This window comes from Catharus ustulatus, chromosome 8 (assembly GCF_009819885.2).
Source record: "Catharus ustulatus isolate bCatUst1 chromosome 8, bCatUst1.pri.v2, whole genome shotgun sequence".
Taxonomy (NCBI): Eukaryota; Metazoa; Chordata; class Aves; order Passeriformes; family Turdidae; genus Catharus; species Catharus ustulatus.
Window position 1 is genome coordinate 20309925 of NC_046228.1, and position 127314 is coordinate 20437238.

At 39.1% G+C, this 127314-nt stretch overlaps 3 protein-coding genes and 1 long non-coding RNA gene across 10 annotated transcripts; 2 read left to right on the forward strand and 2 right to left on the reverse strand.

Moving 5' to 3' along the window:
- Window positions 1-1033: 1033 nt before the first annotated feature.
- LOC116999576 lies at window positions 1034-60131 on the reverse strand. 2 transcript variants are annotated; one of them, XR_004418583.1, is made up of 10 exons: window positions 60010-60131; window positions 44354-44428; window positions 37280-37602; window positions 35781-35936; window positions 34819-35003; window positions 10692-10851; window positions 7192-7411; window positions 6429-6658; window positions 5126-5258; window positions 1034-1122 (listed from the first exon to the last, which is right to left on the reverse strand). It is a non-coding gene; the product is annotated as an uncharacterized LOC116999576 (long non-coding RNA). The 2 variants fall into 2 exon arrangements; XR_004418582.1 differs by lacking the exon at window positions 10692-10851 and having other exon boundaries at window positions 6536-6658.
- EIF3F (eukaryotic translation initiation factor 3 subunit F) lies at window positions 49401-54167 on the forward strand. The gene is made up of 8 exons (XM_033066405.2): window positions 49401-49695; window positions 49803-49873; window positions 50007-50086; window positions 51166-51303; window positions 52377-52468; window positions 52679-52815; window positions 52952-53065; window positions 53780-54167. Exons 1-8 carry the CDS (start codon window positions 49416-49418, stop codon window positions 53855-53857), a joined length of 990 nt encoding a protein of 329 aa, XP_032922296.1. The 5' UTR covers window positions 49401-49415; the 3' UTR covers window positions 53858-54167.
- Window positions 60132-60196: 65 nt separating the features above from the next.
- Window positions 60197-73430, forward strand: ANXA7 (annexin A7). The gene is made up of 13 exons (XM_033066790.2): window positions 60197-60276; window positions 61732-61789; window positions 64702-64909; window positions 65216-65317; window positions 66406-66446; window positions 66712-66814; window positions 67102-67196; window positions 67874-67987; window positions 69199-69369; window positions 70839-71009; window positions 71118-71193; window positions 72426-72538; window positions 73078-73430. Exons 2-13 carry the CDS (start codon window positions 61733-61735, stop codon window positions 73198-73200), a joined length of 1374 nt encoding a protein of 457 aa, XP_032922681.1. The 5' UTR covers window positions 60197-60276; window position 61732; the 3' UTR covers window positions 73201-73430.
- Window positions 70144-117268, reverse strand: PPP3CB (protein phosphatase 3 catalytic subunit beta). Of its 6 annotated transcripts, XR_004418608.2 has the most exons (15): window positions 117061-117204; window positions 106578-106778; window positions 104391-104515; window positions 102261-102372; window positions 100391-100536; window positions 95072-95211; window positions 94898-94975; window positions 94704-94798; window positions 93112-93237; window positions 91116-91193; window positions 86599-86683; window positions 85656-85753; window positions 76285-76343; window positions 75621-75686; window positions 70144-70515 (listed from the first exon to the last, which is right to left on the reverse strand). XR_004418608.2 is itself a non-coding variant. In XM_033066784.1 (14 exons), exons 1-14 carry the CDS (start codon window positions 117128-117130, stop codon window positions 78431-78433), a joined length of 1563 nt encoding a protein of 520 aa, XP_032922675.1. In that variant the 5' UTR covers window positions 117131-117268; the 3' UTR covers window positions 76858-78430. The 6 variants fall into 6 exon arrangements, 5 of the variants coding, with proteins under 5 accessions (XP_032922675.1, XP_032922676.1, XP_032922679.1 ...); XM_033066784.1 differs by lacking the exons at window positions 70144-70515; window positions 75621-75686; window positions 76285-76343 and adding exons at window positions 76858-78609; window positions 80267-80296 and having other exon boundaries at window positions 117061-117268; XM_033066785.2 differs by lacking the exons at window positions 70144-70515; window positions 75621-75686; window positions 76285-76343 and adding exons at window positions 76858-78609; window positions 80267-80296 and having other exon boundaries at window positions 86599-86680.
- Window positions 117269-127314: the final 10046 nt, after the last annotated feature.

The following is a 127314-nucleotide window of genomic DNA, read 5'->3' on the forward strand; positions in this document are numbered from 1 at the left end:
GGGTAATATGGAGCAGGATGTTTAGATGAAATCATTCAGAGACCTGGCTCTGTTTCCAGCTTTGCCACTACAGCATGCAGCCTTGTACAAAACATTTGTCCACTCTCTAGCACTGCCTGTATTTCCAGCCCTTTCAATTCAAGTAGCAGCTGCCACACATATCAGTGTCCACATATATGTTCTCTGTCCCTAACACAGAAAGTCAGGGAAGTCTTGATTTGTCTAAGTTTACTGCAGACCACATGTGCAAGAAATCCATGCTTCCTCAAAGGGAACGCATTGCTGTGCAGTTGTGATAGGGTGTGTGGGCATATGTTTCTGCTTGGCCTAATTAATCATTAACTTACTTCAATAACCAATTCTTCATTGGCAGGCTATGCTATCTGTTACTACATTCATGCACATATAAACAGGTTCACACATACAGACATCTTTGCTTGTTAAACACAGCTCATCATTTCAAGAGGGAACATTGTGTTTCCTAGTAAGTATAGGTAATGGTTAAAATAAGATTTTCCATAAAATTAGAAATAATTTATGAACCTGAAATACTTGCCATAAATGCATTACAATGCTACTTCAACTTTCTGACATCAGATTAGAAAGTTTATGAGTAAATAACAACAACAACATTAAAAGAGTATGGACATAGTCCAAGCACATTTCAGGTTTTGGTTTGAACAATTTTCACCATATGTTTACTTTCACTGATAAATTCTCATCTCTAATCTTAGGGACATCCCATCCTAAAAAGGGATCAGATCTGACATAGGGAGCAATAAGCTTCAGCAGTAAGGAGACTTTTCCCTTCTCTCTGTACAGGTAGAAAAATACCTTTATCTAGCTGGAAGGGGAAACATAACCCAGCAAGGTGCATAAAGTGTGCCAGGTCTCAAAAGTAAATAGTGAGGAAAATGCTAAGCAATCACTAAAAGTGTGCAACGTCCATGACTAGCTGTAACAATATGCTCCTCAGACTGGACGCCTTTTCTGTAATCCCACTTTTCAAGATCTGCTATTATTCCTACCTTAAAAGAGCAGAAATTGTCTCAGGACATTTTCTTCCCTTCCATTCATGAAAGAATTGAGTGGGGTCTTCTGCCCATTCTTGCCCCATCCACCCTGGAAAAGGACAGTGAAGAAGTTTTTTTAAAATTAAAAGACTGCAGGAGAAGGTTGGCTGTGATGTTGGAGACAGATTTTAAAACTGAAATTGCTGAAACAGTGTGGGATTAGAGGCAGATTTAACAGTTTACATAGAAAAATGGGAGAGAAAAAGTACAGGTAATGATAGATTTTTTTACTTCATGTAGAACTATTTAAAGCTGATTGCTTTGGATGAAATAACAATATATCTTCCTTAGCCTAATTTTTAATTTATAGAGCAATTTGAATTGTGCAGGAAAAGTTCTGAAATTTCTTCTTTGCATTACTTTCTGCCTGTTTTTTACCCAAAAGGCAAAGATACAACCCAGGGATGTGCTAAATCTAAAATTATTTGAAAATAGGGAACCAGAACCTTAGGGGACATAGGCACATAAAGCAAAAGAACATAAGCTTGTAATATTTTAGACCAAGGCCCATCATGAAATCTCTGACCTGTGGATTCTTACTCAGCACCACTGGCAGTTAAGTTTATTCCTCAGTATTTTCACTTGTAAGACCGAAACCTTGAAAGCAGTTTGGGAGAGGAGCAAAGCACTTATTCTCTGCTGGGATTTAATTTACTTTCTGTCTTTATTTCTGTCACCAGCAAGGGAATCTTTATCTACCCACAGCAAGCCTAAAACTTTTGCAGTGTGAAGGATCTGAGCACAGCAACATTAAAGAGAAACAAACAAACAAAACCAGAAATAAAGCAAAGATTGATTAAAAAAATGCAGATTCCTTCATCTCTCCTGCCTCAAGAAGATATAAGTTTGTAGAGAATGTTAGATCTAAGTTCAGACCTCCCTTGCATAAGGAATCATGGTAAATAGTGGTAAACTTAACATCCAGAGTTTGAAATAATAACAGTCATCATCATCATAATCTTCAAGCTCAGAGGGCATTTTGGAACTATTATTAAACTAATATTCCTAGTTTTGTCATTGCACAGGCAGATTTTTTTTTTCAAACTTCTTTTTTTGTCAAAGAATTAAGTAATATGATACATAATCCCCTTTTTAGCTTTAAAATTAAAGCTAAAATAATCTGGAAGGCTTCACTTAATAATCCAACTCAAAACATTCTCTAGGTGACATGTTTAAAGCTGCAGAATTCTTTATTCACAAACTCCCAAAATCTCCATTTCCCACCAGTGCAGTCTCTTATCCTAATGGGTGGGCATTTTACACAAAACCTGATTAATGCCAGAGACAGAGTAAAATAGTACATCCCAGGTATTTGTCCTTTGACCAATCTACTTGCAGCTGAGAATATATTAGCTCCTGCTGGGTCCCAGCTTGTCATGAGTAACCTGCTTTCAGTACCCAGTTTAGTTCTAGGCCTCAGGATCCTTCGTGGCAAATTCAAGTGTAATGCCTTGTTGACTCATCCTCTGTCTCAAGTACCCAAACTACCAATGTAATCCACACTCTGAAAATCAGGATTTTCTAGTCTTCTGAGTAACCACCATCCCACTGTGGTAGATTAAGTGCTGTGCACAAACTTTAGACGTGGACTTGCTTCCCAGCAACCAATCTACCAAGTACCTTAAGCAAGGTACTAGGACAGAGCACAAATCCTGCTGTGTTTCCCTTTGACAGTATAGTTTTAAATGTTATCACAACTAGTCAACCAAGACCCTTGAATCCTCACATTTGTGTTTTGCTACATAGTCTACGTCTGCCTCAGTCTGAGGCTTAAAACTGATGAGGGACAAGTAAGCTGTATATAGAGAATCCCTAAGGTTCTGAAATGTTAGATAATAGCAAGTCATTTGTAGCATTTGTTTGAAATAAACATACCAATTACAGAGAATTACTGAAAGACATACCCTGAGTCACACAGCTTTTGCTGTCACTTGTCTACTGAATAAACCACTCCACTCTGAGAATGTCAGTGCTTTATGTTAAAAACACAAAATATTCACAAGTCATATTTCTATGATGTATACCTTACAGGCATACAGAAACACTGCTGTTTAATTTGGGATACCTTTAATGTCCAAGCAAGGAGTCAAATTTCCTCTGTAGCTTTCAATGCAGTTTCAGACAGAAAGCAAAGCTCAATTATTTTATTTTGAGACTCTGAAAATTAAATGACTGTCACAGTCTAACACCAAGCTGTGAATCTGGGACAGAAGTCCTGCTGTTATGACTCCCATTTGAGGTCCTGTGCACCACATGTTCCCATAACAGGACACTGGCTGCAAGATGTAATTATTTCTCTTAAATTAAGAAATTTGTCCTGTCCTACCCATGAATTACCCTGAAAACTCACTTCATTATCTCCAAGCCATTAAAACAGTCACAGTTTTATTTTGTCACTGCAGCACTTCTTTAGGTGTGAAACTAGAGCTTTCCTCTGGGGTTGCACAGTATTTTAGGAAACCTATCTGTACACAAGCCTTTGTCTGAGAATGTTTATCAATAGAAACCATATCTATAACAAATCAACAAATAAACATTTAAAAAGGGTAACATGGTGCAGCTGAAGTAGGGAGAGAAGAGCTTCCACCTAAGGATTATGAATGTGTGAACTAAAGGTGTTAAATAAATAGTAACACAGGTTGTGACTACTGGGGTATTTACAATGCTGTCTTTGTGCTTATACTGGTTAGAGATCATTCCTAAGAAATAAGCACCTACCTTATTTAGCTGGTACCTTGCTTGACTGACTCTGATGAGGTGGACAAAGGCAAAGAGACTGAGTGTAATTTATCATGTGCACTTCAGAGTGAGGAGAGGATAACAACAGTGGGGACCTACAGGGCAAAGCCTGGGAGTACTGAGTTAGACACTGGAGTGCAATGACTGTGCCAATGCAATCTGACTGACCCAATGCAGATTCTCCTCCTCTGCATATTAATTAAGGGAATATATGTAAATGCAACAAGCCTTAAAACTATCAGTCATACATCTGGACCTTAATAAATAGATTTGGATATTGCATCAAGACCATTCCAGATTTATTGGCTGTAGCAACCATTTTAAGGACATTGCCACATGCCATTTTATCATACTGAATACAACAAGTGTATTCCGTGGTTTTCTTCTGACAAGAACTTCACTGTGATTGATTTAAGGACACATTCACTAGCAATTTTGATAATCACACAAAATCACAGTCCAATGTATGTACACCTATAATTCTGCCAGGTACATTCTTGTTTGAAAACCCATGTATGTATGCATGTATGTATACATATGTATATTCTTGTTCCCATGCCACATAATGCATTATGTGAAAGTCACTGTGCTTTGTAGCATCATCATCTGGTGATGCTTGAAGCTGCACAGATTAAAGAAATTGCTCCTCTTTCCAGTGGGCATTTAATTTGCCTAAATGTTAGGTGCCGTTTCTCTGTTACTTCATTGCAACTTGAGTCTGTGAAAGGTGCTTTGTGGTTATGGAAAATTAACTGCATATAGTAAAGCAAGACTATTAATAGCTTTCCAATACTTCCAGATAATAGACACACACATCCCTTCATAAGCTGGGTACATCAGAAGAGTCATTCCATGCCTCATCCCATGCAAACACTTATCCCTCTGCATCCCATGCAAATACAGTCTGTGGCAGGACAGCGCAATGAGGACTACTGCAGCAGAGTCAGAAAGAGAAATCCTATATGGTTTGCAGAAAATGACAGATGTTAATTTGAATATCCTTTTCATATAAAAAAATTACTCAGCTAGCTTGTAATGCTCTAGAAGAACTATTGTCAATGACAGAAATTGTGCTGTGTTGGGTTTTATGAGATAAATCTTCCAACATTCACAGAAGCAATTGCAATGCAAAAGCATCTCCTTAGCAAATAAATGGTGATCTGATGGCAACCATAGAGATCAACTTCAGCCTCCACGTACGACTGCTACCATTGTTGCCAGCACTTTTGATGGAGTAATATTTATTAGCATGTTGAAATCAGATGCTAGCAACAACACACTTAATGATTATGCTGTGCAAAGTTTTGTCATACCTTTGAGCCAGAGAAGCAGGCCTGCAGGCTAAGCTGTTTGTGCTGACAGAAGTCTCAAGTCTCAGATGAGAGGCAGGAAAGGAAAGGGAACTGAAAGGTTTTCCAAACCTCTAGCACCAAGCCAGCAACAGCTCTGGGGAAACACATTACAGGAATTACATGCTGAACAAGGCCCTGATGGGTTTATACACATGGTGCTGGCAGCTGAGTTTCCATCATCTGCAGAATTTGAATAGATTGAGAGGACACTGAGAGAAACTCCTCCAAAAGTAAGTATATGACAACAGTGAGTTGTATTCCCCTGGGGCCCTAATGGGACATTGAAAGCATGCACTGAAATAGGAAAGATCTTTTGGCTTTTTATTAATTTTATGCTGCCTACTTCTTTATTTTTTTTCATATAATTTCTAAATACTTATAAAGTTGTATATATTCCTAAAACACATCAATATGTAGTAAGTAGATATACACCAATCTGAGTTACTATTATTAGGAAAGAGAAAGAACAATCAACTTCTCATATTTAGCAAAAAATGCATTGGTGACATACTATACAACTAGAATTTTTATAGAAACTTATTCCCCTGCAATTCATTGCCTTAGCTTTCAGGAACCCTTAAACAGGAATGTAAGTGTGAAAAAAAAAAAAGTAACTGGAATGTGTTAACAGGATAAGTAGTAGTGAGACATCAGGACTCAGATTTTAGGCAAACCACCACCTGCACCATGAAAAGGTCTAGCAGAAATTTAGTATCTCTACTAGGTGACATCCTAAAACTGTTGCAATCTTCAGGCTTCATCAGGAACTCAAGAACTTTTCATAAGTTCTGGGTTATTTTTCTTTATTGTGATTAGGCAGAGCAATCATGGTAGAGCCTATAAAGATCCAGCGTCACTTCAAATCTTGCTAAGCCTTCAGTCATTCATCAACAGTAGGCTCCACCCCCTAATTATTATAAATTAATGCTGTGTGGAAAAAAATTTCCTTTATAGCTACATCAGCATGGCTCTCCGTGTTTTATTGTTGTTGCTCCATCTTTGCTGCAGCAGCCAGACACACACCTTAAGGAACCACGGAATTAAGCAACTTGGATATTGGAACCAGCTGAACAGCTCAAAGCAACTGCACATCCTGGAATGTGCAAATAGATTTATATCATCTATATGAAGCATATTTTATTTAATGAACAATAGACCAAATCTCTCTGTCTTGTGAATTCCAATTAAACAAATGAGCTTAACTCTCAAACTGGATACATATTAAAATAAATTTCTAGGGATGTATAATCAACAGAAATCTGACCTGATCTCCCTTCAAAATAATCAGTTCCTGTGCAAAAACAGAAGTCAGTGTTTCCCCCTCACTCTCCCTGGATGTAAAAAGCTGGTCCATATTAAATTAATGCGCACCTTTGACTTCTCAGTCTTTGGAGATTGAGTCTGTGTGTGGTCTGTTCTCTCTGTAGAATATGTCCAGCAACTCATGTGTGTCTTCTACATTTGTTCAACAGCCATGAGTGGCCCAGAGTATCCCTGCAAAGTGAGGCACATATGGCAATGATTAATGGAGGCTAAGAAATAAATAAATAAGTTGGGGGGGGGCTTTGAAAAGGGCACAGAATCGAAGCATCCCTTGAGTCTGATAATGAATTCATAACCAACTGTAAGAACAAATGAAGAGATAGTGCCTACGCCTAGAAGCAAGAGAAAACAAATTAGGCAGACACATTATGAACCAGGATTTATAACACAATAAAAATGAAGAATATAATATCTGGAAAGATCATAATAAAAGCATCAGCTTCCTGGCAGTTCTGAAACAGGCAGCAGGGCTGCTGGACTATTAAAGATAGCTTCAAACAGCAGTTGATAGAAATCAAGGGGAGAGCAAGAAAAATTGTATCCTTTATATTAACCTATAGAGTTCTGTGTTATATTGCAGATTGCACCTTTCATCTGTAAATACTTGCAAATTGTATGTGAAATATATGTACAAGAACAGTGTTGCACACAGAAATATCTGTTGTGATATGAATTGACACAAGATACACAGGATTCAGGCTTACCTTTGTGTTGATACTTGAGTATTGGCCCTTTCTCCTGGGGCAGGCTAGAAGGATCTGAAGTTGCTCAAGATGCCAGTAGACTTGTAAGGAAAATATGGGACAAAAGAATACAATAGCCTAGGCCAAACACTGGGGATCAGGAGTCTTCAAGTTGTCTTGACCATGGTCTTTCACTTACTGCTGTGCTCCTTTTTCATTTCTTGGAAGATGACATTTTTGTCTGTGCATATGAAAGGGGGAAAAGATGGGATTTCACATCTGCTGGGTTTACTTACCATGCTACTAATAGTGCGGTGCAGCCCTATGGCATTACCATGCCACACAGCCACCTCAAGTCTAGAGAAAAAAACATGGGGACTGCAAAGCAGCAGTCAATCCTAAGGCCTCTACTCTAGGGACCCCTGAGTGCTGCTGGCCTATCTCTGGGCTTCCTCAAAACAGAAGAAAATATTCTTGAAATACCTCTTCTTCTACAAAGATCTGACTATGATCTATGTTTGACCAGACCAAATACAAAACAGCAGATAATTTCCTGCTGATTCCACAATTTTCTCTATCATTTGGGCACAAGGCACTGTTCAGACACTCATCCAATGCACTGATAAGTCTCAGGAGAGATGGAATTATGAACCTCTCTGAAGCAGGCTGCCTTCTTAGGAGCAAAACTTCAACAAACCTGAAACAAGTAAGCAAGCTTTCATGTGACTTGGGTTTTCAAATTTTTCTGCTAAAAAATCTCTATACAGCAATGTCTATGAGTAAAATATATTACAGGTAAGGTTCTCAATACATCACAGTCTACACCACTTCACCACCACTGATACTGGCTGTCATAAGAAGGATGAGGCTATCCAGTTACAGGTATTCAATTTGAGTTTGAGTGTATTTCATCCACCATGTGCAGCTTTCCTAATGCTTATCTGAGAAGGAGACTGTAATTCATTTGACCATGTGCATTGAACAATTCAGATAGGGAAGAATATAAAAGGCAAAGAAAATGGTCAAAGTAAGAGCTGTTTTCTAGGTTTTTTTTCTATTAACATTTTGAATTAGCTGTGTGTTTTTACATCTTTGGCTCCTTTGGTTAAATCTGAGTATGATACCACAGAAAATGTCAACGCGTAGGATAGCGAACAGAAGAGCAATACATATTACATACATGTGTAAATACATTCTCAGGTCACTGCTAGGCTGATAAAACACTCATATGCTGTTCTTTGATTCGGTGACATGAGCACAGCTCCTTTACTGAATTATGATATTGCATTAATTCTTTCTAGGTCCAGCTGTTAGGCAGCACAACTACAGTTCCATTTGGAAGTCCTGAGCTTTGCACATGTCATAAATCACTGTGGCAGCAGAGAGATTTATGTGAACAATTCCTCATACATTCATACAAATTCATGCACCTATCAAAGACTGTCTTGTTTTGCAGCTCACTTCAAATAGCACCTGCAAAAGCCTGCTAAGTTTCAAGACCTGACATGTTCATTGAGGCAATTTATGCAATGAGAAATTCAGCAGGACCAAAGACTCACAGGACCTTCTGGAGAAATGCTGAACATGGAGACTCATTGTTACTTCCTTGTTCACTCTTTAGAGTCCCAAACACATTGGGTACGATCAGGTATCAAAATCAAAGTTATAGCAATCTGTGCATTCTTCACAGTCCCCACATTTTAAGGCATTCACCATGTCCCAGCTGCACTGGCATGGCAGTTTCAAGCAAGCAGAAGAACCAAATACATACTTAGCAAAGCTGATACACAGAAGAAAGAAATATCTCCTGACCCAGAGTTATGCTGAACACAAGGAACAAGTCGGGATTTTCAGAAAAGCTCAGGACAATGGACATACAACTCCATCAAATACTGGTTAAGTGACATCATGGTTGCTTGGGTTTTTTTTAAATACCAGTTGCAGTTATTCAAAGAACATGCCAGTTAATATATTTGGATGCCATTACTTTGGTTAATAAAAATAGGAGCCTAAGTCAGGCTTCTGAATCCATACTGAGGCATTGAAGTAAGTGTCCTGGTTTGGAAAAGTGCTGAATACCAGCCACTCCCACTGACTCAATGAATATGCTCAGCACCTTGCTAGCAAATCAGGCCCAAATTAGAGCACTGACATGAAACTATTAATCAGCCAAGTCTCAAAGCAGAAACAGTTCATCAGTGGAAGCAAGAAATACAAAAAATTAAGACTACAGGGAAGAGTGAAGAGATTGCTCTACAAAGTCAGCTTTAGATTGCTACAAGAGATTTTTCTTCAGAAGTTTGACATTATTCATTTATATAACAAAACAGTACTCTTTGCTTGAGTCTGCTTCAACAACAGCAACACCAGTCTCATATAATGCACAATGCATCCCCAGAGATTTGCACTAAATCAAGTGCACAAGAAAATCAAGACAGAAACTATGCAGAAGAGCTTTGAAAAATAAATCAAAAAGGCTATGCTGATTCTGCAGCACTGCTCTGTGCACAGATAAGCCAGCTCTCTCAAAAGTCATCTCAGATTGTTGCTAGGGCATGTGAAAATATACAGAAGCAGGATAGGAGCAATGTAGACATTAAACATCATCCATGGATATGGAAAAGAAATTACCTTCACTTCCATGAATTCTGTTATAACTACTTCAGCACTACTATTGCTTCAGCAGAGCCAGGATTGGGACCCTGTTGTTGAATATAGGATGTACTTCTAAAATGTCTGAACTGCCACTCATTTCATGATTACCTGACATAGGTTTTTCTAAAAAACATCTCTTCTGATTTTTTGGATAGATTTTGCACAGTTTTCTTTGCATATATTTATGTTTTCCATCTATATATTTTTCTATCTTGCCTTAATGTGGTTTTATAGAAGGGTAAACATTCAGTCTCTTTCCAGAGACACATGGCAGCCAAAAAGCTTTCCTAATGTGTCCCTTGAGAAGTCTCTAGGGCAGAGGAGTACCACATGGGATAGATCTACCAGAAAATTCCTTGTCGTACCACACTCAGTCTCTGCCACCAGTGCTGGGGGTTTAACCGTATGAAAGAAGATGTCCATATGTTCCAAAAATGTGAAAGCTCTGTTGCACCCTGAGAGGTGTGAAAGACACGAAAATTCAGAAAATATTCAATGCTATTCTGAGTTAGATGGTGGCATGTTAAGGCCTGAAGTTTATGAGATATTTAAGTCACCAAAACCCTTCCAGTTTTTGGCTGGCTGGATCAGTGATTTTGGCCTACATATTTTGGTAGACACGTCCCCCTCCGTAATGAATTTGATACAATCTTGTTTTAACAAATACGCACTTCAAACATATTATTATTTCCTGACATATTTTCCACAAAGTTCTACATATGTTTTGCACCTTATATTCATTATTTTAGGCAGCTCCCACCCCAGAGTACTTGCACTCCATGTTCCCAAGACAAGAAATTGAGTGACTAAGGGAAAAATGTATGAAAGAAGGTGGCATGAATAACAATGAAGATGGGTGTGCTCACATAAATCACAAGTCACCATGGTCACAGATGGCCTCCAGCCTCAACATTGCCAGGTGACAGTGATTTGTAGGCAGTGCAGCAGAGATAGCCTTGAAGGGGGTTTTGGAAGACAGTCAGGGGGTAGCTGAAGTTTGGCATGAGGTTTTACAGGAGATTGTGTCTAAATGAAAAAATGCAGAGAAAAAAAAAGATAAATGTTAGTGGAATAAACCAAAGGCACAGAAAATCAGGTATTGCATTAAATAGTGAAGGAAGTCTTAGCAATGAAACAGAAACTGCTCTTTTGGCTTTAAGTACCAAAGCTGATATTTTTTAAAATGAAACAGGATTTTTTGTTTGGTTTCAGTTGTCCAGCTTATATTACAAGCTTATATTAACAAGCTTGTTGGGTCTTTTTCCTCTTGGAAAAAATAGTGACAAGCCATGTTCTGAAAATATTAAGAACTTTCACTTGGAACATTGGTAAAAGGCCAAGTCTATTAGCATATAGTTAAGAAACAAGGTGCACATAAAATCAATCTGATATAACAAACACAACTTTGTATCCCTGCTCATCTATATTACATTTGGTAGCTTTTTCTGAATAATAATGTTAATGTTACTAGTTAGTGTTACTAACATTAGTACTTGTAATGTCACTAGTAAAATGTTTGAGGGCAAATTTTGTAGGCAAAGCTAATAGTTCTTCCTAAATTAACTGACACAGTTGAGAAAAAACAGGCAAGCTTCTGTACCGTCAATTTCCTAAGCCTTTGACAGAAACACTCCATCATTCCCTGTACATTTACCTTCCCTGACCCTCTGACACAAACATCTGAATATACCATTTAACTTGCTAGTAACATAACTACAGAGAATAACATAGTCTTGAGTAAGACATGGACATGTTCAGACAAGGAACAAACTGAGGAGTCTAAATTGAAGTTCCAAATAAGCATCACTCTAGAACAAATTTGCAAGCCTGGATCTCATCCTGTTTAGTATTAAGAGTCCATGGCTTTCATTGGTATCTGGGAGCTACTGAAAGGAGGGAGCACCTGCAAAGACCATTCAATTATTGAAGATCTTGAAAACCATTATTCAATTTATCTGTATATCAGAAGAGAAAGAGGAGGGCCAAAATAAAAAACAAAAAAACCAAACCCAAACACAAAACTGTTCACCAATTTCCTTAAATTTCTAGGAAAGTAAAGAGAAATTTCACACCTTCCTTAGTGACATGCATTGAGGGCAAGTATCCAAACATAAAACATTACAGTTTCAGGAGCCATGCACTGGCCCATTGGCTTCTCTCAATATTATTTATGCTAATATACAGAACAGTTCTTTCTTTGCAAGAGAAAGATTCTGAGCTTGTATCTGACTTGGGAATGTTGCTGTTTAGAGACTGAGTGGAGTGCTACTGTTCAAAGAAAAAAATTCAAAGAAGCTCATTGTACTTGAAATGTATACAACTGTACAAGGTTACCGAAGAAAAACCCGATAAAGAACTGATTCAAAGAAGAGAAAGTGCCTAACTATTGCCCTGGTTAGAAGAGCTCCTCCACTAACAGGTATCTGGTGTTGTTACTCAATGACCAAGCCTAACTTCAGCCCTTTTCAGGGCTTGAGCTACAGATCATTGCATTGGTGTGCTGAGAGTGGGAGGAAGCAGAAAGGTGCCAAGCTACAGGTTACTCTACCATACCCAGGGGACAGAGCAGGAATCTCCGGAAAGATTCTAGGGGAGCACAGGAGATTCCTTTTCCACTTGGTGCGTCCAAACTCATGCTGAGCACTTCACAAATGCTGTGCAAGGTTCATAGACAAGCTGGAACAAAACCAAAACTTCTCATGCAATCTGCCTCCCTCAGCTATTTTGAGCTTGTGTCAGACAGAAGTTTGGATATGGTTTTTCCAATTGTAGACTATAAAATCCAGGGATCATTTGAGAGCAGAGTTCTTTTATTGGGATGAAAAAGCAGCTAACGTCATGGTTCATAATTTTCACAAAAGCCTGAGCCAAATCTCACCAAAAGCTTACAAAATCCAAATGTCACTTTCTTGGTGTGTCCCTGACAGAGACAAGGAAACTAAAGCCATCTAAACCACATGAAGAGTCTTGGCAAACCAGTTTTGTTACTTCATGAAAAGGTCTGGACACAGTTGCAGAATGTGTGCTTATCCAAAGCTACTCAGCCATGAAAAGGTGGGGCTGTCACTAGCAGAAGTGTATTTAGTGGGAGGTGTTAGGCAGCATGGTGACAGTATCATTTAAAATATTATGTTATATTATTACTACTAACATTATTTATATTATTATTATTTAATGTTTCTAGCAACATATCAGACTACACTAATAATTTATATTTCTGCTGTCTCCTAATCTGTTAATGCTCGTCAGTAAATCAGAAAATTATGATTAATTCTGAAAGTACTGCTGCTCTATTTCCTAAAAAGCATATTTTTAAACCAAATTCTCTGCACATCACCATATTTATACACTAGAGATAATTTCCACTGAAAATATAAATAACTAAAAAAATAGTTGCATATTAAGACTTCTGATCATGAACCTCAAGACAGGCAGGCTCTGGTTTGTCTGACCTCCAGGCCAGACCAAATGTGATTATAGCTTTATTTGGCAAAATGCATGACTCATAATGGCCTCCTTCTCAAAAACTGTGTATCAGGATAATTCCATGGCTTTGTTTTCCAAAAATCAGTGTTGATGACTGAGGTCTTTCACAATACTCACAGCTTTCCACAAAGTATTAAAATGAGAGATGTTTATATAAAGCTGGCACCCTGAATGCACTAATCAAGTATCTTGGTGACATAAATGCCAAATTAATTAAATCTGGTGAGGTAGAAACATGTCCTGTAGCATTTTTTACATGACATTAGGAACGCAGTAGCATGGGAGTTCAGAACAGAGCTGTACTATGTATGGAAAAGCAGCAAGGCTAGAGAGGAGAGCAGCAAAGAGAGTGAAATTATTTTAAGTGATTGCTGACTGCAGGTGCCCAATTTGAATTTTCTTGTGTCTGTACTTTTTCCCTCAAGAGCTCAATGTCTGCAGTATGCAGCATCTTTGAAAACAGTTTTTAAGTTACATGGATTTCAATTTAAATAGATCAGGGATGAGGACTCATTCAAACTTTTTTTTTTCATTCAAACTTTCTTTTTTTCCAGCTCTAACATCAGTGGTGCCATTTTCAGCAATTTCTTTAATTTCTTTCATTTTTCTGACAAAGAAGAATTACTTATTTGGAGCTCAATGATATTCTGGTTTCCTGATTATGCAACTAAACAGCCATAAAACAAACCAAGGATGTGCTCAGCACAGCTAACATGGAATGGGAAAATGGACCTGATCCGTCACTGCCTTCTGGGTGACAATAGAAAAGGCCTTCTCTGATTCAACTCCTGTTTCTGCATAGTGTTGGTTGAAATTTATTCCTCCTTTGTAAAAATTGGGTGGACATGTTTTTCTTCTCTCCACCCTCCATGGCTAAAGCTTCATCTCATACAGTACTCTGTTGACAGATTCTTCTGTTTCAAGGCAGCTGCTTAAACATACCTCAGGAATTAATTTCTCTTAGCATAAAAAGCCCTGGCTAGTGGTATCAGAGTGCAGTATTTCCTAGTCACAGCCTTCAGGTCACTTTACATAAAGCTGTAGCATAAGGAGAATATTGAAGTTTCCCCAGAGGAAATAATTTGATCGCAAAGTAGAGTGTATGTCTCAGAGAACCATCTTTGGATTTATGGTAAATGCCGATAAAAATCTAGAAAAATCAGTGTGAACCTATTTTCATCTACTCATGTTTGAAATTAATGGTAAAGTTATATATCAAAGGCAAAGTCATCCAGTAGCACATTGCCACACCTCCTTATCTCCCAGATGCATAACTTGTTTTTACTCAGATAATTACTACACAAAGACTGTAAGTCTGTCAAATATAATAGAAGTGGGAAAGGGGCCTGTTATGCAATGTTTTTATATCCCAAATACCACCTAAAGACTGGACTGTAGAGGTGAAGGATTAATTGTTTTTAGCTGTCATATCTTGCACATGGCTTCTCACATTAAGCACAAACTCCCTTTACAAGTAATTGCAACAAAGGGCAGATGAATGACAAATCGATTTGTTTTGTGCTGATCCACATTTAGCACAGCATCCAACAAAAAATCTTCCTCTCCAAATTCTGGTTTTGTGCAAACTAGCATTTGTTACAAGTTTATGTGAATTTCCCAACCTGAATGAGAGCAGTAGGACTTGCATGAACTTCCACAATCTGTGTCAGAACCAGCACTGGAAGGAAACTTGTCTCCCAAGTCAGGGCATCAGCGGTGTGATGTTGACGCTGCAGCCCCAGTTCTGGAGGGGAGGCTGCACATTGGAGGTTAAGTGCATCTAAGTGGATGGTACTGGTCTGGCAAATTCTGGGTTTTCCTCTTTGTGAATGCTTATTGCAGTTGCTCAAGGGTCTACTAGATGTTTCAGCTTCTAGTGCTCCACCCAACACAAGTGCCAGAGACCTCCTCACCAACAGAAATGTTACAGCCTAGTGTCTTCCAGACAAAACCAAGCAAATCCTAGGGACTCTGAATCAGCTCTGTCCCATTGAGAGATGTACTATTTATAGATCCTCTAGGAATCAGTCCACACATAAGCAACCTCAGCAATAATTAAAGTGATAGCATAGATGCCATGAACTTTTATACTACAGTTTATATAATTTTGCTAATAAATGCGTCCAATCGCAGCTTAAAATCATCTGAAGGTTTCAAAGCAGTAAATCACTGCAGCATGAGAGTGCTAGCATTGATGAAGAGGTGTCAGCCAAATCTCTTTTATGGGAATTCCAGAGCCCAAATCTCTTCCTATTGCAGCAGGTCCCAGGAGGCTGCAGAGAATGGCTTTCCCAGTAAAGATGACCCTGGGTCTGCTCAACAATGATAAGAGCTCAAAATGCAGGCAATTTGTCCTGTGTTGCCTTTAGCAACACTGATATGAAAATAATGATAGATACCCTTGTGATAACAACTCCTGGCTATAGCCCTAGCTGGGCTATTTTAAAAGAGAAACAAGCCTTTTCCTTTTGCCAGCACAGACACAGCTCAAAATAAAGGCTGCAAAAGGAATACCTACCTGCCTCTCAAATGGGTGTGCTGGGAGCTTGCCTGTACTGTTGGTGTGTGCTCCTGCAGCAGCATTAGCCAAACATTGCCTCATTCTGCTTCAGCTGCCTGGCTCTGGGAATGGGGCAGTGTTTTTGTAGCAATGCCATCTGCTCTCTTCCAGTCATGGAGGATGTTGAGGATAAGCTAGCAGCAGTGGTGATTCACTGCATCCCTCCTACCACCAAGAGCAAGCTGTTGTCACTGATTTGCATTTTAGTTATAGGCAAGTCTCTTTGCCCCATGCTCATTTCTCTTCCATAGTTCACAGGAAGCAGAATGGGATGAAAATTACTGTCCCAATGACCTTCGAAATGGACCTGGGCTGGCGCCAGGTTCTCAAATGAAGCCACCAGAAACATTGTGCAAGGCCCGTACAGTTTCAAGTAAGTGTTAGTCCTGTTGTCATGAGGACTCCATTCACCGTGCACTTTCTATGGCCACATGTGCTGTCACTAGCATGGATTGATCTACATTACTAAGTGTTTCATAAAAGTTTACAGGAATCAAATACCAGAAAACGTGTGAGCATCATATTACAGTTTACTACCACAATAATTCTGCAGCTTGCGCTGAGGTTTTACTATTGCTTTCCAAGCAAAGTCTCCAGACACATGAAAGAATTTTCTGTACTTAAGTAAATGCTGTTTAAGGAATAAGACAACCTCCAGCAGGAAAAGGAAACTCCTGCACTACTGGATGGGAGAGATGCCAGAGTATTTCATTAAAAGGAACAGAAAATTGATGATTGTGTCTATCTACATGATGTGCGTTCAAACACTCATTAAAGTGTTCACTGTTCAAAACACACACTAAAATCACAACACTTAGCACAATACATTTCAATTGCTCTGACCAGTTTTCTAGAATCCCTGGACTTGTTAAAGCATTTTCCAATACACATAAATATCCTATTTTCATTACATTTCTAAGCCCAAAGATCTGCACCCAAAGAATAAGGATATGCAGGTACTGCTAGAGGCTTCTCACTTCTAACAAGTCAAATTGACCTCTTGAAGAAAAAGCAGCTGCTTCTGCATTTAATTTCTGCCACTAGTCTTTCTAATTCTTTGTGAGACAGACACAGTCACTATTATTTGTTTTTAATAAACAAGAGATCACTGATATTGATGGAAGGAGAGACCAAGGTCAAATACCTAAGTGGTGCATGTGGATAGCTTCTTGTGTCACTGTTAGGAATAAGAGTCACACATCATCTAGAGAAGGCAAAGACAATACTTTAGGTTATGGAATGAGGTTGTTTACATTTACATAAACTTCAGGAAGAGGTTATAGATTCATGCAGTACTCAGGAGGATAAATCCTCACTGGAGGATAGTAGAGCATTACTGACATGGATGGTACCATTTACAAGACAAAGAAGTCTCACAGTTAGGGGTTAACTTCAGAGAACTACAAGTCACATACACAGTGCTTAACAGAACACACAGGAATATGTACTGAAATCTATGAGAAGGGAACATCAGAAAAGTAACCTAACACCACTTCTCCGAAATCATCTGTTCTGTATCTACCCTGACCTTTGAAAGACTGAATTCTGTAGCTGTCAAAGCTGCCCTACGTGTGACACTCTGCAAGAAGCAGGCTCAAAACCCAGTGAATCCACTCAGCAGGGGACTTCTCCTCTGAGAGGGAATCCTTTTGTAGTATAAGGAAATTGCAGCTGTTCCTTCCTCAGTTCCTGCTATAGGAAATGCACCTGGAAAAGTTAGCAAGGCCTGGACAGCAACAACTCCTCTGTTCCCTGCTTCTGGAATAACAGGTCAGCCACTCTTTTCTATAACTTTTAGAAAAAGGTATGAGCTGACAAATTTTGCTCGGACAAGTTTAGTACAGTTTGCCACAAAAATCTGAGAAATTAGTGTGTTTACTGCACCCCTAACCTTGTTTCCAGTTCTATTTCCATCCACATCCAGTGCTTAATTACATTTGAAAAAACAAGTCTTGTATGATGCAAGACTTCCAGGAAGTTGGTGTTTCCAATTAATTCAGACCCTTGCTAATCTGCTCACTGTTCCAGGGGCTGGCACAGAGCTCTTTGCTCAACTACCATTTGAGATGTATATGCCAAGATCTTCTGCTGAAGGGAAACAGAACAGGATTTAAGTTCATGGTTTTCTTCTAAAATTGGAAAATTCATTTCAAGCCCTGTAGATAAGCATTTGTAGCATCCTGTATAAAGAGGAGCCATATTATCTTAGGCTAATGACACAGTAAACAAAAAGGCTTGCCCTATTCCTATCAGTCAGTCAAAGTAATAGGAAATTGTGGAAGTGTTTTTAAAGACTCATTTAAGCAATAAGGGACACACTAGAGTCTTCTGTACTTCTTGTCTCATGCCCATCACTTAAATATGAACATTCAACACCTCCCCTGAATCAAGTGTGGTTGTGAGGCATTGCTCAGTTTGAGTTTTCTCCATAGTTTTGACATGGATACAACTGCCTTGGAAGTACTGGAGTAGTCAGACATCAATTCAAGAAGGGCACTTGAGAAGAAGGGCCTCATGTCTCATTAAAGTTAACAGATCTGAGCACATGGGCTGCTGCAGCTTTGCTTATCAGCATTCAGTCAAGCAACTGTACAAGTAATGCATTTAGGCACATCAGAGTTCTTGCTGCATCAGTCTAGTCATGCTTCTGGAACGCTCAGTTGAGTCTAGCAAAGTCTAGCAAAATTATCCTCAGACAGCTAAATTAGATTACTTGAAACTCCAAAAGTCTGCAAATTAGATGGATGGAAACCAGCAATCCTATCTTAGACAAGTTTCTTAAGTAATAATTTTCCCTCTGCTTTCTTCTCGTACATTGCCTGCAATGCAAAAAAGGCCCAATGCAGGACTCTTTCAAGAGCACAAATAAAAGAGGACAAGATACATAAGATAAGAAAACTCTGGAATCTGACTTTTTAAACAGTGTTTTCAGCTAAGAAAACACTAGCCATTATTGTATTAGCCATTCTTGACTTAATCAGCCTTTCCTTAGTGGCTATGAAAGTTGTGTTCCAGGAGATTTAACACACGGAGAAAAATAGAACTAATTCACTTGTAAAGGAACTCCACTTGTGTGTGAGATTATTCTAGGTGTGAATTAGCCTAAGTAGTTTATCTCCAAGCAATTTTCAAACTCCTGTGCCAGCTAACACTTGGCCAAAAGCAGAAAAGTCCCTGCCAAACCTCACCTTAGAGTTCAGCACAGTGCTGCATCTTGAAAACCCATTCTGGGAGAAGGGCTGGACTTGGAGGTGACAAACAGGATAGGAGAGTTCAATGCTATGTGGCCGCTCCTCAGAGTTCCTTCCAAAAATAAACTACTACACCCTTTAAAACAAAATGTTGACCATGCAAGACATTAAAGCCTTCGGCTCAGGCACTCTTTGTACGCAGCAGGAGGAGATGTTATCAGAAGTAGCCTAGCCAACAGAAATAACTGTTAAAGCAAAATCCCTTTGTGACTGGCCCATTGTTTCTGAACACCCAGCAAGAAGCAAGGGGTGTCCCTTACTGGAATGGAACAAACCTGTGTAACAGCAAGAAGCTTTGCAAATATCATTAGCTACTATTCAAAACAGCAAGACATTAGAAAAACAATGTGAGCGCTTACATATGCTTTATCACTTCTTTGCACTCCCCACACACAACTGTCCCAAACAATAAAAGGGCAGGAGGTTGCTGTCTAGTGAATGGAAAGGATATTGCAAGGCAGGACCTCCTGAAGCCAGGCTCAGAGTTAAATGCAAACTGCTGCAAAATGCACAGCAGGAACCTGCAGTCAGACTGAAGTTCAGGTTTCACTACTACACCAGGGAGCAAGGACATGCAGGGACATTTATCATGCCTTGCACAGATAATCTGAGTTTGGAGTAGCAATGCCTCTCTGTGCATCTGAGCACAGACACACTCTGGCCTATGCAGGTTCATTAATACAGTGTCAAAAGCCATCTGTGCCATTTGGAGATTACTGTTTCCTCACTGGGGTTCCAGAGACACACAGGGGTCAGATTTGGTGACTGGTCTTTGGCACATCATCCACAGAACAACCCTCATTCAAAGCATATGAAAAAGTCACATAGAGGACAAACAACAAGCTATGTTATTATAGCTGATAGAGCCAGAGCAACATATAAAACAGGAGAAGTAGCTGGTAGGAGAAGTAAGAAGATATGAGATAGAGCAGTCCCACCCGAAGATGTGCTGCCAATATTTTAAAATAACATCTCCCAGAAGCGTTTCCCTGTCATGTGATGGATCCCACACAGGAGGAGTGGCTGTGCTGCAGAGGGAAGTGCTGGGTGGGTCAAGGAATCTGTTTGCTCTTCTCTTGTTTTCCCCATTTAAACAATGTTTTTATAAACACAACCAAGGAGGGAGGTGGCTCCACTTGGCAGACAGGCTCCTTCTGAGTAAATTTGCTAAAAGTGATTATTCTCTGCTCCTGAAAGCTGTTCTGAGCATACTCAATTGCTATGCACAGAGCTCAGCAGGTACAACCCAAAGCAGTGTTGAAGGCTTTATGCAGGGAATTAGATTGATCCTTCCCCCAATATTCCTTTTTCGGCCTTCCAAAAGTAACTGTTCTTCCAGTGTAAGAAGATGTATTTTAAAAGTAACTTCATTTTACTCCTAAACTTGCTTGCATGAACCTCAAACAGATTGTATGACTAATAACCAGAAAATGTAATTTGGCATGAAAAATCACTTTCCTCTTCAACAAGGGCTGGTTCCTGATATTCCAGTGACCATCCTCCCAACACACAGTTATCCCAAACCTTACAGACTGACACAGATATACTGAGTTTAATAAATATGCTTTCCATTCTTTCCCTATAATCCTCCTCCTTTTAGGCATTCACATGTTATCTGAAACCTTTTCAAATTCTCAGAAACAGAAGAGATGTAAAAAGTACTGCAGTGCAGCAAGGCTCACTCCTGTTCTCACTAGGAGATGCAGTGTAGGAGGAACTTGCTCTTAAATCAGCCGTTTCAGTCCTCTTCTCCCACACACATATACATGATGCTTAATTATAACTGACATGTATTTCTGCTGCAGGGATTGCTTTACGTATTTCAGTCACCTAATGCTAAAAAAGCTAAAATCTTATTTTAGTCCCAGACCAGGTTCTCAAAAATCAGAGCTAGCTCGTTTTATGTTCAGTAAGAGGGAGACCTTATATACATTCTGTCTTTTCACAATCGATAACCAGGTGTGGAATTATCCTCTGGGGAAGAGGCCTAGGAGGGCTGAGAGACTGAGGCATTACAAAGCTGCTTATTTCAAGGCCTCTCATGATTCATGCACTATATGATTAGCCAGAATCAGCCTCTAGGGTTAAGCTTGCAGATACTAGTGCAATATACAGAAATAGTAAGTGACCTAATCAAGTATTTTGCTACTTAATACATAGCCTAATTAAGATATTATAATATTCAGGAAGTAGCATAAGGTCCATGACCTGTAAGAGATTTCTTGTAATATGAGAAAATCACATTTGTGTAGGTTTAGAGTAATTAACGAGAGGAAACTGGCATTAGAAAAATAAATAAATAAGTACCAGAAACATGCAGGAATGTTGGCAAAGAAATACAGAGGCCCTTCAGCAAATTCAAGCAGCACTGTGATCTGGGCTCAAAATAGTTCCACAAGTAAATTTAGCATCTTTGGTGCATTAATAAATCCATGTGCATTGCATGTAGAGAATGGCACACACAGCTGAAGATACTGAAAGTAAGGGTAAGGGAAACAGTTTGTGTTACCATCAGGTATTTAAAAGAGTCAGGTTCTTCACTCAAGGGTGAAACAAAGGTAACCTTGCTTCAGAGAAGACAAGACAAAAGTGGATTTGTGCTCCATTCAGGACAGAATTCATGGTGGTCAAAACATAGTGGCAACAGGCAAAGTCTTACTTCCAGTAGCCTAAATGTAGTCTCCTGTTTCAACAGGCTGAACTTGTCAAAAAGGCCTGAACGAGGATAAGAGTCATACCCCACTGCTTGAGAGGGCTAGAAGTCAGTTCAACATCCTTATCAGAGATCAGAGGGTTCAGCCTGCTCCCACTGGAGCCAGAAAAAGGAAACCTATTACTATAACATACTGCAGCCTCTCCACAATGCACATCTAAATGTAACTACAGTGCAGTCTGAGGTTGGCACTGAGTATGCCTTACCCAGACAGCTCCCCCCCATGCAAGGGCTTACACCAGGCCATGACATTCCTCATTTTAGGACTCTGATCCCTCTGATCAGTTTTTAGGTTACAAACCACTATTGACAGCTGGCAGCCAAGACTCCCAGGGTGCATGGAAGTCACACAAAAACACTGAATAGTCCCCCAAAGGTATGTGACATTCCTCTACCTCAAACAGCAGAACATCTATACCTGCAGGTGGTCACAGGCTAGGTAGCTAGGGACAAACAACACATCTGAATGGGAAGACTACTGCAGTTTTCCATGGCTAACATCAACTTAGGTAAGTAAAAAAATTACCAGAGGTAAATCACAACATTGCTTTGGCATACCATGATCCGATATTTAATCTTTCAAGGATTCTCCTTCCTCCACTCCCTTAATGCTGATAGTACCACTGTTTTCCAGTGGTCAGTGTTCCATGACTGGGACACAAGAACATGCACTTCCTCTAAGAAGGAGGAAGACAATAAGGAACTGTTGGAAAACTTGAGAGTGAAAGCCAGTCTTGATATAAGGATGTCAAACTACATGAAACCTGCTCTATTCCAGGCATATTTTGCAATTATTCACTTATCCACAGCATTAACAGTTTACCTATCATTTCTAGCTTCAATTTGCCAACTTTCATTTACCACAACTATCTCTCTGTGCTTTAATCTGAGACAGCTAGGTTGCTTTTCCTTTGTGAGATATTTCACTATGCTAACTTCAGCTAAAACCATGAACTCCAAGCATATTTCATTATGCAAATTGCATCAGATTTCAGAGCTGTACTGAGAAAGTCATGTTCAGTTCATTATATTTGTAATAGCAATTGCTAGGAAGTCCAACAGATAGCTGAAAAGCAACTGTGGGATTTTTTTATCAGGGGTAAATGCAGCTGCATGAACAAGATAGAAACGAAGTTCTGGCTTATTTCAGAGACTGCACCTTTATAATTCCCCCTGAAGGATATTGAATGGCTAAAACCAGGACAAATTCAGTTCTGATAAAAGCATTAGATTAGAAAACATTACTGACTCCATAACCCCATGCACAGTGTAGTGTAGTAGTTGTGGGGCGGCTTTTTTTAATACAGTAACCTTGTCTAGTCATCATTTACCCTTCAAACTTTCTACTTAAGCTTTTGAATTATCAGTTATATCTTCCCCATACCAGTAAGAGGCTTTCATTTGGTTTGCATTTTTCTTTAAATTAATCAGCATGGTCAACTTTGAAGCTTTACCCAAAGTGCAGTTTAACGCAGTTATACATAACTTGCCAGGTCTTAATAACTCTGTGAAGGTGAAATGTTTAAGTCAATTTTCTTCCTGAGAGATAGATTTTGAGTACATGGTAATTATCATGGCTTACAAAACAAAAAGGAACCTGATCATCTAAGTTGCTTTACATTTAGGATTTTATTCCTGAACTGGTTTTAAATATTTTAAATACTCAGAAATACATATAACAGGAATGGAATTGCTGTTTGAAACATTACAAAAAGCAATAAATCATCTATTGCACTGTGTGATTTCTACAAGACAGCAATGAAACATTCACATCTGTAGGGCTGACTGAACATATTTTGTAAATAAAAGGTATAATCAAAAATGGCCATCATTTTACCCTTATTATAGATCATGATGCAGTGATAGTGGCACTGAGCCAGTCTGAGAGGTATGTTGTGGATACTCAGCATATTATCAGCATCTCAGCATAACCTCACATTAGATATTCAGGTAGGAGTAAGCACGTTAATGCAGTCACGTATTTTTAAAATATGCATTTTAAATGTTCTCAATCTGGTAGGCCTTAAGCAAGTATTCCCTACAGAGAATATTCTGGTAGTCATTTTGTGCATTCATGTTACTAGGCAACATACCTATCATCCTACACAGCTGGCCTTACTTGTCCAAGATCATGCAAAGAAGGATGACATTGCAAAACCATAAGCAGAGCTGGATCAATAGACTTGGAAGATCTTGGAAGATGCTGGAGCAACGGAACAACATGACTGTAAAAGTGTTCTGATGACGGTAAAAGTGTTCTGTGACTGCCAGTTTGCACGTAGTAGGTAGCACTATAGGAAGCCTATGGACTGTCTAGTGTCCCATTTAAATTCTTCTGCTGAACTTACACCTACTTGTGCAAGATAGACTGATTTTTTCACAGGGTGTCTCTTGTGAAATACTTTTTGCCTCCGCAGTTGAGCACATGACTCTGTTTTTAGGTTTCCTATTCATAGCTGCAAAAAGCTGCTAACAAATGACATTCAGGGAATCTCAATGAAGCAGGTAAGAAAGATTTTTCTTAGAACTTCTACATCACTCTTGGGCACAGATATTTTATGTCCAGGTAAAGACAGACATCTGTGCTCCTTAGTATTCAGCTTCAGAGAAAATAAGACCAATTTTTAAACTTGAGAAGCAACATCCTAAGACAAAGTAGCAGTAAACCTGTAATGTTTATAATAATTTGTACTAAGTATAGAGGATCACAGTGGATCCACACCCCTTTATGGCTGCAGCACATCTCAACCTGATGTTGTACACCTGTGTTTAGCTAGAGCATCTGAAATATTTTCATGCTGAAGTGTCAGAATTAGACCCTATATTCATTATTCTATAAATGACCCTGTTGAATTCAGAGAACCCTTCCTGAAAGCAAGAGAACATTAACAGAGTAGGGAACATTTAACAGAGTTATAATCTATATGTAAAAGTTGTTCTAATACAGATTTTCAACTGTGTTCTATAAAGTCATGATTCTAAAAAAATCTGCAAAACAATTACATAATTGCTCATGAAAACAGAAATCTTCAAATTTGTTATTGTTTTTTGGGTTTGCTTTTTTGTCTTTTTGTTTGGCTTTGGTTGTTTTTTTGGCGGGGTTGCTTTGGTAGAAATATATTTGAATTCAGACTTTGAAATCAGAATTATGCTCCATAGTCAACGTTTGAACTCCTAAAAGCATGAATAAATTGATGAGCTTATGCCAGTTATCTCAAGGCTGTTTTACACAAATCACCCACCATCCATGTGCATTCCCCTGTACTCCATGGTATCATTTGTGGCTCACTGTATGACTCAAATCACAGTCACTACACAAAATCATGCACAGCTACTGGTGCAGGCACTTCTTGCAAAGATTTTAGTCTTCTCTTTCTAGGAATGTTCTTGTAAGCAAGATTTGCATGGACAAATACTAACAGAAAATGGTAGGATTCAGAGTTGTCAGGTGGGTGGGTTGGTTGGTTGGCTGGGGGGGGATTAGAAGTTGTTTGCCAGCCTTTATTCTTGCAGATGAAAAGGTTGTAGCATTTCCCTATTTCTGCCATACACAGGTTTATGTCCTACACTACTATAGCTATTGTCAGATGCCCAAATGCAAGCTGTAAGTCAGCCAGGCTGTGTCAAAGCCTAAACTGGCAATCAGTGCAACTCTTCTGTCTCAGCTGAGGGATAATTAACACCAGCTGAGGATCTGGCCCTTTACGTGCTGTCAAAAGAGAAGGGTTGTAGAAATCCACAGAATCAGGTTTTGTGTACATTTCCTGCCATTCTTTATCTCTAGTTTTCCACTGGCCTATTTCATATTTTTATGAAATGTCACTCCAATTATATTTGGTTTTGCAGTTATATAATTCTCCACACCCTCCCCCAGCCCTGATTTGAACTACTGCTGAAGATTCAACTATAAATAGACTTGAAAAAGTCTAGAAACAGTTCTCCAATTTTCAGGTACTAAGGAATTTCATTCCCTTCGATTGCATGGTAACTAGCTGGCTGTCAATTGAACAGCTTGAAAAAAACAAACAAACAAACAAACCCCAACTGCAGACAAATAAAGGTTTTTGAAGCTTCTGCTGTTGATACTGCAGCACTATACCACAACAATAGTAACTAGCCCAGACTCGCTAACTCCAGCAGCTGAAGTGCTCACTGTTATTGCTATGCAGGTTATCAGATCCATGACAATAAGAAAATGCAATGTCCCACCCCCACAAACTGCATGTCTTCTGCAAGGCTCTGTGAAAAATCAAGAACTCAACAGCATCAACTATTTATATAGCACAGCTCATTTTTTTCTTTTGGATTCATTTCTAGATGAATCTATGGTCTCAAAAATGATGGATATCTCTGTCCACTATTTCCATTAACTACAGCTTCAATGACTTTTAAAAGGATTATTATTTTACTCTTTTGTAAAGGCTATGCTATAATTGCATTAATTTTAGGAGTCATTAGGATTTCAGCCCCTTCAAATGCACAAATAAATTTGCAAATTTTCTGACCTAGCCAACTAATATTATTAATCCATGCACTTCAGAGAAATAGGAAATAAGACACACTGGATCAAGATTAAAATTCCACATGACATTCAGAAGGGCTGCAAAACTAAGTTGTAGACTGAAGAGAAGTGGCAACTACTTTACGCCAAATTCATCACTAGATTAAACAGATGTAATTTCCAGTTATGCAAAGTTGCAGCCACTTCTTATGAGAACATGACCTTTTCCATTCCTGTTACTCCTACCTCCCCCTGTCCCCAATCCCTTCTTTATTTTGGAGGGAAGCCCAGGATGGTGTGCACTAGTTATGTTTTTAAAATACTCCAGTTTTAGTTTCCACTAAGAGGTAAGAAAAGTCAAAATGCACATTGCAGGGCCCTTATAAATGGCTAACATCTAAACAACAGCCCTACAAGAAGAACAGACTGAAAATGGTAGATCTTACAGGATGTAAAAGTGATGAAAATGGAGTAATCAGCGTTTGGCTGAAAAATCAAGGTGCACAACACAGTACTGTTTCAAATACAATTCTTCATTGATTAATAGCAATGTGTCACATTTTGCTCAAGCAGAAAGCACTGAGAACTTGTAAATAAATGCTAAACAGCAGGCTAAAAGTTAAAGAGGGATTTAGTTAGCAATTACTACACAGAGACCTCAATAATCTAGGTATCCAGAGACTTAAAGTGTAAGCAAACCAATAGGTCAACAATATAGGCTTTTCTATTAATCTAATAGAGGCTTTAAAAGCTATCTGGACTAGCTATCTAGGCCTGGCTGTTCTGCCATCATTTAAAGATTTTTGTGGTCTCTTGTCATGCCAATTCTGAGCTTTCTCCAGGACAAAACTGTTGAATATAACATTGAACAAGGCTACGGCTTAGGATGTCTGTTGCTTGATTTTTAGTGTACTTAAAAGCCTGGATTAAAACCATTGCCTTTTATCCCTTCACTTTCAGTTGAATGAGGATTTGACATTTTCTCTTGTAGTAAGTCATTTCAAAGGTCTCTATTTCAAGTGATTTTAGCACAAGAAGTATTGGACTAACAGCTCTAAAGACAAAAGACCAGGCAAGAGAGAGCATGTAACAGAGGACAGTGGTAGGGCAGCCTTTCACTACCTAACCGTGATCCAACTGGTGGTTATAAATGTGGACTTGATATAAAAGCTGACTGCAACTTCACCAACATGTTTCTCTGCAAACTGTAATGGGAGTCTCTCTCAAAAGCTATAGATGTCTGCTTTGCAGATGCATTGAGCTGAACAAACCCAGGAGTCAGAGCCATGAGAGGTCACCATGATTTAAATGGAAGGCTCACCTGCTGTCCATTACCCTTTGAATCAGCTAAATGTTATTGCATAGAAGGTCATTCTAGATTCAGGCTAGGAGCTGGGTTGTGGAAGCTGGTGAATTCAGCTTTATAGAGCTTTCAAAGAGTGAACAGTATTTATATAGAGTGGAACTGCTATGTACATGAACATTCCTGAAATTGGTCTGTGTCTGCCAAAGTCGCCTGGATGCAAATACTAAATGCAGACTATTCAGACTATTATTCTCTACGTAACACCTGCAACATCAGGAGTTGGAGAGATCACCTGTATGTAGTGACCCCCAGCAGCAAAAACAATCAGAGCAACCACGGAGTTAACCATAAAGAACCCATTTCCAGTGTTCATGGGAGCCCAAAAAAAGAAACCACGCATATAGCTATTGTTACAGCTGATACTACATATAAAGGCTCAGAGGTACCAAAACGTCATGAGCTGTGCTCTTCAGCAAGTTTCCATTCCAGTTTCAGAAGTTTCTATGGCAACTGAATTGTTAATCCACATGGTTTTTATTCCAATTCATGCTACAGATCACATTTAGCAAATGCCATAAGCTCTCAATTTATGGTTAATTGATTCCGTGTTTGGGGATATAAAGTCTCATTTCCTGGGTTGCAGGGATTACACCGGTTTTGTATTTTCATACACTGTGGTTTTTAATCACAAATATGAAAATCCAGATATTTTAAACAGAACTTTACTAATGCATTGAAGTACAATTTAAAAGAAGCAAACAGGCTCAATATCTGTGGTACTGAGTGCCTGGAATGCCCCTTGTGTTACTTTCCCTACGTGTTTCTTCTTGCATGGGCATTAAGTGGGCAGGACTTGCCTGCACCTCACAACAACCTGCTGAAGCTCCAACTCCCAGCAGCAATGCAATGGGTTGTAGAAGCATGGGACAGAAAACAGAACAGCAAAGGATGCACAGAGTTCACCATGGCCTGGCTCCATACCAAGGTCAGTTGCTAGAAGCTGTACTAGTAAAAGAATGTTTCTTTAAAAATAAAAGGTGCTTAAGGGATATTTTATGGCAAGTGCAGTCCCTTTAAGGAATGTGGTTATTTCTCCCTATTCAAATGTCTTTATCTGCTTTTGACTATAAATTATTTTGAACTATTAAAACTCACCAGTTTTAACACTGAAAAATATTATAATCAATTTCATAACACTGCTTAAATGAAAAGAAGCTAATTTGAAGCTCAGACTTGAAAAAAAACCCCAGTATTTAACAGTTTGGAATATTTAGCAGTCTTAAAATTAGGACTTGTTCCATTTTCCCAATAATTAGTATTTGTACCATAATTATAATTTGTCTATAATTTCAGTAATGTTTAAGAGCTTAGCTGCAAATAGAGAGCCCTTATTCAGTGTATAAGAATGTTTCCAACCAGTGGCAAGCATTCAAAGTCTGCTCAGACACAGAGTTTAAAAGATCCTCATGCATGTGGGGGAGAAGAGGGGATGAAGACAACACACATATATTAGTACCAAAAATTCAAAGCCTGCAAAACAAAGTACAACGTGACATCACAGACTAGTGCCTTCAGAGATGCCCCAACATTCAGGAAGTATTCGAGGTATTAGTGTTTGGTACTTACATCATTCTGAAACTCACACAAGTCCTATCACTCTGAATGTTCTCAGCTCAATTTTGAAAGAAGAAATTTCATTTTCCAATTCTATCACTTAATCCTGAACCTTTTCCTCAGGCCACTTATTATCAGCATCACACCAACAAGTTCCCCAGAGGTAAAGTTCTCCTCTGTGATAGCCTTTGGACTCAGCCAAGGATTTCCACAAGACTTCTACCTAGAAACTCTGTCCCAGTCATATGAGTTACAGCAAAGCCATGCCTGCAACAAGCTCTGTTACCCTGGACACAATATCAGCTGAAAGATTTAAGACGTATCAGTGCCAACATGCTGTTTATATACTCAAAGAGCCTTTTTAGAAGTTTGTACAAATGTGCAATTTTTTTCTCTGGGTCACAAGACATGGTATTGCCCTGGCCTGTAATTTCAATGTGAAAGTATCAATTATATCTGTGATTTATTACCCACACACAATATCTGTTTTAGGTGTAATCTTTAGACAACATAAGAGGAATACTTGAATCTAGCACAATTCAAGACCAAAGATAAACCTTTTCAGATGGTCAATAACTGCATTTCTTAGCTTGCACAGTACAAGCTACTGAACACCCAGTTAATTAATTTAGTATGTGAATAAGAAATACCCCTTAAAATACAGGACTTTTCATGCAGGCAAGCTAAAAACTGTGGAGATCCACTGTGAAGTCTGTTCAAAACAGTAGTTCAGTTTCTGGGACAGTTCTATTTTCATGGAGTGGAAACTACACTAATAAATCTAGTTCACTATTTCTGTTCCTTCCTAGTCTGCCATAGTTCTTTTAGTTCAATGCCTCTCCAATTTAAATTACAATATCCTTCCAAAAACAACATTTCTGTGCTCAGATTTTTTCATGCAATATCAGTCCTTTAAATACTAAAATCTGAGTCACAGGGCAGAAATGGAAAAAACGTTCTGAAGAACTGAAAGGGAAAAAAGATTCCACAGATTGCTTTTCAACAGAGCTATAGAATTTTCAAATCAATTTTTTTGTGTCAGCCACTAATTTGTGCTTTTGTATTGTGATATTTTTCTACAGTTGCCAGCAGACACAGCAAGACAATGCTTTAGCACCTTATCAACTGTATTAGAAAAATAATGGCATTTATTATTTAAAATGGACAATAGGTTACTAAGTCTCAGTATAATTTTGGATGTTTGCCAGCAAATATTTTCAGTTTATATTCCCCCCTCCTTTCCCCTTCAATTTTCTTCTTGACATACAATTATCCATTGAAGACAAGCATTTGATCTTTGAATTAAAAAGAAAACTGGTAATTTAGTGCTCTGTAGACTCTCTCCTCAATCTGTGAAAAATACCTGAAGCCCTAGTAACAGTGAAAATTCACAAAATAGAAGGTCTTCTGTTATAGGAAAACCAGGCAATTTTGTTCTTACCAGCAGTTGAAATACATGCTGCATGACAAGTTTGGAAGCATCATTTCTGGGAATTGGAGATTTTAAATACCAGTCACTAAATGTAGTAACTGTTCTTGGTATTCCCAGATACTTTCCCTTTTCTAAAAAGGGAGATGCAGAGGATTAAAAAAAAATTCCACAGGTGGTATGCCTTTTGGCATGCCTTTTTCTAACAGAATCCAATTTCTAAGAAAATTCAACAGACTTCTGGAAAGTGTTAAATAGAAAAAACCCATACCTGTAGGATCCTGGTAGCTCATAAGTAGAATCATCGTTCTACCAGAGTTTCCTCAAACTATAGTACCTGAATATCATATTATGTACAATCAATCTTATGCAAGGTGTAACATAACCCCCACTCCAAACTACAAAGAACACAGCACCATTCCAAAGTTCAGATTGTGCTAAACAAGCATAGATGTCTGCAGGGCAACACCATTCAGCACTCAATGCCTAGCCTCTATTTCTGTTTCTTTCTCATTCCTTTCCCTGGTTCTCTTGGGATGAGGTCAATGAGGGAAACTATAAAGGTAAAAGAAATTAAAAGAAAAAGCAAGAACAAAATACCACTTAAGTTACTTCAGCAGTACATCTTGGCAACTCAAGATCTTTCTTAAGATCATGCCATTATCAACTACCCCAGATAACCACCTTCTTCACACTGGGCCTGCAGAAGGACAGTGCAGATATGTACTGATGCCAGATGGTTTCCAGCTCCTTTCAGGCAGCACACACAGGTCACTGAAACTGGCTTCCAAAAAGACCTTAGAAAAATCTGGTGAACACTTAGTGAACATGCTACTCTGAGTTTCCTGTGATGCTTCCCAAAATCTTCTGTAAAGTTTTTCTTCATTTCCATAAAAACAACTATGTCCAACAACACACATACTACATCCTTCACAAAAAAGAGACCAGCTCATACTGACTGGGGTCTCTTACTCTTATTCCCTGCATTGACACTGCCTTAAAAATGCAGGGAGGGGAAGCTCTTCCAGATCTTTAGTTACTGTCCTTTGACTTCAGTTACAACAACTGTTCTGCAGTCCCAGCAATGCCCATCTGAGCAGCCTGGCCTGAGCCAGCATTCCTGGTACACTAACCAAAACCACAATACTTACAGATTATTCTCTCAACTGCCTGGAGGAACATATCATCTTCCTGCAGAATGCAAAGGAATTAACAGTTTTGAAAACTCAACATAGTAAAGAAGGAATCAAGCACTAGCAAGTTAACAATATAGGCTAGCAGGTTTCCAGGAAGCAGCAGAGAACATTCCGGTCCTGTGCCCTGTAACACACCACACTACTAAAACAAACCACTTAGTGACTTAAAGCAGCAAATAAACACTGAAAACCATCTTCTTTCTGCTTCTATGTCATTTCATGAAAGTAGGCTGTACACAGCTCTTCCACATCACAGGAAGCATCAAGCTACTGCCTCTCTGGGCACATTGTTACCTTTTCTGCAAATGCAGCATGCAAAACCTTACAGGATATAGATTCAAAGGCTGGAAAACACTTCTAGGATGGTCTAGTCCAACCATTAACCAGTACCAATGTGTTCAACATTAAACCATATCTCCAATGCCACATGCCTTACTGAACACTTCTGGGTGATCACACCACTTCCCAGGGCAGTATGTTCCAATGCTTGACCACCTTGTAAGTGAATATATTTTTCCTAAAATCCAATCTAAACCTTCCCTGGTGCAACTTGAGGCCATTTTCTCTTGTCCTGTCACTGGCTGCCTGGGAGAAGAGCCTGACTCCCACCTCACTACAACTTCCTTTCAGGCAGTTGTATGTTTCCTCTGAGCCTCCTTTTCTCCAGGTTAAACAACCCCAGCTCTCTCAGATGCTCCTCATAGGACTTGTGCTCCAGACCCTTCACCAGCTCAGTGTAATCTGCTTCAGAAACAGAGAGATTGCCACCGTGTGGATCTCCAGCCCTTCTTGTTGTCAGTTTTTCCAACAAAGTTAACTCCTGGCCCTACAGGGTAACAAAACCTCATTCTGTCATTCTCAAACATGCAAGATGTTTGCTATGGCCACTACATAGCATGTTTTAGCCCTAAGTGGGATGAGGAAAGATTTTTTGCAGAGTTTAGTAGTGTCATCAGCTATATTTAGTGTTTCCAGAATCATACCTGGAGAGATTTTAGGCAAATACCAATCAAAATAAAACGTGAATGGGAAAAAATGTGATGGGAATTGGGGAGAAGGGGGGGAAAAAGACAATTTATTAAATTAGCAATAAACTTCAGAACTCATAAAATTTAAATATATAAAATAGCATTCTGTCCAGATCATTTTAATTCATTACAAGAGTATGACACCACTCTGAGTAGGAAGAATAAGGAGTTGCATCTCAAGACAATTTAAGGATGGATGCTTTAAATCCTAACCCTTGCTAGGAACGGATTCACAGCTCAGAGCTCTCGAGTTGGCACATACTGGTTTGTGCCTATTTTGGAAAATATTCTGCACTGCCAAAAGAGAAAGGTCAACCTCAAATACCATGAGCTGCATGACAATATTATGCAGCATGATCTCGCACTTGCCCATCATAAACCATCTTCTCTGTCTTCCAGGTGACCCGTACAAATATTTGAGTACTTTTGACAAATTTAGGACTCATGACTTAAGCTGATCTTTACTGGCACTCACCCTAAGGGACAATAAAATGAGGAATTAAGGGAAGGGCTAGATTTTAAGTTCTTCTCTTGTGTGTTCTGCAGTGCACTTATTTAGTAGCTTTCCATTCTGTGACTGTTGCTTTGATTTTCTGAAGAAATTCTGAGAATTTTGTGCTTAGCAGTACACACCTAACTGTGCAGTTCCTGGCAGTGTGCCCAACCAGCTTTGTAGTGTCTACTGGTATTTATATTGGAGATATTCTACATCTCACCACAACTGTCTACGACCTTCTTCAGACAGGTATCATGACAGAACACTTAGCCAATTCCCTCTCCTGGCAGTTGCTTTAACACACAGACAATTGCATGGAAACTCATCTCTAGGGACACACAGGAGTCTACTGCAGAATCATTAATTGCATAACATTCTACTAACATACATAGTTATTTTCTAAAAATTATACTTAATTGATTCTTCGAAGAACTCCTAACAATATTTTCTGAACCAGCACACACAGGGAATCTAGATGCCAAATTTGCCCTTTTGATCATATGTTAAACTCATGAAAGAGGATCCAAAATTCAAAAATCATCTCCAACTTTGAAAACAATTTGATCCAAAAGACATAAATCGTAGCTTCCCAACGGTTATGCTGTATAAATGCTGTGTTTTTTCAGCCGGAGGTGGTTTTGAGCTACTTTAATTTAATCAATTATCTTTTGGATAAATATATAATGCATGACATAGCATGACTATGTCAAAACAGAACTGTATATTCCATGTAAGAATTATCTTTTGGAAGGCTGCTTACTCTGCCAGTGAAAACTCTATTTCATTTGAGCTAGGCCAGATAGGCTCTTCATTTTTCCTATCTTTCTTTTGTTAACTTGTTAATGCAACAGAATACTCCATGAAGAATCACACAATAGAGAGGACATCTTTCTTCCCACCCTTCAAAACAAATTGGATGCAAAAAATAAAACAACCAAAAAACCGCCTGAAACACCATGATATCAAGAATACCGTGAAATAGCTTTCTTTTTTACACCAAGACTTCATTTAGTATATGGTCCCTCTGACCATTTTGCTTGGCTTGGATAATGAGCTAGTGGCCAAAGAACACAATTGTTCATATTATTTTGCTGGACTTTTCCTTTCTCCAGTCTAACAGTATCCAATAACAGAACAAACTGCAGAAAAATTCAGCAGTTCAGATGCCATGGTTAATTTGTAATGAGCTTCTGTGACCACAATTTGAAGGAATGGAAAGATGATTCAGCATAAGTTCAAGCTTCCAAACACTTTTCTTGCAAACATAAGATTAGAACTGAAGGAAATAAACAGCTGGTTTATAAGTCTGCAGAATTTTCTGAGGAACAGCAAGAATTCTAATAGAGGATTTACAAAGTAGATACACTAAGACCAATTTAGTGCTTCTAAGCTATGCCAAGGATTCTCATATACCTTCATCTTGTAGCTTTGGGTGTTTTCTTCTCCACAGATTTATCTTCTTGCTGTTTAAAAATTTCCAGCAACAATGAAAACTGGATCTTGCCGTTCAGCCAGAATCCAACATAAGGAACCTTGCTTACAAGTGTTTCCATTTATTTTCTTAGTTTCTTCCTTTTTCCTCAGCACCTGGGTCTCCACTGAAACCAAGAAGAAAGCTTTCTCACCAGATATATTCAGACATTTCACGGCCAAATCCCCAGAATTTTAATGTCTTTACACTTTACCACCACAGCTACCTCAGTTATTCATTGTATTGGACACACTCCAATTCCCAGCTTTCCCCTAGCTCCCAGCTCTCCAGGAAACCATTCTGTCCCTTCTCCATACTAAGAAAAGAAATGGCCTTCTAGGAATCAAACTGACAATGCACCTCTTCAATTCAATGGCATTGTATATATGAAGTCAACAGACCCCAATCCTGATTTGCTATTGTACAGCTGTGTCCTCTGCTGTAAAAGCCCTCACAGACTGATTTTTCTTAGCATCAATTACCATCTCAACAAAACTGAGGCTGACTGTTGGTCTCAAATATCTGACGATGCTTTGAACATCTGTCTAAATACTGCTAACAGTGCTTGCTATGGGTAAAAACAAGCCCCATAAAATGTGGATAAACACAGCCTCACATGCATAAAACACAATTTAAAAGGTTCTTCCTAAGCTGTGCATCAGATCTTGCAGTGCCTCAGGCTCATCATTACATCTGTCAGCTCTGCCCTGCCACAGTCTGCTGCAGGAAGTCCCCTCATGTGGGGCCTCAACTATACCACACACTATGGTATTCCACATTGCTTTGTCAAGAGATTAGAAGCCACTCCCATGCCCTCCCTGACACACACAGAAGGCAGCCAGAGTTCCTGAAAGTGCAGGCAAAAAGGTCAGTCTCTTTAGGGAGTTGAAAATATCAAGATCACCTGTTTGAGTTCCTGCACGCTTGAGCTGTGTAACAGGCTAGGGAGTGTGCTCCTGGAATTGGTTCCCTTCCTCTGATGACAGTAGAGCTGCCCAGAGATGTTTGCATTGAGGGTGGATCCATCGGTTCTTCAGATGTTCATGGGCCAGTCCTCAAGCTGCATCCCCCAGTTCGAAAAGGTCACAGATGACATACAGGTGATCGTGTTACTTACAATTAGTTTTGGTACTTTAGGTAACAGGGTTTTTTATTCCTTTGGGAAGTACACTTCTATCGCACAGTTATCTTCCCACCCCTTACAATAGTTGAGAAGGAATTGCAAATATGGATTACTGGCTGGCCTGTAAACCAAAACCAGCCAAATGCAGCAGTTCATATTCTTGCTTGCTTTGCATAGCTGCCAGATTTCAGGAACCCCAAAACAGAAAGTCACTTGCCCAAATAAAGTTCTCAAAATTACTACAATACAAAGTCATCAACTTTCAACTCCTTCAGTCATATGGACAAGCATCTAGAGAGCTGATACATAACCGTCATTATTTTCCTGCTACAAATAGTGGGGACTTAAAAGCCCCATCACCTGAGAGAATTTACAGTAATTTCACGACTATAAGGTGCACCCTTTTGACTAAAATTTTGGCCCGAACTCAAAGTGCGCCTTATAGTCTGGTGCGCCTTATATATGGACAAAGTTCGGAAGTGTGCTGACACCCAGAAGTGCGCCTTATAATCCAGTGTGCCTTATAGTCGTGAAATTACTGTACTTACAACATAAAGGAAGATTAACTCCTTTCTGTCCTCCCTATAGGACAGAAGTGACACTGTAGTTCATCAGCAAAACTAAAACCAGGAAATGTCAGAAAAACACAACAATCTTTTAAAATGCAACACAAACAATGTTATTAATTTTTTTTTTAAGTGCCAGAACTTTCAAAATAAGTTATTCCTAAGTAAGAAACAGCTTTTTTATTCATGTTATGCCATCAGCTGACTAATCCTGATGATTCACACAGCCAGGTGGAGTTACAATAGCTTTTCAGGGAAACACTCTTGCATTTTTACATAAAGAATACTTGTACACTTTTGACTAAATTAGTGCTCAAGGAACATATTGAACAGCCTGACAGCAATGCTTTAGAAGATTCAGATGAATGAACCCAGGTCTTCAAAAGTTCTTATACTGGAACACAGTAGTTCAGAAGTAAGGTTTAGGACATGAATCACAACCAGTTTTCATACAACAGGCGAGTCTTAGATCAACCAAAAGCAGCTGAAACTTGACTGGACCAAGAACACCTGGCAGTCCACTACCCTAAAACACATTGTCCTATTCACAACACAATATCTAACCTTATTGCAGCTATCTTCCACTCTACAGACATAAACTGCATTAAGATAGTCAGAAAAAATACTTATAGGTACATTATTAGCTATTTCTCTTTAATGGAAAAACAAAGTGATTTAATTCATGTCATACTAGACATTTTAAGCGCACCCTACCTTGCTGAGCTGCAACTCTTCTTATTTGTTTATGCATCAGTGTTCTCACCCTCCTCACACCTGATCCACACACCAAAAATGGTAGAACAGCATCACAGATTCCCAGTGCAAGCGTGCATCCTAAGTAAGGTGCATTGCTGTATTTAATTCTTCTCTAGTTGCCAGTGCACTTCTTTATGCTAAATTTCAACCCAGTCTCAGGACTGACAAACCCAAGTACCTCTTCATGTAAAAACACATCTTGTTACAGTTCTTGTACACACAATTCTTCTGTTTTGCCAGTTTCTAGAAGACTGAAAGCAGGTAGGACCTCACTGGTAGATCTGGTCAAAAAATTAAAAAGAAATCAAGTTAGCTCAAGACCTATCTACTTTAATTTCTAGTCTAGTCTGACTTATCCAGTAATTTAGTGCACTAACCAGGACTACAGCCAGTAAAGGCCCTTATTCTTATTTTCCAAGGTAACCTAGAGAACTTGAGGCAGAGCACAGACCTTCTGGGCTTTCAGTACTCCTCCTCACAAAGCAAAAGCTCTGGGCTGGGAATCTCAAAGCTTCCCAATTCTAATCAGCTGTTCTGGCTTGCTCAACCCTTCATTGTGTAATAAGCAAACACATGATTTCATATAGTAATTGCAATTTCCAAGGGGTTGCATACAAACTTCTGATTTGCAGATAACTGGGAACTCTGGTTTTATTCTGAATTGGGGTATTTATTCTGAATTAAACTAAGATTTCCTATGAGCCAGAAATACTTCGAGTTAATAATGCTCAAGAATAAACACTGCTTGTCATTTGGTTTGTTAGAGCATCAGTGAGCGTTTGGGGCATTGCAAATGGCTTCTACTGGGTAGCACTTAAACACCCTACAAGCACAGAAAGAGGTTTGGGTTTTCAGTATTTTGGGTTTTGTTGAATTGAAGTGTTTTACAATGCCAGAGATGGAGAGAAAAACTGTGATAAATGATGCAGTCATTTAAAAGATGTGTGTCCTGGACTCAAGAGATGACCATGTCTGATAAAAGAATAAAGAATACAATCTGAGGTCAAACCAGACTGGAAAAGAAATTGCCTCATTAGAGAGTAACAAGGAGTGCTGCTCCTTGAACCACCTAACTTTTCCTGGCATTTTCTAGCCAATAATCAGGATGTCTTGCTTGTTGTGATTTTGTCTATGTTTACAGATACACAACTGGTGTCAGATTATGCTTAGTCCCTCTGTGAGGACAGAGTCCCTTACAGTTACATTAAAGCAAGTAGATCTAGCTTCAGCTAGATGAAATCTCAATAGTTTATGTCCCAGACCCCTCACTGTCAAACTCAGTGTCTTAACCAAACTTGGAGGAGTTGCTTAAAATCAGGTACTGGAGCCTTACTCGTACTTTCACAGAGCCTGAACAACTATATAGCCCATCAGCTGCTGCATCCCACAGCATGTTGCTATGGTTTCATTAACTCGAAGCTGAAGCCAATACCCCAGTTATTTAGAGCAAACCCACTGAGGCTTCTTTAAATATAGGATGAAGAAAGCCTCCTCTTCTACCAGACCTCACAAGGCCTGGAGCAGCAAGCAAATTAAAGCTCAAATGTCTCCCAAAAGCAGCTCTAGCCAAGCCATACAAACCAAGCAGTTGGCAATGCAGTGATCTTGCTCAAGATGTGGCCAAACTGAATCCTAGGAAATACTGGGAAAGATTTTTGTGGCAGTGCTCTTTCCCAGGATGCATTCTTCGTAGGACAGTGCTGATGCATATTTAGTACAATGTCAGACTTGTAGGGAGAATCAAATGCTCTTAATCAAATTGAGCTTTTCAATGGCTTCCCCTGGATCCTAATCTCCTGAGAGCTCTGTCTGCTATCCCCATGCTCATACCAACCTCATTAGAATAATATCAAGATAATAATTTACCAGGATTGTGAGAAGCTCAAGTCAGAGTCCTTGGAACCCCCAAGAGAAGATACTGAAAACGTGGTGATCAAACACCTTTCAAAGGACATCTCCTGTTCATTAGGACTGCTCTGTGGCCACTAATGTTAACTTAGTCTAATATAGATCACATCACAGCATGCTTCTGAGAAAGCATATGCTGAGTAGTTTTAAGTGCAAATAGCTCTTCTTTTTCAGCAATCTTTCTTCACCACTATTCTTCACTGGGATATTTGATTTCAGATGGCAACAGTTATGGAATGAGATTACCTGTTCCTTGGATTCAGCCATGCTGGAGTTTATACAAAGGAGATCAATCATATTGTGTTATTTCCATGGGCACAGGCTTCACAGGAGCAGTAAAGGCAGAGCTTCTTCTGAACTTTGCTGAGGGAAGCCAGTGTCAAAGCCAGTCCAAGTAAATAATGTCACATATACAAACACCTGCTTCTTTGAATTTAGAGACGTATGAACAGGGTAGGAACAGGGTTGGTATCCTTGCCACTTGCTCTTCTCTCTGCCTGAAGTTCTAGAAAATTTTAGTTTCATAAAACATCCTAGTGTCAATTACACTGGATAGAAGGCCCACCCAGGCAGGCATCACCATCAATGAGATAACAATCTGTCCCAACCTGTACTGCAGCACAACCAGCATTTATTCAGCTTTTCTCTTGAGCACTGACACTTGATATTTCTTACCTTGAACAAAGCTATCCAGATTGACTGACTGTCTCCAGAAGAGCAGCAAACAGCTGCTTGTATCCTGGTGATTTCTGTCATTACAGTCTGACTTAAGAACCCATCATCTCAGTTCTAGTTATGGATCAGGCAACTCTGTGCCCCAAGAAAGCTGTTTAGTTTCTTTGTCCTCACCTCCTCTCGCTGTCAGATCTGGAGAACGACCAAGTGTTTAAGCTGCAGTTTCACAGAAACTGTTACAGAACACCATCACCAGGCTGTACTTTTAACAGCCTAAACCAATCTTAACTGCAGGTCAGCACAGCTCTGCTCTCTCCTTGCCTCAGAGTGCCACACCCCTTCTTGGCACTAACAACTGACACTAAGAAAGTTATTAACTTTCTCACCAGATCTCAGAGCAAAGATGGTGCTATATGAGGACAGATAAAGACCAGAACTAGCAAACGGAAAGGCAAGTAGAAATGTGTGGCCAATTAGATCAACTTCAGTCATCACAGAAGGAGCACAGATTTTGTAATTCTTGAATCTTATGAGCATCTGAAACATTATTCAAGTGCAAGTACTAGATGCAGTATGGAAAGCATGAATGGAAGGCCAGAGCAAAGTCTCTGAAAGAGTTTTCACTATTAAACAGCATCTGTTGGGAAGGGGCAAAATTAGACTCCTCTGCTATTATGAACAGAAGAAGCTCTGTTCTTGCCTGCAGCAGCCCTCACAGCCAGAAATGGAAGGCCCAGAAGCTGAAGTGAGGTGGCAGACAGATGAGATGGGTCCTCTAGCTGCCAGAACACTAGAACAGGAGCACAGCTTGTCTACACAGCAAGTCAGAAGCAGAACTAGGTAGCTGCCCTTCCCTTTTCCTATAGACTCTTTAACAATTTTAGCCATTCAGTCTAGTGCTTTCTAGGTTAAGCATCTGTTAGAGCTTATTTTGGCTCTGCTTCAGGTCACAGTCTTGTTCTTGGGAAGGTATTTTGCCAAACGAAATAGAACCCTTTTGGCTCCGGTGCTTTTGAGCAGATATTTAAAATATTGTTTTTGTCAAGGACAACTTCTTTTGATGGGTTGCAAAAGAGCCAAATTCAACTTGATACACTATTACAATCCCCGGAAGCTCTGGTTTGTATTGATTAAAGGGCAATGGAAATCAAAGATTTCATTTTAATGGAGCAATCTTCAAGCCTTTGCGGAAGTTCTAGCCCAAAACCCAGAACTTGTGGTGACACAAACTGGACATTGCTTAAAACAATTAAGTACCATGTCCTCTTTGCATAGCATGTGTCCTATAATTTGACTTCAGCTGACAAAACAAACGTGTTTAGCAACAGCTAGGATACATTAAAATCAGTACTGCTGCAAACCCACAGCCAGAATTATGTCTTAGGAAAGGCTTGCTGTTCCACAGGAAACACGATTCTAGTGCCCGTGCTGAACAAAGACAACAAAGTCTGAACACTACCCAAGGTAAGCCATGTTAAATGCTGCACTGTGCTCCAAGTCACTTTGCAGATAGTTGTATCTGCTTCAGTATCTCAGTTGCAGCAGAATATTGAAATACTCTCACCATGATACTGACATGCAACCCAACAGCACAGAGACCTGCCATGAGAAAGCAGACAAAAAAAGTACAGAAAAATTTTCAAGGAAAATGAATAAAAAGAGAATGAAGAAGTGTTCCAGCCTAAAAAAAGGTTTCTGCAAAACTCCGGCTGACATGCAGTCTCATCACCTTTGCAGAGTTCTGTTACAGGATTCAGTCACTCAAGGGTAACAAGCACTTCAAGGTGAAGTTTTGTTACTTGCTGTAGCCAAACATCAGCAGCTCTACAGTTCTTAACTGTACAGAATGTGTTCTCACACATTTTCTGTGAGCCTTTTTATACCTGTAAAAAAGTACAAGGCTCCCACAGAAATGAGAAGTATGTTCCACACATCACCTTTTTCCCCACAGCCCTCAGATTTACCGTAGAGGGTAGCATGACTGATCATCTGACGAACATCTGTCCAACATCTGCTTTTTAGGGAAACCACCCTGAAAATATAATTAGCTGGCACTAGGCTACCATTATTCATAATGAATACCCTGTTGTATATTGAAGCTCTCAGTAATGCTATTCCCTTAAAAAGATTCAGCATACTGACTCAGAGCCCGAGATGTCTGATGGGGCTGTGTGACCATCAGCTTTTTAACTCAAATAACCTAACAATCCCCTAAATTGTGAAAGCAGACCACAGAAAACCGCCCCCAGAAAACACAAAACAAAACCCAAAAAAAAAAAAAAAGAACCTAAAGCCAAACCCAGAAATTACTGCAAGATTTGCAACAAAATTATCTGTTTGGCATCATACTTCTGATGGCAGGACAGTAGCATGGCACCTTACTCAAGGGAAAGAGTTCAGGGCTCAGGACAGCTATAAACAGAGCTAAAGGTGCTGCAGTCATTTTAATGCCCAGAATTTGCTACAAACTACATTTAGGATTCCCCTTCTGTCCCCTAAAGGCATAGGTAAGCTGAGCCAAACCACTGACTATTCCTGATTTCTATCTGAACTGTAAATCCTTTGGAGCTATATATCCTTTTGTGTCTGTATAGGTCTATACAGAAATAATATTTCAGTCTGCCAGAAATCCAGATCCCAGACTAAAGAAAGCTACTGAAGCTTTAAGGTGCCATGACCCACATTCTCCTTGCAAAGTCAGTTTCTTGCAAACTCCCTCTAGACTCATAAATATAGTTCTGTTTCCAATAACATGATTCTATTTAATGCCTTCTGCATTTAAACCCATAATCCTTTAATAACTTTGGGAATATTTGAAGATATTAAAAAAAAAAACCCAACAACAAAACAAAAAAGAAAAACCACAACCCAACCAGAAAGCAGTTAGGCATCCCTGAAGATGATCGTTTATATGAATAAGCCATAGGACAATAAAAGGCCAGACTGACCATAGTAATAACTCCCAATGCTGACTTGAAGAAATTAAAAGCAGGCCAGGAAGCTTAATTCTAAATGTGTTTTCAATTGATCTTTGTTCCTGACTGTGTTTAATGGTTTGCTGTTTGAGAAACCCTCTGGGGTTCTGCTAGTTGATTTCAAACTGGGAAACAAAAAGCAGTAACATCAAGAGAGATATTTTTCTTTTCAAGAGAGTGAATTTAAACACAGAAAAACAAAAAAGAAAGATTTCTAGGCAGAGCTAGATAAGGGAAGTTGAGGGATATCATCCATAAATGTGCCATTGGCAGAAGGCAGCCTTGCTGGTAGCTACAGAAACAAATGTTTGGGGTGATATTTCGGTGATGGATCAGCTTTTTTTTTTATTCCAATGCAAAAAAAAAAAATATATATGCAAAGGAATGCAATTCAGAATAGCAAATGGCAAATGCCAAATGTTTGAGAGAATTAGAACAGAGAATCCATAGAAAATCTAAAAATAACTGTGGAAAATTCGAACTTCTCATGTCAAATTACATTGTAAAAGCTGTGAAATTGTAGCTGCAAATAGAAATTTGACTTTTCAAAATAGGCCTGGAAATCAAACCTCAACAGTCTAAGTGTGTTTATGTACTCCCCTCTCTGCCACAATAACAAGTTGAGCAGTGCTGAGAAGACTTGTGATTCAGCTAGAGCACTGGGCAGCTGGAATCAGCTCTTTGTTTGTGCAGATCAGTCCAACCAGCCTGATGCAGTTCACTCAGCCAGTGCTGTATCATGCTTTCTGATGCAGAAAGGCAAATTGGCAATCAGAATGTAGGGGGTGAATTCATATGTCAGTGCTCATGGTATTACAAATCTAGACAGATTGGTTAGGACAGCATTTAGCAAAGAGCAAGGTTTGATACAAGATGAAATCAAATGTTGCTGCTGCACCTGAGATCTCAGCAGCATGAACTCATCTCAGCTGAAGAATTATTTATTACTGGGAAACAGTATGGACACAATGCTGTTCTCCTTCTCCTTAGGTTAGTTGAAGAGTTCCTCCCTTTCCAAAGTGTACTGTCTCTGGGTCAGGAAATGCCCTCTTTAGCTTTCTCTCAAAGCTGTTTCCTCAAAGGGTAAGATCTTTCCTGCCTTCCCTCAGTAAACTGTGCATATCCTACATATAAATCTACCCTCTACACTATCATCTGTCATATTTTGCAGAAGTAGAAAAGTGAGATCTAAAGGTTAAATGACTCCCCCAAAGTCAGTGGAAGAGACAGGAAGACAATACTATCCTAGTTGTTATCAAACACTTCACATTGTAAGAGCTAAAGCACTACCCAAAGCACATCTCTGACATTTTTCAGTTATACGGACGCGTTGCCTTAACATCACCCAAATGCCAGTAACAGAAATGTGCTGGGCCTCAGGTTTCCCAGGCTCCTACACAGAAACTGTCCCCTGGGTTCTATTCCCACTGTTCCTTTCCAGCTCATTTCTATATGTAAATCACTATCTTCTTACCTTCTCGCTCACTGCCCACTTATTCATCCAACACATCATGATGCAGCTGCCTCAAACTGGAAAAAACCTGCTGAGCTGTGAAGGGACAGAAAACAGTCAGACCCTGGTGATATAAAAATCATATAATTCTTAGAGTTCACAAAACAACATTTTTGCCATTCCATATCTTGGCAGGCCTCCCTCCACCATCAAATTAAATATGTATTTTCCCTTCTAGTTACTTCACTTCTGCATGCAGATTTTGTCTCAAGACACCAAAGCACATGTTTGTGCTGAATGACACAGCAAACATTGCCAGTCTCAAAAGTCTTGTTCAACACTTTTGAGGACATATGCAATTTTGGTCTGGGCTGAAATGTACAGACAATGGTCATTTTGACCCATGCCATAAAGGACACCAAGGAAAGGGACATGCTTACTGGTAGGAAAAGTAAGGTTGTGAAGTGATTGTATAGGAACAAGGGACCGGAAAAAGAGATTATCTTTCCAACAAATAGCACACTGGCACATTAGCTGTTAGAAGTGTTAGAAATTTTTAACATTTTTTAATCTGCCTGCAAAGAACTTTCACACTTATCTGCTAAGAGTGACATTACACTTAATTTTATTTGGATGTCAGGTATTCAAGGACACAGCTCTTGTCTGTTACAAATGCTTTTAAGTCAAACACAGCAGTAGCAAGTTACCAGACAAAGGAACACTGTGCTTAAGGCTGCCTGCCAGAAATTACTTATTCAAGTTGATTACATGGAAAAGACAGTAGTGCTGCCACACTTCTACCCCATACTCCCTGGGGAAGAAAAAAAGCCAAGAGTCATATCTATGTTTTCTTCAGTTCTCACTGCATGGGGTAGGCAGGAAGAATATCATATAAAGACACAAGGTTTGATCTTGCAGAGTAGTGCACCTAACTGCTTTGCTAGGTCAGTGCAAGCACATTCTATCTTAGTTTTAAGTAGAAGTAATATGAAAAATGCCTCTCATTCGAAAGTTGACTGTCCATGATTTGAGTCAAAAGTAGAAAATAATCATTATCATAGGTCATCAAGAAGCAGGAGTGTCTTGAGAGACTGGAGAATTCACAGTGTCATCAAAGACCCAAAATACTTTTTATTTCCATATATTTCAGTAAAATTTGGGGTTATACTATCATATATCGCACCTTAAGTTTGCATAGCCTTAACATCCATAAGTAAATTTTCCATTACATTATTATGGGAAATTAAGGTAGAATTTAATTAATTATGAGGAATTAAGGTAGAATTTGTTAATTTTACTGTAATTCTATCTCATTGATTCAACCTTAATGTTCCTAACTTAAGAAATAAGCCGCTGTGTGAAATCCATGTATTCAACAACAGTGGGAAAAGCCGTATGCACAAATTCCTACTTACACAGCAATTAATTAGCACTGAGTGGTTACCAGGCTGTGGTGTGCTGGTGTCGGAGGCGAGCAGAGCCGCAGTGCCGGCGGTGGCTCCGGCAGTGCCCTCCGGGCTCCGGCGGGCGCGCGCCCTCTGCCGGGGAGCGCCGGCATTGCCCGGGAATGGGGAGCGGCCCGGAGCGCCGGCACTGCCCAGCTCCCCCCGGGGGAACGACACCTTTGCTTCTCACCTTCGGAAAGATCTGTCGCTGTCCGCACCAACCCCTCACAACCCAAAACCATTGTCCATGACTGCATCGTATACAAGTCCTGGATAGAAGGCAGAACTAATGGACCCTTGCATGGTTTAACCCCAGGCAGCAGCCAAGCAGCACACAGCCTCTCACTCACAGCTCCACCAGCAGGATGGGGAAGAGACTCAGAAGGGTAAAAGCTGGACAACTTACGGGTTGAGGTACAGTTTAATAGGGAAAGCAAAAGACACACACAAGCAAAACAAACCAAGGAGTTAATTCACTGCTTCCCATGGACAGGCAGGTGTTATGAAGCCCACTAACACAGAATCCCCAGGCAGGTGCAAGAGAGAGCCCCTTATTGCAAAAACCAGGCCTTTTAAAGCAGTTAGCCCCTTATCAGGTACATTCCATTTAAGCACAACAAATGTAATTCAACCAATCACCATAAAGCACAACGTGAGCACATAATGATTATATAATTGGTTATATATTGTTTTTCTACCTCCAATTTAGCCAAGCCACTTTCCCATAGTGCTCTTCTACTCAGCCAAAGTAGCAGGCCTGAGCCATGATTTTACAAGGGTAACAAGGCCCTTATTTTATAAGGTTTTATCCATATGCAACAGCTCTCCAGGAAAGCAGGATCCCACCGCCTGTAACCATTACTTAGGAAGACAAAAAAACATCACTCCCAACATTCCCAACTTCTTCCTTCTTCTCCCACTTTATATACTGAGCATAATGTCATATGGTCTGGAATATCTCTTTGGAATATTAGTTTGAGTCACCTGACTGTGACTGTCTTCTGTTTTGCAGACAGAATATACAATGGGAAACCTTTCTTATAATAGAAGAATAAAAATAGCATATTCAATCCCACAAAACTAAACAGATAAAACTACATCCTGAAATGATTAATCAAACCAACTCTAGATATTTTATTTTACCTGTAATGCAATGTAACAAATATCCCCTAGAGCAAGAAATTATGTTAATTCTAGTAATACAAACAAGATAAGAAGATGGCTACTGATAAAGAAACTACACATCATCAGTGAAAATGCAGCTGGCATGACAGTAAATGCAATAATAATGACTCAGTCACAATCAAAGACTATGAAGAGAAATCATACAAGAGCAGAGCTTGGGGATAATTATATTCACCACCAAAATCAGATGCAGGGAAACCTAACAAGGGAAAGTGTAAAAGCAGAAGGCCCTGAGTCACCATGCTGATCCATGTGCACATGAGAATGTGTTTTCTGTGTCCCTCTAGGCGGACAGATTCTACTGCAGTGGGGTAGGACCTCAACATCTTAATCATATCAGTAGATGGATGTCAAGTTTTCATCAATACACATTCACAAGTGTATCTACCCTGCTCTAAAAGTAAACTGATACTTTGTGAAACAATATTAATTATAAAGGTCTTAATTTTTCAGCAGTCATTTAGCAAAGAAAAAAAAAGTTTTGTAGCTTGGACAAATATGCTCTGGGCACAATTACACGATTGATTTTCTTATAATTAGATTTATACCGACTTTGTATGAGCCAGCCACTGATCCTTGACTGTAGAGATACAGGCTATCCATCTCCACTCACTACATACACTCTCCAGCACCCTGTGCAGCAACTCAGTATCAACATACTAAAAGAAACTACAACAGTTGCCAGTTTCGAAGTACAACTGCTGCTTCATATTAAGTTGCCAAATTTTTAAGGTGAAAATATAAAAGTATAGTGGGCTCTTGTAGAACCTTGCTTGCTCCACATGACTCTGCAGCTGACTATGTCATATTAAGCACCAAGCCCAGTTTGATGCAAGCAAGAATGAGATCAAACAACTACTAACAAGAACACCTCACACATTAGACTTCTCAATGACACATCAAAGCTCTGGGAACAGAAACATTTTAAAGCTTTATGCAATTTGACCCAGCCATACCCACAAGAAATGAAGGCTGCACGGAGAAAGCCCAAAGTTTTTACTGGTGCACAGACCTGGAAGTGCTTTTATGAAGAGATAAAATCTGTTCATGCTCCCATGCATTAGCTCTCCTTTGTAGTTTTGAAAGGTGTTTCCCACTTATGCAAGAGAAGCAATCTGCTTCCACGAAGGCAGAATGTGTCATCCTTTTATTGAGGTGCTTCTTTTATATGCAGGAGCCTTCTTCAATGACATAATTGAAACTGCTCATTAACTGATGACATTCAGGCCTCAACTAATAAAGCACAGAAAATCCAAAAACCATCCACCATGGCAAAATGGTTAACAAAGAGAAAACAAAGTTCTGAAAGAATCCAGTTTAGCAGCTATAGAAAGCATACATGTTTCATTTCACAGAATATCCTCAGGGGGAAGGGACCTACTGGTCCAACTCCCGGCCCTGCACAGGACCATTCCCAAGAGTCACACTATGTGCCCTATGTTCAAACACTTGTTGGACTCTGTCAGGCTGGTGCTGTGACCACTTCCCTGGGGACCCTGTTCCAGTGCCCAAACACCCTCTGAGTGAAGAGCCTTTTTCTCATATCCAAGCTAAACCTCCCCGGACACATCTCCAGGCCCTTGCCGTGGCTCCTGTCAGCGTCACCACAGACACGGTGCCTGCCCTCGGCCTCCCTGAGGGGAAGCTGCGGGCTGCCCTGGGGTTTCACACCTCAGCCACACCTGCGCCTCCCACACGGCTTCGTGCTCGGGAGCGAACACACGGGACACTGCAGCAACAGGCGAGAGTCACCCCGTGAGTGAATTTGTTGGGTAGTCGCTAAACCTTGAGTAGGCGTAACCAGCATTTCCTCTCCACAGAACACCTGACAACCACTTGTTGTTCTATGGAGGCAATAAAGACTAACAGCACTTGCCTGTCTCACAGGGCCAAGACCCCAGGGGCTGTACAGCCCAGGCCTGCTGGAGCACCTTACCCGGGCGCCGCGTTTGCAGCTCCGCCACCTCACAGCCGTGAGGCAGCCCCGGCCGCCAGTGCCCTCCCTCACAGCGCGCAGAGCCCCGCCCAGCCCGCCCGCACGAGGGCGCTCACACAGCCCCGCCGGGGAGCACGCAGTTCGGCACACCACGCGCGGCCCCGCTGCCTCCCCAGGCTGCGCTGAGCGGCATCTCCGCAGCCAATAAACGGCCGCAAAGCCGGGCGGGGAGGGCGCTGCTGGCCAATAGGAGAGCGGGCAGCGGGGAGGCGGGGAATGCGAGAGCCCAATTGAGAAACTCTCCGGCCCCCAGAGGGTGGGAGTAAGAGTAAGATTCAGTCACAGGCGGGGCGCGCGTCCTCCAATCAGAGCGTGTCCCCTCATCGCAACGCCTCGGATTGGCTAACAGATGGCCTTAGCTCGCCCGTCTCACCAATAGGGAGGCTGCGCTGCATGACAGACGTTCGGGTCAGCCAATTACTGACGTACGGAGGACCTAGCCTCTCTCTCTTGCAAAATGGCGGCCACAGCTCCCGGCGCGGCTCCTCCCGCGGCCGCCCCGCCGCAGAGCCCGACGACGGCTCCCACCGCCCCGGCGGGGAGCGCTACCCCCGCGGCCGCGCCGACCCCTCCCGCCGCGCCGGCCCCGCCACCGGCCGTGCCGCTGTCAGCCGCGCTCTCGGGCCCCTTCCCCGGCGGCCGCGTGGTGCGGCTGCACCCGGTTGTGCTCGCCTCCATCGTGGACAGCTTCGAGCGGCGCAACGAGGGCGCGGCGCGGGTGATCGGGACGCTGCTGGGTAAGAGCCGCCGCCCGGCCCGGCCCTGCCCGCCGCAGCCTCGGGGGCAGCGCCCGCCCTCCCTGCGGCGCCCCCCTTACCCCCTTCCTCCCTCTCTCCCTCCGCAGGGACCGTGGACAAGCACTCGGTGGAGGTCACCAACTGCTTCTCCGTCCCGCACAACGAGTCCGAGGATGAGGTACGGAGGCGGCCCGGGCGGAGCGGGGCTCTCTGGGCGGGCGCGACCCCCGCGCTCCCGCTGCTGGCGGCCTGTGCCGCGATGCCGTCCGGGCTAAGCACCCTGTAACCAGCTGTTCTGCACCCTTTCTCAGGTGGCTGTGGATATGGAATTCGCCAAAAACATGTATGAGTTGCACAAGAAGGTGTCTCCTAGCGAGATCATCTTGGGCTGGTGAGTTCTCCTTCTGCAAGAACATGCAAGTAATTCTGTTGATTCTTTAAACTACTTAAATACATAATTCACTTTGTCACAGATGGAGAAGCAGAAGCACTAATGCCTGTGACAGCCAGATCTTGCAACTCTTGTTATTCAGTCGGTGGTAAAGCTCCTGCAGCTAATAAAAAGAAGAGATGGAATTGGAGACTTACAGGATTTGGTTTTGTTTATGTCTAGCAAAGTATCACAGAGGAGTAAAGTGTTAGAGAATGTGTGCACAGCTTTGTTAGGAGAACTTACTACCTGTAATACAACCTGTAGTGTGGAAGCTACCTGGTTAGAAAAAAGGGAGAATACAAAAAAAGGCTTTTAATGTACCAAAAGCATCAGGAGGAATCTGATACCAACTTGACTACTTGGTTCTCTGCTGGAAATACTTGTGCGTGGGATGTGAAGCAAGATCAGTACAGTGTTATGGGAACAGAGTCTGTGTCTGAGTGTGTGGCACAGTGTGTTTATCACTCTTTTCATGCCCCTCTGATCCTACAAAATGACTTCATTTTCTTCTTGTGGAGCAAGCTTCCTCCATAGCCTTCTAATGGCACAGCAGAGTGCAGTTCCAGTGACAGGAGTTTCCCTGAGGATGTGAGATGCTAATTGTAAGGCAATTAAAGGAGCTAGATTAACAAGTTAGACCTCCTGCAGAAGGATGTGTGATTCGTGGAAGACAAAATTCCTCCAAGTTCGTTTGGTATGCTTTGACTTACATAGATGGAAAAAGCTGGTCTAGAACACAGTGACAGATAACTGAATGTTGGGTGTCTGATGTCAGTTTACTGATGTTTTATGGCTGGTACTACAACACTAGCCTTGTGCATATTTTGGGCATGGGTGTGCTCAGCTTGTGATTTCTACAATTTTAGGGACAAGTGGCAATTAACTAAAAAATCCTTAGGTAAAACACTTACGTTGAGCTACAGCTCAGTGTTTGGAAATCGGTGTTTTAGGATCCAAACCTGTTAAATACCAACAATACAAAACACTGGGCACTTGAATGTTGGAAGAATGGCTCTTCAACGTGTGTTCTTTTGAAGGTATGCAACAGGTCACGACATCACGGAGCACTCAGTCCTGATCCACGAGTACTACAGCCGGGAAGCACACAATCCAATCCACCTCACTGTGGACACAAGTCTCCAGAATTCACGCATGAGCATTAAAGCCTATGTCAGGTACTCTGGGAGGCTGCATTTCTGGGAGGGGGGCAATCTGAATTACTGAGAGACACCCCATCAGGGTAACAAGAAATGTAGTGGGGTGCAGTGTCCTCTTTTGGACAATATTGTGCAGTAGTTAAATACAGCGGTGAGCCAGGGATCATGGCTCACTTCTCATTGGAATGTCTTGACCATTGTATGTAGGCTGAAAGACTTCATTAACTGGAACCTCATTGGGGTGGGGAATTTTGACTTAATTAACAATTTTCAGAACATCTTTGGGATATTTCACAGTGTTCATACAGCTAGCAGTAATGTCACTAGCTTCCATCACACTGACTGAATGCTAGCCTGTAGCCATAGGGCTTTATTGCTCAACAGTGCATTTATAGAAGTTGGAGGATTAGTGTGGTTAAAACAACTTAAACAGCATCTTCTTGATGGGTCTTTCTTCCCCTTAACCCCATCGTTCTTGGCATTTAACAATGGAGATTAAATATTGAGAAATTAAGTTCTTCCACCTTGCTGAATTCTTCCCAGTATTGGCTGAAGAGCTCTGCTCTGTAAGGAAAAAACCCTTTTCTTTGTAAAGAAAGTACTGCTTCTTGACTGTGATTCTTTAAAACGGGAGCTGTTCCATGACATCTTACTCAAAGCGTAAATGGACTTCAAGTACCTTGAATAATAGGTATAATAAAGGTGTTGAGAGTACTTTGTATTTGAATTTTGTCATATTGCTTGTTGTTTCAGTAATTTCTTAAAGCACGAAGTATTTCAGGATAGAAGAGTACCTTCTCTAAAAGCAAGAAGGAACTTTGCTAAGATGATAGTTCTTCATGCATTCATGCTGATGTCAAACCAGCTAGGAGTATTCTTGGATGAAAAAGAGCAATTAATAGCATGCCAGAACTGATTTCCTGTCCTCAGTTATCCTTGGGTCTTAAAATTGCTGATCTTGGTGAGAATGAGTAACATACTCGTGTTCACACTTTAGTGCTAACAGAGATCATTGAGATGGAAATCTCTTCCTTGCTCCCTTATCTATGTCCATGCTGAAAATGTTTTGTTGTTCTCTTTTCTTTTTCTAGTGCCCCAATGGGAGTCCCTGGTAAAACTATGGGCGTGATGTTCACACCCCTAACAGTGAAATATGTTTATTATGATACAGAGCGGATAGGAGGTGAATGCTTTCTTCCTATTTTGGTTTATAACCATTGCCATGACAATGTTCAAATGCTTCTTTTACCCTGGTAAAACTGCCATTCTGAGAATTTTACTGGTAATCAGACTGTCTTGCTGAAGCTGACCTAAAAAATCTTGAACATGTTAATGGTTTAAACTGGTTTCTGTGGCAGTCAGTTTGTTTCACTGATCCTCCTTTTGCTTTCAGTGGATCTTATCATGAAGACCTGCTTTAGCCCCAATCGAGTGATTGGCTTGTCCAGTGACTTACAGCAGGTGGGGTCAGCCTCAGCCAGGATCCAAGATACCCTGACCATGGTGCTGCAGTATGCTGAGGATGTGTTGGTAAGGCCAGCTTTTCATCAGCCAGAAAAAAGTTTGATGTTAACTTGTGCATCTTGGTCTTCTCTTTGTTATTTCTCTTTCTGGGCCATAAACTTTGAGTTCCACTTATGCTGAAGTGTGTGTTTCTTGTGCTTAGTCTGGCAAAGTGGCTGCTGACAACACTGTCGGGCGCTTCCTGATGGATCTTATTAACCAGGTGCCAAAGATTTCACCAGAGGACTTTGAGACCATGCTGAACAGCAATATCAATGTAAGATCATAATTAATTTTTTCTGTGCCTTGCTAGCAATTCTGCAAATTTGTCATACAGAGGCAAATTTGTGATCTATGTTTTCATACAAACATGCTAATAGCAATTACAGCTTTTTTATTTTAAGGTGTTTTAAGGGCTGAGGGTTGATAAACAAGCTCACCATAATCTTGCAAGCAACTGCAGATAAAAGTATTAATTTTTAAGGACTCGGGAATTTTGCAAATCGCCTTGAAAACCAGTATCAATTCCTCTTTCATATTGATTTGACAATATGAATTACCAAACTTAATTAATATCAGCAATAACTAGTAACTTCCCAGATTATTTTGCCTGAGCTGAGTTCTGTCTCTGCATAACACAACATGTAAGGTTTTACCATGATACTTGATTTTTGTAACAGTCTTTTAGAAAACTTAAGTTTCTGAATCTGTTGTTCACCCACAGTCTGTAAGACCAGAACTAATTTTTAATGTTGTTTATACCCTTTGACTTACTGGTTAACATAGGTGAACTCAGAGTTAAAATTTCACAAGCAGTATTTTGTATTCCAGGAATACCAAAAGCTTCCTGCAAGGGAAGCATTCTTCAGGGTAGGACTTTCAGGACTACCAGTGTTTCTTGTAGCTGATTGTAAAATGCTTTACAGATGTTAAAAATTCAGCTATGATTTGTTAATATTTCTGATCACTGTTTTTTTCCCCTCCCTTTCAGGACCTACTGATGGTAACCTACTTGGCAAATCTCACACAGTCACAGATTGCTCTCAATGAAAAACTTCTGAGTTTATAAAGAAACTTTTGCCACCCTACACTTGAAGGAGCCTGAAGAATGTGCAGATACACTTTTCTGTGGTGTCAGAAATTTCCTTGGACTGTAATTTAATTACCAACATTACTTGGTTTACATCGTTATTTCCATTGCTCTGAAAAATCCTTACCATGCTTTAGGAAATTAATGGGAATGGCCGCAGTTCAATTGGGCCTGGTATTTAAAAATGGAATATGAGAATCTTTTGTCTCCTGGGTTTGTCTACTTGTATAACAAAATACAGCTTTATTGTAAGAATGTATTTGGAATAAAAGTTCCATTGCAGTGGCAACAATGGCTTCTGTCCAGAAAAAAAACTTTCTCATTTATTGTGTAATTAATCCATTTTTGAAAGAGGGTGGGGAGGGTAAGATCGCATCAGGAAAGAAAGAGCAGATGTGAGTGAAGTCCAGTTCTTTGCAGGTTCCAGCTGTTAGAACACACTGAAAGTGTGGGGATTCTTTATGCTTTACCATGAAGGACTGCAGAATTATGTCTGGTTTATTGGTGGTGCTGTGTATATCCCTTCATCAGGGTACCAACAGACTACAAGACAATAAATTTAGTTTATGGTGTCACTTCTATGCATATAATTATTTTCTGATTGTTTGGTAAAGGAAGAGATTTGAGTTTAAAAGTTGGGTGTTGCCAAATAGGAATTTTCTCTTCCATAATGCTGTATTGCTGCTAACATTATGTGAAGAGAAACCCCATTTTCTTCCCAAGAAACATGTTTCATGTTAACTGAGTTCCAGCTGGAAGAAAGCCAATACAAATATAAGCTGTAACATTACTTTAGAAGGCTGTCCTACAGTTCAGCTGTGCTGAGCGGGTACTTTAACAAAGTTAAAGCATCCCTCTTCTACAAAAAAACTGTTCCCACCTTACTAATGACTGTATCTAGTTTGGTGAATGAATTTGAAATTGAAGTAGGCAAAGAGAGTGTTCTCCAAAATGATTCTGGTAATTTGCCAGCTAAATCCAAGAATGAGACTCAGATTACAAATCTATAGATCCTGTATTTGTTGTTCCAAGCTAGAGAGTTCCCCCAGTGACTCAATGCTAAATTCTAATAGCAAGGTCAATGTAAGTAAAAACTGAAGGTCCAGCAAAGCTCTTCATCTCATTGACAATGTTATTTGTGAGCATTAAATAAGTATTAGAACTCAACTCTGTTTTTTTATTACTCTGAATAAAAATGCTTTGCTTTCTCTTCTTTAAACTTAATATTCTTAAATTCAACTATTTAATGTTTTGAAAATTTCAGACCAAGGTGTCTTTTGAAGAAAGTTTGACATGAATGAAGGAAAAGAAGCAGCAAGTTGGATAAGTTGAATAATTACTGCAAGTTGCAAGGGAGGAAGCAAAATCTTTCCCTGATCTCTCCTGGCAGGAAACTCTGCCATTCCCTGTTAGGAAGAGGGAGAAAAGATAACAAGAAAGCTATTCTGCTTTTAGAGTGTTAAAATTCTATGTTATTTTATAAGCTGGTGTGCACAAAATGCAAAGATCCAGGAACAACAATAGTGGCCATTGTGGCATTTGCCAGTCCTTTCAAGTATCTGAAGACTAATGAAGATCTGTAATAAAGGACTGAAGTTATGTCTTCCTAGGTAGAAAGATTCACTGCAAAGCTGAGGGTCTGAAGTGACCAAAGTCCATGAGTTTAGGCCTTTGTGAGACAGGACATTGCCTAATGCTTGGAAGTAGACTTGGAAAAGTTAGGAAACATTTCATTTTTAAAAACTCAGATCCCATCCATTCTGTCCTTGTGAATGGACACACTTTGACTCTGGAGTTTTGAATGTCTGATTTCAAATTTCAGTGGCCACTTTTATGAAGGACAGCACTGCAAACACAAGTGTAATGCATCATTTTGCTTAATTGTAAAGCCTGAACTGTGCTGTTACCTAGAAGGCATTCCTGCTCTAGAGTTTAAAATGTTGACAGAAACTACTAAAGGTATTGTATTAGAATTGTTTCACTCTACAGCAATCTGTCTAAAGACTTGAAGTTCAATAGCAAATCTGGTAGGAAAAGCATGGGAGTCAAGAAACATCACCCAGGATTTCAAGCTTTAACTCTGTATTGGTTTGTAAACTGCATGGATTTACTAGGGAACTTTTTCCTCTTTTTTTTTGCTGTTTTTTTGGGGGGGTTTTGTTGTTGTTATTTTGTTTGTTTGTGGGGTTTTTTGTTTGGTTGGTTTTTTTTGTGTTTTGTTTGTTTCTTCAGAATGAGTATAATGCCAAATAACTGACAAAGTTACTTTGACGCAGTTTAGATAGATCATTCTTTGGTATTCTTCTGTATACTGTATTTAGTCATATTAGTGATCTCACTAATACAATAAAAACCTCCATCCTCTGTGACACATTAAGCATTTTCTTTTCCTGGATGACTTCTCTGAATGAGTATAAATTCCTGGACATTACCGTATTATATTTATTTCTGGTAGTGTGCATATTTTCCTGGTAAATATTAGGCTTTAAAATACCTTGTTCAAACAATTCTTCTACCAGTTCCCAGCACTCATGTATTTAATGGCACTAATAATGTAAATTATTAAGAATGTTAAAATGTTTAACATCTTTAGATATTTTTTTAAATCCTGGCTTAATTGAGCTCATCTTGGGCTTCTACCTCAGCATAAAGTTCTTGAACAGTTCCTCAATATTCAGAACAGAGTTCAGTGTTAGAATTGATTCTCTTGTTCTCTTTTAGTATAACCTGGAGGAATGTATCAAATCCATCCATCTTGTAATCTTGGGCCTTCCTCAGACAGCTTCAACAAAGGAGGAGAGTTTCAGCCAAGCACCTCTGGGCAGTACAGAGGCAATGAAACTTTATGGGTTTTGCAGTGAGCATGGTGACTTTGGACAAGCTGCAGTTTAATTAGCACACAGTCATTATGCTTTGTTCTGACAACTTCCCAGCACAGTAAGACTACTCGTTCACAACCCTGAAAAGCATGTAAAACATGCAAGCACATGAAAGTGCACTGTGTTCCTTATCAAAATGAATATTTGCAGGATAAACTATCTTATTTTTATTTATGAAATACCTTCATAAGAATTCAGGAGGAGATGGTAACAGTCCACTGTTTTTTAACCAATAAGACTCAGCAGAAAAAAAAGCTCTATATTGTTGGGAATAACGAACCTTATTTTGTTATCTGCACTTGGACACTTAAATCCTTGTTGCCAGAACAGCAACTTCATTTAGTGATTATTTCCGTGTACTGGGATGAAGGTCACTAAATTTGTCTTTTTAGTTGAGCCACTTCCGTTTCATGGCAGAACACTTAAACCTGCTGCAAAGAGGATGTTGCAGCAGACCTCTTGTTAAGGGTAGAGGTGAACCAAGACAGACTCTCATTCAACAACATGAAAAGGGTCGCGGTTTATTCTTCGTTACAGCTTTGCCATCCTGAGTCTGCTACAGGAAGATCCCACTGCAGGGTCGAACTGCAGACTCTGAGAGCTGGCTATTTCCTGCTGCACCATGACTGCAAGTATTGGTTTGCAGACTCTGAACACAGCTTTCACCTAGCTCGACTATTACTGCAGGCTCCAACAGCAGGTGCTAACTCCATCAGAGCCAGCCTGACCACACAACAGATCTTTCACAGCAGCAACTCTCCTCGTTTCATTCAACTTTGAGTCTCTCTAGAGCCAGCCTTCCTCTGAGCTCCTCTACCTCCAAGCTCCTCCCTGACCAGCCAACCCACCTCTTTTACCACACTTACCTTCATTAGTCACAGCCGCAACCCATTAAGGGCAAGGCTATTCCTCCTTTTTGGTAATTACTACAGCTGTGACCTATCGGGGCAAGGTTGCTTGTAACCTCTTCTTCTACACCTACAAGAGGAGGGCAGTGCTTTGGTGTGCAATTTTGTGAACCTGTGGACATATGCCACCTATACCTGAAGTTCACGGGTTTAAGCCTAAGGCTCGAAAGGCTGGTGTGAAAAGGTAAGACACACAACCCTTCTAGAGCAGTTAAGCAGAACAAGCTGCTGTTCTGCGCTTTGAGTTAGGGTGAAGCTTCACTTGGCTTTCCTCACAATGGAATTAGAGGCTGGTTAGCAACTCAGTTGTAAGGGTTGTGTGATGTTCAGAGCACGGTGGGTGGAGCACTAACGTGACTCACGGGGCGGTGACTCCCTTGAGCAGCTAACCAAACCCAGGGCTCCTCCTGAAGTCAGCTGAGCTAGCTCTGCTCCCTGCACACAGGGAAGGTTAACTCAAAGCCTACCGGGATTGTGCATTTTAATAACTGCAGTCACAAGGCTGTCTAACAGGAAAAGTATTTTTAGTACATCATGTAGACTTGGACCACTGCAGTATCCTGTAGGTTTGTTACACTTTGACCTATGGTTCAAAGCTGAGCAGTTCTTAGAACAAACTTGGGGAAAGTTTTGTTTTGATTTTAACTGTATTGGCTGGAGTAGAACACTAAAAGCAATACTTTATATTACTTAAGTGGTAAATAATGTTCCAACCAGGACACGAAGAACAGAGAAGCAGCAATGCTTTAGCCACCTACATCAACAATAAATTCCTCTAGGAAAAAAGTTTTGTTTCAGCTCTTTTGACAGCACTCAGTACAACTACGTAGTTGAACCAAGGCACTCCAGACCAGAATTCTGTACAGTACCATGTCTTAGGATCAGATGCAAGAATATTACAAAAGAGAAAAACAAAAGTGTCTTGCCACTAAACTTGAATTTTCTAATAATGAGAAGCTGCCTTAACTCTGCATGGGGTTTTAGAAGTTTTCCTAAATGTGTAGGCTCTAGGTATAGTAACAATCCAAGGGATTTCCCTAAATACAGAGTGTGAAATTACATGACCATAGTGATTCCATTGCATGCTTTAAAAAAGTAATTCCAAACATTCTCGTTGATACATAAACATTCAATGGATTTAACAGATTCTTCAGACACATGTAATTTTGTTAAAAATATTCTCTTCTTCCTTTTACACAAAAGGAAGGAATTTGTTTTAAAAGAAATTGTTCAAACAGTTTACTACATGAAAAAAATATATAATTGTGTATTTTATAAATGTATGTGGTTCTCATGGAAACAAGGATTAAAATATATCTGTCCTGAAAGAAATGAGCTTAACAGGTGAAATAAAGTAGACATGCACTCAGATTGTCAGCTGAAGAATGCTGTGAGGATTAAATTCTTAACGCCACTCCTAATGTGGCAAACAAGAGAGAACAAGCCCAATTTTCCTGGATAGGTAATGTATTCATGTGGCTTTAGGTGCTCTTCATTTGAAGTGAACAAGCATGGTAAATTATTACCCACCTATTTTCTGCTGCCTGCACTTCATGCTGTTTTACAGACAAATAGAACAGTGGTTGTTACTTCATCTAGAGCTGAAGTGCTGCACCATGTAACAGGAAAGAACCAAAGCTAACCAACTGCTAACATGTTTGTCATGAACAAAAAAGGGGATTTCTAAAATTACCTCAAGTAACTAGTGCATAATATCATAGGTGAATCTTTCATAAATTGTATCTTGTTTGTCAGAATGTCTTATGAATAATTAACATCAGGTAAAGAAAGGACTATGTGTGTATGTAATGTCTACTCAAAATAGAATATGAATAAACATTACAGCAGACAGAAACAAAACAGTAAGTGTACTCCCCATAATTACATACAAATAACTATAATTAAGATTTCCTTCTACAAAAATGTAGTAGTCAGTCAATCTTACCTTTGTGTCCTTTTGGGACCTAGATCCTGGTCTTCAGTAACTACAGCAAAAGGAGCAGCTCCTCCAGCTCCATGCACTTACGTCTTTTATATTCTTTGCCTGTTACGTGCAGTTCTGGTGGCCTGGGTGACGTGATGGACTGAAGGCAGCTACTGAACAATGATCTTGATCTAAAGACTCATGTGTTACTGGATTAGAGACTTGACTTAAAATTACAGGCGTTAGGGCTGAACCCCATTGCAGTGGTGCTATAGGGCAACTGCAGTATGGACTTTCCTTTTCCTTTCCTAGCGGGTGGCAAAGGATTCCCGTGGGAGAGCATCTCCGGGCGCTTCCCGTGTGACACAGCTCCACTGGCCAGCGGCTCTGCGTTGGTGGCACTTGACCCCCTGAGCTTACCTCTCGTCCGTCCCGAGGGACAACCGGACATCCCACAGCTTTCCTCCAGCGAGACGGGCCAACCTGCACAGCCAGCAAAGGGCTGTGCGCTGGCCGGGCCGTCAGTGCCGGCCCCGGCCGCGGTGCCGCTGCCCACGGAGAGCCCGGGCCGTGGGCCGGGCGGGGCGGGCTCGGTGCCGGGGGCGGGGCGGGCACCGCCGGCCGCACAGGCTCCATTTTGCGGTGTGGCTGCGGAGAGAGGCCGGAGGCTCTGCAAGTTCCCCTCAGGTGAGGTGGCTGGGGGGAAGGAAGGAGCCGGCCCGGCCCCGCTCGCGTACCCCTCGCCACAGCCCCCGGCCCGGCCCCCGCCCCGGGGGTTCGACGGCAGCCCCCGCCCTGCTCACGCATCGGCCGGGGGGCTCGGCCCCGGCCGTACTGGATGGAGCCCGGGGCAGCGCTGCGCCTCCCCGGCTCGGGACTCGGCAGGTGTCCGGCCGAGCGAGGTGCCGCCTGCCCCAGGGAGCCGCACCCCCGGCGGGGCTGCCCTGGCGCTGCGGGGCGAGGACGAGCTCGGGTGGCCTCGGGAGAAGTAGGTACCGGGACTCCGGGATACTTGGCTCTGCCCGCAGCTCCCACTCGCTGGAGGATCCGCCGGCCCGCGGCTGGGGGAGCGGGAGGAGCCTGGGGCGATACAGACTGCCCGGAGCGGAGCGGGGCAGCGGCAGGCGGGGCCCGTAAAGGCGGCGGAGCCCACGGGCGTGGTGCCGGCGGGGGCGCGGGGAGGGCTCGGGCCGTGCCCCCTTCCGCTGCCTCTCGGGTGCGGGGCCGGGCCGGAGGTGCCGCTGGAGTCGAGGCGGAGCAGCCGCAGCGGGGACACTTGTCCGTGTTTACCGGCTGAGCTCCCGCCCAGCACACGGAGCGCGGCGCGCCCGCTGATGTTTCACCGCGGGTCAGTGCCGCAGCTGACTCACACCGGCCCCCGGCTTAACCCGCCCCGTGCCCGTCCAGGGACAGCGGAAAAAAACTGCTGTTGTTTTGGTTATAAAAGTAGTTATGTCAGAGACGCTGTTCAACTTGGGATGCTTGTGCCAAATTTAAAGTCCATTTCTCCCCCGTCATTAAAAGTTTCATAACCTGCATGATGGTCTTAAATCTCCCTGGCCAACTGGTTGGCAACATGCAGGATGGGATGATCTCTACCCCTACTCCCCAAGTCCCTCTGTTAAAAATGTGACTAAAATAAACAGGTACTGTCAGGAAATAGAAATCTGCTCCACAAATGAAGTAATGCTGAGGGATTATACCTGTTCTTATCAAATTACCATTTTACATGGGATAGCTAGGGTACTGCTCTTCTCCCTGGAACTACCCTGTGAGCACAGCAGTGCAGGATGGTGGATACAATTGCTTGGTACAGTCCAGAGACCTGCATGGTTTCTGTCCTGGCAAAGGGTTCAGCTCCCTCCTGCTGGCACCTCAAAGTATATCCTTTACTTCAGAGCTTTCTGGAGGTTTGAGCCTCTTACCATACTAAAATGTCTGTCTGACTCTAAATAAGAGTGATAGTTAATTACAAAGTTTAAGATGCTTCCCTTCTGATTGCTATGGTCAAATGTAGGAGAGAAAAAGAGGAAAAGTTTTGTGCGTTAAGAGCAGATTATTCAAGTGATTTAACAGGTAATTAGCAAGCAAACTCATATAGTGCTTCAAGGTGAAAATACCTTTTTTGTTTCCCTTCCCCAGAATGTCATACCCAGGTTATCCCCCTTGTGATGGCTACCCTGCTTTCCCAGGTTATCCTGTAAGTATGGCTTTTGAATTGTTGTATTCCTAATGCATTTGTATTTTGTGAATGCCCCTTCTTACTGTGCTCCATGTGTCTGTAAATAGTAGCTGCCAGTTCATGTACCCTGATCTCTAGTGGTTATGGTCTTTGTTTATCTCTGAGGATGACTTCGCAACTGTCACACAAGAATTCCAAGAAGGAAATTAATTTTTTTTAACGACACCCATTGTTCCAGCAAGGTCTTTGGTCTTGTTTTATCTTTTCCTTGTGAGTTTGGTTTTTAAAATACAGCTATCTCATCTCAACATTTTTTTTTTTCTTTTTCTGTTTTAAGTTTCTCCTGTAAATAGGAGGCCCTTTACATGTAGGGTTAGAGGTAATCTTTGAACCAATCTGTACCAAATAGTCACATAGCTGTATCCCAGGATTTACAGAGATGTTGAACAAGCTTCGGTGATCACAGCTGTCAGGAAGAGCTTGGAATGCCTCACTCAAGTAGCCCAGTTTTCATATAACACCAAGTAAATATTTTTCTGAGGGTAAAGGAGACTGTATCTTGACTACCCTATCCACAGGACGGTTCCACCTTCAGCTCACAACTGAATGGACTAAAAATTTGAAGGAAACTTAATGGAAGGCTGAAATGTATCAGATGTGGTTGATACTGCAGTCTGTTTTATATGCCTGCAATGTTTTTCAAAGTTAGATTCATCTCTGTGCTTTTATGGCACTGATCATGGCACTCATGGCACTTTCATGCTACTTGTCGCACTGTAATTGTGGGAATTTTACCTGTGTTCTGTGTAGTACAGAACCAGACTTAAGTACAGATCTCAGCCTGAATGCCTTTAAGATACTGAAAAGCTATAAATATGTGCAAGATATAAATATATACATATAAATACATGCAATAAATTCTCTGATGAATTTGCTTTACAATCTACCCTTACTTCTTCTGAAACACTAAAGTCAGTCAAACTAGAGATAAATATGTTAGAAACAAGACTATTAACTCCAGAATTTATTTTCTTTCCTCAAGGTTCTTTTGAACCCTCATGATTTTATTTCACCCTGTATTTTATTTTTAACTAGATCTGATTTTTTTTTTCTTAGCTAGCATCTAAAAACCAGCCAGCTTCAATGAATTAAAGACCTTTTAGTATTCTTATCAATGATTTCCTAGTCTCATTGATGATGCCCAATGTGCTAACCACTTCAAAAAGCGTATGTGAAATTACTTTTTTCTACAGTACCGGTAGTTTTAGAATTGCCTTGCTAGTGTATGTACCAAAATGGATCTGTGATTGCTTCTTCCGGTTATCCCTAAGGGAAGAAGTTCAGTTACTGATTATGGTAGGTATCATTAGGAAACAGGTTGTGTGCAGTAGTAGGTCTGGCTTTATATTCAGATTAGATGGCATTTCCATAATAAGAGGAGACCTAATTAATTTCTCCTACCTTGTTCTTTATTTTGGATTTATGAATCTAAATGCCAATAAAATCTTTTTTTTTGAGTCAGGCAGAGAACTATTAGACTATACCTCTGGGGAAAAGAATATTATATAGTCTGGGCACAGGAATTTGGGGGTAGAAATCTTGGGGCAGCCAAACCTGAGGAGAACATTTGAGCTAGACTTTGGGGTCAAGAATGAATGTACGTAATGTGTGACTTGTATTTCTAAAGCTAGTCAGTAAAGATGATTCCCAGCAAATGAGTCCATCCATTATGCTTCATTAGGAAGCTGATTTTGAATGCCTGATTTCTAAGCTCATGTATAATGACTTTTACCTTACAGGGCTTTCCCTCAGAGATCTAGATCATCCAAGTAAATATTTGTAATGTATCTTAATGCTAATAGAAACCTTTGTGGTATGGCTGGTAAATCATACATGTAGCAAAGCAAATATATAGCTGTTGGACTTGTTATTTTCATTTAAAACCTGCAATAGGTGCTCAGTCTAACTCAGTTATCCAGATTGTCATTGAATGTCCATGTCTTATAACCTGGATTCCAAAGGAAATGGGAAAAAAACCCCAAAAAGTTCTTACCCTGTAATATTTGGAAATACTGTCTATGCAAGAGAGACAGAAGTTTCAAAGCTACTATGCTTTTAAAAGTCTTTTTACAGGAGGTTAAAAGGGAGCTCCTAAGAGCAAGCTGAGCTGAGCTCACCTCCTCCCTGTGTGGGATAGAAAGAGCAGCTTTCCAATAAAGGACCAGGAGTCCCAGTGGCTAACAAGTCAAGTGTGGGTCAGCACTGCGAGTCCTCAGGGAGGAAGGCTAATGACACTCCAGGCTTTAGCAGGAGCACCTCAGGAATACTGTGTCTGGCTGTGGCCTCCCAGCACAACAAAGACATAAAGGAGCATGTCCAGGGGAGGCTGCTTGCCTGGAAGAGCAGGCTAAGCACAGATCTGTTCACTCTTCTGCTGGACAGGAATGTGCAATAGAGACATTGAAGCCAACTCCTGTCACAGGTACACAGTGAAAGGACAGCTAACAAATACAGGTTGCAATTTGGTTTGAGGAAAACATTTTTCTCTAGAAGAGTAGTCAAACACTGGAACAGGGGCCCAGAGAGGCTGTGAATTTGCCATTCCTTGTATATACTGAAAACTTGACTATCATAAGCTCACCCAACTCCAAAGCTGGCCCTGCTTTGAGGATGGATGGGATCACAGGCCATCCAGAGGTGACTTCCATCCTGCAGCACTCTTGGATTCTGTGTCAACACAGGAGATACATCAGAACACCCAACCAAGAGGACTTCATCCAGGCTTCAGGAATTCTGCTGCTGCTTTCAAGCCCTACAGCTAATTGTATCATTCACAATGTCATTATACGCGTGGAGGTTTTGGCAGCTTGGGAGTTTTTGCTCTAATGTGCTGTTAACAGGTATACAGACATCTCATTTTTGTGTTTCAGCCGACAGGACAGGAGTCTGTCTATCCACCAGCTGGTCAGTACACCTATCCTGCTGTTCCTGGAGGATTTCCTCCAGCAGGAGGAGGGACCTATCCTGCAGCACCACCGAATGCTGGGTTTCCAGGGGCAGCAGGATATCCTGCCCCAGGGGGCTACCCTGCTTCAGGGTACCCTGCCCAGGCTGGAGGAATGCCAGCTTATCCTGGAGGTAAGATCCTTTTATTAGAGTACCAGTCAGGAGCGATTTCCAGTGTAACCATTCCCTGTGTTCATTAGAAAGAGTAGAGAAAAGCAGCTTTGTTCAGGCAGCAGCAGGCAGGCAGCCAGGTTGCCGTCCAGCAGTAAATACCTGCATGCTGATGGCAGAGCCTTGGTGGTTCTGGGTCACTGCACACAGAGAAACAGGTCTCTTACGTAGCTCTGCTCAGTAACCTGGCTCCTGTTGTGTCAAGAAGTCAAATACAAAATACCAAGTTGTGCTAAAGTCTGGGTTTTTTTTCCCTGGTTCCTCCAGGTCCTGGCTTTGGTGTGCCTCCCACTGGGCCTGGCTTTGGTGGCTATCCACAACAGCCTCCTGCCCAAAGCTATGCTGGAGGTGGACCTGCACAAATTCCAGGTATGTTACATACAAGAAACTTCAAGCATCCAAGGTATAAACCAAGAGACCCCAGGACAGGTATTAACAAATTAAGCCCTTACCTTTGTTACTTGTAGCTGTTGAGATTAGTATGCTATGCACCTCCTGCCACCTTTCTTGACCAGGCCACTGGAGGGCTGATGAGAACCAGCTCTGTAGGTGCTACATTCAAAAGGGATGGCTGTCCCTGAGTAATGGTCATGATGCAGCGGTTTAGGTGCTTATCCTTTTTCAAGCTGCAAGGATCTGATGAGAACTGAAATCCAGAGTCCACATTCAATGAGTGTCTAGCAGTTCTGTTAATCTCAATTGCATTTCTCAGATCTGTGTGTTCACTGTGATTCCTGACACACTGGAGAAAGAGGAAAGGAGAATGCTCACATTTGCTTAAAAGCAGTGCAGTGTTTGTAATGCTTTGAGTGGTCAGTTACTATAGAGATTATTTTTGTCCTGGAATATATCAGTTGTGTTTTAAAGAAATTCAAAGCAGCAAAACCTTTTTGTTTTACGATTGCTCTGTTAACTCTGGTACTAAGTTGCTATTAAAATTATAAGAAATGTGCATACATATTATGAATAAAAATAAATTTCCAGTACAAAAAATAGTTTAGCTTTTGTATTAACAGTGCTTTCGATCACAAAATGAGATTTCTTCAATCCTTTTTACAGCAATGAATTCTGAATATTTATTGTTTACATGTTAGGCATTTTAAAATGTAGATAACAGCTTTTAAAGAGAACATGGAACACACATTCTTCATTTGTTTGGGCTATTTGGCTTCTGTCAAAAATAGCAGAAATTCTTAAGGTGAGATCCTTCCAGTTCTCACAGCACTAAGTTTTGTATTTTTGGAATTGCCTTGCTAGTGTATGTACCAAAATGGATCTGTGATTGCTTCTTCCCGTTATCCCTAAAGGAAGAAGTTCAGTTACTGATTATGGTAGGTATCGTTAGGAAACAGGTTGTGTGCAGTGGTAGGTCTGGCTTTATATTCAGATTAGATGGCATTTCCCTAATAAGAGGAGACCTAATTAATTTCTCCTACCTTGTTCTTTATTTTCACTAGGATTTCCTGGTGGACAAGTACCATCCCCAATGCCTGGTCCGGTATGTGCTATTTTCTCTTCTATAATTCATCTTATGTGGCTTCTGTAGTTTTAATGTTTTTACAGCTGATTTCCAAAGGTTTAGGCTGTGTTCTGCATCAGGAGTTTCCATCTACCCTCAGAGTAATGTTGCCCTGATTCCGTGTAAGAGGAAGAAATGGACAACTAATTGACGGGATTTGTGACAGAACTGATTGCAGAGTTGTGATTTTAATTTGAATTTTTTATTGTGTAGATATCTAGTTACATGTGACTCTTACTTTCAGCCTGCTGCAGTGGTTCAGTATACCCAGGGTACAATTCAAGCTGCTCCAAACTTTGATGCTGGGAGGGATGCAGAAATTCTACGCAAAGCTATGAAGGGTTTTGGTAAGTAAGCAATAGAAGCTTTAGCTCCTGTTGATCTAACTTCTTAATGCCATTTTGTTGATTCCTTCAGTTTTTATTTAACTATACTTCCCCCCAACAGGCTTTTCAAAAGTTACATTTTCAAAATGGCTTGGGCTATTTTAGTAGCTTAAGCTACACAGAAAATTTTGTGGACTTAAATAGCAGCCTCTTATTATGTAATTATGCCCAAGTGCAACAGTATAAAATGCACAGTTTTGGTGGGACTGTATTGCATTCTTACATGACGTTGCCCTTCTGTTTCCAAGGAACTGATGAGCAGGCCATCATAAATGTTGTTGCTAACCGTTCCAATGATCAAAGGCAAAAAATCAAGGCAGCTTTCAAGACTATGTACGGCAAGGTATGTTCACTAGCTCTTTGAATTGGGAAACAAACCCAAACTTTCAGCTTCTGCTTTAACTGCCTGGTTGCATTTTAGTCCTGGGGAATGATGTACTTCTTTTGGTTATACTCCTTACGTGTGGGGAGACATCTGGAATTTGACACAGGGTTGTCCTGATACCTGGCAGAAGGAGGGGTGGGGGAAGGCTGGAGGCTGTCTCTGTCCCCGTTCACACAAGAAGATTCTTTAATGCCTGACAGAAAATAATCAAGCTTAAACTACCCTTGTATTAGTGACTGAAACTACTACTGAGTTTTATCACACAAAACAGCACTGAATTCTTCTTTTTCCCAAGAAACAAGCTCAGAAATTACTAAAGATTGGACAGTAAATAAAAATCCAGGTTAATTTAATTTCTTCCCTGTCATTTTTGCAACCTAAAGTGAAATTTTGTAGCTGTGGACTAGTGAGGAGACAATGGAGAAGAGTTGAGCTGTCAGAGATTCAGACAGAGAGAAGTTCTTAATAAGAAATGAAACAAAGCTTTACAGGAAAAACAGCACAAAGGTTGAAAGGTAGAAATAAGTTGTTCTAGTAAGTTCTAGAAAGTAAGTTCTAGTTTGATCTTTCTTCAGTATATAATCTGTACATGCCTAACATTCTGCAAAACCCTTTTTGTGTTTATAATTGAACAGGATTTAATTAAAGATCTGAAGTCTGAGTTAAGTGGTAATGTGGAAGAATTGATTCTAGCCCTTTTCATGCCTAGTACCTACTATGATGCCTGGAGTTTACGTCATGCGATGAAGGTATGGTATTCCTGTGAAGGAAACAGTTTTAAACTATCTTAAAATGCTCATCTAAGAATGCCTGGTTCCAGCATTTTTGAAAAATCTGCTAGTGTCAAACAAATCCTGGAATTGCAGGGCTTAAATTTTTTTTTCTGCTGCGTCCTTCAGTTCTAGACAATTTTGGCAGGATTAGGCAATTCAGGCAGATGTAGAGGAGGAGATGCTGCAGAACCCTGTTCTCTATCACTTGGGCATAATTTTTGCTAGAACCTAGAAAGGGCCAGGGTGCTGTTAAAACCATAACCACCGTTTAAACTAAATTTATATGGCTTTCCTTACTAGGAGGAAATCTGTGTTACTGAAAGGTATTTTTGGATTATCCCTTTTTTCCCCAAAAAAGACTATGAAAAAATAATTTCTTAAAGTCAGAGCTGAGTGTATCTGTTGAAATATGAAGACAGCATTTAGAGATTAGGTGAGCTAGTTTAAACTTTTTAAACATCCAGTACATCCAGTTTACTGGAATGTCTTGCTTGAGCTCTAGCAGCTAGCAGGTGGCTGATAGTGGAAATGAGTAACTCAACCCATTTATGAATGCACACCTTCTGGAGAATGTGGAGCTTAAATGAAGATCTGCCTTTAATGGGGAATAGCCACTCAACCATTTTGAAAAATTCATAATATAAAATTACCCTGAAGTCTCACATACATCTCCTCTCTTATCTAATCTTTCCCTGAATTGAGATGTTCATGCCAATAAGATCCCCCTGTACACAGAAATCACAATTAATTTTTATTCTGGGAGAAGGGAAGCATCTATAAACAGTTCTACATTGCGGAAGCAGCCACATTTGGATAGGGAATACACTTGTGTACTGACCAAAACAGAATTTACATGTGTATCTTTGACTTTAAAGAGTATCATAAGGCTCTACCTTCCAAAGCATTTCCTTCCTCAACTGTTTTCCATTTAACTTTGGCCAGTGTCACTGATGCGAATGTATAGTTTTGGGGTGTTTCTCTGAACTGGTGCAGAATGGCATGTTTGAGGAATCTTCATTCCATTTTAAGTTTACAGTTGACTTGGTGCTTTCACACTGCAGGGATACTGTTCTTACAATCTAGATGGTATTAAGTTTTGAAATACCAGATGACTGCCTTATTTCACAGTTGAAGAAAACTGAATAGGTAGTGCTCTGTAGTTACACCTTTGTTTTCTCTGCCTACAGGGAGCAGGCACTCAGGAGAGAGTGTTGATTGAGATCCTTTGCACAAGGACAAACCAGGAAATTCGCGAAATAGTCAATTGCTATAAATCAGAATTTGGAAGGGACATTGAAGAAGACATCAGATCAGACACTTCAGGACACTTCGAACGATTACTTATATCTATGTGCCAAGTGAGCTTTAATATTTTTTTTTAATAAGATAACAGTGTAGAGTCTGATGTGTTTAGTCATAATGGCTCCATAAATAGCTTGTGTGTACTTAACAGGAGGCAGAATTTTAAGCAATTAGCCCATGGTCATTAATGTATCCCCTAAAATACGACATTTCAGTCGCTCCTCAAGAGATACTTTCCTACAAATCCAGGATGAATTGTGTGACCTAATTTAGCACCCTCAATTACTGCCAGAATTTACGTGAAAATATTGTGCAGATGCAACCAAGTGGTTCCCTAAAACAGTGCTCTATACTGCTGTTAGAGCAAGATGCTTTTTAATTTTTGTATATGTTAACAAAGTAATCTGGGTGAAGCTGTTTGGATAACCTCTGTGGTATGTAGAATGCCTGTATGTGAGAATAACTATAAAAAAGACTTGCCACAGAACAAAACCTTCCCCCCCTACCCCCTTACTCCATAGCTGCCTTCCCTTGACATCACCAGAATTGGGGAGGTGCTGCTGTTGAACTCAGATGACCACTGGAGCTTGTTTATCCCATATCATTCACTAGGGCTCATTTTATGTTGAAGAATAGTAACTTGCAATTACTCATATTTAGGAAGAAATATGTAACTAATGCAACTTCCCACAATTCTCTGATCAATTTGCCTATTTCTGTTAGAATTTCTTTGACACTTCACTATCTCATTGGCTGCTTCCTTTGTGAGAGATCAGCTATGCTCCAGATATTTGGTTAAAAGTCAAAATCCACAAGAAAGCAAACCTGGAGAAGCTCATGCTGCTAATTTTTATTTTGATAAATCCAGTAGTTTACAATAACTGACAACCACATAATTTAAGTAGTATATTAACCTCTATAGATACAACAGTATTGGAGAGAATGTAATCAGCCTACTCAGCCAGTATGTTTAGCGGTATCCATCCATGCACTGGGCAGCAAAATGCCAAAACAACCACCAAAGCACATAAAATGTCAAATAAGCCCTACTGACACAAGTGTAGTAAGTGCTTTCTGGAGACATTCTTACTTGAAATAGGCAACTTCTAAATAAAATAAGAGGGAAACCTGAGATATTTCAGGTGTGCATACAGTAAGATAATTCATTAGTTCATTTGGGAAGAGTCTTTGCAACTTGAAGCCTAGAAACAAACAAATCAAGAGAAAGCTTACATTATTAAGTAAAATAGAGAATTAAGTGCAGTACTTAATTAGAACTATGAGATGGTTTGTAGGGGTGAAGTTATCTGAGTTAGTCTATCTGCAGTTTAAAGCATGTCCTACAGATAGGGTTCCATGCCACTTTTGTATTTGTTACCTATAAAGAATATTAAACCAAAGAGAAGTTTTAAATTCAAAAGATTTCTCTTTCTGCTTCAAGCTTGGGGTCTATGTACACTGCATGCAGTTAAATCATAGATTTGTCTGTGAAATTTCATGTGAAATCTGTTGTCTTTGCATTAAGGGTAATCGTGATGAGAATCAAACTGTGGATTATCAAAAAGCTCAAGAAGATGCTCAGCGTCTGTACCAAGCAGGTGAAGGCAAACTTGGGACTGATGAATCTTGCTTTAATATGGTTCTGGCAAGCAGAAGTTTTCCTCAGCTGAAAGCAACAGTTGAGGCATACTCCAGGGTAGGAGTTCTTCACTGATTTCAAATAAGTTTGGTCAACGTATTTTAAATTCAGGTTCTAGTTGCTACTGTATTTCATCATCCACATATTAATCTCGTTTTTTTGTAGATTGCTAATCGTGATTTATTAAGCAGCATTGACCGAGAATTCTCTGGAAATGTGGAACGTGGTTTGAAGACTATCGGTAAGTTGTATGTTCTTCCCTCCCCCCTTGTCCTTTAGGAGTTAAACCTAAAAGAAACCTAAATAAAACCAAAGAAAAATCCAATTCAGCACTGGCCATATGGCAAATGATCACATACTCAGAGACTCTGCTAGAATAGAAGTAGCTTCAATTATTCACATGATTCATCTTGCACTTAAATGAAGAAAATATGCATCAATCATGAAGAATCCCATTTCAAATAAGAAAAGGCCACATAGAAACTATTTGCCACTTCTCTGGGAAGGCAGGCAAGTGCACAGAACCAAGGGTCACTGGTTAGTGCTTGTAGCTGTATAATTCAGAGTTCTGCAAAAAGGGGTACCAGTGTCACAAAGCTGTGACTGGGTGTGCAGTTCCTCAGCAGAGACAGCTGAGCCACCCACACAGATAACCTCAGAGCCAGCATGAATCTACTGAAGGCAAAGTTCCCTTTCCACCCCGTTCCCCACCACCATCTACCCAAAAAAGCTCAGCTGTGGTTAAGGACAAGCTTAACAAAGTAGAAGATGTTTTGAATTCACTTTTTCTTACTAACTTGTTATAGTAAAGCAGCTCAATATAATTCAGCACAATTAACTGATAGTGAAAATCAGTAATATTTAGTAGTAAATCTGGAGACACCAGTTGTATTAGTGCTTGCCCAAATGACAGCAATTCTGCAGCTACAACGGATAAGCAAAAGCTTCCCAGAGTATATTCTACTCAAGCGTTTAATAGGAAAAATTCAGGTCTGAGAATCAGGTAAAAGAATAATGGCTTGTCTGTGAGTGTGAACAATCTACCTGAAACAAGATCTGTTCTATAACTGCAAGAGTTACAGAAGTACTAGAGGACCTTCTGCATTTGTACTCTTCTTAGATTCTAGCAATGGAACACGAGTAAAATACCTTGTGTCCCAATACCAGCCATCCATGGAGAAGAACTGGTTTTGAATTACCTGTTTGAGAATTAATATTTCAGAGTTTTGAAAAGCACTTCCAAAGGAGTTAACTGCTACTAACCATGAGTTTTGGTGTGAAGAAATAACTTACTTGGTCAACTTGAAAATAAGCTTAGCTCTATAAACAGGCCCCATTATTCACAATAACTGGATCTTCACTAAGACCAACCTCTAGCTGTCTACAGCAAAAATCCTGCCAAGTTGATCCTGCCAAGTGTCACTATACAGCATACATTAGTGGAACTAATCCTAACAATATACTTTATTGCAGTGCAATGTGCTTTGAATCGCCCAGCCTTTTTTGCAGAAAGACTTTATTATTCTATGAAAGGAGCTGGCACAGATGATTCTACCCTCATCAGAATTGTAGTCACTCGCAGTGAGGTAAGAAATTTTCTTCTGTGTACCAGTCACATGCAGCAGAAAGCCATCTACCCAAACCAGCTTGTCACTTAGCCCTACTTTCACAGGAAATCATGTACTTTCACAAATCCTGTACTGCATAAACCTTTTATGGGGCTCACATTTAGATGCATGTGTTAATTAGTTTAAAGCCAGCTTTCACATAGTAATTTAATTAACTCTGCCTAGATAGTAGTAACTGCTTGTTTTCCTTTTTAATTGTTGTTGCTAGTCTACATAGCAGCAAGTGAACACCTCCAGGTAAGAAGTTTACCTGTTCAGAGTTAGGACAGCACAATCTTAACAAAGCATGGAACAACTGCAGCACGCTGCTTTGGGAGCTGCTCCTCTCTCCTTGGGGGGACCAGCTGGCTCATTGACTGCACTGGGTTAATCATTGCACATCTCACCCTTGTCATGGGCTCTCTAGTTCACAAGGGAGGAGAGGTGGGGTGACTGTCTAGGATTTATATCATACACTATGGTTGAGTTTTCTGCTTTTGTTTTTTGTCTTTGCATAGATTGACCTTGTGCAAATTAAACAGATGTTCACACAGATGTATCAGAAGACATTGGCTACAATGATAGCAAGTGATACAAGCGGTGATTACCGGAAGTTGCTGCTGGCAATTGTTGGGCAATAGGAAAGGATTATCTGGTTTTTTGGTTTGTTTGGTTTTTTTAAAACAAACTGAAGAACATGAAACATGCTTTAAGTAGATACTAACTATCGTTGTAAAAGAATAATTTTAAAGGTTGCATAATCAAATAAGCCTTCTTGATGATTCAGTAAGCTTTTTGCACTTACAATGCCTTAATTTACAGCACATAATATTCTTTATTGTATAATAAAAAATATATCTTATCTATTAGATCCTAAGCCTTAGTCTTTTTGACCCAGACAAAACCTCTTCCCCTCTACTGGATTCCTGCATGTGTCTCTGTGGGAATCAACTGTTTCAGCCAAATGAATCTCCAGCACTCAAGTTTCCTGAAATACCTAAACTGCTGAGCTTACTGTGGAAGACAAACAAAGCCTGAGGCTGTGATGTAAAGCATTTTACACCCTCTCCCCTTTTAATGTGTTTCCACCATAATGTTGAAAGACATGCAAGTGCACAATACACTGACAGTTTAGGGGCCTTGGCCGAATCTGACTGTACACCCCTATTAAATTCCTTAAATTAGTGGTTACTTATCATTACACTTAAGGCAGCAATGGAAAGGACAAATCATCTTGGATCTGATTCTGAAGTCTCTCCTTGTACAGGACTTGGTTATAGACCAGCTGACCAAGCAATGAAAAAGCAATTATTTAATGCTAACCTGTAAATTCAACCCAAATGGCTATGTGTATGTTTTCAAAGGATTTAAAGACAACAACTTTGAACAGCATAGTTGTTTTTTTCAGAAAGCTGCAATGAATCTGTCCCCAGCCATAAATTTAAGAGAAGCTTCGAGTCCAGCAGTAATAAGCAGAGTGTTCCTTCAGCAATGGTTTAACAAGTAACAATTGTATCACATGAACAGCAAAAATCTATTTCTAGTATCTCTCAGACAAAAATCGCTAGGGCTGGTGGAGCTGGTTCTAAGATGATAACCCTTTCACTCTGCACAGCAGGAACATAGAGGTTCTTGCACAGCAACAACACATTATCAAGTGTATCATACCAAAAAAGCTTATGTATTTTACTTGTATCAGTGGTCTGCAACCTAAATCTGATTTTAGACTACAAACTTTTTCTGATACTGAGAAATACAGTTCAGCTGGGTCAGATTAATTATTTCAAATACAAAATAGATGGAAGTTGATTTGGAGAGACTAGAAGACATTTTACTCTGCACGACTTTGGTTATCCTTAAAGCAAGTATCCACTGAGATAGATACACGTGTGTATATAGATATTTACCTGTCAGTAGCTTTCCAAGCTTCACCAAGATTCTTAAAAGCTTTGGTTCTCATTTATTTGTTCTTGAACAAACTTCCTTACAAATGAAGCACCTTAACACTTAATAATTAAATCATATTAGTGCATATGGATCTTTTTATGTGACTGAAAATCTCTACCACTTCACTTGTCATTCAAAGCAAAATGTTGATTAAATCTGGCTCATACATACTATCACAAGAAAATGAATAGATGAATAGGCTTCTGTGTTCTATTCTATGTGAATGTAAAACATTTACCTCTTTTATGGCAAAAATATTTTCATTACATGCTAGCAACAAAGAATTGTGAAATGGGTAGCAGTAATTGAATGATTGACAATGAAATTATAGCAAAAAATAGACAAGGAAAGACTGAACAGATACTGTCTATCCTGCCTCTGAAAAAGCCTTATTTTTCTACCTAACTTATGTAATAGTGCTTTCAAATTAAACATTAGAAAAAAAGCAAGCTGTTATGAGTCTTCCCTCCAAAAGCATTCAGACTCGCACAGAGGAGACCTCCCTTTCCAAGAGAAAAACAGCCTCGATCCCAACCATCTGGCTTTTTGCAAAGGGCCAACCTTCACAACTCAAGACATAAGACTAGAGCAATTTTTCCATATCACAATTGAATTTAGTAAGTTTTGAAAGGAAAGCTGTTTGACACTATAATTTTGGAAGGTGAAGCATTCCCTGATAGCACAAGCCCCTGCTGGAAAATAACTCCCCAAAACCTGACCCAGCTCAGTCTGTACTTCTGCTCCTCAGTTCCACCAACAAACAGCTACACTCCTTGGAGCAGTCAGAGACCCCAGCCCACCTCTGAATCTCTGCTGATGGTGCCCTCCAGGTAAGCACACCACAGATGATGGTCTCACCCCTCAGCTCAGGGAAGAAGTGGCCCATACACATCTGCTGAGCCCAGAGCAGGGCAGGGAGGCACTCACCACTCCAGCTCAAACCAGGAACCTGCCATGCCTCTCACAGCTTTTGCTGCCTGTCTCCTTTGGCTGTCAAAGCCAAGCCTCCTCTCCTCCCTACCTAGGAACAGACTAAGGACATATAGGTGACTTATATTTTCCTTCCCCTCCTTAAAATGCTGAAAGCATGAAATAAATAATGCAAACTACTTACAGTTTTCTGGGAGTAAGTCTCTTCTCCCAAACAATATAAGAATTTAGAGACAGCTCCAGACTCCACCTTACAGAAACACAGTAGCAGAAAATGAGTGCCTACCTTACAAACAGGAACACCCCGACACAACCCTGTTACCTGACTACTTGCCTAAAGGGTGACAGGAGAAACACAGCATGAGAAATCAAACCAAATACACTGCCCAATGTATTTTCCTTTACTGCAGATCTGCCTTCATATCTGGCAAAAACTACAGACAATGGATACTGCAAGGGAGTCCTTACAGCAGCGAAACAGATACTGCAGGGGAATCCTCACATAAGTGAACATCATTGCTGCTGGGCACTTACTGCCATGCAAGTATCAGAACAGTTCTCTCTAGTTACAGTGAGGTCTTTCCACACAGATTGTATCTGTATTTTCTTCATACACAATTTCAGCTACTCGAAATCCTCATAACAACCAAGATCTGAATATCAAAACTTTGTTGAGAGGTTGTGACATTTTCCACTAGCACTTAAAGGAGAAAGGTACTATCACTATGTTCATCATAAAATTTCAGTTGCACTTTGTAATAGGCTTCTGTTCTGCTCTAATGACACTGTATGCAGACTGTACAGCTCGCAGGGATGGGAGTGCTTCATAAAAAAGCCATAAAACTTACCATTTTCAACTTGATCTTCTGGACTCAAACTCTGAGAAGAATTTCCAATTAGAATGCATCTGCAATAAAGTAAAATTGAATATTAAAACTCCCCTTACTAACAGTGTGTCACTTATCTTAATTCTCATCCTGTTAAACAGCTTGTCCTTAGTTTAAAAAGAATATGCCAAAAGGCTAATCTGTGTGTACGGAGTGCCAAAACAAACAATTTTCTCCCTCTGCCCAAAAATCAGCCCCAATATACTTCAGTAGTGGAATGTTTAGTTCAATATATGAAACAGCTATGCATAAGTCTTTATTCTAAAATCCACTGGTCTGACAAGCCTGTGCAAACCAAAAGTGGATGTCTGGTTTACCACACAAAATATTTCTGAGAGAGAACTCAAAAGCAAAAAAAAAAGCAGCAGGAATAAAATTTAAATTACTTAGTGTTTACATTCAACTAGTTCTCTGCAAGCTAAATCTGACCTTTTATGCTATTTTTTGAATGGCTTAAATATTGAAGACTATTTCTAAACAATTTGCAAGGTCAGATTAGACCTATGTATGCCAAATAAAACCAATACACAGTGATAGGAGCCGCAGCCCATGCACAAAATTTATTGTGTGCTACCGTTTATAAAATACTTGAATAGTTCAGAACATGCATAAAATTTCCAACTTAGGGGTATGTACAGATTGTAGTTATGGCAAACAAACAAAAAAACACCCCAAAAAACAAAACAAAACAAAAAAACCCCCAAGAACAGAACAAAATTAAAAAAAAAAAAAGAGATGAACTCTAGTGACGTAATTCAAGTCGTGTTCCAGGGGATGAGGACATGTAGCAAATGTCAAAATATATAACAAAGTACACTGGCAATCAGTACAGTCCATTATTTGTGAACAAATTAGCACAGGGCTTCAATTTTTATTTTAACCAAGCAGTCCTGTAGATACCAAAATACATGCAGTCTCAAGTTTACACTTTCACTAATGCCTTAGCAGTTGAACAGAGCAATTGCTTACGCGCTGCTTTGCTTAAACAAAAAGTATGTCTGATACAGGTTCAGTTTCCTTTACAGATTGAAAAATAATAAAAAGCTTGCAGCTATTCAGCCCAATGATTATTAGCTATTTATGCAACCGTAATACTCACAATAAACTAAAAGTACCCATAACATCTAGGTAACCTATAGATGTACATCATAGGTCTATATATTAAATATTTGCAAAATGAAAACATGCATACACAAAATACAATGCCAAGCTTTACAGACTTGATATGAATCAAAATTTACTTAAACGATGTACAAAGTTCAATTAAAAGTACCTTAAAATTAACACTTCCATATTTTTCTTACTTTTAAAATTAGTATATATAATTTTTTATTTAAATTCAAGGTGGGGAAAAGTCTTGAAAAAGCTGGGCAAAAAAGTTTCTAAATTAAACATTTTTTTTTTAAATCTGTGTTCAAGTAATAAACATTCCTACATAGAAATCTTCTGATAAGCTGTAACTAAAAAATACAGTGAATACAATATAGAATTAGCAACATCTAAAGGAGTAAACCTGAGGTCAGCATTTTACAGAATGACCAACTGAAATTTTTTGGCATTTTTTCTGTTATTTAAAATACAGTTTTTGCAGCCTCAGATATTTTAAGACCATTCTAATCTATAATTTTAAAGACATATCATGAAACCAATGTCCATTAATAAATAGTTAGCTCTTAGGGTTGTATTTGAATGTCTGATTTTATAAAACAAACAAACAAACAAACTACCTCTACTGAAAGAAAAATCCCATTTGTAAACTTAAAAGTGTTGACAAGGTAAGCGTAAGATGCTAGTCTAGGTGTGCTTTAGTGAGAACAGTCCAATCCTTTCCCCAGATCTCTTCTGAAGCTGCAGCAGCCAGTGATGGATGTTGGTGTGAAAGGGTGAGGCACACGCTCCCAGGAGTTTGGGTCACCGTGTAAGAGAGGGGCAGTTGTCTCAAAAGCATGATGGTCTTTCTTCAGTGGGATCAAGTCAGATGGTTTTCCACCTCGTGTTAAGTAATCACTTCAAGTGATCCCCCTATTTCATTTGTTGTCACATCAAAAAGCAGTAATGTAGGAATTCTCAGGTAGGACATGAGTGAGTAAACCAGAAGCTGATGTGGTCACTGTGCATTGTTGTTGCCAGTTCCATTGTTTCCATTGGCATTTGCTGTGTTTATGGTATTAATACCATCTTGCTGAAGAGTATCTTTTCTTGGTGGCATTCTCTCATTGATCCTATCCAAACCTTTTGCTTCTTCAAAACTGCAGATTTTATGTTGCGGAGAGAATCCTCGTATTGCTTAACAAAATGCAAATTTGATATGTCAGTAATGGAAAAATAAGTTGAAAGCATATACTTTTTCTAACGAGTGATGCTTAAAAAAAATAAAAAATCAGCCAAAGAAACTTATGGCCCTGCAACTGTATTGCTAAAAGATTCCCTACCCTGCTTTCCCAACATGGCAATCATGATTTCAGTTCATTACAAAGAGAACAAAGTATGGCAAATATTCTGCAAGTAGGAATCAAGGGATTTAAGCCCACTTGATATTCTGCAAGTAGGAATCAAGGGATTTAAGCCCACTTGATTGCTTCTGCTTGTCCCTGGCGGGGCCAGCTATCACTGCTGTGCTTTTGCTGCCCAGCTCATCGGGCTAATCTTAACATCCCCCTTCTCTTCAGGGCAATGTCAGTAAGATCTAAGCAGCACAGCAAGTGCAGTGGAGGCAAAGCAGCAAAGGGTTACAAAAGTAGTGGCAGATTTACATCCTGCACGCGCACCAATGGCCTGATCCTGCAGTTTTCATGCAGGCAAAACTGCAGGATGTGGTTCACACTGTGCTGATCATGTGGATGATGGAAATGGACACAACCACAATCACCAAGTTAGCACTGTGGTTCAACAATGGTATCATTTAAATACAGATGTATTTAAAGTACAGAAAATAGGTATTATTTTGCTACAGATAATTTTGATGAATGAGGTCTGTAGTTGAATTTAACCACATAATAAGACTGAAGTCTTTGGGATGAAATAATTCTTTGGAGATTTAAGTACAACTTTCCACTCACAACAACAGGACCTCTTGCAGGTGTGTGTGAGAACAGATTATGGCACTTGTTTATATTTTTGGAGATCTGACTTCCTTAATTAAAAAAACAAAGAATACAGTCATTAAATGGCACTTTGCAACTAAATCTGAAAAACCCCAAAGGCGGCTCTCTCAACGCTATGCTGTTTGTCATTCACTTCATTGAATTCTGAGCAAGGAGAAACTAAAGTCTCTGAAAAGAAACTATCTGAAGTTGAATACTCTGAACCAAATAATTTGATGGCATTTTGCTCAATACCACTAACAGAGGATGTATATACAACTTATTTAGCACAGAAGCACTAATAATCCACTGAATTTAATATGTCTCATAAATACTAGAAATAAATTTGAACAATAAATTATATTCAAAATCTACAGGAAAAATGTTATACATCTTGCACTTTCAGATATCACAGAAAGTTTAAAAGAAATGTTCAAAGCCATTAAATATATTTTATGAGAAAAGGCATGCATAAACAACCCTCCTTCCATATATAACATCCCCTCCCCACAATCAAACAAAACCTTCAGTTGAATGCAGAAAAAAAACCGCTGAACACTTCTATTTTAAGAACTTCAAGACATCACATATCACAACATGCTATTATACAAAAACCTATAGCATATTCTGCAAAAAAAACCCAAAAGGAGACCAAAAACCCCCAAGAATTTCCCTAAAATATTAAAGATAATCATCATCCTAAAGCCAGAAATGAATGTAACATGTAAAATAGATGAATCAATGCAGTTGATTCATCTCTGCTTGTGCAAGTTGAAAATAAAACACACCCACACAGATTACTTTTGAATTCCCTCCCAGACACCACAGATCTCTGCCAAGAGCAAAGACTCTGATCATACCTTTTTCAGCCTCAATTGCCTCTACAGTGGCTGTACAGAAGTGAGCAGATGCATGCAAAATGAATGAGAAAGATGAAGAGTGTAATATCGCACAGCAGAAAAGGCAATGATCAATTTCATATAGTATGCTACGCCAGATTAGATTACAATTCGTTAAAATGACAATTAAGTTTTTTGGGGGATTGTTTTCAAGTCTAAGTTAAACTTTCCTGAATTTTAACTAATAGAGTTTATCAACTAAAAGCCTGTCAAAGTAACAGTAATGAACTGCTGTTATTAACTTTACATTTCTGTAACTTTTGGGTTTTTTTAAGACAGCAACAGAAAACTTCAACTGACACTAACATTGTGGTATGGTTTAAGAAAATACTAAAAATCTATTTGAGACTATTTCTGAAGATTAAAATGCAGTAGTGATATTCAATAAATTACCAGGAAGGGCACTATAAAAATACAACTACCAGCCTTCTAATAACAATAAAAAATTGTTTTTCTCTTTCGCTCCCTGACGTTTAACTAGTACTTCAATTTTTCACAATATTTTAAGCTGAAATGGGCATCTCTGAGAACTGAATCATGAAATTTAAGCCAAAGAAGACAAATCTAGAAAGTCGTATTTACAAAGTCTACAGCAGGAAGAGGTGTGGATTTAATATAGTCTTAGTGGGTGAATTAATGTGAATATGTAGAACATCTAGCTCACTAGCTGTTTTTCTAACTAAATAACTATGACAACTGCTTTGATTTCTTATGTGTAAGATCTTTCCTTATAGTTTTAGCTCTAGATGGCAAAGTTTTAGCATAAGGTTATTATTATTACAACCTAACTATAGTTAAGTCAATCATGGTAACAACTTTTTACCTCTACTATTTGCCATGCCTCTAATACCACAATTTCAGAAATATTGTCCAAAAGTAGCTTACATAGTAGTAAACCTACTTGTGTAGTGCTTCATAAATACTGTTAACAACAAAAGTCATGGCAGGGTATTCAAACAAGTGCTGGGGAAAATAGCTCTTTTAGAAAATAGGGCATTAGACTAGAATAAAAGTCTTTAAAGAGATTTAAGTTTATTGCTTTTCATTTCCTATCCAACAAAAGCAATCACCTACACTATGCCTACACTATGTTATGTATGAGTCGCCTACTCTATGTTTTAAGCTCACTGTTGCAAAAGATCCTAATTTTCACTGAGACAGTCTAAAAAAATTGGATACTTGCATTAAGTATCCAATAAATACTATTTTATTTCATAAAATAATATTAAATACTTAAGGAAAATGCAGTATTTTGAATTTCATACACTGCACTTTCCATGGAACAAAAAATGAAAAAAATGCTAAAACAGTTCTGCACTTAAATCTATAGAGACAAGGACAATCCCAGAATTAAACCAAAAAGCCACTTGAATGGATGGTTATTTATGTTTACCTTAAGGGAAAAAAACTTTCTCTATTTCTAAAAATAAATTACTTTAAGAATTGTTTTAGAAAGTCACCAAATACATACTTTCAAACTATAATCAATGTGCCATACAAATATGAAGCTATATAAAAAACCACCTCTTTCCACCATTTCCTGTTACCTGTGCAGTCTTTGTTTTCAATCTTTTCCTGAAAAGATCACGAATACTGATTTATCTCTGCAAATTATGTAGCTTGGTAATAAATACAAATTTTAAAATTTACTCCTAGTTCACACTACTTGTAGAACTACTATTCCAAAAAGACCTTGGAATATTCATCACATTAAGAAAAAGATAATTTTCAACTTGACATAAAAGAACAAACTGACTGGAAAATACAAGCACTTAAAAAACCTGTAGAGACTCAATTTGGAAAACCATTTTGTTGGATTCTTTTTTGCAGGCATATCTAAATTAAAACTTCATTCTTTGTAGACTTTGATAAACCTCAAGTAAATATTGGATCATTGACAGGTAATTCTGAAGTCTTTGCTCTGAAAATTCCCAACTGAGAGCTGATTTTAAGCAACAGGTTTCAATGGCATTTACATTCCTAATTTCAGCTTTCCCCTTGTTTTACTTAGTGGATGGATGTGATAGAAAATCCTTGCCAATTTTCAACATAAACACAAAAAATTATCTTAACTGCATTCTGACTAATAGCAGAGGCAGTATTCAACTGATGTCCATGGAAGCACTTCCGATTTTTAATTCAGGCTTCTGTTTAGTATGTTGCTGAATAGAGCTCTAGGTGTTTTGTCAGGTTTTAGCTAACGCTGGCACAATCTGGAAGCTAATTTCATTGAATTCAATTCACAAAATAAGTCACTAGGAAATGTTATTTTAAATAACAGTACCTAATATGAGCTTTATTATTTCAGCTATATTGCAAGCAACAAAAATAATAAAAAACAAATTTACATTAAAAAAATCTAGAAATATACAAAGCCCATGATTTCCGAAAGCCTGTTTCTATTCTAACTTTAAAGCTGTTCAAAAGTAAGCAATGACTAATTAAAAAAAATTATATCCATATATTCATGAAAAAAAATCATACATTGACGTCTCCCATAGGATGTAGGCTTGGGCTTTTTTCCAGAATTATGCTTTTGAACGGAGTTGTCTTTGTTTAAGCTCTTGGCTGCAGTTTGCATTAGCCATTCCCCCCTGGGCTGCTCTATGCTGCACTCAGGATGTGTCCTGGTGCTGCCTGGCAGAATGGCAAAGCCACCAGGCAAAGCCACCAGGCACCCATGCTCTGAGGAGGAAGAGAAGGGCCAGCAGCTCACAAACACAGCAGCTGGGCTCAACAAAGTCCTGACAGAACAGCAGCATTTGGGAAGCTCCAGTATGGAAAATGTTATCGACATTAAGAGTTATCATAGGTATAATAAGCAAAAACTGAATATGTGTGTGTATCTGTTTGCCCTGATAAAATAATTTCAGCCCAGCTCTCTAGAGAAATGGAGATATACACTCCAATTTCTTATAACTTTCAAAGCTGCTCACAGATTTAAAAGCAACCAATGTGCCATTGAAAAATGAGCATTTTTAAGACTTAAACCAGGAAAACCTAGGGCATACTGGTCAATTCTGTGTATTTTTAAGCCAACAAAAGAACACTAATTTTAAAATTACTTCAATTAATATTATGTTCTTTTATTTTTCCAAGCCTAGACTAGTTTAAATATTGATAGTATACTGATCAATATAGTACAAAATACTTCAAAGAGTAATTAAATATTTGCAGTAAGAAATCCTACTATACTATCAGTGACCATATTTTTGCCAAGAATATAAATTCTTACTACAATGGCTTAGAAAATGGTCAGTTAATGAAGTTTTCTTTTACTTTTGGCTTACTGCCACCTTTGCAACTGAGCATTATAATTTGAAAACTACTCTTTTAAGACTGAAACAGCAGTAACATCATTCTTACCAGTAAAAAGATGTTACTTCAGGTTAAGAACTAACAGGTGGCATGATTTATTTTGAACAATCAACATGACTAAAAAATGAGGTACATTAATGTAGTGCATCAGGGAATATTGCCATCAAAAGTTCTAATCAAGGAAAAGCCCACATCCACAAAAATTCAGAATGGATTTTGCATATTTTCCAAATGTCCCACATTTTCAGTAATGGTAGAAAGTCATATGCTTTATGTAAAAAAATTTTCTAGTCAGTTTGATCCTCTCTGATATTTGTACTGCAACATGGATAAAAATTTGTAAAATGAGTGAGAAGAATGCAGACTCATTTTTTAAGCATAATAAAATTTCTTATTAATGAAAATTAAAGTTAGAACATATGCTTTTGGAATAGTTGAATGGATTAGGAAACACACACCATTTCTTGTTATAGACACTCACAAAACAATCACATACATACACTGGACATATAAACTTACTTGTAGACATTATATGTCCACTGAACAATGATTTAAAATGTAACATCTGTGTTTCAAAGCTATTAAAAAACAGCTTTGATAGTTTAAATAGAAAATGTAAAATGTAGTGAAAGGCTTTTAAAAAACTACATAGAAAATATATTGAATTCAAATGAACAGTCTCAATCATGAAATGAGAAAAGCAGCTACTCTTGGAAAACGAATTGTGTAAAAAATGGTATTCACATATCACAATCTTTCAATAGTTATAAAATTCAGTGTTCCCATACTAAAGTTTTATATTTCCTAGTAAAGCCGGAAGGTGGCCAGTAAAAAATCCTTGGATATTTTAAGAGTGCTGCTGATATGAAGTCCAGTTTCAATTGGTGTTTTTTAGTTATTCACCACTGTGAACAGAAAACATGGACTTCATTCTTTTAATACACTTGGTACAAGCTCATAGCATCCTCCCTAACCCTAGTTAATCATTATGAGCCTTGTGAAAAATATGATCGAATGATTCAACAAACTAAAAAAATAACAAAAACCTTTTACAAAATATTCAATGAGCCAGATTACAGGTATATTTTGTATAGAGTTCTTTTTATTTTCATGCAAAAAAAATATATGCACACTTAATAACACCCTTTTATTTTGATTTATTTACAAGTTTTAAATTCAATCCCTTTATTCTCAACTGATTTTATAACAAATGATGGAATATTTTTCAAGTACATTATTGTTCAAAATGCACAGACAATGTGCAGCAGCAAATGCAGCAAACCTCAAAAACAAGGTGCTACAACATTGCTTCTACATCAAGAGACAGACAAGTGTCTGGGATACTGGTTTAATTTTAACACTTATACAGACATACATCTATACCTAGAGAGAGAGACAGACAGATCTAAGAAAGCAGCTACATCTGCAGAGGAAGGAAACAGCATGTTACAAGGACAATTCAGGGAGGTCAATTATACATAGAACATTTGACAAACAACATAGAGAACAAACTTTGGCATTAATTACCAGGGTACAAAACGTAGCACATTCCAATCTGTCAATGGAGTGTAATATGGAACTATGCAGTCTGTAGCTGTTTGTTAATATTAATATCAACATGTATTTGACATTGTCAATGAAAATACTAACACAGCTATAATAAAACCATTTTAATGGACAGCACACAAGTAATGATGCAAAATTACACTGCCATTTTCGTATCTGTAATGATTAAATGCCTTAATATGAGATCTATAAGGTCACCCCACCTGAAAAATCGTAAACTAAGGAAGCTCAGAGTCTGAAAAACACAGCCTGACACTGCTGAACTAATTGGCTTTTAGTTTTATACCCTGGTTAAGTATCCATTTCACATTGCCTGATTAACACACAACACTATGCTTGTATCAGCCGCTAAGACAAGAACTGAAAAGCATAAGAAATTCCCTGCATGCATTATGTGTGGTGTTAGCAAAAGAGTGAGATGTGCCCCAGTCCATCTGAGGCACAGCAAGTTGCATAACATCATTACCACTTTGCAGCGTCTGTCGTCCTCCAGCCAACACTCCACTAGGTAACATGCCAGTGGGAGTCAAACCCTTGAGTGTCAGCACACTTTCACTCTCCTCCCTGCGTGAAAAAGAACAGTAACAAAGCCTTAAATATCTGTGCATGAAAACTTGCATTGAAGTAAAATAATGGATGGGGAAAGGGAGAGCTTAGTTTTGCTGTGTTTTAGGCATATCAAAACTGAATGTAAATTCAAATTCCAACAATTTAAAAGGGGAAAATAATTCAACTCCATACCAGTCTTTCTTCCACCTAGGAGTTATAAATGCTGGCTACTTCTGAACCAAATTCTGAGCAGTTATTCATATGCAGGTTCATCAGCTTTGAAATGAGCACTGAATGCCTTTCGAGGTACTGAACATATCTCACAACCATAAAACAATCCCCAATTTTGTTTTAAATGTCTCTAGTTTGGGAAAAAACAACTTTAAAAAATTACCCCATTTGAGCAATTGTGTTCTGTGGAAAAACAGACATTTTGGGTAAATAGGATGATGAAATCTCTACATTTAAAGAGGATGGGGTATTTTTTAAATAGCTGAAGAGAAACAAACCAAAACTGGAAATAAAACCCCTCTACTCCTCAAGTTCCTGGTATGTCAGAAATTTTCAGTCAGTCCTGACCTCCTCCATTACACCCTTGATTTCAGTCTTTCTATCTGGTATTGCCTTTGCAGCTCTCTTAGTTAACAGCACAACAAACAACATGTAAACTAAAGATCATGTTCTCTAATTTCTTGAAACATGTCTCAAAAATAACTCAAAAATATTCTTTAACCAAAAATTCCAACATCAACAGGTGCAGTGATCTCCCTGAAAAATCTTTGGCATTCATTATCCTGAAACAGAGATGTTTACCTTGCATATGTAACAGGGGTTTAAGAATGCAGAAATCATGCAAGTACCTGAGAACAGAGAAGACTCTTGCCATCTTGCCAATAGCACGAATTTTGTTTCTGATTATTTCTTTCCTTGCGGCAGCTGTACCTACTTTCAATAGAAAGAAAAAAAGAGTCTCAAGCTCATGAGTATTTAGAAGGTCATAGTTTTAAAGTGCCTCAAATTTAACACAACTGTTTAAGTTCAGTACTCTTCACAGGAGGTCAGTACCCAAACACTTAAGGGCAAATGTTATCAAACTAGAGCTTCAGAATGCCAGCAAAACCACCATCACCTCTGTGTCTACAAAACACACACAAAAAAGTTTAGATTGATCACAATGATTTCCTAAACCAATAAGCATCTGAACTATCACCAATACGATGTAGTAACTATCATAACTCATTTGCCTAAATTTTACAATTTAATTTCTTAGTACTGACGTGTATATCAAGATGTAGGCAAGCAGCCCAATACATAAGCCAAAGAGATACTAAAGCCACAAAAAATAAAGATTTTCTAATTGTTTCACAGCTGTTCAAGAGAAAACAGTGGTTTCCTTGTTTCTGTGTCAGCGACCCAAAACACAACTCCATGAAAACCCCCCAGAAAATAAGCAAAAAACTGCAGTGGTACATTTCTTAGGTCTGTGTTCCACATCATCTTAGGTTTGCATCATTTGCAGAAATTACAAAAACCAAAGATCTGGACTAAATACTGCCCATTCCCCAGGGCAGTGATACCTCTTGTAACAGACAAAAGCGAAGACAAAACTCTGAAGGGAGGCTTGTGATTGGGAAGAGCAGCCACCTTTGCCTGCCTTGACATAAAAATGGAAACACCTTTCTCCAACACTAAGAGTTTCTGGTTTCAATGTATAAAAGTCATCCTTCCCCTCATCTTATTTTCCCTTTGCCAACTCCTCAATTTTATTAAAACAGTAAAGGCAGGTGTGGAGGTATTAAAACCAAAATTCTTACTTCTCCTCAGCCACTGGAGAAGGAGAGCATTAGTCCCATCAAGGTAAGAGTAACTTAGCCAACACTGTGAATTGAACCACAGGGGACCAAGTGTGAACAAGCTCAGACAGGTCTGTTAGGTATTCCAGAACTTCCATGTACAGTGCTGTTCAGTCTTGGGAGAAAGGTCCACAATAAGAAGTTGCCAACTAAATTGCAAGAATGTAGAAGAGAGGACTGCAGAAGTGGGCAGAGGAAGAGCCACATGTCCAAAATTCACCCACTTGCATTCAAAAAGGGAGCTGTGGAAGAAGCTGTTTTCCATCCCTGCTCACTAGCATGGGCTGCCCAGTGAGGGTACAGACACTCAGGTACAACAAGTCACACTTCTCAAACCACAGCTGCAAGGACACAATGCTTTCTGTGGCACAAGAGTGGGTAGACTTTCCACCCTGAATACCAAACCAAATAAAATACAAAAGATAAAGCATGTAAGGGCAAACAACAACAAAACCACACAAGACAGAAAAGGTGCAATGACAAAGAAAAAACCGGGACAAGAGACAACCTTTTAAGAATACAATGACAGAATCATGGGGTATGACAAATACCTGCCAGTCCTCATAAACAAAATGAAAAAGGTTTTTTTTTGACAATTCTAACAGACATCAAACTAAAAAAGTGACAAAACAGGTGGAAACAAAAAGTGACAAAACAGGAAAAACTTGGAATAGGATAGTATTAAATATTCAATTTTTACTGAAAATAATTTCCTTGAAATCTCAACTTTTAGTTTTTACAATTCTAGAAATTTTTGCTTTGTCTCTTTGAACACTACTGAATAGCCACTTGAGAATCTGGAATAAGGAGATTACTTTAGGGCTTGAAAAGATCTGGGCTAAGGGGGACATCAAATATTTCTCTAAGTTCCTCAATTTTCCTTCTACATACACCAATTTGCAGGCTTCACTGATGCCAGGCTGTAACATGCCAATTGGAAAAACTTCAGGCAGTGCTTTAAAATGAGAAAGGTTGCTTTGGGGTGTTTGGTTTGTTTGAGGGGGTTTTGTTTGTTTGTTGGGATTTTTCATTTTTGGTTTTTTTTTAAGATGATCTCTCCTTGCCCTGGCCCTCCAGCAGCAACACAGCCAAGGCAAAAATCCAAAGGCATTACTCCAGGCTGCAGCACTGCACTAATATGGCCATTGAATCCTGGTTAATTAGAGAATGGCATTTGCTTGCAGAAGAATGTCTTGATTACACCCTAAATTATAGGAGATATGACAAAGAACTTCCCCATTTCCCATTCCCAATGCCTGCACAAAAAAACAAATTCTGAAACGCTGTCATGTTATGCCCCAAACAAAACTTTTGGAAACACGTCTATAATCTAATGCATTCCCAAGAATTAGAAATATTCTCTGGAACCAATGAATTTATACAGAGAGAAAAATTATTATTAGGCAAGTAGTAGTCAGAAGAATTTCTCTGTACAGAACTATCTACCCTGTGATTTTTGAAAAACAAGTGACAGACCATGAATATGAGTTAGTAAGTAGGCTTCTTTTTACAATTTGCATCCAACCATCTTTAAAATAGCACAGAGAATCAAAAAGTACTTTTTTTGACATCTCAGTTAAGAAGACGAACTGTACTACACAAACCAGGTTTTGGAACATTTTATAGACACATTCCATGCACAACCTTAAAAACACAGCTCATGAGGAAAGTATTAAAGAGCAAGACAGACAACAGAAAGCTCCCTACACATGCAGGACCAAAGATTAAATTTTAGAAGTAGGTAAAAGAATGAAATTCTACAAAAAAAGGAATGAAGAAAGGAGGAAAAAAATTCATGCACAGAAAGACAGATGTCTTGAAGTATGACTTCTCATAACAAAATACACAAGTCTTTATAAAATTCCCATTAAAATGGTTAATAATCAGAAAATACTACATAATAACTCTCAATAGAAAGGTATTTTCTCAATAATACTTTATACTGTAAGGTTCTGTGAAGTCATATTTCAGAACATTCCTACTCTGTCTGGTCTGTACCTTTTTTATTGCCATATATGAGTCGCTCTTCAGATGGAGAGTCCAGAAAAAAAGGAAGTGAACGATGAAGAAAAAGGTGAGTGAGACAAAAAAAAAAGATATTTAACTTGGCAGTGGTAATAAAGGAGGAATGGAGAAGAAATGTGAAAAAAATAAAATGGAAAATTGCAACACTTGAAAATGCATTCATCAAACAAGAAGTGGAATTGTTGAGAATATTTAAAATTTGACGAATAACAAGTGAAAGCTTGAAAGTCAACAGTTCAAAAAAAATCCAACCACATAGAAAGATAAAGCATAGACAGTACCTAAGTGGCATAAGAGATGCATCAAGCAAAGAAATTGTTAAAGGAGACAGAAGAACAAAATAATTCAAATTAGAAAACTACAGACAGGGCATATGCAATCAACTGACAACTGCAACTACTCCGGCAAACATAAATCCTAATGCCTCAGAATACCACCTAACCCTGCTTGGTGGATTGCTTTATGTTCACTAGGAGATTTACTTGAATAAAAAAGAGGAATTGACTGTTGGCAGGATCACTTTTGAGATTTCTTCCATGTTTTCACATTTCTGGCAATCATCCAAACAGCAGCAAAGCTGAAGTGGCTCAGAACCAATGCACTCCAGTGGAAAACACACAGCTGCTTACTTAGCACAACATCATTCTGCTACCAGATTTGATCACAGTAGTTATCAAATGCTAAGAAAGGGGTTGTGTATCTAATGTCTTAATAAATGATCCTTTCATGTTCTTCAAAGGCTGCTAAAAGTTTTCTTCCTCCTCCCCCATCAACAACAATCCACAAGATCAGTTCTGTTATTGGAATGAAATGAAGCAAGTCTGAAAAGTGTTTAGGTGTGGCATTAAGCATTTCTGTAAAAAGCCCAACAAAACCAAGTGCAATATGCTAGGTCTTCATGTCAATGTTGCTTCCTAATCATCATGCTACAAACCACTCTTAACAATCTACTGGATCACAGTTTAAGAGACAGAAAGATGTTATAATTAATTACATGAATACACATAATACAATGTACATATAAAAGTTGTCCTTTAAACTCAAGCACAGACTTAAACTTGCATTTCAGACTATATTTATAATACTCTGCCATAAAAAATACTGTTTCTGATGTTCTCCTACATCAACTGTATTGAAGGGCAATAATTAAGAAATTTAGTGCACTATAATACATTTATTCTAAATAACAGCAAAGTAAGGTATTATGTTTCCACTTTTAAGTGCTAAGATATTTGGAGAATTTCCCACTTAAAGTTTGTTTTATATTGAAATCAGATATGAGTATTTGCAAAAAGTTTGTTTTAACTAAAAATCACCAAGGTTGCAAAGGTTGCTATTACTGCTTCTTGATCACAAACGCAACAAAAACATTGTTTTCTACAGAAAAATTTGAAGGCAATTATGTTCAAATACCAGTAAATTTTACACCAGTCTATGTTAACAATTGTTTACAAGTTACTACCATTAGGAAGATTTACGTATCTTAAAGTAAACCCTACCGTCAAATTGATCTTCTCCCTCTGTCATCAGCTCATCATCAGAGCAAATGCTCAAAACATTCACCAACATTTCTGTTACTGTATAGGAAAAAATAAACCTTAATTCATTCTGTGTAGAATTTAAAATATTTCCATGCACACAAGATCTGGCTAGTCACCAGCAACTCTAGTTGCAACCTCTCACACCACAATAACCCATTTCAAAATAAATGTTTTTCTCAATGTGAGCTGTCACAGAATTCTTAAAGTTCAGAAAAATAAATTATACAACTAAACACTAAACAATCAAACAACATGAAGAACACTCTTCTCTTACAACGAGTTCTTTTAGATAAGACTTTTCATGTAAATTAGTAGTTTAACATCAAAAGTCAAGTATTTGAACTAGTTTTTATACAAACTTTACCTAAATATGAACAATTTTGACTGCCCAAATTTAGGCTTGAGTTGAAAAAGCTGTTCTATTCCTGACACCTGCAGGCATGTAGCAGAAGTGCTCAAGCAGAAAAAATATTAGAATACAGGAGTTTGTCTTTTCCAACTCCCCACAAATATATCAACATATTGGATACAAGCCTTTTAAGACAAATTTGTGTATTTTTTTTTCTCCAGGACTATTCTTATTCTGCCACTCAATCTTTCTGGCATATATCAGACTCTTTCTTAAAATATTCAAACCTACCTCTACATAGAGTATTCAGAAACCTATCCAAAAGGCAGTTGGTTAAAAACCCTGTACATTGCTGCCTACATTTGTTCATGACTAATTCATACAACCCCTGTAGTGTCTGCTATGGTTCTATTCTTGATTCTTGGGAAAGAGTTACTCTCTACTGTAAAAGAGAAACCAAAGCAAATTATGATTTTGATCTGATCAATGCATACCAGACATTATTGACAGTAAATCCTTCATCAAAAGTGGAAGCATGCATTTCTCCAAAGGCAAGGCTACCTACAAAGGCTGTGACTCCAGCAGTCTGAAGCACTGAGCACGGTAATGAAACTCTCAAACACTGTTAAATAAGCTGCTGGATGTCATTACCAGCAACACAGCAAAAGCAAAATACACAGTAGTATCAATCCTTTGCTGTTGAAAACATTATGTCCTCCATCATTAGGCAAGAGAGATATAAACAAAATCTTCTTTCAAATGTTAGGTCCCTTCATTTAAACATAAAAAATTGCTGAGTGGGTTAACCACAGTAAGAAGTGTCCAAACTATTTGCATTTAACTGCTTACTAAAGATAACATAAGCAAATCCAGAATCCTATGATTTTATGTCCTTAAATACATAACTGCAGGAAACTTAAAGTTTATTTAAATTTGTTTTATTTGAAGTAAATTTAAACTAAATTTAAAATAAAATTTCAAAGAAATTTAAAAAGTTCTCCAGATCTCTTTTTATGAAAAGAGCAGCTTCTGTCATGGAAGGATTTTAAACAGACCCAAATAGCCTCTAACCTCATTGCTTGTCAACTGAGGACTACTTGGGGCCCCAGTGTCCTAGATTCAGAGTTATCATCTCTAGAGAGAAAAGAAAAAAAAAAAAAGGAGGATCTGTGCTAAATTATCTTTTTTACAGGAAAAATTATAACTGAAAACTTATCTTTAGTGAAGGTCAATCTGTTATATCTGTATAGGAAAGTTCTTAAACATTTTACACTAACATCTCAAAAGAAATTTATACCTATAACTACACAGGATATAACTTAGCATTTTGTAGAATATTAATAATTTAAATATTAACTTCAAATGCAGTTCAAAGATACTACTTAACAATGCAAACGTATACCCTCAATGGAAATTATAATTTCTGTTAACATCTTAGCTATATTAGACGCAGTTCTAACTACCTTGACTTAAACAAATAAGGAAAACAACACAAAAATAATGTAATTCACCTCTAATAGATAAATACATTTCAAAAACCAAAAATCCTCTCAACATCAATCTGGGAGAAATACAGATAATAGTTGATGCATAACATCTACTGACCTTTTTCTCCAACAAATGGCAAAGACCATGTGAAAACATCCATAAAATTTGGTAGCCAGTAAGGATGAGGAGAACAATTGAACTGACGAATATTCATCACATTGTTTTCATATTTTAATACAGCAGCTAAAACGAAATTCAGACATTTTGAAAAAAAATGTTTGAAACTTTTGAGTACCACAAATGTAAAGTCACAGGCCTGGCTTAGGTCTATTTATACTTTAGGCTAAACAATCCCAGAGGTATTCTATGCTCCTTCTTTCACAGTATTTACAGACAGGTAACTAAGGAAGCACATTGGATTTTTACTGTATAAGTTTCACTTTAAGGTACTGTTACATGTCAGTATAGGTCTGTACTATCTTATTTTAGGTCTACAATCAACAAATATTTTTTTAGAGTCCTGAAAACGTATAATTAGAGTAATTTTAACAAACTAACTCAGAACAGCAGTATATTCAATACACGCAAATTCAGGTTTTATTCTTCCTATGTGTCCTCATATGTATGTTCCCATGCTATAAGCCTGGAGTAAAAACCACAGTCATCTAGAAGATGAGGAAAAAGATAAAACAAAGAAAAAAGAAAAACAGAATCATTCTAGAGCTAAACAAGCAGTTGACCACATTCTTCTATACTTACACTTGCATCAGACTGCAAATAGCTCATGTGAAAAAGGGTTTTATGAACACCGTATCCATAGAGATAGTGAAAAAAACTTACAAAGCCAGTTGAAGATATTTTTACTTCCCCCTTACTTTGCAATCAGTGAAAGTAACAACAGCTCATCTTTTCCTGTGTACAGTTATTCACCCTACAGAAGTGGTATGGGCTGGGGGTGGTTCTTTATAGGTGGGTGGAAGAAAATGTAATGTATTTAATAGAAAAAAAAGGTGTTGGTTTCAGAGGAAATCTACTTGAAAATCTGGAGATCATTCATTCATTCATCATATACTTGAAATGCCTTACTTTAATACCATACTTGTATGTCAGCAGGCTTTATTTTTCATTTCCATTGTTGAATTTTATTCTCATTTATGAATAATACTAACTCACAGCTAAGCCCTTTGTAATTCTGACTTGCAAAGCTTTCTCCACACAATGAAACATGTTTCTCCTGTTCAACTATCGTAGGAGAGGATGGACAAAAATGAAATCTTAATATTTCCAGTGGTGATCAGTACTTCGATCTCTTTCTTGATTTCCCATGTGTGGCAATTATGGAAATTATAATCACAATTAAGACACTTAGATGCCACAATGCAAACCACCTTCCTTGCCCACTAAAGACAATCAGAGGAGTGAAAACTCATAGCACAGGGAAACCTTGCCTGACTAGATAACACCAGTAGATTTAATCACAAGTACTAAATAGCTACAACTTTCACAAAGGAAACCCCTGACTACAGTTATGCTTCAAGGGACTCCTCTTATAGGAGATTGTCATTTATGGATCTTCTTTATAACTTTCAGTAATAGACTTTTTTATTTGTCCTTTAGTTTCTTAATGGGTAAAAAGCTGTTGATATTAGATTATCTAGTTAGACAATTTTTAAAATTGTAACGTACAATTACTAATAACAAGTTCTTACCTTTATTATTGTAGACATCCAGGTAATTAGGTGCTGAAAAAATTGTTATTAAAGATGGGAACCCTGTAGTTTGACTTTTCCTGTACATTCTATAACTGCAAAACCAAACAAATTATATTACATCTTACAGCAAGTAAGCAATTAATTTTTATTTTACATTGTGACTACTTCCTTGAAAGATAAAAAGCACTCACCCTGCATCTTGTGCTTCATGTGCTCTAATGATTGACAACAAATTATTATTTTGCAAAAATTCACAAACTGCTGGATAGCTGTGAAATGAAAACAATTATGATTAGAAGATATTTTCTTAACTATTCAGGAAGAGTCAGTGCTAAAACACCAACTAGATCATAGCATACTCTCACCTATAAAAGTATGAGCATCCTCTGACTGTATTATGACTGAAATGCTCTGGTGAATTTTCATTTCCAAAATCTTCTGAAGGATCTGACCACAGTAAGTCACACATTGGTCCAAATGCTGGAGGCTCTTTGAATCTATCTAACTGTTTAGAAAGAAAAGGCAACAGCACAAATACTCTTTAGATATTAAATTAGTAAGTTTCACACATTTGTTAACCTACATATCCATCAATACCAAGTATTTTTAGAATAAATCCCAACCATATCAAAGAGAAGTAGTTTCTGTATAGTTTTTCCTCTCCTCCTCATGAAATAAGGCACAGGCATGCCAAAAGAACCAAACCTGTTAAGAGCAATAAGATTTATTAGTTGTAAAAAGAAGAGAGAGAACTTCCAGACTGATGGATATGTGTAATACAAGGTCAAGATACAGACAAGGAACAAAATGGTCCTTTTTCATGCACATGCCACATCTACCAATCTGGAGACACTACCAGGAATTAGAAAAGAGAAACAGTACAGAAAACAGGAATTATAAAAGAAAAGTATGAATAATTAGCACCAACTAGAAGAGACTAAATACATATTACAAAACAACCCTAAAAATCCAAATCAACAAAAGGAAAGAAAAACCACCCTGAAACACCCGTCTCCATAGTGGATCATTTAACAATGTAATGAAGATGCAACTGGCCCAGCTGTCTAAGATTTTTTTCATACAAGCTTTGTTTTTCAGCTCTATCCCTGATGTAACAGGCCATGAGAATTTTGGGAGATGTCTGCATTTTCTCTCTTGCTGCTTCTTTACTGATTTTCACTTGAAACACCTATTTTAACAGCCTGCAACTTTCCTAGCGACCACAGTCAAGAGGGGCAGAAGGAGCAAAGTGCATTTGTTAACATAAAAGGAAAATACCCTACTTAAGTAAGTTACAGGCAATCAATCTCTGATGTCCCAGAAATGAAAGTAGATATCCCAGGTTCAATGTAAAGTCTATTTGGTCTTAATGTAGCTGGAGTTTGTTCACAAGATGATTTTATCCAAGAAATGTAGGAACGGTTCTTTGATGGACAGTGCATTTATCTCACTTCACTTCCCATACCAAAGAAGATGACTTTGATGGTACTAGAGAACACTTAACTCTTCAGCACAGGCTCGAAGGGAGGTTTGGTGAGCACCTGGTGAATTTGAGTCTAACGCTCCATAGGAATCCATTCAAATATGGAACCAGCAGTAGTGCCAAGCTCTCTCATGCCCTGGAAAATCAGAGCTCCCGAGGCTGCCACCTGTAACATAAGTGGAGAGGTCCAGATCTTTACAAATTCCTGCCAGATAATGGTAAGGCAGGTATTAACTGAAGTTGTTGTTGGAATTTATTCAATATTAAAAATCCTGTGGTTTAACATTTCCCACACTGGATGATAAACCTGGTATGGAGTATTTCTTCCAGATTGAAGAAGTCAGTCCATCAACTTCTGCAAGTACCTGAATTTCTGTAGATTAAACCATCAAGTTTCTAAACCTCCAGCAATAAATTTGGGTCCAGAAGCTAACAGAGGCATTCACACAAGGAAGTTTCAACTGTTTGCTGATGGATGTTTCCTGCAATACAGAAGGCTAAAAGTCTAGAGAACATTTCTAAGAATTTTTCTTTAGTCTTCAAGGATTATCTTTATGACTTTGGCCATATGGATAGAGACATGATAAATAAAAGTTTTGGTTGCCTGCAATTAACACACCTCTCTCCCAAACTAATTTCTCATAGCATTGAAACAATAATGCAGCTGTTTCCTGAAATAAGGTCAGTTTGTAAAAAATAAATATACTTACATACACTTATACATATACTACATATACTTATTTACATACACACCAAACCAATTTCTTCATCACTAGACAGTCTACTAACTGGCATGGGTCTCAAAATTTAAGGAAATATCACTTCTAGCTACTCGACCCAGATTGCATATATCAAATCAGAATAATCAATTTAAGGGCTTCTCTATTATTGGCACAGCAAGAAAGTTAAAGGACATGAGTAAATTCAAAACACTTGTTACTGATTTACCTATTTTTGAATGTGCTTTGACTATAGCAAAACAGAATCTCAATACAAACTGGTTGAACATTTTTCTAAACATGATTAAGGTAACTAAGACAATTTTTAGGAATAAGAATCGATACACCTGGTGTTGAAACAGAACTAGGTAGTATATTATTTAATATACTGTAAAACATTAAATTATTTTCTAGGTACTATGCAGTCAGGACAACTGAAGTAACATGCACTATATCTCCACATGGATGTTCTAATTCAGAAGTACCAAAACCTGAGAGGCAGATTAAGGTACAGCATATTACAACACTTTTACTTTTGAGGCAAAAGACCTTCACAGAAGTTTCACACACAGACACCAGCTTTAATTAATCTGTCCTAATTTTCTTGAGAACTATCACCTAATAAAACCTAAAGAACAACATGAAGGCCAGTGAAGAGTGGCAGCCATCTTACATGTTACTGCACAAAAGGAAATTTCAACAGGCCACAGAAAGGAAGCAAAGTATTATGAAGACAGATTCCCAGTTGTGCTGCCATATATTTCAAGGCAATTTGCAGATCAAGTCTTAGTATCACCAAGAGCTAAACAAAAGAGTGACCATTTGTTGTAAATGAGGAAAAAATTCTTTGTCTCTCTTTATTTTAGAGTACCCGTAATCTTACCTGGATACTTCCTTCTTTCTAAAATGTTAGGTTTAAAAATCACAATTCCTAGTATTTTGTTTCAGTAGAAGTCTTGGCAGTGTAAATACAATCAACTACACATCATCTCTAAGTTGATGGACATGTGTCTGAAAGAGACACTCTTTACCAAGATAATCAGAACATTCGTGGAATTGATACTCAGAAAATAAAATTCAGATTACCACAAGTTTCACAAACTTCCATTGTAGCAGAAACAGGAAGAACCTAGAACAACCTTTCCAGTTAGGATTCACTGTCATGCCTAGTATGATAGCTGTACTCTTCTGGAAATAAATTTATGACATCAAAAATAATAATTTAAATTGTGTAGTTTAATCACCTTCCTGCATGTCAATACTGATGAAAGACATCATCCAGAAGAAATTGTGCCCTGTATAGAATTATTCTTATGTGATTCCTGCGCTATTTATAGAGCTGTGATTTCCCTTTTATGCCAGATAATTACATCCTTGCAGCAAAGACTTGTCCTCAGTAACAACTTCTGCTAATAAACCAGAAGGCCTGGAATATTATACAATTGTCTGATTGTTTAGAGAAGTAATTTCACACACCACACTTGTACCACAAGTATATAATTTTTTCCTAGATATAAAACCATCATTTCCCATCACCCATTTGACTTAAATACATTTAAAATATCAGTGCACACCCAGCTCTAATGCAGCTATTGAAGCTGCTGCCAATCCATGGCTAGTGCCTTTTTCGGATTACCAGATGAATCTTTAAAAACAAAAAAGGCCCAAGCAACAATTCTATTAACACTGCCTTTATAAACAGGTTTTTTTATCAGAAAAAAATGCAATGCAGATTTTCATATATGCATATGAACATTTCACCCTAATGTAGCCTTGAACATTACAGAGGCACATCTGAAAGTACAGGCCAAGACAAGAGAATCACCTTTTAATTAAATTTACTTGACACTTTGAAACCAAATTAGCTGCAAGATTGAGACTAACAGAAAAAGGAATCACAATCCTGTTATGACAGTGTCTTTCCAAAGTGTTTTTCCAGAAAATGTTTTCTTTACATTACTTTCCAAAAAGTCTTGACCATGCTTCTTTTCATCTGTACAGGGAGAACTGTTAAGGCTTTATGAGAATGGCACTGTTTAGCCTCTTTGCTTTCTTACTTTCCTTTCTCTACACAATGCATTTGGATTTCTATACATGTTAATATTTGCTTTGACAGAGCAATGTGCCTCAGTACATTTTCCCACTTACACCACTGATCTTGCAAATACACTTCCTCTCTAATATTTCCTTCTCTCACATCACTCTGCTTAGCAGTGTAATATCTGTAAGTGAAATAAACTGACATTTGAGGCTCTGAAATGGTCCAATCATTACAAAAAAATCCCTACTAAATAAATACAGTGAATTAAAAAACGAGATTCAACTGGACGGTCTATAAATTTGAGGAAAGGGAGAGGGGAAAAAAGAAAAATGAAGTACAAATAAAGCAGAAAATGAGAAATGTAATTAATGAAGATAAAAAGACAAAATAGGCTGCAATACATACTTTTATATACTATAAAAGCAATTTAAGAGCATGCTTTTACTTTCTGACATTCAGATCTCTTTACAAACAGGCCCCCAAGTACCTTCTTCCATCCTTACCTATAATCCCAAAGCTTTCTTAAACCCACCTATGTATATTTTAAGCTGAAATCATCTATATTTTAGCTGTTCCTACTCACACCAAAAATGGCTTTGATTTCCAAGTGCAGCACTCAAGATGTCAGCTAAGTTAACTTAAAGAAGTCTAAAAGGAGTATGCAAAAAGGAAAGGAATGGACTTTGAATATACTGATCTGATACAGTCTCCACCTGACAAGTCATCCATGCAAGTAGAAACCAAGCTATTAGAAATAGATATCTCATTGTCATCACAGTCTTCTGCTCTTTAAATTGCTATTTATTGTTTCCATTGTATAATTTAAACAAAAACTTTTAAGTTCTTCTTAATATACTCAGCACATTTACCACAGTGAGAAGTACTCCTCAACTGTTACTCAAATGTTTACCAAATTTGCCATTTTAAACAGCAATCTCAATTTCTATTAAATACTGCAATATCTCACTTCATCAAAACTAAAATCCACATATTTGAGACAGTAAAAAAAATTTCAATATAATAACTAAAATATGACATAGATATAGTAAGCAATTGTAAGACTACAATTAATTTTAACAAGTTTTCTCCTGGAAGCCATGAGAACACTAGCTCTTATCTAAGAAGAAAACAATGTATTATTTCGATTGGATATGAAACTCTTCACATGTACTACCTGTCTCAAAAAACTCTGTGGGGATTTTGAGGGTTCTTTTTTGTGTGTGTTTTGTAACAGTCCCAGCTGTCCCAATGAAGCCTACTAATGAAAAATGCACTAGATAATCCATGAGATTTTAATTATGCCTACATTTCAGTTCCTGATTCACACTTCAACAGCAGACACGAACAGAAAATATACTGACAACTTCATAAAGACGACTCTGTATAGTATCATATAAATATCTCTTATTTCCACTTATTTTCAAATACACAAAATACTCACTCTCCTAATGTCATCTAGTGTATTAATTTCTGGTGAAAGTCCACCATGAACACAAAGAAACTGTTGATTTAAGAGAGCAGCAAGAGGGAGACAATCAAAAGCTTCCATACAAGCATCATAGACTCTTTCAGAGTACTTTATTTTACCTGCAGGAAAGAAAATAGAAATCATTAAAAAATCTATAATATACGAATGAAGTAATTTAGTGGATCATGGTTATAAGAACACATGGATGTGAATGTTTTAAAAGCCCCAAAACAGTGAATATTTTGGGGTTTAAACGAGCATTTCCAAACACCTCAATAGAAAACGTTTCTAAGACACATTTTCTTCCAGAACAATAAACTGTTAACACTTATTCTGTTATCAAGTGTGAAGAAACAATTTCTGTTTTAAAAAAAATCACTGAAATATTTAATATTTTTATACAATTATACAGGATACTTCAGTATAAAATACTACTAAGAAATTAGTGAATTCTCATTTACAGTGAAAAGCCAAGAACCGATTATAGATCACATCATTTTTACCTACATCAAAGAGGGTTTTACTAAGCAAAATGATCAATTTATCACAGGATCAATACCTATACAGGCCTTCAAATGGAGAGGTAGCTTACATCACTAAAGTGTTATCTTACTAGAATAGCTGAAATCAATGCTTCAAATGGAAAAATTACCCCACAGCAGGGACTTTTAACTAGCTTCACAACACTGCTAAGCAAGTTACAGTAATTTCACAATTACAAGCCGCACCATTTTGACTAAAATTTTGCTCCTACACCGGAAATGCGGCTAACACTCAGGAGCGGCTAATATGTGAATAATTTTCTGACATTTCCAACCCCAGAAGAGCAAACCGAGGTGCTGAGCCGAGCACCAGCCAGTAAAACCCAGGTTTACGTGATTGTTACACATTGGTTACTGTGTTGCACAGCAGGTGGAGCCGGGATGCCTGCTGGCAGCGCAGGAGGGGGAAGGAGGCAGGGGAGCTCCCTCCTTCCCTCCTCTCCCGCAGCCTGGGGGAGGCTGGGGCTCCGTGCTGCCATCCCCACGGCTCGGGAGGGAGGCAGGGCGCTCTCTCCTGCCAGCCCCGCGGCTCGGGGGGAGGCGGAGGGCTCCCGTCCCTGCCTGGCGCTGATAGCAGGGGGGGTTCCCGTCCCCTCCTGCTGCTGCCACCATGGGTGCCAGCAGGCTCCATCCCTGCCTCCCACCACTGCTGCGGGTGCAGGGGGGGGCTCCGTTCCTGCCTGCCACCACAGGGCAGCGCTGAGCCAGGTCGAACGAGCCCACCGGCGGCAGCGGTTGGCCCCAAGCAGCCCTGCCGAGCGGCAGCGCCGAGCTGGGCCACCTGGCCCCGTTGGCAGCCCCAAGTGGGCCGAGCCCTCACAGCCCGAGCTGAGCCAGTAAACCTCGCCATGCCGCGATTCTGTTACTATTTGGCAACTTTGTTGCACACAGGTCCTCGCTGCGAATGACAGAGCAGCTTATAATTGGGTGCGGTTTGTGTATGGCCAAAGAACGAAATGTTTGCCAACACCCGGTGATGCGGCTAATAGTCCGTGCAGCTTGTATTTGTGAAATTACTGTACTCTGCACTCCTGACTAGAGCAAGATTATCTTCTTCTCCAGGACTTTAAAATCAAGATTGTTACATCAAAACTCACTCCATAAAGCATATTTACAGCTAGCTCTCTTCTTGCACTCCAAGGCTACACTGAACTGCAAGCAATTCTACAGAAGTCAATGAGGCCTCCAGATGTTTACAAAGCCTTAATTAAACTAAGAGTCAAACATCTCTCAAGCACAATGACAGACTATAGATCAGCAGGTTGGCAGTAACCAAATTTACATTCTTAAGCAGTACTTACATTCTTGCTTAAAGGTAAAATACTCTGTTAGGTGTCTGCATTCATGGTTGCCTCTCAAAAGAAACAATGTGCTTGGGTAAAGAATTTTCAGGACCCATAAGTACAGCACGCACTGTTGAGAAAACAGGATAACCAGTAAAATACACTAGTTTATATGAACTTTAAAAATTGTTACTGAGAAACACTGAGTAAGAATGTTAACAGTTTCAAAAGCAGGTACTGCATAATGTGCCATTTTAAAATAGCACTACTTCCCCAAGTCCAGTTCTGATATGAGTTATGCAAATTGCTTATTACTTTTCCTAATAACAGCCCTACAGAATGCTGAAAAAAATATTTCTATTTGCTGGATATTCAATAATTAAATAAAATCAGCAGAATTAAACTGTAGAACACTTTCTCTAGACAACTACTGGATGTGTTTCTGCCTAAAATCTGGTATAATATATGATTCTAAACACTGGCATAAGAAGAAAAGTAGACATTTACTAACAGAGACTGGAAAAAAAAAACCTGATAAAATAATTTCCCTTAAGGTTAGATGCATCATTTGGATAGGAGTTCTAAACTCTAAATGGCCAGAGAAAATCATCCTTTCCCCAAACACTGGGGAAGCTGATTGCTTTTTCAGTGTATAAGCAGCCATAGTCAAAGTCAAAGAATTATAGTAATTTTCTATCTACCATTATTACTGCAACATCAGCAGCGAACCCTCAAAAAGATAAGAGCTAAGAACATGCACATTTCAGTTTAGAATCTGTTACCATCCAGCAATTCTGAATGCTCAGTATATTTCACAAATTTCAAATCTGATTCTTGTATTTTGAACTGAGCACAGAAATCTCAAAACCCCACAAGTTTTGGACTTCACTGAAGTCACCTGCAAGCTGTTATCGTTGTTTCTAATCAATACCAGTATCTTGAAGCTACCATTCCACAAAGTTATTTTGCATAGAATAGCAGAGTACATGAAAGGAAGAAAGAAAACAAATGGACATTTTAGAAAAACATTGCAAACATTGAGAAACCCATCAAAGACTTTTAATGTGAAGTTTAGCCAAACTAAATTACTGAATTTTTATCATCTTAGTAAAAATATGCAAAACCAATTTTTGTTTAGAAGTTGTTCTAAGTGCAATGATTGAAAAGTTTTCATGCCAGGTTTTGATATAGTAATATATAGAGTTGATATGTAAATGCCTTTTTCAAGGACAATTACATTATTTGTAATCATCAAGAACAGGCAAAGAAGATCAAATAAATACAGAATGTTGATTGAAATTTTTCCTTAGAGATGACATTGGGGCAATTGCCCTTGCTGCATCTCCTGTTCATCTCTAACAACCCCAAAATGCTTTGTGCACGCCTTTCACAGCATACACCCACACATTAATACAGAAATGAAAGAACATACACTGTGACTTGCAAGACACTATTTCAATGCCATTCCATTAAGTTTGGTATCTATGAAGAGATCCCAAGCTGAGGCACTTTCCGGCTGGTTCCAGAAGAACACTTAACTTAAAAACCATGCTCTGAAACTAATCAATGTAAGTGAATATCTTTGAAATGCAGCACAATTAAGAAACATGCTGAAAATTAAAAAATTATTTGAATTCAAAGTAACTGAAAAATTAATGCAGAAACACAGGTCATCCTTAGGGAATATCTGTATTTGCTCGAAGAATTTTTTTGCAAAGAAAAATATTATTAATTATTAAAAGCCATTTGATTATCAAAATAAAATCAGTCTCTTTTATAAAAATAAACAGATAATATTAAACAGATAATATTACAAATAATTGAAAGACCTTGCAGTCATGACTCACCTGTTCTCAACAAACATACAAACACATTACCAGACAAGCAGCAGAATGTATAATAACGTAACAGAATTTTAGAAAACTCGCTAAAGAAAGAGGAGAAAAAATGAGTAAGTCTGGCGATTTCAACAGGACAGTCCAAACAACTGGTCAACATCCTCCTGTAAAACAGGCCTCTCACAGGAGAAGGCACAGCAAGGAAGAACACATTCAAATGTTAAAGCACACCTAAAATTTCATTTGAAAACCTAAGTGAAAGTGTGCTTATAAAAAAATTAGGACAGAACAGATTAATATATTCAGTTACCTCTATACTAAAATAACCTCTGTCTACATAGTCACCGAGGAAGAGGTATCTTGTGTTAGCAGGTGATCCTCCCACTTCAAACAGCTTCATTAGATCAAAGAACTGGCCATGAATATCACCACACACTGCAAGCAGAAATTTTGTTCGAATTAATTTTTAAAAAATCTAATGGAAAAGTCACCAAGTTATAGTTAACAGCCACAAAGTACTTCAAATTAAGAAGAAAGGCAGGAATAACAAATTTTTGAAGGTTACCCCTTTGCTTTTCATTAACATGCTGTCTTTACTACCTGTGACAATACTGATGATAACTACGAGTCCAGGAGATTGGAGGGTACTTTTCCAACACATTTAATGCACTGAGCACTGAGGTCTTGACAGCTGTCATCACCTGTTCAATGTCCTCCCGAACTCCTTAGGTATCTTTGCAAATTCTCCTTGGTATGTGTGTTTGAAAAATGCCTGCTGCTTTGCAACAACTTGCTGAACCCATGTGAACTTGGAAAAAGCAGGGAGTGTACTTTTGTTTCTGAGTCAGACTAACATACTTTTTAATAAAATCCTATCATCCCCTTGCTCAATTACTTTTCTCCTTCAAATATCCATGTTCACTACTTCAACAGTGTATTTTTCCTGTGTATTTAGAATATGAGAAGGGACAAGACCAGTGGTCAGCAACCAAAGGCAGAAGTGCCAAAGATAGCAGCAGATAAGAAGTCTTTAGGGAGCACACAGCAAAATCAGGTCATCTCACAATTTTAAAAAAGTAATTAAAAAAGGCATGGAGGAGACAACTGCTCCTATATCCTCTTTCCCACAGGAGTTCTCAGTTCAATGGAAGTAAGGAGCTGCCTTCTCACTTCTGCATAAGGTGTCACTGGTAGCAATTCCCAGGAATTTGAGAGATTATGTCTTTCATTGATGCAAAATGTCACCGATGAATTGACAAAATAGCATCTTCTGACTTCTTAGAGTTTATCAGCAAAATCTTCAGGGAAAAAAAGTAGTGCTAATTTTGGCAAGAAATACTGCATATGGCACACCACATTTTAAAGGTTGTTATTCCCTCAGAGCAGATCATTTGTCATCACAACCTACAAAATATGAGACTAAATAGAACGTGCATTCTTTTATGTTTCTTGCCTTAAGATTTCTACTCAAACACTGAAAGAACTACTCTCCTTTTAAAGTTGCCAATATACCAATTACCTGTATATACAGAAATATAAAAATGGTAAATAAACTTTAATTCTGAGTTTATCTGGAACTTCATAGGACTCTGAGCTCAGTCAGGCACTTAGTAGTTTCCACCATTTCAATCATTCATTTGCTTTTAAATGTCAACAATAATAATGATGCATTGCTGAAAAGTTTTCATTTACCCAATACTAACAAATAACAAGCTGATGCCCTATAAGAAGCTTTCAGACACTAATTTATGTAAGTCCATTTAGAAGAAAACACGTTCAGGTTAAAGAAAATCTGATTTGAACATAAAGAGCAAATCTACTTTCATTATCATAAATAACAGACAGTTAACAGAGATACTTTCTATGAGTCCAGATTGTTCATAAATAAAAGTATTAAAGGACATAAATTCTACCTTCCACCAGGTCAAACAGAAACAGAACTGTTCAAACTATGAAAATACTCAAGAAAACCCTAAAAGTCAGTTTTTGTAGCTCAGTAGCTCTGGCCCTAGCATCAAAGATGCTAAAACAATCTTTATCAATAGCACTACTCTCATAAGAATGTGGTTTTACATGCAGTTACCAGTCTCACAGACCAATATATTTTTTGCTAAGAATCCCAGTTCACAGTATCTGTTCCAAACCCCAATAATTAGTTTCTCTTCACATATCTAGATTGCAGAACTATCCTGAGTTCAGGTGGATGCCTTTATTCCTACTTATAATATTGAAGGAATTCAAAATCCGTATTTCGACAGCATTTAACTACTTCCTTCTTTACTCCCAACTTTAATACCAATCTCACTAGTTTTCTCAATTGGTGTAATGCCTTCATTTTGCAAAACAATGTACAGACTGTTAAGCAAATGCAGTTGTGAGGGATAATTCAGTAGGACTAATAGAAATTTTGGTTCAGTAAATTTAAGACAAATTCTACTACTGAAAAAATCTGGCTTTTTCAAATTTAATTATGTATGAAATTACCTAGAAATATTACCTGTAATTGGAGCTTCAACTTCTATCATAGTTTTTTCCCTCCGTAATATTGCAGCACCCTCATTGATGATTCTAAGTGCAATTTCTTCATCCACTCGACCTTCCTTTATCAAGTGGTTCTTCAAAATGTCAACCCTTGGTCTTCCATCTGTGTCAAACACTTCTTCAGATGTCAAGCGATGCGTTGGTGGAAAAGGGACAGCTAAAGATTAAAAAGAAGAAACAGCAGTCATGACGCTGCTATTTGAAAAATAGTGTCCATCTACGAACGGGGATGTATCATGGAATAGCTGCTATCTCAAGTAGCAAACTTGTCTTTTCACCAAGGAATTTTATGATATTGTTAAAATCTGGAATAGCGCTATTTGTGTATGAGTTTTAGAAACAAACATCTATACTATGCAAGGTTGTAGAAACTATAAAACAGAGTTAGAAGGCATCGCAATATGTACAATATCTGGAAGAGTAAAAACAGACTTTGCAAAGGAAAACGATCTCTCCCCAACATACCACCATTCATTCCCTGAAGGACTCATGAAGTATGGCTGATGCAGGATTATCCTTTAATAGCCACCCAGACTTGCAAAAGCATGAAAAATTATCCCACCATCAAAGCCTCAGGGGAAAAAACCCACCAAAAAACCTCAACGAAACAAAAAGAACTGCCAAAACAAATGCAAAGCTAGTAAGAAAGGGATTCAATACTGTTTGAAAGATGGAAACAAAAGGAGTCAGTAAGCAGTGGCTGGGGACTGAAGAAGGCTCAGCAACTGCCCAGGCAGCACATTTTGCAAGTCTGTAGTAGCTCAGTTACCGCACCGGTGAAATATCAATGTGAGCCATACAAAAGGAGGATACTTCAAAATTGCCACTAAGCAATGTCATGGCACTCAGGATGTTACAGGAAATAAAGCTAATCTGACCCTCCTCAATAATAACTAATCTGTCGTCTCCTCAAGCATACTACTGTTGAAAGAATGACTACAACAGAAGCAAAACCAATCTGTTTCTTACCATTTAAATACTGTATGTTAAAAGAGAAAAATGGGAGGAGCACATCTACTCGAAGACAATAAATAGTAGCAAAAATACACTTGTAGATAGAGTATTCATATGTATCTTCTTACTCTCTGAAGTTAAACTTTACATTCCAAAATCAATGCTTAGGTACTGAAAAATCCGGACTTCATTTAAATACATTTCTAGATCATTAGTAACACATTGAAATCCTTCTGTTTCATGGCGTAGTAAAAATCTACCAATAAAACACCTGATGCATAAATCATACATATATTCACTGAAATTAAACTATTATAGAAAATAAACAACAGATATGCCTACTATTCCTCTCATAAAAACTTCTAGGTAGGAAGAAGCTGCAAAATGTGCCTCTACATAGTGTAGAATTAATTCACCACTTTTTTGTGGACATAAAGTATTTGATTAACAAAAGGGAAATATATGCCTTTACTTCAGTCTCCTCTATCAGCAATTCAGGTTTCACTCAGAAATGTTAAAATTCCATGTAGTCCAAATGTTAATAAACTCAACTTATTTAAGATATCAAAAGACACACTTCTATTCCATTCTCTTCTGTTCTTTTTTATGTTATTTGGAAGTCTATATCAATCTGTACATGAATTAGTTTTAGGCTCTTTCTTTCTTTCAATACCTTATTTTTGGGCCCACAACTGTTTTTACCAATTCAAAGTTGAGCTCATCTTCAAGAGAGACCAGACAACTCACAAATTTAATTCCTTGAATAGCATTAGAGGTCTCACACACCTTCCCAGAACCAAAGTCAGTCACCTCCAAGATGTAGTTTAGTAAGAAGTGCGCTTGATTAATCCTAGTACTGCTCAGATCTACTGAGATGAAAGATGACTGTTTTGTTCTTTTTTGGAGGTTTTTTTGGGTAGATACAGGGTGTGGCAGAGAATGGTCTGTTGAGCTGACCATCAGTTCTTTATTCTCTTAAGTGCAAATCACTACTTACTACAACTACCAGAGGCTGCAGAATTTAAGAAGGCCTCTTCCTTATGGCAGTTCAGATATTTCAGGGGCTTTAAGTCCACGGTAAATAAAATTTTCTTCTCTTAATAAAGTTCTTATATCTACTAACAAAATAAAGCTTTGAGTTTGTCCATCAAATTATATTCACCGGGAGGCTAAAAAACCAGCTGTTTTACTCCAGTGTAAAGATCTATCTCAAATTATTTGAATTAATACACTTATGAAGACTCAGATTTAAAACTCTGTATCTAGGGGTTTGTTATCCATAATACCCAAGACCCACAACAGTGGTATGAGAAGTAATTAAGCATCTCTAAAGTTCTATTTGCCTCAGGAAAAAATGAAGTCTTAAAATTGATTGCTCAGAGTTGAACAAAATCCTTTTCACACAAGACATGTATTTTCCCATTGCTCAAGAAGGATTTCTTAAGAATAATTTTCAGAGAAGGCAGACTAAAACATGGTTAATGATTTTAGACATGATCTGCATCATCCAGTAAATAAAAAGCAACACTTTTTAGAAAAACTGTTTCTTTCCATTTTATACTTTTTCTTCCAGTAAAAGTTAACACTGTGTTAGAGTGCATAGCTTTGAAAAAGATTACAACTGCTTTTAATAGGTTAAGTATGATGATTTTTGAAGCATGTAGACAATTTCTGCAAACTAATGGGTTTAATTAAACCTTTGATGAAGTAGTCATAGAATGTTATAGCCTAAGGAAAAAGAATTGCAGCATGATGTGTTTGTTCCAAGACACAAATATAATCCGTATTTCAAAGTCTTTGTGCACAACCTGTGCTCTCGGGACTGTAACAGAATGGTAATTAAGAGGAATTACCCTAAGGAAATAACATGGTCTTGGGCATTAAAGGATTCTCCTCTTCTATTCCCAGCAAAGCTAAACAAGAGAAAAGTATCTAGAGATGAATCTCTAAGGTCATACACACTGCAGTATCTTATTAGCAAAAGTATAGATGTTAATAACCAATGTAACACATCATGATTTACAACCACACACAAGATTTTCTAAAACAACCATTGCTTACCAGTCAAAATTAATCAATTTCACTTTAAAAATACAGATGATACAATTTTTATATATTTATCAAAAAATGGAAACAGTAGTGCTGAGGAAAAAACAGTGAATAGCTTAGGAGATTTGTTAATGAAATTATTTTGATGGCCTTTTATTACTAATTGAATATGCATCAACAAAGAGGAAAAAATCACCTTTCCTTTATACTGCAGTATTAATAAGAGATATAGAAAGCAATACCTCTAAACCTAGTTCTACACTGACTCTCTACAAGCCTCTGGGTACATTGATACCTTACAATAAAGCATGCTGTGGAGATTCAAAGGCCAGCACCAATCTGAATGGACAAATTCCCAGGATGTAGTAAGAAGTTCAAAGGAGAAAAACTGCATTAGTGTGGCACTTTAACCAGTATAATAATCCCTGCTGAGAGGTGCAATATGGCAACTAACACAAACACGCTACTTCCAGACCCAAAGCAGATCTCACATTGCCTAGTAACTAAATACAACAGTAGCTGCTAATAAAATCTTACATGTAGATTCTGTAAATTTAAACCACACTGATATATATGCCCATTGTAAAATCTCAGTTAAATCTGGCTTGTGTCAGGAGACACCCTGTTGGAACAGGCTCATGAAACAAGATGAGATCAAAGCCCCTAGACTAATGTAAGAGAAAGCATCAGGGAACAACCGTACAAGGTACCACACTTTCACAAGCAAAATTGTTTCTGTTCATGTGACTGTAAAACTTCAATGATTCTTTTTCTCTGACAGTGAACGAAAATTAGCCGTTTTTCCTCTATCAGAAGCCCATGGCATGTTTCATTAATTTCATTTTGGCTGTTAAAACCCACTCAATATCCCAGATTGCATTTTCTGTTTCACGAATGTTTTTGATTTCATAGATAAAGTCTCACCTCACATTACTAAGGTTACTAAACACAGACATTCTGTTTGTAAAGCATGTGTTGCTTTGGTGACAGGTATACATGAAACAGTACATATGATGTTTGTGTCCACCAAGTGTAGCACCATCATGTAGCAATACAAACATGGTGCTCTGTGAAAATGAAGGCCGGCATCCTTCATTTTCCCAGTAGACTATTACCATGATAGCAAAATGGTCTGTGGTTTTTCTGTCGTTTAGTCACCTCTTGTGGTCTTTTGGTTTTATAAATGCATTGCTGTCTATGTATTGTCACTGAGAAGAATCACAAAGCCTAACACCTACTTACATATTTCAGTTTGTCTCTGGAGTTTTCACACCTCTGCCAACATTTTTACAGAAGGAAAAGATGCAGCATCCATAACTGCTATGAGGACAGGATATATCCAATTATTCTTCTGCACCAGCAGAACAGATTTGAAAAGAAATAGCATAAAGGCATCGCAGATGGTCTGTGGACCAGCAACCTTGAAAATACTAGATATGCACAAATACAAAGCCCCATCAACTGGAATCAGAAAGTTACAATCAAAAGCTGACAAAAACCACAAGTTACCATATTCACCTCAAGCAAGAATGCACATATCCAGCAAAATCAGTTTCTTGCAAATGACCAAAACTATCCCCAGGTTTCTTTAAATGCAAGGTTCCTGCTACATTAGCGAGCATTCTAGAAGCAAGAAAAAATGGCCCCGTAAACTCTGAAACCACACAACAACACTGAAGGTACTATTTATTTCCTCCTCACTTATAATGTACTTGCAGTCTCAAGTTTCATAGAATTTTAAACCTCAAATGAAACCATGGATATATCTTGTATGCCATGGTGCGTTCATTCATCTTGTATACTGTGTAGTTTTTCAATTAAATAGGTTGATGTTTTTGGAAGATCCTTGCAGGAAAAACAATTATTTGTTTGAAAAGTACTAAAAGATACTCCTGTCATTAAAATGGCCACATTGTGTTATGCCAAAAAATTACTTAGTGCTTGTATGCACTTCTGGCAATGACGGATGCCTAGATCTTTCCCTCTACATACTCTGTTTTTGAAACAGGGTGGTTTATGTATTTACTCTACAGTTTCATCCAGACCACCATGTTTATGACCACTGCTAGAACTGTTTTCCACTATTTTGTCCAGATTCTAAATAGACACTTCCATAGTTTTTGTCTCCACTGCATCTTATTGCTATGAATTCCACAATTCAAGTTACTTGTTATATGAAAAGGTATTTCACATTTTCCATTTTGTTTGGTACTGCATTTCTCCTTTACACAGGGAGACAAGAATTACACTTGCTTTCTATTCAATTTTTCCATTAAATATTCTTCATAAGGTGAGAAATATCTAACTCTATCCCCCAATTCAACCACTCCTTTTCCAAGTCAGACACTCTTCATCTTTGTCATTCCACTTTGCCCAAAAGCCACTCTGTGCCTATGAACATATCTTTAGATAAAAAAATCAGGAAGATGGAACAACATTACATGCTGTTGTTCAAGATGCACATGTAACACAACATACGGCAGGATGGTGCAATCTTTTTTCTAAATTCATCATCTAATACTCCCTGAATTCTTATCAGACCAGTTGACTGCCACTGCATTAACATTTTCAGAATATTATCCATACAGATCCTAATATTTCTTTACAGATCCTAGTATTTCTTTCCCAAGTTCACTGCCTTCTATGTTTAAGAAAGAATTGTTCTGTCCTTTGCAGAGTCTGCTCTTTCTTTCTCTGAAGAGCATCTCCTACAACATCTGTACGAGCTTACTGAAGCACCTCTGGAAGTTTGCTGTTGTGTGTAACTGTTACTACTGTTACATTCACTCTGTTTTCTAAAGAACTTGTCAACACATTCAAAGAGCACAGATGACAGATGTTAACCTCCCTCCACCATGGGAGTTTATCACCTATTAACATCTTTTCTCTCCTAACTAATTTTGATCCAGAAGAGGCTATTTCCTCTTCTGCTAACTTTAAAGACTTCAGTGAAAAAACATGATCAATAGTTTTGCCTGGATCAACAAGCTCACTAGCTTCTTCAAAATATTCTAACAATTTCTCTTGATTTTCATCTATGAAAACTGTACCAACTCCTCATTAACACTGTGTTTCCCAGGGATACAGTTAGGCCACACTTTCTTACAAGTGCTAGGAATCTGTTTAAATTAAACTAATTGATCTACAGCTGTCCAGTTAAATCTAGATTTTTTTTTAAATGCTACCATGCTGCATCTCTCAGACTCAGAAGATGAGTTATGCCACAGGTTATGGAAAAATAAATCCACAATTTTGCACCCAAAACCCCCAAAGAATTCGTTAGAGCCACCAGGCAAATATCTTCTGATACTGGGATATTTTTTGGGAACATTTCTTTGATTGATACGCTTTGAAACCACTCATTTCAATGAGAAAATTCTTTGATCCACTCAGCAATAAGAACTGATTAATATGCAAAAGAGTCCTCAAACAATAAGCACATGTGAGCAGTTACCAACTTTTGTGCTCTGGCCTTACCTTCACAGCCCTCAACTGCCAATTTGCCCTACTAAAATTGAAGCAGGCTTCCATTTTCTGGTGGTTTTGTTGTTGTCATTTCAAGATTTATCCCCTTTAAACATCCCCTGACACAAAAGAAGATCAGTCAAACACTTACTTGTCAGAATTCAGTTCCATTACATTGTCTCTCCCCTAAAACAAAATTGTGATTTTTAGTTTTGTTTTTTTTTTTAATACGACCCGTTAATACCCTCTTCACACTGCTGTTCTTCTGATGATCTTAGAATAATTTCTGGCCAGTAGCATAAGTGCCTTACAAAATTTTTAAAACAGGCCTCATGCTGCCTATCAACTTTTAACCTTTTACCTTTTTTTTAAAATCAGACTCTGAATTATAAATTTAAATACTGCAATTATTTATTTTTCTCCTTACATGGGTATAATTGTTCAAAAGCTATTAGAGCCTTAATTTAAAAGCCTGTTTGCTCAGGGATATGAGGTATATTTGAGTTTCTCTAAAGAGCTGTTCCAATAAGCCTCCATTTAATATCTAAATGAGTGTCTGCCAATCAGATTGTACCATGACTTTTATCCAAAACAAAGGAATACTGAAATATTTCCATTTTCAGAAGAACAGACATCATCTCCAAATTTAGCATTAGGTCAGCATGGCAAGGTCCCGTGGATTGCGTCTCAAGGCCTAGGAACAGTCACAGTGGACAAAGTGTAATGCTGCAGGACAGGAACTTCCAAGTACAACTCTGGGGGGTAACTACCCTCGAGTGAGTCAGAGAAGTCCCGGTGCTTTACCTCGAAGAAAAGGCAATGAAGGCTCATCCCTGCCATGCTCAGGACCACTCTAGCAAAGAGAGCTTCCAAGCACTTCTTCATCCCCACCAGGGAGAAGTGCTTTACTACAAGCTGGGAAACAGTTGTTTCAGGAGAAAAGATACATTGACAAATTAAAAGGTAGGAAGTCACGCGGTGAGCTGACTGAAGTCATTCAATTGTCCTCCAAAAAGAAAGGTAAACCCAAAGAACCAGACACAGGATTTAAGTATCTAGAGCAGTTTAGAAAAAAAGATTTTGACAGAACATAACAAGACAGTTAAACACTAAGTATCTTTCAAAGATTGAGAGGGTGTCTTAGAAAATAGTGAATCAGACCAACAGGTACACTTTTTCATCCTTATTTGGGAAAAAAAAAAAAAAGAAAAAAAAAAAGGAGTAAGAAAAGCCTCATCACAAGACATTTTCGGGAACCAAATGCCAAAAGCTTTTCAGTTCCAGAGCTAACCATTAATTTATAGAGAACTCTGTAAGTACAAATTACATAGGCAATTTAACTAAGCCATATAAAAGCAAATTTGAGCTTTTTATACACTTTAAAAGCAATCAATGACCTTTGATGAGACAATTCATACTTAGAAAGATAGGCTAGACAACACAACTAGACTGCATATTTAAATTTATTATTATGTTTATTTTATACATATCTATCTAATATGACATAATACATCTGATAGCCTTTCAGACACTTCTCTACATATTTGTACTTTCCATGAAGGGGGACATATGAAGGGGACAGTTTATTAGAAAAAATTAGTTACTGATGATACAGTAATTCAATCATTTCTTCTTGGGTGAGCATCTCTTGCCCATTTCTGCTAACACATGTTATAACTGGTAAAGAATTCAATTTCCCACAGCCTCTGAAATGTAATGGATTCTGTTCTTTATCCTCCTCTTCCAGTGATACAGAGAAAGAAAATAAAACTTAAATAAAATCAAGAAAAACAATGCAAACAATAGCAACCTTTAGGTCCTGAATTCAAATTTTCTCCCCAAAAGAAAGGGTCCTAGAGAGCATGAAAGCTGAAATATGGACCAATACACAGATACACCAGATAATATTACTACATTTTCTCTGTGGCTTTTCTTAAGAGTCTGAGACATTATAAAAAGAGCTATTCATTGTATAATAGGAAAGAGTATGGTGAATGTTTCTTGGTATGCGAGAGGTAATGCATCTGTTTGTGAAGAAGGATGTGACACACTTGTCACATTTTAGCATCGTTTCAACAAATTGCATAGATACTCCCACTTACGACTGACATAACCTGCAATCTTGCACTTCTGGGGTCACTGTCTAAAAAAAATATTTCCAACTGTACTGCACCTAATGGGGGAGGAGAAACCAAACCAGCCTGTCCTTCGTATCAATAACACAGACATCTTGGCACAACTGGCCAGGCTTTCTCCAGAAGCCAGTGATTCAGCATGATAGGGATGGATAGGACAGGTCAACAGAAGGTCCAGAAAAATGCTGCTGTATGAACTGGTTGTAATTATGGCAGATGGAGCCATCCAAGACCAATTACCTTTACAATAGTTCTGCATCCTAGCACACAAAGAATTAATGCAAACTCAGGCAGTAATCCTGCTTAGAATGAAGCAAGTCTATAACTACAATTTTAAACAATGAGATGTACAGGTCACATTTAACACCTAATGAAAGCTGAATGATTATGAAGTGATTGGAAATCAGCAGGTTTTCCACTGTGTTCTAAAGTATCTGATCACTTACAATTAATTCTACATTGTTTGAAGAACTTTACTTCTTACCACAAATTGTAGTAAAGGTACAAAAATTCAGCAGGTCTAAACACCACACATCGAAGTAGCACTAAGGAATACAGGTTTCCAATAGACTGGTTTTAACATTTTCTACTTTTACCCTTGCAATTTGTTCAAACAAATCAACAAGTTAAGCAATTCAAAATGACTAACAACTTATTGCAAGTAAAGCTTTCCAGTTGACTAGACAACATGCCAATGTCCAAAAAATCCAACGGGTTTCCAAGGTTTTAATTAACACCTGCTGAGGACAAATGCATCCTTTTCATTTCTCAAGGCCTCCTGTTACATAAAAAATTAAACAACCAGATGTGCATACCTTTGAACTCAGTCAGACCCTGTGTTCCTAGGAATGTCAATCTTAAAAGCAGACTGCTTGTATACACCAGGCCTGCCATAACAATTGTCCACATTGACACCATCAAATACAGTGCAATATGAAAATCACTGGGATCAAAATAAAATTATGTGCAATTTGAGTAAACACAACCTAGGAATCCTTTGAAACATTGCCTATGCTCTACCCTTAACTATCAACTTAGGTCTAACACACTTATTCCAGGATGCTCTAGTTGCAAAGGATTATTCATCTCACAAAAACTAAAACGATACACACTTCGTGTGTTCAGAGAAAAGAGCTACTTTGTGCCATGTTGGTTACTAGACCACGCTAGTTTTAGATGGATGTATCTACTATAAAATGCTTCGCTTTTTCTCCTAAGAAGTATAACGTTTGACTTTTCACGGCTCCCCACGAGGTTACTAAGGAAGGCCATAAAGAAATAGATCAAGGTGAATCTTCTCCATCAGAACTGGAACCTGAGAACAGCAGCCAATAGAACGGGCGGCAGCACCTTCCCACTCGCTCTTCCCGGCGTTGGCAGCGTCTGCGATTACAGGGCTCTCCCTGCGCAGACAGAGGCAAAGCCCCGCAGAGCTGGGGCGCGGAGGGGCCGGAGCGCGGCAGTGCCCCCGGTCAGCCCCGCACACGCTCCGGGCAGCGCAGCTGGGCGGGACGCGCCAGGCCCGCAGGCCCCGGCCACCGCTTCCACCCGCGGCCCCGCCGCCCTCACGGGCCCGCCCGCGCCCGGCTCCCCGCTCCAGCAGAGCCGACCCCGGGTACTCCCACGCCCTGAGGGCATCCCACGCCTCCGCACGGTGCCGAGCTGCCCTCCCGTCCCCACCTGCGGGCGGGGCAGCCCGGCCCGCACACGGAGGGCACCGCTCCCCACGGTCGGGCCGCCCCTCCGCGCCCAGGCGGGCCCCGGCACGCGGGCGGGGGTCGCGGCCCCGCCGCGCCGCGCAGCCATGTTCCCTCAGCGGGACAGGGGGACGCTCACCCTTGACGGCGCGTTCGCTGGTGGCGTGGGGCGTCAGCAGCAGCACCTTGCTCCCCTCCTTGGCGGACATCGCTGGGCGCTGCCGGGCTCCGGCGGCGGCTGCTGGGCGCGGCAGCGCCTTCGTCCGCCCCTCCGCCGGCGGCTGGCGGGGCGCGGCGGGGGCGGCTACAGGCGCCGGGCGGCGGCGGCCCGGCGGAACATGGCGGCGGGCGCGGCTCGCGGCTCCTGGCGCAGCGCGGGGACGGTCCGCCCCGGGCCCGGCATGCACCGCGCCGCCGCCCGCCGGGCACCGCGGGAGCGCGCGGAGCTCCCGGCCCCGACCGGGACCACGGCGAGACTCTCGCCTGACCCGGGGCGGCGGCGCGGGGCGGGGCGGGGAATGCGGCCCGGCGCCTCCCGGCGCGCCCCGGACAGCAGGGGGAGGCGGGCGAGGCGGCCGGAACGCCCCCGCCCCGGGCCGGGCGGGCGCCGGGCTGGGGCTGAGGGGGCGGTGCGGCGGATGGCCCAGCCCCCAGCGACCCCGCGCGGGCCAGGGCCGGCGGCCACCATGGAGAGCTCCGCGGGGCCTCCCCGAGGGCCGGCGGCGGCACCGCGGGGAGCGGTGTTGGGAGGTGGCGAAGCCCGCACTGCCCACGGGAACCAGCGCAGAGCGAGGGGCCGCGCACGGCAGGAGAGGGCCCAGCGCCTCACCTGGCAGGAGAGGGAGGAGCAAAGAGAAGTTCCCCTTCAGTGAGAACCTGGACACAGCTTGCGGCAAAGCTCCCAGGTAACAGATAATTCAGCTAAAAGCCTCTGCCTTCCCCCTGGAGCTGAACAAGAGTGGAGCAAGGAGCGTGCATGGCCCTGGGTGCGGGAGCTGCCCCTCATCCCCCAAAGCTGCGCAGGGTAACGGGGGCAGCGGCTCTGCACCACGGCCCGGCCTGGGCCAAGGCAGCACATCGCAGCCCTTATGTTCTGTATAAATCATACAAATGTTGTGCAGAGCAGTAGGTCCAAGGCATAAGACAGAGTTTTGCCTTGGCCAAAAGGTTGGTACAACTCTCCTACATCTAAGGTAATCTGGTCATTATGACTACTCCATATTAAATTAACTTTGCTGATAAACAAAGCTAAGTAGTTCCTGTTCTTTGTAACAACTAACCTCACCCTCTCTCGTCTGATTTATCATTCTCTCCGTTGTACCAGTGGAGGCTGGCTGTAGGACTGGGACTGTACTTGAGATCACAGAACTGAGCTGTGTTTAAACCAAACAAAACCCACAAAGCACACAAACAAAGCAAACCAAACCCAAACAACAATCAGCTAAGTGGCAATTTTCAGATTAGGCATCACCAGCCAGATCTAGAAAACATCTAAACATATACATACATACTCAATTTGATTAAATACAGTTATCTAAAAGAGTTGCTGCTTTGCATCCCAGCTAACAACGAAGCTCACATGCATTATTGTGTACCAAGCTGTGCAATCAATAAACCATACAATAAGCCATACAATAAACCAGGAATTTAAGAAAGAAAGTACTGGTTCCAGCAAGGTCTTGGTTCTTGCCCCATTTGGGTCCAAGGGAAATGGATGACACCTGAGGTGAGGATCTGCCATGCTAAGCATGAAAAGCTCTTTGGCTTAAGCAAAAAGACATTGAAACAGACACATTACACAAGTGCTTGGGTTAACTTTGCTTTTTTAAAATTTTACAGCCAAGACAGTACAGAGTACAAGCAAGAAACTTTGAATGAAACATCGCATAAAAACATTCAAGGAAGCAAATGAAAATTTTAAGGCAATAAGAATTATAAACCCTTGGGGTATTTATCAGTACCACTTGCAAGACTCCAAAATTTTGGAAAAACAGAATTCTCATAATTCCATGCCCACAAGTAAAACATGCGCATGCATGCAAAAAGGTAGCTGGGATACATTACAGTATCATGGAAAAAATCCTGGATGACTCTTCTGGATTAAATTGCTAAACTTTCCAGCAGCATGTATTACTACTTTATACCACGTCCTGCAAATGTCTATCATTGTACAATCAATTTAAAGGGCCTGGTTTTCAAATAGGACAAAAGGTCATTTCCTTCAATAGCAAGGAGGGTATCAATTCAGAGTATGCAGAGAGAGCACAGGACAGCAAGGGCAGTAAGTAAATGTCGCTCCTACTGATTTTAACATTAGCTTAAAGTAGATCTGCTGAAACAAGGAGCAGGGGGAATGAATTCAGTCTTGCATTTAAAATCAAGAAGAGCCCAAGAATTACTGCAGTTTGAATTTCTGACAGCATAAAACAGTAGAGAGTCCCATATTATAAAGAAATTCACTTGTCCATACATTGCCAGACACAAAGGGAGCCAGACACCTTGCTGAGTGTTGCCAGGAATCTCCACCTCATCTGAAGTTGCAAGAGAGATGCCTTACTTATTTGAATTGTTCTCTTCTCCCAGGAGCCTGCAGCCATATTCCCTGGTGTGTGAAGGGGCTGATGCAGTCAGAATGCTCACTGAGGAAGAAGCACAGCGTAATATTGTTAGGATACTGTGCCAGAAGGGGACATTATCAGCTTCCAGGCAGCACACCTAGTGCCCTGCATGCTGAAATACTTTCAGTTATACCCAGGAATTACCTGAACAAAAGGCTCCTATGGATGAAATCTTCCTGGGTTTGCTCCTCCAATACATCAGGTTGATCTGAAAAATGGTATTTTGTCTCCCTACAAATCACACACCGTAAAGACATTAAAAATAATTATTTTACCATTTTTATTGATAACAACAGCTAGAAAAAAAATTGGCTAGCAGTTACCTTGGTATTTTATTGTTATTTTTCTGACATATTCTATATTACCTCATTAAAGTCCTGAGTATGTGCAGTTCTCATTAGGACAAGACAAAAATCTTCATTAGGCAGAAATATGTAGTTACCTCTCTCCCTAAGCCCTTTGTCTTGTCATTGAAGATTTTTCATGTGGTGTTGTCTCTAAATCTGCTACTGACTCTGGAAGGGACATTCACATTGTCCCAATTTACCTCTTGGCAAAGGCAAAGACAATTGATTTGATACATTTTGCATTCAAATCAAACATCAACCCATCAGCACCACAAGTAGCATTATGATTGTAGGAACTTAGGAACACAATTACAAACAGAAATACAACCTTAGGTAGAAGGCAGTGTGCCTTTTTAATCCTGTGAGTTTCCCACAAGTCCCAGACAAATCTGAAAAGCAGTCATGTTTTACTTCCTGTTCAGCTTTGCCATCAAGTGGCTATTCCATTCCAGACATTGAAAGACGGAAGAGGAAGAAAAAAGGGGAAAAAAAGAAAAAAAAAGGAAAAAAAAAAAGAAGAAAAATATAATAAGAAAAAAGAAGAAAAAAAGAAGAAAAAAAAGTATTCTGATAAATTCCTATTCTGATGGGATATTTCAAACCATTACCTAGCTGCTAGCACTGGACTGCTTTCTGACCAACTGCTTTCATAATGAAGAAACAGTTCAGCAGGAGAAGCACATGGAATAACCAAACCAATCCATCTTCTTCTGTACCATGGGGAATGGGACTATTTGGGATGCAGATGATAGCCGGTTTCCTGCTGCTCCATCTCAAAGCAATACCTGCTGAAGCAGCAAGCAAGAGCCATTTAAACAATAAGGTGCTACGTTAAAACATCGACTTTTCTGACACCTCCCCAATGGAGGGCTGCAAGATAGCCACTACATTTTAGTTAATCATTGCTGCAGACAAGTGCTGTCTATTGAATTTCAGGCAGAAAGAAGTCAGACATAAAAATGATCATGTGAAATTCTGTAGCCGTCTCGTGCAGCAGGGCAGATATCAGAACAGTCTCTTCTAACTCTAACAGCGACATACCTTAAAAACTGGCACAATGTCCTAGAATCATCTAATTACCCAACAAGAACTTTTTTGAAAGATAAGAAGGAAATTGATTCACAGGAGAGAGAGATATATTCCAGATCCCAAGAGAAAGATGCACAGAACAAATCTTGCAAAGATAAACCAGGTCTGAGAGAGGAAGACGTGATATGAGCAGGAGAATAATGAAGACAAAACTTTTAAGAACTTGTTCCATTTCATTGACTCTCACTAGTGACTGTTTGAAGCTGTCCTTTCTGACATGCTAGAAATGATACTGAGGTTGGTATAAACTGTAGGACTGCCTCAAAACAAGGTACATATTATTTTAAATATATCTTAACATACTGCTCTGAGTTCCAATATCAATACTTGAAAACTTTCTTTTTCAGAGGGTTTCCCTGCTGTACCAAGTCAGCTATTTTACAACAAATCTTATTATCTGTAACACAGAAGCATTTTTCAGAAAGGTTGAAATCATTGTCTTAAGCCATTTTCTCCAGCATTACAAAGTCACTGCAATACTCCAGCTCCCAATGTCATCCAGGACTGAGAAGCTGAAGTGACTTCAAGAGAAAAACCAAAACCAAATTATTAGATAGTTGCTGGTATAAAATGACAAGCTACTTTACTATTACAGGTTATCCTGTCCCACTCCCTTCCTGCACATATTTCCCCCATTACCTGATAAACTCTGTGAACAGGCTGAGGAAGTACAGACTACATTAAAAAATCTAGTTAAGGCCACAGGCATTACTTGCATCATACAAAAACTGTAAAAAACAGGCTAAAGCAATCCAACCTGACTCCAGAATTTCTGGTAACTTTTACATACCTAACCCTACCAAGGCACATATCTGATCTAAATTTCACACTTCTAGAGTGATGGTACCTCAAACTCTTCCTTAGGTTCCTCAAAACATCATTTTCTCTGCTTATAGCATTCCTTCCCCTGCCCTTATTATCTAGTTCAAACTTTTCCTTCCTTAGCCTTAAGCAATTGGTCTTTCTCCTACCATCTGAGACCAACCAATTCCCTCTCTTCATTTATCTTACTACCTTAATGATATTAATAGACTATTAATAGTCACCTCTACTCACTCTACAAATTGAGTTCACTCTGCTTTTTGCTGCCCTCCTTTGTGTTCTCTCGTTTCCTCAGCGCCTCCACAAGCAAGAGACTTAACTGACGAAGTACTCAAGGTAAGCAGGTCTACATATAGGACCTTGCAAAAATCCCCCCAAACTTAATACTGCTCTGTAACAGAACTGATAGAAAACAGTGTGATACATTTTACTTTTTTTTTTAACTTTGTTGATCCATGAACAAGATGTCCAACAGATCGGCGAAATCACATTAATCATTTCTAAAGGAAAGTGTGGGGGCAACAAACCCACAAAAAGCAGGTATGACAACTCAGTTGCTGAAGAAGAGTTCATGCACTCTTTTCTCATAAACACATCTAGCCATGTCTACATGGTGAAAGTGCTACTGTGCTTTCAGCTTATCTCTCTGCATCCTTTTCCCAAGTTCCTGAGACAAAACAGCATGCAAAATAATCCACAAAAACATTTAAAAGCTCTTCCACTATGTATTTTGTCCGAGTAGATTTGTATGCTAATAAACAATTCTGAAACCACTTGGAGAGAAGTGGGCTTCCCCCCAATCCATCATGCGAAGTCATTCCATGAGAAGTCGTTCCAATTTTATTTTCTCATCTGTACCACTGAGCTCTTCCTGTGAATTACAACCTTGTGTTCAAATCAGGAGCTTACTGATCAGTCAAGACTCCCACACACACCTTATCTCTCTTCAGACGAGTATGGTGTCAAAAACCTGGCTTGATACATCTGCTACATTAAATAGCTTCTTTTACACCTCTAAGGGCAGTTATCCAAAACCAGTCTACAGCACTGAAATGGTTGTTTCATGTCAACTTCAACTGAGATTTTTTTAAATCTATCTGGAGAAACTAAGAGAGAAATTAATTGAATTAGCAAAAAAAAACCAAACCAAACCATTATTTCATCCTATTAGGAACAATTAATACATAGTGCCATGAACAGCTGGTTATTTTTTTCTTAAATGCACTTTAAAATACATACCTGATTTCTGAAAACTTGTAGTTGACTTAATTGTAATATATATTAACTTCCATTTGATTGACATATTTTAGATCTTAAACAAAAGTCAGTCTGAACCTTCACAGAGATACTGTCTGTTAACATGCCCATGCTTTAAGGTGCTCTCAGCAATTTAAGACAACCTTGAATAGTTTAATTTTTTTTTTTTTGTAAGCAGGAAGAGTTCTATGCTTGGAGCTCCCTCAACTGACAGTCACATTAACTGGTATGAATTTTGAGTAAAACCCTGGAATGACAGATAACCCTAAACTGCCATCCCAATCATTTGGCCTGAGTAGTAAAGTGTCCTAGTTTGGAGGACAGGTGTCTGCTAAGAAAGGCAGGAGCTTCTCTTTGAAATGGAGACTGTAAACCCCCTCCCTCCAAATTATTACAATTTTGAAATTAAGGGGCTCTTAGGCAAAGATTGGGAATTAGGAATAACAGTTCGTTACTAGGGAAATTAAAATAGAAATACAGTACTACAAAGAAACAAGCTCCAAACCCTGACAAAGTCAGAGTACAACCTGACACCCCGTCAGGCAGGGTGTTGGCAGCAGTCCCATTAAATGGTGGCTGCATCCTCCTGCAGTGACAGATGTGGTTCAGTTGGAGCAGTGCTCCTGTACAAGGTGCAGTTTCCCTCTGGAGGTCCAGTGGTGATGTGGAGAAATCCAGTTTTCCTCTGGAGTGCAGTGGAGAAAGGGGCTCCCTTAGTGTCCCAAAACCTCTGTTTTTATCTTGGTAAGAAATGTTGGGCTCTTCCCCCTGGCTGGAGCAACTTCCAATGGGATGCAGTAATTTTATCAGTCACACAGTGGGACTCAATGGGCCATTAGCAGAAAATGACTCGCTGGAGGAAGGATGGGGTGTGAAAAGATAAAGAACAATGCTCCACCCTATTAGAAGAATATCTGCCATGGAGATAGGGATCACTGCCCCACCCGGTCTCAACAGATGGTGATAGAATAGATACTTTTGGTCACATCCTGTATTGCAACCCAAGACAAGAAGTTAAGCTAAAATTTAGCAAGACAAGAAGTGAAGCTAAAATTTAGCAACACGAAATGATTCTTATGGTTATTACTGAAGTACAGTTTATTGCATTCACTTTTCTCATGCGTTCCCATTTAAAATTATTTTGATTAGTGATATACACACACATAAAACTTTCAAGCCTGTAATTAACTGGTGAATCATCTGGGACTAGGCCAGCCAAAACTTATAATAATCCTCCTTCAACAAACCTAATGTAAGTTAGTTTACAAACAGACACTTGACCTTCTTATTCATGAGTATATTCAGTGTTTACTCACTCAAGAACTAATATTAAAACAATTCTATTGATGCCAATAAGGAAGTTCGTGTTTCTTCAGCAGAACTCTTCCATTTGCAACTGTTTCCACAAACTTGCTAGTGAAAATATCAGTTCTCCCAAGTGACTGTACAGCTGGTCTTAGTATTTCCCATTAATGAAAAAGCAATCTTAAAAACATTTCTAAGTTACATTGTTTTGGTTTTAAAGGATAAAAAGAAATTTATTCAAGGAACTAGAAGAATGATGCAGATAGCAAGAGAATTAAAATATAATTGATCTAACATACTTTTTCTAAAACATTTTCTGAAACTAAGGCAATTCCATCAGCAACAGTAATGGTGAAGAATTAGCCTTAAAAAAGCCTTACAGATAGGTAACTAGACTTGAAAAGATTCTGGACTATGCAGTGATAAAATGCTAGAGGCAGCAAGCACAGATGGATGAAAATATACTTTTGCTTTTTACCAGTCACAGTGCTGAACAGGAGACAGGAGCACAGTGGTAGGAGACTCCAGAACATACCTAACTTCAGTGAGGTGTTTGTAAATCCCAAGCATGTTTTTATCTTTTCCCAAGGTGGCACAAACACTGGTTTAACCTACACTGTTTGTCTGATGTCAATTTACACATATAGCAGCAGTACATAAGTGCTTCTACACAGTTTCCTTTGCCACAGCAGGAACATAACCAAAGACTGCCACAAAGAACATTGCCTACTCTCTCCAGCAGTCAATGTTCCCTTCTCAAAAGCTTCAGCACCCCATTGCTGCTGAGGACCATCTCTGTACAGGAATCTATCCACTGAAAGAAGGAAGGAAATTTTAGACTGATTACTGAGTGTTCCTTGAAAAGGGACACATTTGAGCGAAGATATGCACACATTTCCTTTCATTCTGCCTTTTTCACCTATCCATCTGTTCCTTCCTATTCCAACCCACCCTTTCTTTTGCTTTCCTCCTTCTCTTCTCCCTACACCTTTGCCCCTTTCCCTACAAGACATTAGATGCAAAACCTGCATGAATTTCAGTATTCTGGAATCCTGTGTATACTTTCTATGTCCTACCCAACATCACTAGTAATTCCATTCCAGCAATGTTAGCAATTAGGGGAAATAATCAGTAAGGCAGCTCCTTCCCTCTTCCCAAATTCCCCTATCTTACTATGGGTACAGTAGCCTTAGTTAAAAAGAAACAGGCACTTCCCTTCTCTAAAGCAGGGCACATTTTGGTTAACTCCCAAGTGCTGCACACTCCATTTAAGCATATGTGCTGCTCTGCAGGTGATTGTGATTGCCACAAACAGCAGGTACAAACTTGGCTGCCTTTGAGAGAAGGAACTGTGCTAGGTAGTTGTTTTTACAAACACAGAAGAATCATATTTATATAGTTTTGCTACTGCTAGGACACCAAGTTACTTTTCATTTTATTATTACCTTTTTTTGCTTTCTACACAGGTCTAAATGCATATTACAAACACAATGAGAGATCACAGAAACATAGGAAATGAGAATTTTATTTTTAAGAGAACTGACATTCACTTATTTAAAAAAGGTGAATTTAGGTGTGCATGGCATTCTTTTCATTTAATTTCATCCAATAACATACTCATCAGGGGACAAAGAAAAGGTTATATGGCAAGCTTTACAAACTGTTAACTCTTTAAGAATTCTAAACACCTCCTGAATTCCTGTGGGAACTCCCCTCTCACCCTTCTCTATAGGCAACAATGAACTTTAACAAGCTATTAAACTACTATGTAATTGATTTTTGTATGGCATAAATATCACTGAAAAGACATGTTAGTCAAATGAATTACAAAGTAAGTATTATCTTACTGACCTTAGTAAAATTTGCAGCCACAAGCTGAAGCAAGAGTATTTTTTCCCAGTCTCGCATTTTTTCCCATGTTAAATATATTGCTGAAAATACTTCAGTTTGTTCCTCTTCAGATGAAGAGCTGATATGAACTCAGTTTTTCCTTTTCAAGCTGCTGGTTAACTTCAGAGAAAGCAACTTGTATACAAAGGACCAGGTTTTTTGCAACCTGGTAGCTAGAATTGTAACAGAATAAACACAACAGTTCTCTTAAAAAAACCTCACCTGTTTACTACTGATTATTTTCGTAAACTGCATCAACTCAATTATTCTGCAGAGCTTTATGTAAGTATACTTCCATTCTTTCCTTGTTGCTAGGACAAAAGAAAGCTAAGCACGCACCTTGTCTTCAGTTACAAAAGTTTCATACTATATATTGACTCTTGAAGTGATGACTTCGTACTTTACTTCGGCAGCTTGTTAAGATTATCAAGACTGTTAAGTCTCAGTCTCAACCTGAATTTTTTACAGTTGTAGTCAAGCAAAGTGTCAAATACTTATCCATGTCCTCAGTTCCATCCTGGGGCTAATGCAGCTTTCACCATCTGCTGAAGGGTATCAAAAAGCTGAAAACAGAGATGGCTATGCCATCTCTATCTGTTGGGAAACCTGAATCAAACAGGTGTTTCAAGTAAAATACAAACTCCATTTGTTCATATTTAGAAAATTAGCACTATTGAAGTTTCATATTATGAAGTTGGCAAAACTCTTATACAAAAAGTCCTAAGTCATGAGGGTTTTTTTAGAAGAGAGGGGTAGAAGAACAGAGTGCAGAGTGCTTTGTTCTGGTAACCGCTGCTAGTGGAGTGGTTAAGTACAAGGAAGTGTGCAATATAATTCCAAATGTAAAATGTAGTTACAGGAGACTGCAACAAGAACAGAAGCAAAAGTGAGTATTTAGAAACAAGGAACTGACCAATTGCACTAACTGAAACGAAAAGGGCTGTCTCAGGCTAAACAGCAACAACTGATGGGATTCCATCAAGCCAAACATGAAATGAGAGCAAAGCCTCTCCAGTCACTGAATAGGAGCACTGTGAATGACAGAGCAGGGTTGTGGCAGGAAAG

Excerpts from the sequence above, each read along its gene's own strand:
- EIF3F (XM_033066405.2), top strand. The coding sequence starts at position 49,416 with ATGGCGGCCACAGCTCCCGGCGCGGCTCCTCCCGCGGCCGCCCCGCCG. Across the intron at positions 52,469-52,678 it reads TGATACAGAGCGGATAGGAG|TGGATCTTATCATGAAGACC; the intron begins GTGAATGCTTTC and ends TTTTGCTTTCAG. Across the intron at positions 52,816-52,951 it reads AGTATGCTGAGGATGTGTTG|TCTGGCAAAGTGGCTGCTGA; the intron begins GTAAGGCCAGCT and ends TCTTGTGCTTAG.
- ANXA7 (XM_033066790.2), top strand. The coding sequence starts at position 61,733 with ATGTCATACCCAGGTTATCCCCCTTGTGATGGCTACCCTGCTTTCCCA. Across the intron at positions 61,790-64,701 it reads CTGCTTTCCCAGGTTATCCT|CCGACAGGACAGGAGTCTGT; the intron begins GTAAGTATGGCT and ends TTTGTGTTTCAG. Across the intron at positions 69,370-70,838 it reads TACTTATATCTATGTGCCAA|GGTAATCGTGATGAGAATCA; the intron begins GTGAGCTTTAAT and ends CTTTGCATTAAG.
- PPP3CB (XM_033066784.1), bottom strand. The coding sequence starts at position 117,130 with ATGTCCGCCAAGGAGGGGAGCAAGGTGCTGCTGCTGACGCCCCACGCC. Across the intron at positions 94,799-94,897 it reads CATGAAGCACAAGATGCAGG|TTATAGAATGTACAGGAAAA; the intron begins GTGAGTGCTTTT and ends TTGGTTTTGCAG. Across the intron at positions 91,194-93,111 it reads GCCATTTGTTGGAGAAAAAG|TAACAGAAATGTTGGTGAAT; the intron begins GTCAGTAGATGT and ends TTTCCTATACAG.